We start from the raw sequence: 144,179 nt of genomic DNA, 5'->3' as shown, positions 1-144,179 counted from the left end.
TTTATTATTTCCTTTTGATTAATTAACTTAGCAAAGTGCATTTAATCTTTTGATTTAATTAAACATACTAGGTCATTTAATGCCTAATTTAGGAATTAATTGATTGAATATTTGATGAATTATGTCAGTAATTGAGTCGACATAATTGGATTTGATTTTTGATGAATTATACCAGTAATGGGGTCGATATAATTAGGAGTATATCCTTGATTAGGATCAAATAAAGCCTCTAGTCAATAGGACCATTTTAGGGTTATTACAGTAAAATAGGTTCAATGCTAATAAAATAATTTGGCCAAGGCCTATCATCTATTAAAAAAATATTAACCCACAAAATTGAAACTAATACTCCTTTTAAATAAGGGTTACTTTAGTTGTAAGCCTAGTTTGAGCTTCAAGAGACTATTTATAGGGGAAACTTTTCTCAATGGTTTTATCATCAAGACAATTATTGAGGGGCCTTAATCCCCAAGACACTAACACCTTTATTCAAATTCACAAATTCAATGGCTTTGTAAAAAAACACAACTTGCAAAACAACCTAACAAAACACAAATTGTGAGTACATTATCCCTATAGAAGCACATAACCTATGATCTTAGTGATTCAATAAGACTTTGAACCTTGGTAGACATCACAATAACACAACGACTTGACCACTATAGTGCATCCTAATACACAAAACAATGTACTTTTAAAATTAACGTAATGTAATCAATTAAACTCTATTGTAATTTTTCATTTTTTTTAAAAATAGAAATAAAAATGGCAAACAACATTTCTCTTTTTCACTTTTAAAAAAAAATGGAAAAGGGGAAAGGAACAAATATTTTCTAACTAATATAAAATTACAAATTATTTAAGAATGCAAGAAAAAATATTTTTCTTCTGAATTTGTGTTTTTGATAATAGATTTATATATTATTTTGATTGTAATTTATTAAATGTTATTTTTTGTAAATCTTTATGCATAAATTTGTGCAATTAAATTAAATTATTCATTGATTATAAAAAGTATTTACAATATAGGTTATTGTAAAAAATTCAGCTCTACTTTGCTTTGTCGAAAAATGTCGAATTCCCATAAACTAGCGAATACTCGTGAGAAGAAACCCTTGCAAAAAAAATGGAAAAAGAGTTGAATTAGCCAGGAGAAGCAAGGACAAGGACTGTTCTATGTCGTGGGGAAATGGCGTCAAAGAAAGCCCCAATACAATCATGCCGAACAATTTGAAATCAAAACAAGAAATAGGTTTGAAGCTCTAAATAAAATCGATGACGAGCTACCCAGACAAACAGGTTATAGAGGAATGCAAATTACTCAACGCAAAAACTCATGGCAGACAGCATCCTCCGAAGACTCAGAGGTATATCTCTCAATCAATCGCCACTTGTTTTTCACAATAGAACACCTGGACAATCAATTACAGATCTTCAATTTGACAAAATATGCCCGCATGAAGACTGCTACTAAACCCTTGAACTAGCAATCTCCGGCAACACCCCAGATAGAGAGGAAATCTACCAAACCAGATTCCCCTTCAGCCTATATTCCCCCATACCGGTGAATGTATTACCAAGAAGTGGTACCGAACCCTAAAGTGCCCACAAGATCATGCAAAGATATGGAAAATGTGACAATAATTTCAATAAAAGAAATTGATGATACATGGGATAAATTTCTTAAGGGAGGAGTATTCGCAATATGGAACAGCCCACAGAATGATCTACCTCTCTTATTTGACTGGCTAGAGGAAATTTGGGAGGAACAGGTAAGTATATCTCGCTTTTCAGATAAGGTGCTATATGTTTAGTGTATAGAAGTAGCTGTAAAAAATGAATTTATTTTAGTGTCTAATTGCTTTTTTAATGGTTATAGTGTTAAATTTATAGAATGGTCTCAGAATTTTAGTGAAACAAAGATAAATTGTAAGATGCCCACATGGTTTATTCTGCCCTCTCTTCCCCCAGGATTATGTCAAGAGGATATTATTAAATCCATAGGATCCGTAGTTGGAGAGGTGGAGGGTATTGATGCATTCTTTTATTGTTGTAACAATGTTAAGATAGTTATTAATGTTTAGTTTAATCACCCTACTGAATTTAAAAAAGAATTCATTACTAGTAAAGCTAAGTATGATATACAATTTCAGATATATAAAGGGAAATTAGTTGATATTTTAAAATTTGATGAATCACATAAGATTATGCCCAAGATACTTTCCCTGACCTCTGATATTAGAAGCATTTTTCCCTGGCTAAGATTCATGAAAAATGAAAGACTTCATGAACAAATCTCACCTATAAAATAGCAGAAGGAAGGGATGGTCTTCAAAGACTCAGAAGAGCGGCCCCCTAAGAGAAGAAGGCTTAAATCAATCTTAGTACTTAAGCCCATGGAATAGACAGAGAAAGAGGTTAACGATATATGCATAAAAAGACAGAATAGAAAAAAGAGAAAGGATATGGACAAGAAGAAAAGGGAAGTAGGCAAAACTAAGAATGGCAAAGATGGAAAATTAGAAATACAAATTAATTCTGGAATTATGGAAGACATTGGTTTAGATAAAAATGGTACTATTAGGACAAATACTAAAAAAAAGGGAACAGGGCAAGAGGTTACTACATATTCTATTCAACCAGATTTCAAAGAAGGATACAAAATAAGGAATGATTCAGAAGATTTACAAGCACAGGAGAAGATATCAGGATTTAAAGAAATAGAAAAAGAATATTGCCCTCAGACCTTAAAACATAGAGGGGCAGCAAACCAGAGCAAGGAATCCTCAAGTCAAAAAGGGGAAGTTAATCCTTCAGATAGGATACTAGGTAAGGATCAAGTCAAAATGTCTAAAACAACTGAAATTATTGACATAAGTATAACAGAAAATGATCTTTTTTCCTCATCACCAACAGATAGTTTGAAAGTAGACACATTGATGTACAATAATCAGGCTGCTCCACAGATAACAACAAATAGGAATTTTGAGATGAAACCAATAACTCCTGGTAATGATAGACCTGAAGGAACATCCAAATTTTGGCAAACGCCTTGTCTTATGGCCACTTCACCTTTTACTCCAGAGGGAGGCAAGATAGACTTGCAGAGGAAGGACATGAACCCAGATAACCTACTTATGGAAGAGATACAAAACTTCTTAAATAAGGACTCAAATTCCCCTCCAAAAGCAGAAATAACAGAGAATGTTAATAAGCAACACGAGCAGTTATCCGAAGAATTAGATTAGATATTTAATGATGAAAATATTGATAATAGTACTATACACCAGAAAGAGGATCTTATACAAAAAATCCTCAAATTGGGAGGGGAAGATTATACAGCGGATGATCTTCGAAGAGACTTGCTACAATTACAGATGGAGGATAGTTTAAAGGAACAAGATAAGCAAGATGGAAATAAATCAGAAATTACTAAAGGGAAGGATAGAACATTAGAAGGATATGGGGAGAAGCAGAAGCTGGAGGTATTTATTGGAATCGAAATTTGTAGAGAATTAGAACAAGAAGAGGACCAAACAGTAGGAGATAAGTTAATTTCATCAGTACATAATTTGGAGGAAAATTTGCAAGAAATGGGGTTATGTATGAATTAGGCAGGGCTGAGCTCCCCTATTTGTAGCAAGTTGAAAGGAAAAAGAGGAAGGAAAACATTAAAGGAATTGCGAGAGACTGAAGGACTAAGCAGGGAACAGAGGAAAATTGATGAACTCCCAAATGTAGGTAAGGGGAAGTGCCTTCCCAGGGCATCATGAGGATCACCACATGGAACGCTAGGGGTCTAAATGCCCCTAATAAAAAAAGACTTATTAAACAATACTTAAAGAATTTTAATTATGAAATGATCTTAATTCAAGAAACTAAATTAAACAAATTAGAAGGTTCTAAATTAAATAAAAATTTAGGTTTTTGGGATTCAATATTTACTGAGGCCTTAGGTGCTTCAGGTGGACTAGGAATTATATGGAACCCAAAAAAAATTGAATTAAAATGTTTAGTTAGTGGCTTTAATTGGATGTGTGTCAGCATACAGAGTCTTAAATCTGATATAAAATTTATCGTAGTTAATGTATATGGACCTACCTGTTCAATGAAGAAAAAAGAGGTATGGGACAACATAGGTACGGTATTAAATCATCACCAAAATAGTCACATCTTAATAGGTGGTGATTTTAACACCATTATCAATGTAAATGAAAAAGTAGGAGGAATACAACATCTTACATCTTCCTCGTTGGAATTTAATTCTTGGATAGATAAACATAACCTGGTTGAAATTCCATTAAGTAATGGCGTATTTACTTGGAATAATAGAAGGAAGGACCATGATTTCATTGCAAAAAAATTAGACAAGTTTTTTATAGTTGGCAGAATTACGGATTTTAATAAAAATCTAGTGGCATCTATTTTGTCATTAGCAGGTTCAAATCATTTTCTAGTTTGTATGGAAATCACGGAACCATCTAAACCACCTAGAAACCCATTCAAGTGTGAAAAATGTGGTTTCTAGACCCAAAATTTATTGAACAAATTAGGATGTGGTGGACACAAGCTAACTTTGAAGGCTCCAAAATGTTCATCTTTGTTTCTAAGCTCAAAATGTTAAAAGAGAATATTTTAAGATGGAATAGGGAACATTTTGATAATATCTTCAAAGAAAAATTGGAAATAGAAGGAAAACTAAAAGATTTAAATCAAAAAATCATCAGATATGGTATGGATTATGAGAAATATCATCTAGAAAAAGATCTGTTGTCAAGACAAGAAGACATACTATCAAAAGAAGAAACCTTTTGGAGACAAAAATCTAGGGAAAAGTGGTTGAACGAGGGAGATCGTAACACAAATTTTTTTCATAATTCAACTATTTATAACAGAGCTCAGTCAAGGATAACTAGTATCACTAGCAACTCAGGTCTACAAATAGAAAATCCTCAAGAGATAGTAGACACGATAGTTTCCCATTTTAAAAAACTACTTAACAATTATGAAGGTTCAAAGAGGATAGCTCAGTCTACCATGCTCAGATTCATTCCGAAAATTATTACTCCAAAAGATAATAAAAATATCAACCGTCCAATCACCCTTGAAGAAGTTAGACTTGCAGTTTTTAATATGAACCTTGACAAATCGCCAGGGCTGGACGGATTTCAGGCCTTCTTCTTCCAGAAATGTTGGGATATTTTAGGAATAGATCTATGGAAGGCCATTGAAGCATCACGAAATGGTGGATCATTGTTGGCAGAAATTAATTTTTCTTTCATTACACTGATTCCTAAGAAGGAAGGGCTTGCACATCCTGGGGACTTTCACCCAATAGCTCTATGCAATACAATTTACAAAAAAAATTCCAAAATTATGGCCACTAGACTCAAGGAATATTTTCCAAAACTAATTTTGGAAGAACAAATAGGCTTTGTACCAGGTAGATCTATCTTGGATGGCATTCTGACTATTCAGGAAACCATTCATTCAGTATCAAGAGATAAAGAACCATGTATGCTAATGAAACTAGATATTTAGAAGGCATATGATATGGTAGACTGGTGCTTCCTTCGTAAAGTTTTAGAAGCATTTGGCTTTTCTCATCACTGGATTAATCTAATCTTTAAATTTATCTCTATGCCTAAAATCTCTATTCTTATTAATGGAACACCAGAGGGTTTTTTCGAGATATCTAGGGGCATTAGACAAGGAGACCCAATTTCTCCTTCCTTATTTATCATCATGGCTGAGGCATATGGAAGAGCGATTTCGGATGCATATTTCAGGTGAAGGATTTTGAGTATTTATGTAACTAGACATGTCCCTAATATAACTCATCAATAGTATGCAGATGATACCATCCTACCAGGTAAAAGTTCAATCCAATAGGCTGTGGGATATAAAAATATCTTGCAAACCTATATGGATGCATTTGGACAAAAAGTGAACAAAGAAAAATTAGAGATATTCTTTTTGAATACCAGTACAGAAATGGAAAATTCGATATGTAGGATCATGGGTTTTAAAAAGGGCCTATTTCCTTGCAAATATCTAGGAATCTCTTTAGAGAAAGGCACAAAACACTACAAAATTTGGAAGGACAGAATTGAAAAAATAGATAAACGGATTGGGAATTGGAAAAATAAATGGCTATCTAAGGCAGGTAAAATCACTAAGATAAGATCAGTTCTCTCAACCATTCCAATATTTCCTATGGCATGTTTGCCCCTTTCTAATTGGATGTCTTCGTCATTTGAATCCAAATTGAGGAATTTTTTATGGAAAGATAAAGAAGAAGATAAGAAGTTGGCACTTATAAAATGGGATAACATATGTAAATCTAAAGAATATGGGGGCTTAGGTATTAAAAAGCCTCAATAGCAAAATGAGGCCTTGGGGGCAAAATTAATTTGGAGATTATACAAAGAATCTGATAAAAAAATGGGCTAAAATCTTATTTAACAAATATCTCAACCCTTCAGACCTGGAATCCCTGTTCAGAATGGATAGTCTCCCTAAAGGATCGGAATGTTGGAACTTTATGACTAAATGTCAGAGTCTTATTAGCAAATTTCTAACTTGGGATGTCAGATTAGGTGACAAGGCATTGTTCTGGGAAGATTCATGGGATGGTCTTCCTCCAATTGAATCATCCCTAGCTAATGATATCCTAAAGCAAAGGTTGACCTCTATATGGGAAAATAAAGTTAAGGACTATAAGACTCAAGAAGTTTCAGAAGGGGTTATGAAATGGAAATGGCACTCTTTGGAACATCTAGAATTTGACCTAGACCTTATTGAGGCTTATGAGAAGATCATCTCAAGTAGAAAAATCAAACAAACCTCAAAGCCGGACAAACTTATTTGGGCAGGTTCCAAGGATGGAACATATAGTATGAAAAAAGGTTATAAGGCAATTATTCAGTCACAGAAATGGTCAAAGATAGAATTACCCCTTAATCTGTGTTGGGATACGGCATGTCTTCCGAAGGTCGGATTCTTTTTATGGCTTTTCCTTCAAAAGAGGGCGTTGACCGCAGATAGGTTATTAAGATTTGGTATTTTAGGTCCTCATTGGTGTGTTTTGTGTAAGCATAGTGATGAGAATGTAGATCACCTTTTCCTCAATTGTCCTTATGCGCTCAATTGTTGGGAATGGCTTAGGGAGCGTCTCGACTAGGCTACCCCGTTGCAAAACTCTGTCAAAAGTTTACTTTGCTCTTGGCCTGTGAATTTGATAGGTGGGGTATATAACAAGCTCTGGCATATTGGCCCTTCGATTTTGGTGTGGGAATTGTGGAAGGAGAGAAATCATCGCATCTTTCAAGAGAAAGTGTTGAACATAGAAAGGTTTTTATTAAAATTAGAAGTTGCTATAGTGGAAGTACTTAATGCTCATCTTAGGAATTCTTCTAAAGAAAAAGGTTCATTCTTGACTTGGGATGGACTGATGAAGAAGAATTGGCCCACCATTATCAATCCTCCATTGGTTCTCTCTGCTCGCAACAAAGAAGCTAGAGCAAATTGCAAGCGGATTCCACCACCTCATGGGTGGCATAAATTGAATTTTGATGGAGCAGCACAGGGTAATCCAGGGAAAGCTAGTATTGGTTGCATTATCAACGATGAGCACGAGAAATGGTTAGCAAAGTTAGCTTCGCCGCTTCCTCCGTCATCAAACAATATAGCTGAATTATCAGCCCTAGAGAAAGGGTTACAACTTTGTGTGAAACTAGGTTTGTTTAGAATTATAATAGAAGGTGACTCTTAGATTATTCTTAATGCGGTTAGGAAGAAAAGATGCCAAATTGGGTGTTAAATTCAAAGCTTCAAGACACCCTTATGATATTAAATAAATTCAAGGATATTTATATTACTCATATTTATAGAGAAGGTAATGTCAAAGCTGATAGGTTAGCTAATAGGGGTGTGGATGGAATTTCTATGTTAACATACAATATGTAATCGATAGATAACCTCCTCATTATCTTAGCCTCCCTTGCTATTAAAGTGCTTATAGGATTAATTACGATAGTAATTGATTAGATTAAGATATTAGTTTAAGGAGGCTAATCCCTTTGGCTTTTATTATCTTCAATTAGTTCTATTATTAGGCTTCTTCGTGCCCAACCCCTTCTGTCTTATCCTTAAGTATTTGGTATATTAAAATTATCATCATACGGTTGCCTCTATACAAGTGTATCATTAGAATGCACCTAAAGGATCCCACTTTTGTAACAGATTCCAGTTCTTATAGTTTGACATGCCATTTAAGTACGAAGAAGTTAAAATTCACATGTGAGGCTTAAGTAAGAAGTGAAAGGTGTCAAGCCATAATTATGGTAGTAATTAAAGAAGACGTAGTTCTAAAACAGATTATGAGGAGTTGAGTTACAGAGCCGAATTAGGAAGTTTAGGTGTAGTTGCTATTGGAGTTGTATCCTTCAGTGGATATTAATCTGTTTCCCCTTATTACCTGATGGAAACAAATATCCATGTTTTTCATGCTACTGAAAATAGGACAATGGCCTTTCTAGGGAAGGTTAAACTTGAGAGATGGAATCATCTACTAAGGGCGGTAGATGACATGACTTGGTTTGTAGTTATCAGAGCGATTGGAGAGGATGCTTTCGACTACAACGTGACCTGGAGAACTAATAGCTCCATAATTTTCTCTCTCATAGGGGTAATGATAAGGGTTAAAATCCGGAAAGAAGACATAGTGAGGCTCTATTTTGAGCTTTTTGATCTAGTTTGGAGGAAAGGGCTAGAGAAAGCGGTTCACAGTATAGATGATAAATTTAGAATCCCACTACCTAAAAGGTATATGGGGTTACCATTGGGCTCTGCAGAGCTGGAGACAACACCACGTCGGCAATCCCTCATAGTAAGGGAAAGCTTAGCCTTCTATAAGGAATGGCCACGGATGGAGGCCAGTGTTAAGTTTCTCCTACAATGGAGAAATATAATTGTGGAAGAAAGCAATGAGTGGGTCTCAGATTACCTTAAAATGTTCACGGTCTATGTGCAACTGGGAGTGAAATTTGATGACCTAAGCAAGCTAGAATTCAGCACTGTCAACTCAGAGAAGACGAGCAGAAATAAGGTCTCATTTGAAATGCCACCAACTGTGGATGTGGATCAAGTTGTTGAAGCCCCAGAGGTGATCATGGTATCATGGAGGAAATAAGATAGGTCTAGAAAGCTGATGGTTTCTTAAGGTTGGGTCATTATCCTTTATAAGTTTTTGGTTGGTAAATCCTCGGATGTTGCTTGGTTTGAAAACAATTTTTGTAATATTCTTCAAGGTAGGTTTCTAGTTCTCTATTTCTCCATATTAATAAAAACTTTTCGAAAAGGTTTGTACTATTTTTTGTCGACACTCTAGGGTTTTCTGGTTTATATCGACAGTAATAAACAAGGTTGGCTTTATATATATATATATATATATATATATATATATATATATATATATATATATATATTAGTAGTATTGATGTATACACAAAGCTTGCATGGATGAATGTTGAGGTTTTCTTTTGCCTGGTCTTAAATTATTTAGGGTTATGTGGTATCTAATTTAATCAATTAGAATATTTTATACCATGTAAGATATAATAGGTTTTATGTTTATTTGTATGGTTAATAGGACTTTTAGTTAAGGCTTTACAATAAATGGGGTGTGGAGGCTTCAAGTTTGAATTTGCTTCTCATCTAGGTCCTGAATGCAGATTGGTTTGTAACCCAACAAGGCTATATTAGATGAATATTTGATAATTTTTGGGGTATTCAATTTTTCGTTGAACACTGTGAAAGTAGTTAGATTTTGGCTCTGTCTCGGTGTCGATCAGCACAAACATATATCATTTTTTGGCCCGAATTTTATTTAGACGTTTTAAATTGAATTAACAGATCCAAACTCTAAAAAATAATGGATCTCATGTCCTTATGTTGTTGCGCTCGGACTCTTTATTTGGGTGAAGGAGTAATGAATCCTGTGGGGCTTACTTTTATATTAACATCACTTTGGATGATTGGTAATACTGTAAGATATTTTCTTTTTAGATTCTGAGCTATCTCAGTATTAAGTTGCAGCAAGGAGTGGGCCGAAGGATGAATCTGTTTCTTTCCATTTGCTAGGCTAATTTGACATGTCTAATTTTAGTTTAGTATATTTATGCTAGTTTTCATTTATGAGATGGATACAAACTCGGAAGAAGGATCGATGTTAATTATATTATGTAATCATTTAGGTAGCAATGGAGAGTATGGTCTTTTACCATCTACAGGTAAGAAGTAGATATGACTTGTAATTTAGCTAATAGATTAGTAGGTGTTTCAGCTTGAATTGAATCTTTACCGTGGCTTATTAAGTGAATGTTGGCTGGGACAGGATTCAGACTAATGGCAATCTTTCTTAAAATGTGTTTCCTTTTATCTGTCTAAAGTCTGATAGGATTTAGATTAATGGCATTCTCAAGTTTGTCATGTTAAGGAACATTTATACAAATTATGAGGAAAAGGTGTAGATACTTGTTCTAACATCAGATGGTGGTTAGTTGTTGGATAGTTTATGTGGTAGGGATATTGTGTTGCAGGTTGCAGGTTACTGATCATTCTAAAGATAGAAGAATTGATATGGAACTGCAAGTAAAGAGGTGGACCTCTTTCATAAAATAACTATTTCATGTAAAATGGTTGTTATAAATTGTAAAGAGTTCTACCTGTATTGATATTAATGATATTAAATAGCTAGTACGTAGGTCACTGGGGTATGCCCCTTTTATAAGATGTAATAATATAGGACTTTTGTCCCGGGCAAGACTGGAGGTTTTCTTCTCTGTTCTTTCCTACCAGTGCCCGTTTGAACGGAGAAAGCTATATTTACTTATGTTATTAATAAAAATATCATGGCCTTGGTCGTTTATCGATCCAAAAAAAAAAAAAAAAAGTATTTACAATTTAATGGAAGGACATTTATTGCGACAAAATATGATCTTTTTGTGAGACTAGCACAATTATTTAATTTTAAAAATAATATTTTAATTGTAATTGGACTTGATAAGAGACTAATTTAACTTCTCGTGGAAGTCTCATAAGACCATCAAAATTATATTGCTTTGAAATTTTATTTTATTTTTTTAATTCACGAAAAAGTGGGTATAATCAAGAGACCTCATCCTTGACATTAACACAATAAGAGACGAGATTTTCCAACACATGAGGTCATAATCACATGAATCCATCCCCAACATTACTCGTGAGCACACAACTTAATGAAAACTTGAACTTTATTGTTCCATCAACAATCCCACAACTTCTTTGATATCATTGGTCAAAATTAGACTCGAATTCATGGTGGAAAACTATATGGCATATCATTCTAATGGAGATGGATCTCTTTTTGAATAGATTGGCTTGCATCATGAGGAATGAACCTAGGCAAAGATGACTAAAGTTTTCCAAACATTAGACAGAATAAATGTTGCTCTCTCAAATGAAGAGGATGAGATTATCTTGATTGTTTCCAAATCTAGAGGCCATTATGTAAAATTAGTCAATGAGATTAAAAGAGTTGCTACTAGAGAGAAGATGCAACCTCATATATTGTGTTAGGGATGCAAAATTATGATCCCAAAGGTTGGCGCTTTCTTGTGAAAGACAAGCACAATGACAAATTAAAGAATATTGGTGTAATTAGTTCCAACATTTGTATTTTATCCTATAGATACGAGGAAGATTCAAATCATCTTCTTTTGAATTATTGTTGGGTTGCGACTTGCTAGGAGTGATTTTTGGGAGAGATGGAGTGGTATATAGCCAGACAAGATGATCTTATGGATTTTCTTTAGAGTTGGCCAAATTTGGGAAAATTTAATGTTTGGGGGGGGATATATGGACAATAGCCTCATCCTTGATTGTCTGGAATATATGGAATTAATCTGACTGGAGGATATTTGCAGATAAATCCCTAAATCTTGCAAAGTTGATTAGGAAGATCTAGGACGAGATTTGTGAAAAAAGTGATTGCAAATTAGCTTATAAAGAAAACATTTTATTTCTTCATTAGATAGTAAGTTACAAAAGAAATGACCATAATTGAAATGTAAGAATTGTGCCAAATATTTTGTGAAGGAAGGAGGTTCAATGACAGGTCCCTAGAAGATGCATATAAATATTAAATTTTGATGGTCTAGCTAAAGGGAATCTTGGTTCTACTTGAGAGGGGTACATAATTTGAAATGAGGAAGGAAATTAGATTTGGGCTCTTACTTTTAGGATTGGAAATGCAACCTAAAGGGAACCTTGGTTCTACTAGAGAGGGGTGCATAATTCAAAATGAGGAGGGAAATTGTATTTGGGCCCTTACTTTTAGGATGGGAAATGCCACAAATGACGAAGCTAGGTTAGACCCTTTATGTCGAAAAGAAAATTTTGCTTTGGAATAAAAGGGGATTCTCAAGGCACTTGAGAAAAATCATATTAAAAAAGGGAGTCTGAAAATCATTTTATCAAAGATAAGACAAAAAGTTGGAGTTTTTTTTTACTATTACATGTGTATTGGGAAGCAAATGGAGCATGCTGAAAAACTTAGGAGTAGAGTTGGTGGAACATGAAAAAACTTTCAATTTTAATTTTTTGGAACCTTCCATCCTAGAGTTAATAAATTCAGATAAAGAGATATCTCAAATAGAAGGCATGAGATTGGTGCATGACTTGGGTACATGGAAAGTTACTATCTTTATGCATTTTAGTTTTTAGAAGGAATATGTGTATTGAAATGTGTTATATTTAATGATTCTTTTGATTCTTTTAATAAAGTGATACCTCCATAATGATACAACTTATCTTTAAAAACAATGCCACTACATACCTATGGTGATGTAGGTTCAAACGATAGAGGGCATGAATGGGAAGTGTGATGGTTGCTAGGAACTGACTAGTTTGGTAAGGACATTAAGCAGGAGATGGCGACATTCAATGATCAATTCAATGCTCTAGATGAGAGTTTCATGACTCTACTCGAATTTTCTCTAAAGGTCACTCGTGTTGTTGTCACCACACTCCAGTTATTACAACATAGGAATGAGGAGGATAGTCTTGGTGTAGAGGACTCTGCAAAAATTTATGGTTTTATGTTGAATCTAAGACTAGGTTTTGGCTATTTCATGTCAACACACTTAAGATGTTTACTAAGTTCATGTCAGGCTAGTAACACATGTCGAGTAAAAAATGTATAGATGTCGAGTAAACAGTTGATGTCAAGCTACAATGTGTGTCGAGCTAGACAGAACTACAACAGGTGTCGAGTGAACTTTAGGTGTGGAGCAATCTTCAGGTGTTGAGTGAAGTTCAAGTGCCAAGCAAAGTATAGGTGTCGAGTCACTGTAGAAGCCAAGTGGAACATAATTGCTATAGGAGCTAAGTGAGCCAGTTTTTCTATATGAGTTAAGCATTAGAGGTAACAAGTGGCAAGTAACACAGATTGGATATAGTTGTTTGTAATTGCATAAACACCTATGTAAACCATTTTCTAAGCTGAGATAGAAGAATCTCAAAGGATATTAAAGATAAGAATGAATCTTTTGCATTACCTATGCAATCTGCATGTAGCCAATAAGAAAAATGGAGAAGGCATGCAACCAATAAGAAAAGTGCATGAATTGAGTAGGAAATAAAGATTTAATATGGATCATAGATTCATAGCTAACCCTAAGTCTTTGAAAATCTTTAAAAGGAGAATGAAACCCCGTTGAATGTGTGGATGAATGAAGTGTATGGGTGAACGATAGCGAAATTCATAAGGGTTAGAGACTTGGTGAAGAACAAAGCAACATTGTAGTACTCAGTTGATCAAGAACAGAGTATCCAAATTTCAAAGGGTGACATATCAGATCAAGCAAGGATTAGATCAGTCAGAGCAGAACAAGGATCTGGAATCAGCAATTGGAGATTGCAAGTAATCAGGTCAAAGACTTTTTAATACTCTCTAGCAATTGTATTAGATAATGGAAATCCTATGGACTTAGGTTGGCCTGGCAACCATTTGTAAATCCTTTAATAGGGTGGCATTCCAAGTGAATGTAATGAACTCCTTTAACCAGGCCTACTTTTAGTAGGGTAGTGAAATTCTTTCACTAGGTCACTTTTAATACAGTGTAAAAGTCTTTAACAGGACAGGCCTTTCACAGGGTAGACCATTGGAAGTGGTCAAACATTGTAACCTTGAACAGTTACACATTGTTGCAGTGATATTTTGTGGGTGTAATCCCCACCCCAGTTTTACCTTCTCATTTTGGAGGGTTTCTAGGTTACCAAATTTGTGTGTTGTCTATTTTCATGCATGTCTTTACTTTCAAGTTCAATAGATAGATTGAATGCATGTGAATGGTTTTAGTTAAAAGAATTAAAAAGGGTTAAAGTTAGTTACTTCTAATTCACCCACCCCCACCCCCCCTTCATAAGTAAGTCTTCCCACTTGTTAATTCCAACAATTGGTATTAGAGTTGAGTTCTCAAGAGAAGGAGCCTTACAACTTGGAGAAAAGATCTAGAAATGGAAGTCTACAAACTTGGGAAGATCATAGAGAATTAGGCAATTGACATACAACTTGCTTTACATGCTTTGGAAGAAGCTAGAGGAGAACTGAGGAAATACTTAAAAAGAAGAAAAGAGATTGCCATAGCTAAGAATGACACACAGTATAAGGAGATTGACACCTCAAATCTGTTTTCAAATGGAGATTCCAAAGAGTTTGATGCAGCAATAACAAACCTGATGGAGAAGAATAGAGCTCAAGCAGAAGAAATTAGAATATTGAAGCTTGAACAAGAATTACAAGCCATAATGCTTTGTGAAGTAACTGAATAGAAGAAAAGAGCCATTGAAGACAAGGTTATGCTATAAGATGACAAGAGAGATCTCACCAATAAACTAGAGGAAAAGACAATTGAGTTTGAAAGAATCTCTAACATGTAGCTAGATACTTTAAGCTAGATGATGAATACACATCATGAGCTAAATATGAAGGATATTGAGATCTCTACACTGAAGATGCAAAATAAACAACTACAAAATGACTTGAAAAGAGAAAAGGAAGTTGTAGAGAGCTTCAACAAACCTAATGAGGCCATCAAATACTTTGAGCGGCTACTGAAATCACCAAGGGCTAGTAATGATACTTTAGGACTTGGTTACACCAGCATTGAACAAGGAGAGTCCTCCAAGACTACAGAAGAAAGGAGTAACAAAGGTAAGAACACTAAACCTACTTGTTACTTATGTGGTAAAAAAGGGACATACTTCTAATGTATGTAGGAGCAAGAATACCTATCAGCGTGACAAACCTAAGAATATAAGTTATTGTCATAAGTGCAAAAAACAAGGACATCAAGCACATAACTGTAGAACTAGAACTATCAGGACACCAAGATTTGAAGGTCACTACTACAATTGCAATAAGTCTGGACATAGAGCCTCTAAGTGCAGATCAAAGCCTAAATGGACACCTAATGAACCTACAAAGGGAAACAACCATGGACATCACTATAATTGGGACTACAACACCAGGTATAGTTGTCATTACTATCAGGAATATGGACACATTCCTGAAAATTGCATATGGACACATTTAAGAGGGAACTATAGTAGATGGTTGAGTCAAACCACATGTTTTAGTTGCTTGAAGACTAGTCATATCAGCAGGAATTGCCCAACAAAGTCAAAGGCACCCAAGTCAGAAGTCAACGAAGGTAAAGAGAAGGTAGATGTTGAACACATCAAAGGACAAATGAATAAGACATGGAAGAAGAAAGATGAGCTTAGCACATCAAATGAAGGGATCACTTCACCTAATATCAAGTGATCACACTTCATCAAACTAAGAAAGAGAAGGCATAAGGGACTGATTTACAAAGTTTCATCATGCATTAGTTCCTAAAGAAGATAGTATTGAAAAGAAGAGATCAGCATGATTAGAGATGCAAAGTTAAAATCCAAGTTTTTTACCAATGTTGTTGAGATGTCCTTAGATGCCAAATGAATGTTTGTATATGCTGAGCTGCTAGTAGGAGCTAAGTGATTGGTCACAGCTAAGTTGGTAATGGGAGCCAAGTGAAGAAGAAATCTAGTTGGAGCTGAGTGATGGAAAGCCAATGGAAGCCGAGTTATGCTAAAATCCTTAAGGAGCCGAGTGTACAGTTGTATATGCACTAAGCATTTAATGTTATGTTTTATAGAGTATAAGGTCAATTTTTTATCATTTCTCATCATTTGAATGTAGAACAAGAATGACAAGAGCACACAAGTGATTGAAGAACAACAATTGAACCTTTTGCATGGATTTTGACAAAGATCAAGCATTGTTTTCATCGATCTAAGGTATTCCTCAAGTGTCGAGTTGTGCAGTTATAAAGTTTGATATCTTTTGAAACCCTAGATTTGTAAAATAGCCTCAAGTTCTAAAAATCCTAAGGAAAAGGAAGATTTTGAGGTTCAGTTAGTTAGCAATGAGGTTAAACAACCAAATTTTAGGCCAATTCCAAAAGTTGCATATAAAAATGACCCTGTTGGCGCACTATCTATTATTCCGCCCAAAGTTGTAATGGTGCAAGATGTTAGGAAATTTTACAATTGCAAGGTAGGAGTAGTAGGAGACATGGAGATTCATCAAGCATATGATAAACTGTGTGAAAACAGAGTGCTAAAGGAAGAATTTCAAATAGTTGAAAGAAAGGGCTTAACCCGTGCCCTAGTTTTCCCCACAGTTTTCAAAACATAATGGATAAGAATTGTCCTAAGCAAGATACACAATGGTTGTTTATGGTTAGAAGGAGGAACTATCAAGATAAAAAAGAGAATCATGCATAGGGTTACAGGTTTTGCAACCCTAGATTGGTACAAGACCCTGCAAAGTGATTCCAAGGAAGCTATTGAAAAGAATATCGGGGAAAAATGGAACAAAAGGGGCATGACTATTGATACAATCATAGATCCCCTTCTGGACTTTGCAGTAAGAATCATATCTCACAAATTCTATCAATCAAGTAGATTGAATAGTGTTCCATGCATTGCTGTGGATGTGGCTTACAAAATTTTCAAGAAAGATCATACATATGGTCTAGCAAAATTGTTATTATAGCAAATCATGGAGAATCTGGGAGCAATAAGAAGATCAAAAGGTGCTCAGTGTAAGTTTGGATCAGTTTTGATCTGTATATTTTTCTATGATTTGGAAGATTTTCCCTCTTTTGGCAAAATAAATTGGAAATCAGATAAGTCAGCTATTACTCAAATCAAGGAGTACATTGAGCTAATGGGAGACAACTTTGAGTCTTTAATGACTAGTTACTTTGAAGATTTCAAGAAATCCATGAAGCAAAGACTAAGGATACTAGTTTCCCTAGTGGAAAAAAACATCAATGATATTTGTTTCTTAGTTGATATTGATTATACTTATATCCAAGCAGTAGTTCCAAGGGTTCGATGGCTAAGACCATTATGATATGAGATTAACATTGATGAAGCATCAACAACAATCACGAGATTGCTTGTAGAGGAAATTGATAAGAGTGCCCAACCTTTTGGAACATATGATGTGGTGTGATCCAAAGTGGATATGGAATTGAAGACTGCCTCCACTTTAAAGAAGAAATAAAAGCTTGTAAAGAAGCTGAAAGTAAAGTTTGGAGAAGGCACTACAGAAGAAGCAGAAGAAGAGGGTGTTGATGCCGAGGAAGATGATGATGATGATGAAGAGGAACATCAACCTCTTGCATTAACGCAAGGCTTAGACGAGGATGAAGAAAAGGAAGAAGGTGTTGAGGAAGAAGAAGTCGAGGAAGCAACAGCTCAAGCCGAGCCCAAAAAAAGAAAGGCCAAAGCTCAGTCTAAAGCCCAACCTAAAGCAAAGAAGGTCACAAAGAGAACCCAAGCCAAGCCAACTATACCAGTAACAAGAACCACTACAAGAGCCTCAACTCAAAAGGCCAAGGAACAAGGCAAAGAAAAGAAGAAGACTACTAAGCAGACTAGTCCTATGCAAAAGAAACCAAGGAGAAAATATGTTGCACAACCAGAGTCAGATGATGAGGAAAGGATAGAATCTAAAGATATTAACCAATTTAGAGTGGTAAGCCTATGATGAACCTCCTTATAGCAATATCGTGAGAATGCTCGAAATAACAGAATACAAAGTGATAGCAGAACTCAGAATGAATCTACTGATCGCAGGCCACTTCGAGGGGGTAACCTCCTTTGAGCAAGCTCAATACAATAAATTCGTCCGTGCCCATCAAAGGCCTCAACCTATTCTTATATACTGAGTACGATCTAGAAAAGTAATACTACCTATGCATGTGGGATAATAAAATATACTCACGGGACGACTTACAAAGCATATGCGTCCAACAACACTACTCTAACAAAATAAACAGAAGGAACACACAGGTTCCTAACATCCCCTCTCCCTTAGAAAAAAGCTTTGTCCTCAAAGCTTAAGGTGTGGAAATTGTTGTTGAATCTGAAGAAGGGGTTCCCAGGTAGCATCCTCTGGTTGCATGCCATGCCACTGAATCAAGACCTCAGAGATGGAGCGAGAGCGAAGCTGGCGAGTGCGCTGGTCAATGATTGCCACCGGCTCCAGGATAATGGATCCTTCCGTATCCATTTCAGGGAGAGTAGTTTGTGCTCTGACAGTGGTACCCAGAACTTCTTTTTGCGAACAAGCAGAACTGGAGAAGAAAAGGAACTGGTACTAGGGCGAATAATACCTTGCTTCAGTAAGTCACAGACAAGTATCTCGATTTCGGTCTTCTGATGAAATGGGTAGCGGTAGGGCCTGATGTTGGGCGGAACACTGCCAGGAAGGAGCTGAATACGGTGGTCCTCTGGACGAGAAGGAGGTAATCCCACAGGTTCAGCAAATACACCAGAATACTTGTCCAAAATGTGTTGGAGATCGGCAGGAGTGCTAGAGACTGCTGATGGCTGCATCTGAATGGAATGGAGCTGAGCGATGACACCATGTGAATTCTTCTTAAGAAGTTTTTCCATACGGTGTGAACTGATGATGCTGAGAGACCCTGGTTGTAAGCCTTTCAAAGTGTGTTGGTGCCCCTCGGCTGAAAACTGCATCCAAAGTTCAGCAAAATCCCAGAGAATGGGGCCAAGAGTGCGTAACCATTGGGCACCCAAAACCACATCACAGCCACCTAAGGGTAAGGCAAACATGTCAGAGCACATGTTATAATCGCCAATAGAGAGACGCACATTGCGACATTTCCCTTTACAAGGTAAAGTGCCCCCATTGGCAATCATGATTTCAAAGCTAGAGCAGGGATGGATAAAGCAATCAGCCTGTTTGGCTATTCGTGGATCAATGAAGTTATGAGTGCTACCAGAATCAATGAGTATAGTAAGAGGGATCTTCTTGAAGAAACCCTGGACCCGCATGGTTTGTGGAGTAGTGACTCCTGCCAAAGCATGGACAGATATCTCTGGTGGAGCTTCTGGTGAAGGAGGTTCAGGCTGGTGAGGCTCAACCTCATCATCCACTGTTTCCTGAGCATCTACATATTCTTCCAGTTCCGGTGGAGAATCCACATCCAAGAGATAGAGCTTTTGCTGAACACATCTATGGCCCCGAGACCATTTCTCATCACAATTATAACAAAGCCCTTTGTCTCGCCTGACTCGCATCTCTGTTTCAGACAAGTGCTTGATCGGAGTAGTTCTGGGAGCTGGTATGACTGGAGGGTTGTGAGAACCTGTATTTCTGAATGGAACAAAATTAGATCTGGAGCGTTGTAGAGCACTAATCTTGTCTTCCGCTAACTTAGCCAACCCAAGGGCTTCCATCATTGTAGTAGGTCGAAACATTTTGACTTCTGAGCGAAGTGCATCCTTCAGACCACTGACAAAACAACTACGGAAGAATTCATCAGACAAGCCCTCTGTGTGATTAGCTAATTTTTCAAACTCTGTCTGGTATTCTCTTACAGTGCCTGTTTGACGCAGTTTAGTGAGTGCTCCTATGAAATCATCAAAGGAACTAGGGCCAAAGCGCTCCAAAATGAGGGTGCACAATTCTCTCCATGTTGGGCCTACATTAGCCTTGATGTACCAACGGAACCATTGAAAAGCTTCATGTTCCAAATGAAAAGATGCAAGGGGGACTTTGTGGTTATCCAAAGTATTATGCAAGCTGAAATACTGCTCTGCCCTATAGATCCATCCAGTCGGATCAGAACCATCGAAGCGTGGAAAATCAAGCTTTGGTCCACGGAAATTGCCAGAAGAGGACCCAGTATCTCCTGAATGGTTTCGACTCATGGCTGACTGCTGAAAGTTAAGACCCAAAATTTTGTCATCCAGATCTTGAAGTTTGGTTTTGAGGGATGCCATTTCTTCTTCCATGATTTTGGCTCCTGTACGCGTAACAACCATAAAGCAAGGTTTTTTTTTTTTTTTTTTTTTTTTTTTTTTTTTTTTTTTTTTTTTTTTTTTGGAATGGGTAGAAGATGAGAAACAAAAACTTTTTTAGTTACGGCAAACTTGGATTTGGGTAAAACTCAGATAGGAAATGGGTGTTCGACGGGTGGTGGGAGACTATCTGGGGACAAGGAAAACAGAAAAATGAGGGTTTCAAGGGTAGGGAGGCGAAATGAGGCGAACAGTCCAAGAGGGATAAGGGAGCAAAACGAGGAATTGAATCTTGTGGCTCAGTTTGGTGGAGATTGGATGAGAGGTGAAAAAGATAGGGCAAACCCTAAAATTAGATAAATGAGGGATTTAGGGCTTTGATATGTAAAATTTGGGGTTGGGTCGCCAAGGAAGGAAGTATGCGAAATGATATTGCAGACGTTCTGCGGAAGTATGAGCAGAAACAGAAAGCAAACAAGGAAGCTACGACTAAAAAACAGAAAAAATTTTACTCTTTTTTTTTTTTTTGAACAGTCGACTTAGAAAAATTCACTCACAGACAGAACAACTGAAAAGAGTTATTGCAATAACAAGAGATATTAGAAGTGAGAGGAACCTGAAGGCCACGACAGAAAAAAAAATTGATGTGATGATGTAATTTCCACCCAGCGAGCCCAAGAGAGTGCTCTGATACCAGATGTGATGAACCTCCTTATAGCAATATCGTGAGAATGCTCGAAATAACAGAATACAAAGTGATAGCAGAACTCAGAATGAATCTACTGATCGCAGGCCACTTCGAGGGGGTAACCTCCTTTGAGCAAGCTCAATACAATAAATTCGTCCGTGCCCATCAAGGGCCTCAACCTATTCTTATATACTGAGTACGATCTAGAAAAGTAATACTACCTATGCATGTGGGATAATAAAATATACTCACGGGACGACTTACAAAGCATATGCGTCCAACAACACTACTCTAACAAAATAAACAGAAGGAACACACAGGTTCCTAACAAAGCCATCCTCCTAAGTCAAATGTTGATAAATTTTGTGATAATGTTAGAAAGAATGTAGATTTTTCTGAGTTGAAAAATATTGATTTTAATAAATTAAGTAGAGAAGATCAGAATAAAGTTGAAGAATTAGTATATGCCATGATGGAAAAATTCAAGAACACTCCTTTTAAATTAGACAATACAATGCCCAAGGAGTTATATAAAATTGTTGAAAACAAGTGGCATTATTGCTTAAAAATGGAAAAAGAGATAAGAGAATCCACATTGGCACAAGTAATGCCATAATTAAATAAAGGTTAAATAACTAAGGCAAACAAGAAACATGGGAGCAAGTTTGCACCAAAATATAGAGCCTTTAGCATCTTGCAGAATAAAATTGAAGATGTTGTCTAGAAATCAACAAGAATGTGGAAATTGATATATGGCTTGACTACTGTCAAGGATGGAGAAGAAGATCCCTTTGAGGGACAAAACATTGAAAATGATGATGATGCAAATAAGGCTGAGACCAGTAAGAAAGTGGAGGAAGAGAATGAGAGAGAGGAAGAAAGAGAGAAAGAAAAGAATGAAGGAGACAAAGAACCAGAAAAGGAAACAGTGGAGGAGGAAACAAAAAAAGAAAATGAAATGGCAACAACTGAAGAGGAGCAACAAATTGAACAAAATATACAAGATACACAATTGCCACCTCCTAGTCCTCCACATACAACACCTACAGGTACAATCACTGTAAAGGATGTTCCTGACACTTCAGCTTAGAATATCAACCCTTTAACTGTAGAGGATCTCAAGAAGATCCTTCACCAATCAACACTACAAGCACAACTATGCACAAATCCAATATTGTTGAGTGTCCATGAGCTGCAGAAAACTGTAGCAACAATAACAAGGGAGAAGGAAAATACATAAGAACAATCCTCACAACCTCCCATAGTTACAATAGAGCAACCTAAAGAGAAAAAGATACAAGACAAAATTGCTAAGGTTGATTCTACAACAAAGGTGACAATTACTGCCGAGGAGCAACCAAAGGAACGAACAGGACAAGATGTTCCTACAACACAAACCCAAGGTGCACCTCCTCAAATTTTCATAATTGATTAAGGCAGTAGAGGAGAGGAGAAAGAAGCAGAGAAAACCCCTAAGGAGCAAGAGGCAATACAAACATTGATAAACTTGCCTACCTTAGGGACTCCTGAGAAGCAACCGAGCATTGATGTAATGCCATTACAAATCTCTACACCAGGCTCAAGCTCTACTAAGGTTACAAGGGTACTTCACTATGGAGACCCTACATTAGATGAAAAAATAGTCATACCAAGCTATAACTCAAGGACAATGAACCTGCAACAGATATATGAAGTGCAAGAAGCACTAGAAAAGAGGAAAAGACAAGAGATACTAAAAAATGAGTACAAGCAGAAGCAAGCACTGGTAGAAATAAATTTTTTTTTTCTTGATGCATTCAACTTGCAGACACCTGACGAAACCAAGCCTATATTGGAATAATTGACAGATATTGTAGAACAGGTGACTAATGAAGACTAGGAAACCAATGTGAAACTCATGGAATGGTCCGAGAAGAAATTTCAAGGAAAAGTAAATGAAAAGATATCAAGTGAAATAGCACTATCACAGGTTGAACTAGCGAAAAAGATTGAAAAAGTGAAAAAGGTACTTGAGAATGTATTCTCATTGTACAAAAAGTTGTGTGATTGCTCATATTTCACACGGGAGACAAGCCAAATAATAATGAGCTTGGAGAAAAATCTAAAGATTTCTAGCACACAATTACCAAAATATCTAGCTCGGAGTGAGAAGCATTTTTCTCAAACGCTTCACACACAGAAAGCATTAGCTATGTTGACAACTGAAGAGGCCAATATCAAGGCCAAACTGATGCAGATACAGTCTTCCATAACCCCACACCTGGAAGTACTCCATAAAGAACAAGCCTATGTAGAGAATATTCTCAGGAAAGATCCTAATCTTTCTACTTTGGAAGAACTTGTTCATCTTGCAATAGAGACAACAATCCAACATAAATCATTGAAAATTGCTTTAGACAATTGGAATGCATCTCTCAAGATAATTATGGAGGTCAATAAAGCATTTTTGGCAAAATATGGTCTTAACCCTTAGAACCCTTTGACATAAGTATCAAAAAGGGGGAGACATAGTTAAGGGGGAGAAATAATGGAGAGGGAGATATAATGTTTTGGGGGAATTGTAAATACGAATGGAAGATACAGTACAGGAAGTAAAGTACAGGGTACACAGATACATCAGCTTAGGGGGAGCACAAGAATTTTTGTTATAGTTACAGGAATAGAAATGAGACATCAACTTAGGGGGAGTTACAAAACTTTTGAGGTATATATATATAGTTTCACAGAATTTTGAGAAGTTTTGAAGTATTGTATATATGCCGAATTGTATACATATTTTACTCGAGGAGATTAGACTTTGATATACTAGCTAAGTGTTTTTGACACTCATGTCAAAGGGAGAGATTGTTGAATTTAAGACTAGGTTTTGACTATTTCGTGTCAACACACTTAAGATGTTTACTAAGTTCATGCCAAGCTAGTAACACATGCTGAGTAAAATATGTATAGATGCCGAGTAAATAGTTGATGCCGAGCTACAATGTGTGCCGAGCCAGACAAAACTACAACAAGTGTTGAGTAATCTTCAGGTGCATAGTAAAGTTCAAGTGCCAAGCAAAGTATAGGTGCCGAGTCAATATAGAAATCGAGTGGAACAGAATTGCTATAGGAGTTGAATGAGCTAGTTTTTCTATATGAGCCGAGCATCAAAGGTAACAAGTGTTGAGTAACACAGATTGGACATAGTTGTTTGTAATTGCACAAACACCTATGTAAATCATTTTCTGAGCTGGCATAGAAGAATCTCAAAGGATATTAAATATAAGAACGAATCTTTTGCATTACTTATGCAATCTGCATGCAGCCAATAAGAAAAATGGAGAAGGCATGCAACCAATAAGAAAAGTGCATGAATTGAGTGGAAAATAAATATTTAATATGGACCGTAGATTCATACCTAACCCTAAGTCTTCGAAAATATTTAAAAGGAGAATGAAACCCCATTGAATATGTGGATGAATGAAGTGTATGGGTGAACTATAGCGAAATTCATAAGGGTTAGAGACTTAGTGAAGAACAGAGCAGCATTGCAATATTCAGTTAATCAAGAACGAAGTATCAGAATTTTAAAGGGTGACATATCATATCAAGCAAGGATCAAATCAGTTAGAGCAGAACAAGGATCTGGAATTAGCAAGTGGAGATTGCAAGTAATCAGGTCAAAGACTTTCTAATGCTCTCTAGCAATTGTATTAGATAATGAAAATCCTTTGGACTTAGGTTGGTCTAGTAGCCATTTGTAAATCCTTTAACATGGTGACATTCCAAGTGAATGTTTTGAAGTCCTTTAACCAGGCCTACTTTTAGTAGGGTAGTGAAATCCTTTAACTAGGTCACTTTTAACAGAGTGTAAAAGTCTTTAACAAGACATGCCTTTCACAGGGCAGACCATTGGAAGTGGTCAAACATTGTAACCTTGAACAGTTACACATTGATGCAGTGATATTTTGTGGGTGTCATCTCCACCCTAGTTTTACCTTCTCATTTTGGAGGGTTTTTGGGTTACCAAATTTGTGTGTTGTCTATTTTCATGCATGTCTTTACTTTCAAGTTCAGAAGATAGATTGAATGCATGTGAATGGTTATAGTTAAAATAATTTAAGAGGGTTAAAGTTAGTTACTTTTGATTCACCCCCCCCAACCCCACCCTCGCCCTCTTAGAAGTAAGTCTTCCCACTTGTTAATTCCAACAGTTCATCGTTGATGACCGTTCCAAAATCTTGCTGGCCAAGAAAGAAAAAGAAAATGCCAAAGTATATGCCTTGTGTTTTTTATTTACTACTTTATGATGGACCTCTACTGCTAGTTTTATCCAACTTTCACAGCTATGATTTGGCCATTGGGCCTTAAAGATTGCTCATATTTTTGGTTTAAAATTTTTAGTAGACTTACTAATAGATGCTTAAGTAGTATAACTTATGTGTTTTGGAAGAACTTTATGCAGTACAATAAATACTTTGCTACTTATAGTCTAGATATTATGCCATTTGCTAATAATTTTATGCTTGTTACTGGTAGATATGATAATCTGTATGCTAGCATCTGGTTTTGTTTTGCTAGGTTGGAAATTCTATTTTTGATATTAAGGAAAAAGTGGTTAAAGTGCTGGTAGTCTTTTGCTGTTAATGTGTTGTTGAATAATTTATTCATTATGATGTACTAAGAGCCAACCCCCTTATTTCTGCTTTTATTATAAAAACAATACCATTACATAACATCACACTTATAATAATAATTTTAATTATTATTAAACTTTTCATATTATTTATTTAAAATTTAAACAATAATTAGCATTATTAAATAATGATAATAATAATAATATATACATACACATATATATATATATATATATATGCACGCCAACTACAAAGTTGAAAGGAAAAAACCGATTTTATCAGTTGCCAACAACATTAAGATTAGCACACCAAGATATAGGTTCTTATCTCATTTATTTAGGTAAAATTAGATAGTTGAAATTGGAAAATAATAATACAGTCAACAATTGTAAGTGTAATTGCTTCCCAATCTTCCATCTTCTACCCTTTTGAACTGGTCATACGTGCCGGGAAACGCATCACCAAAGTTTGAATGCTTCAGCACAGTAGTTCTTCATTGTGGACACCGCTGCTACGGATTCACAAGACTCATCCAATATTTTTTTAAAACAATCGAGCTCAAAGGCGTCGGATCAAGCGAGGAGTATGATTTATGAGATTCATGCATGATTTACAATGAAAGGATTACCATGTAAATCCTCAATACATCAGTAATGGCATTCACGCGCACCGCCAGAAAGGCCTGGTCAAATGCAAGCTCATACTGCTCCTGGTCTCGATTCCATGTATCCTCAAACCACTCGCGGCCTCATTTGCCGTTGCCTTCCTTCTCATTTGATCTTCGACCTGTCTGGTCTCGTTTCCCCTCTCCTCTGAACCCTATTTCTTCTTTTACCCTGAGCTCAACCTCCGTCCAGGATAGATTGAGTTTACCATTTTACAAGTGGGTTGCATATTCTGGGCCATTGTTTTTGTGCTCGCCGACATGGCAGTTGTCCCAGTCGGCAACACCTCTTTACCCCCCTGGAAAATTCGTGTTCAGAGATACGGAGTGGGAAGGGGAGAAGAAGCAGAAGAAGGAGTCGCGTATAAATGCGTTTGTTAAAAGACATTTGCCAGAGCATGCCAGGGTTAAGTTGCAAATTTCGGATGCTCAGTTAGTTGATGGGGCGAGCTTGTTGAATGTTAGGCTCCCTAGATGGGATTATTCGCCCCCGAATGCTGTTGCTTCTGTGAATTGGCCTAATGTTATCTCCGTCGTCCGAATGTTGTCTGGTCCATTGCTTGGATGGTAAGCATATTTTTTCTGTAATTGATAAAGCAGCTCTCAATTTAATAGGTCATATATAATAACTATCAATTTTTGAATTTGAGTATTTTTCTCTTAATAGATGAATACTGCAGGAAAATATCTTATACACTCTGTCTGCTTGATTAGATCAATCTGGTCATGCAGGACAACGTCCATATATTTCTAAGAATGCTCTTCGATTAGATATTAAATCGCTCATTTTGCATTGAGAGGGACGAACTAGTTAGAGAGGGTGCTCAAACAGGAGATAATGCTAGTGAGCGTAGGAAGTTGGGATGAGGGGGTAGAACTGAACGAATGAAGGATTTTTAATGGTGCCCACGAGACCCAGTTGTCTAGGAACAAGAGACACCAAATTAACCTGTTTTCAAACTCTTTTTCATATTGGCTTCTTCTGTTATAAATCTTTGAGTAAGAAATTTGAGGTTTTGTGAAGCCTTGCAACCTCAAAAAGCTAATTCTAACTGTCCACGTTTGAATCTTTACATAATTGACTAGGAATATCTTCATACACTGCCTCCTTGATGAAATGCCATTCAGTTTTCACCACTTCCTTGTTACTAAAAGCTCATTAGAATGGAGCTTTGAATTCTAAGGAGACCTCAACATGCCAATTTTGGAGTTTTGAAACAATAAAGCGGTTTAGGTGATCCCCTTGTATAGCTATCTTCTATACATTTCTACCAAGTTAATAAATTAAAGCTTCTAAGTTTGTTTGTGTTTCCTATTTCTTCTTATATTGGCTTATTTTTAACTGGTTGTGTGGTTTGTTAGTGTGAATAAAGCTTATACCTTAATGTGGACACATTCAAATATCAAGTCAATTCAGGCTTTAGATGTCTTAGTTATCAACCAACCTTATCTCATTTACTTCTTGTGTCCTAGATTATTTAATATTTGTTTAAGCTAGTTGTTTCATAATATAAGATTAAGATACGCGTCAACATCTTGTTTAACCTTATCACTCACCTTGCCTATATAAGAAAGACTCTAGTGTGCTCTGTAATGTATCTGATCTATCTTAATATTAGGCAAGCTCATTTCTTGCTTTCTCTTTTGTGGAAGGTTTTTACTGTTTTGCAAGGCATCTTGATGTGGTAAGCTAATCTTTTAGCTCCTATATGGTATCAAAGCCATGTTCTTGCCGAATGAGAAATCTTGGTATTTTTTGTAGAGTTGAGTGCACTTTTCTTGTGTCATATGATGATACAGAGAATTGAAAAGCTTGAAAAAAAAAAACGTTTGGGGATTTTTCTTTGTGGGTGTAATGTTTTGATTGACAGGCGTACGACACACCTGTGTTGCCTTACCCTAGCAGCCAATTCTTGGTAATTGGTTCCATCGGTGGAAGTCTATCCCGTACGACAAATTACCTTTTGTTGGGATGCCAATACTATACGTGTCATGTCCCCTCATTAGTCTGACTAGCAGAGTTATGTGAGTTAGCCTATCATGGGGGTCTCATAGGCTAGCAGTTGTGGATAGAGACTCATACAGGATATCCAGTGACCGGGCTTGACTTTACAGGCAGTTGGGAGCCAGTTGGGTGTAGTTCCTTGATTTTAGGGGGTATCCCTACATTTTAGGAGGATATGGTAGTTTCTAGATGCGAGGTTCCATGGGACCATTCCATGGTTTCAATTTGAGGATGATAGGGTGTGTTCCCTAGTTTCTAGGAGCATCCCTAGATTATAGGGAAGTGACTGCCAATTGGCCCATCTCGTCCGGTATCAGTCACAGATAGGTGACATGGTCAGTTTCACATTTATTTGGTTGATTTGGGCTTTCAAAGGCAAAATGCCCTTGTGTTATAGCTCATTGGAAAGGTCTTGAATTGTTATAAACTATTTTCGCTATCCGGAGACTTTTTGGCACTTTGAGTTATGGCATTTTAATAAAGTAATTTTTTCCTATAGCCGAGGCGCCTTTATTTGAGAAAATGTTATTTTATTATAAGATGCAGAGTGTAATTCTCATTTAAGGTTCGATTTGCACTTGGGAGGAGTTATAAGGAAATGAAGACCTAATTGTTCATTATGTTTTGTTATTTTGAAACTTATGAATTGTGAAATTGCTTTGGAAGGGCAATTTTGTGGCTTGGGACGAAACCCTCAAGTTTGGACTGTTGGGATGCAAACCTCAACAGGTCTTGGTGATTGGAGTTGTATTTCATTGCATTCAGATTGACAGAGGAAGTGGTCGATTTACCTTGGCATTATCATTTGAGTAAAGTAGGGCACTTGCAGCCGGGCGGCCAGCTTTTGGCAACATGCATTTTAGTGCAGCAGCTCACGTGGGGGTTGGAGAAGCTCTATTCTTCATCACTAGACGCCATAGCTTTCCTTTGGCATTGGACGGTTCATTGCAGCAATTTCTTTAGGGTTGAATCATTCTCAAAGCATCTCCCTGTAGCTGGTGTTGATCCCTGTTTAAGACAATATTTTATATTGGCAGTGATCTCTTTGAAGTTAATATATTAGGTTGCTGGTTGGTTTGGGTATGTACTATTTTAGAATTCTGCAATGTTAAAATTTACAACATATGTTTACATTTCTTAAGTACTATTTATTTCCTATTTGTTATGCAATTATTTTATTTCCTTGAGTCCGTCAAAGACTCCCTGTGCTTGCTCTGATACCACTGGAAGATTCCCAATTTTGGTGACCGTAGAAATTACTGTTTGTTTCAAAATCTGAATCAATGACTAGCTTTTGTTACCGCTGAATGATCTTAGCTGAATTCTGATTTCTTTTTTCTTTTCCTTGTTTTTTGAGTTTTTTGGGGTTTTTTGGAAATAAAATAATTGCATAACAAATAGGAAATAAATAGTACTTAAGAAATGTAAACATATGCTGCAAATTTTATCATTATTGAATTCTGAAATAGTACATACCCAAACCAATTAGCAACCTGATATATTAACTTCAAAGAGATCACTGCCAATATACAATACTGTCTTAAATAGGGATCAACACTAGCTACAGGGAGATGCTTTGAGAATGATTCAACCCTAAAGAAATTGCTGCAATGAACCGTCCAATGCCAAAGGAAATTTGTGGCTTCCAATGATGAAGAAACAACCTTCTCCAACCCCCACGTGCGCTGCTGCAATGAAATGCCTGTTCCAAAAGTTGGCCACCCAATTGCAAGTGCCCTACTCCACTCAAATGATAATGCCAAGGTAAATCGACCGCTTCCTTTGTCAATCTAAATGCAATGAAATACAACTCTAATCACCAAGACCTGTTGAGGTTTGCGTCCCAACAATCCAGACTTGAGGGTTTTGTCCCAAGCTACAAAATCGCCCCTCCAGAGCAATTTCACAATTCATAAGTTTCAAAATGCCACAAGATAATGAACAATTAGGTCTTCATCTCCTTATAACTCCTTCCAAGTGCAAATCGAACCCTAAATGAGAATTACACTTTGCACTTTATAATAAAATAACATTTTCCCAAATAAAGGTGTCCAGGGTATAGGAAAAACATTACTCTATTAAAATGTCATAACTCAAAGCACCAAAATGTCTCCAGATAGTGAAAATAGTTTATAATAATTCAAGACCTTTTCCAATGAGTTATAACACAAGGGTATATCTGACCAAATGAGTTACGAAGCCATATTCCCCTTATTACTCCGAAATGGCTTTATAAATAGCCTTATTATAAATTATTTAAAGCTAACTTAGGAAATATTTAAATATATTTAAATATTCTCCATTTTGCCTTTGAAAGCCCAAACCAACCAAATAAACGTGAAACTAACCATGTCACCTATCTGTGATTAATACGGGACGAGATGGGTCAACTGGCAGTCCCTTCCCTATAATCTAGGAATGCTCCTAGAAACTATGGAACACACCCTGTCATCCTCAAACTGAAACCATGGAATGGTCCCTTGAAACCTCACATCTAGAAACTGTCACACCTTCCTAAAATGTAAGGATACCCCTTAAAATCAAGGAACTGAACCCAACTGGCTCCCAGTTGCTTGTAAAGTCAAGCCTAGTCACTGAATATCCTGTATGAGTCTCTATCCACAACTGCTAGCCTACGGGACTCCCATGATAGGCTAACTCACATAACTCTACTGGTCAAACTAAAGAGGGGACATGACAATACGGTTGAACAACTCCACCTATACGGTTGCATGTCAAGGTCCATATGGTGAGAATATAGTGACCATACGGTGGATTAGTGGTCCTGTGCAGTGAATGTGTGGAGCCGTATAATGCCACTGCTGCACACAATTGACTGTGTTTGTGCAGTCAAATGGCAAGACTGCGAATTCGATACATAACTGTACGACTATGAATACAAATTGATTTGATGACAAGTAATTGGAATACAAGATATTGCACAAAGATGAAGATTTGTATGGGCAAGAGGAAATTCACATTTAATAATGATAGCACTTCAAATTACATCGAATAGATTTGTAAGACAACAATTTCGAACCAAGAGCAGAGTATGGTAAGGAGTTACTCCCATTGAAAGTGCGGATGCCAAGTAGGGAGGATCTTGCACCTCCAAAATGACAGACAAGCTGAACTTCAAAATGGAGTTTGCACACACAAATAAAATTTCCAAATTCACATACCTATAACAATGACTAACTCAACCTTATATATGGCTCCGAGAAACTTCCAGAAGCATTACAAATGTGCCGACACAACAAAAACATTACCGACAATAATATAAAAAGGGCCCGAGAGATGATAATATTAATTTAAAAATATTTAATAATATTTATTATTCCCAAATGGGATACGACAAAGGAAACAATAGAATATGCAAACCAGGGCACAAGTTTGTTAACAAAAACTGTTACAACTAGTGCATAAATTTGGATGCCAATACTATACAGTTGAACAACTCCACCTATACGATTGCATGTCAAGGTCCGTATGGTGAGAATATAGTGACCATACGGTGGATTAGTGGTCCTGTGCAATGAATGTGTGGAGCCGTATGATGCCATTGCTGCACACAATTGCCTGTATCTGTATGGTCAAATGCCAAGATTGCCAATTCGGTACATAACTGTATGACAATGAATACAAAATAATTTGATGGCAAATAATTGGAATACAAGGTATTGCACAAAGATGAAGATTCATATAGGCAAGAGGAAATTCACATTTAATAATGATAGCACTTCAAATTACATCAAATAGATTCGTAAGACGACAATTTCGAACCAAGAGTAGAGTATGGTAAGGAGTTTACTCCCATTGAAACTGCAGATGCCAAGTAGGGAGGATCTTGCATCTCTAAAATGGCAGACAAGCTGAACTTCAAAATGGGGTTTGCACACACAAATAAAATATCCAAATTCATATACCTATAACAATGACTAACTCGACCTTATATATGGCTCCGAGAAACTTCTAGAAGGATTACAAATGTTCCGACACAGCAAAAACATTACCAACAATAATATAAAATGGGCCTGAGAGATAATAATATTAATTTTTGGGGCCAGGCACATACTTATTAATTTCAAATATTTAATAATATTTAATATTCCCAAATGGGATACTACAAAGGAAACAAGAGAATATGCAAACCAGGGCACAAGTTTGTTAACAAAAACTTTTACAACTAGGGCATAAATCTGGAAGCCAATACTATATAGTTGAACAACTCCACCTCTATGGTTGTATGTCAAGGCCCATACGGTGAGAATATAGTGACCATACGATGGATTAGTGGTCCTGTGTAGTGAATGTGTGGAGCTGTATGATGCCACTGCTGCGCACACTTGTTTGTGTCTGTGCGGTCAAATGCTAAGACTGCTAATTTGGTACATAACTGTACGACAATGAATACAAAATGATTGGATGACAAATAATTGGAATACAAGGTATTGCACAAAGATGAAGATTCATACAGGCAAGAGGAAATTCTCATTTAATAATGATAGCGCTTCAAATTACATCAAATAGATTTGTAAGACGACAATTTCGAACCAAGAGCAGAGTATGGTAAGGAGTTACTCCCATTGAAACTGTGGATGCCAAGTAGGGAGGATCTTGCACCTTCAAAAGGGCAGACAAGCTGAACTTCAAAATGGAGTTTGCACACACAAATAAAATATCCATATTCACATACCTATAACAATGATTAACTTGACCTTATATATGGCTTCGGGAAACTTCCAAAAGGATTACAATTGTGCCGATACAGCAAAAACATTACTGACAATAATATAAAAAGGGCCCGAGAGATAATAATATTAATTTTTGGGGCCATGCACATACTTATTAATTTAAAATATTTAATAATATTTAATATTCCCAAATGGGATACTACAAAGGAAACAATAAAATATGCAAACCAGGGCACAAGTCTGTTAACAAAAACTTTTAGAGCTAGGGCATAAATCTGGAAATGAACTTTGCATCAAATGATTCTCATTACATCTCAGATTTTAGATCAAATATAGAACCATAAACAAAAATTTCTGATTGCTATTATGATCAGAAATAATTACAAAATAACCCAGAATTTTCAGAAAGGCATGTTGAGGATAATAGCTTCGGTCAGATATAGAATGATGATTGATATTATGTTGCATATATATATATACATGTATGTATGTGTGTGTATCAGTATACTTTGTATATACTGATATATATACATACATACATATTTAAATTGTTTATATCATCGTTTATGGAAATCAATTATCATTCATGTAACTGATTGAAACACCATATGTCCCATGTATATTATCGATCTGCATTCAGAGATTATTACTTGCAGATTATTGCTATTTCATGTTTCATATAGGATCCCGATCGAGCATTATCATGAGTGATCATTTTCAGATTGGATATTATATTTATTTGTGCAAGATCAAATCAAATTGAACTTAATAAGCATTTGTGTTTGTTAAGTAATAAATCCCGATTAGAGATCGGGTGTCTAATTTGATATGAAAAGGCACATTCATGATCCGATCCACATAAGGAAATATCGAAATCAATAAATATTCTACCTTTTGGGGATTGAATACCAATAGTTCAGATTCAGACCTGTGAATTTATATTCAGTATTTTTCAATATTGATCTAGCATCATCTTCAACAAGGCATATGCCTGATTAATTTTTATGAGATGTAGACATGAAAATAGACAGATTTAGGCACAGAGATACCTCATATGTATTTCTGCACTTGATCAAACCTAGCTGTCCAAATGGCAACCACTAGACTCTCAAAATGACTGCCAAACAGTCTATTCTAGTTGTTCCTTGCAGCCGTCTCTCAAAAACTCAGAAATGTATGATCTACAACAGTGAATGTCCCCAGATCTGAGTCTCCACCACTGATATTGTCTTCTATTTGGCCTCCGAACCTGATCAATACTTGCAGCCCAGAACTAACAATGTGCTAGGGTTTTACAAACCAGAGTTTTTCCATTGAAACACACTCTTCTGAACAAGGGAGAGCCCTTGTATCTCACCAAAATTATGGATACTTATGGGTTTCAATCCTCAGGCCAAGTTGCAGCAGCAATAAGAAGAAATCTTCATCACACAGTGAACTCTACACAAGCCCCTTAGGGTGTTTTACAACACCTTCTAAAAAGATGAATCAATCTCGACCCTTGAGAGTCTACCTCTTAATCCAATTCTTTAAATAAAAAAAAAACCTAAAGTGTGCACCAAAGAAACTTTTTGAAGCTGGGTCCCACCTTGACTTTTCGTCATGTGTTTTATTAAGTCACGTAAGTTGCCTATCAAGACGGGCCTAACTTAACATAGCTTAAGTTCACTTAGAAATAACTTAAGTTCACTTAAAGAGATGCACTCAACTGAAAATTAGAATTAAGAACAAGTGAAGGACTTCATTTCTTACCCAATGATGCTCTACCACCTCTTCCTCTTGGGTAATCCAAGGAAGAACAGCCAACTGCTGTCAATTGTCTTGCTTTGAGCTGGGGAAATCACAATTCTCACCACCCAAAGAATGCTTGTCCTCAAGCATTTAAAGACTAGGATGTTCGAGTATCTCCTATCCTTCCAATGTTGCATCCTTCAAAGGCAAGCTTTTCCATTTGATAAGATATTCAGAAATTACCTTTTTCCTCAGCCTTTTCTCCCATACTTTTAGAATTGTTTCTGGTATAAGTTTTAATTTGTCCTCTTCATCCATGGGGGGTAACTCAGTTGAAGGTGTCGCTGTCCAAGTGCCTTTTTGAGGCATGACACATGGAAGACATTTTGAATCTTGCTGGTAGATGGCAGCTTCAACTCATATGCTACCTCACCAATCCTCTTAACCTCACCAATCCTCTTTGCTACCTTGAAAGGTCCGTAAAATCTGGGTTTAAGTTTTTCAGCCCCACTTACCTTCAATGAGGATTGTCTATAAGGTTGAAGACAAATACCAAGTCTTCCACCTCGAAAGACCTCTCAACTCGATGACAATGCATATATTTCTTCTACTGTTCATGTGCAATTTGTATATTCTGTTTGAGCACTTTGAGGAAATCGTGATTATTTTTAGCCCACTGAAGAGCTTTTGGAGCTCTAAAATCAGAAAGACCAAATCCACAAATGCAGAAGCTTCATAACTACAAAGCTTTGACAGGTGTCATGCCAATTCTCATATGATATGTAGTATTGTAACATAATTCTGCCAAATGCAACCATTTTGCTCATTCTTTTTGCTGCTCAGAAATATAATTGCTCAAGTAACTTCAAGCCTCTTGTTTACAGTTTTAGTTTGACCATCCGTTTAAGGATGGTAACTAGTGCTATGGTCAAGTTCCATTCTAGCTAGCTTCATCAATTCTTGCCAAAAAGTACTGGTAAATATTCAGTCTCTATCACTTACAATCTTCTTTGGCACTCCATGCAATCTGAAAACTTGATCAAAAAGCAAACCAACTGTAGTACATAATAAATTAATGCTGTAGTTAGAGCTAGTTAAGTTTTGCGGGGAAAGGGTAGTTAGGAAGTGAGGGGATGCGTTCGTTGGTTTTCCCAACCAACCAACCATTATATAAGAATTTTGGAATATGGATGATGTACTCATGTTTTGGGTAATCAATAAAGTAATAACATTTCCTCGCCGTTTTGGTATTCTAGTAGTAGTAATGAATGTCATGTTGGTACAATTGAATCCATGCTATATTGTTTTGTATATTGTGCATTGACAACCATTCTATATTTTGGCGCCATACCAAAGGGGAGGACGCCCCTCCACAAGTCCGTATTACTAGTAGAGAGGAAGGCGTTTGTACAATGCCTAGTATGTAGAAAAGTACAGATGTCCGTACCATGGAGGGCAGCCATACAAAGGTAGAGGACCATAATACAGAGGGGGGTAGTAGACAGCAACAGATTCCTCAATGGGGGGCAACAAGAGTTTCGCTGCCAGGAGTAGCAAACTTGGTTCCTACAGATCAACAGGCTTGTAATAAGGTGATAGATCTCAGGTGTCAGAAAGAGTGTGGGCACAAGGTAACACTTCAAACACTGCAAGGTATAGAAGTAGCACACTTTATTGCCTTGGTGGTACAACCTACATTGGTGGTACAATTTGTAGGAAAAATGGATGCACAAAATGAGAAACACGAGGAAGAACCCATAATTGAAGATGAAGATACACTAGTGGAGGATGCACTGGTTGAAGGCACAATATTAGAGGAGGCAATTAAACTGCTTGAAGAAGTAGGGATGGTACCTACACTCTCACCGACCTCTTTGGAGGTAGAAGGGGAAGACATAACATAAATACAAAATGAGAAAGTGGGACCTTCTAAGACAATCTCATTGGAGGACAAAGCAGAGAGACTTCTCAAAGAGTTACAAGATATGGAACATACCACCAAGGAAATTATAAAGTAGGCTAAAGGTTAGAATTTGGGGGCCATAGTTAGAGCAGTTGAATCCTTGGCAACATTCATGAAGAAGGATTGCCATACAAATTGGAGGTTACTTCAGCAGAGTGGGTACAAGCAGGAGGAAATAGTTGAAAATTGGACAACCCGATACACCATACCTCTAGCCAAGGAACAACCACCTTGTTGGTGTTTTAAAACTAGCAAGTTGCAAAAACCCAATACCAAGATACAAAAGATACAACAAGGTCTAAGGATTAGCTAATTCCCATATTCAACCAAATCTATCTCAAATCTGGACCAACTTCGACAGAGCACAAAGACTCTCTACACTTTAGGCTCTGCAGGGCCCAGGCGGGTGCACCTCAGGGATTGAAATGATTTGTTCTTTGATATTTTGTTCAAAACTCATTCACTCATATTCTTTCTTTTTTACAGATCTATCCCCTATAGTAGAAAATGGTCAACAATCTTCTTGGACTTGCAATTAACTCCTTGGTTACAGTAACCAACTATAACTTAGAGGAAAACTATTACAAATAAGTAATGACCAATAATTTATCTCTTTATTGTAGAAAGTAAATATTGATTTTGATTTAAAAGTGTTTTGTGTAACCAAATAATTGCATCAGTTTGCATCACAACTTATGACTAGTGCCTTATCCATTGCTATACAAAGTCACATCAGGTAATAATTGACCTATTTAATTGACTTGCAACTAAAATCATCAACTATTAACCCTTCACTCCATTCTTATGATATCCCTCTCATATGCCTAGAAACCCTATCAATTTATGGAAGCATTTACTTAATTCCTTGAATTAAAAGCAACAATAAATTGACATACAACCTATCCCAGCTGCATTAAATTGTATGAACTTTGCTCATTCAATCCCAAAATAACAAGCATATAAAAATGAAGATAGGACTTAGAGACACAGATACTCAAAACTCCCTCTTTGTATTAATATTCTTTGAAAATAATACATTACTGGTGTAATACTCAGAATATAAGTCAAAATATGACAAATATTGTCATTCACTTTTCATTATGTATTCAGTATGCAAATTTGAAACAACATACAATTGACACAAAAAACTGGACCAACTATAAATAGCATAAGCACTAAAATTCTACAAAACTCGGACCCTCACTCCACATCTTGGAAATCCCTTTATAGAAGGATTGCAACAAGCTTCAGATGGGAGGACAGATGTCAAAATTCCATTGGAAAGAAAATGCAAAGATATTTCACATGTTACTTTTACAAACATTCTCTGTACTTTAGTCAACACTGGGATGTAGTTGCAAAATTGGCAGGTGGCACTTTCTGTAGGCTTCTTCAGCGTGTTTCTGTCCCTTTCCTTGCCTTTTCTTTACTTTGTCTCTTCTGCCACTTCGTGGTAGTATTTCAATTGCTTCTTGTTGGGAGAGCCTTGATTTCTCCAACTGTCTCCGAGACATATATCTCCCTTTTTGTGGGCCATTCAGTGCCTTTAACTTCATCTAAGTCTTTTGTTGCCTTATTCCACCTAGCATCTGTGATGGCTTTTGCTTCTATTGAAAATTTATTCAAGTCTATTTCTGTAATAACCCTTGCCTAATCTGATCAGAAAATTTAAACTTGTGCTGATGGAATTTTGTCAAACAGTTGGTGTGTGATCTTTGTATTAAACTATGAAGCCATTGAAAAGTCCGACTCTAGTAATGCATGCCAAAAAATCTAAGAAAGATTGAATAATGCAGAACTCAATTACAATAGCAATGCTTGGAACAATGACATCAGATTAATATTGTGTACGAAATACTATCTAAAAGTATGGCAAGGATAATGGAGTGAGTTCAATAACATTACTTGCAGTAGTTGATTACAGTCTTACAAATACAAACAAGGGATAATGAACCTGGAATTAGCTGTTAAAGGTGAACTATCCACGTGACCTGGTACATGTAATCTGCCGTAGGCTGGACTTCCAATGGTAATCGACAACCATGACCCTCTTTCCTTGACATGGGATCTAAGATGACTACTGCTGTGTGTTGCCTAGGCTCCGTGATCCTTGCTACAATTGGTGGGACTCCAGTGCATTGTTAATCTTCAACCCACATACTACACCCCTTCTTACCAATGATCTCCAATAGTGATAGATGAAAGATGCCGAGTATTGGTTGAGCATATGACTGACGGCCCAGACTGTGATTGTACTTCCGATGACCTCCTTACTCGGCTGTAGGTCATCCTCCGACTGCCGTGGGGAAGTCACACATATTGTCCTCACCTACAAACTTCTATTCTGGCCGCTATCTTCCTTACTTAGCCGGCAAAGCTACTGTTCATAAGTATGGAGGAAAAATCGATGCATCTAACTAATGTTCCACTATATGTTCCAACTGAAAACTTACTTCCAATTCTTGAAACCGATGTCACTTTCTTCTTGCTGATTTCTACGTGAAACTGAATTTTAATCCAAATGAGGGGCTGGGGTGACGTTCAACTTCGTCAAACAACTCGAGGGGTTTTGTCCTTAGAGTTACCAGTCACATTTAAGCAACCACTTGTAGCAATATGTTAATATTTCTCATATTGAAGGTAACAATCCCAATGCAATTGCCTTCTTTTATAACCTCGAGTGTGGGGAGATGTGAACAACTTAGCAATGTGGGATTAAAGCCTATTTCGTCTTTTAGTCACTTAAGTTCTTTTGTCATAAAGTGACTTTAAATAATAAAGTACTTTATAAATCAATTTAATAAAACAATGTGACTTTAACCTTAGAATCTCCCACTTAAAATCTCCTCTCCTGAAACCTAAACACTTGTGACTGGCTGGCACCCTAAAACAAATGCTGTTAGCCTATCTGGATGGAAAGATAGACCAACTAGGCGCCTTTAAGGCTAGTGCGGAGAAGGGGACATTACAGTCCTTCCTTCCCGGGATTGCTTGCCCTCAAGCAATCTCAACGCCGGATGCTGTAGGATAACTTGCTTTTCCAAGTGGCATCCTCATACGACAAATCCTTTCAACGAATCAGATCATCCTTGATGGACCTGTTACGTAGCTTCCTTTCTTTGATCTCTATCACCTCTGCTGGAAGTAATACAAGTTTCCCTTCCTCATCGAGTGGTGGCAATCCAATAGAGGGTGCTACATGCTGACCAATCGCCTTTTTGAGGCATGAAACATGAAACACGTTATGAATTCTGCTGTCACTTGGTAACTCTAGCTCATAGGCGACCTCCCCAACCCTCCTAGTAATGTGATAGGGACCAAAAAAATTGGGTTAAGCTTTTGAGACCCACTCTTTTTCAAGGAAATCTGTCTGTATGGGTGGAGACGAAGATAAACCATGTCACCCAACTCAAAACCCCACTCAATCTGTCGACGATCAGCGTACATCTTCTGCTGATTCCGGACCTGTAGAATGTTCTTCCGAAGAGATCTGAGAATATCCTGCTGATCCTATATCCAATCCTCAGCTAGTGGTGCCCTGCTGTCCTACAAAGCCAGGTCTACGAATGACAGGGGCTTGCTGCCATAGAGAGCTTGAAATGGAGACATCCGAATGGACGTGTGGTAGGAGTTGTAATAGTACTCCCCTCGATACAACCATTTAACCTAGGCTCTCTGTTGCCCTGCTACATAGCTCCGGAGATAACCCTCCACCCACTTATTAACTATCTCATTCTGTCCATCCGTCTGGGGGTCGTAACTCATGTTGAGTGTTAATTCCGTACCGATCAATTTGAATAGTTCCTGCCAAAAAGTGCTAAGGAACTTGCTATCCCTATCGCTCACAATGGTGCGAAGAAGACCATTTAAACGAAAAACCTCCCAAAAGAATAATTGAGCTACTTGAGAGGCTGACCAATTTGCTGCTATGGCAAAGAAGTGAGCGAATTTCGTCAATCTATCCACCACCACAAAAATAGAATCCCTGCCCTGCACCCTAGGCAACCCTGTAATAAAATTCATGGAAATACTCTCCCATATTTGCGCCAGAATGGGGAGAGGCTGTAATAACCTGGCTGGAAACTCATGCTTTGACTTGTTCTGCTGATAAGTTTGACACTCCCTGATATGTTGGAGGACATCGTCCTTGAGGCCCTTCCATGAAAATCTTTCCCCGACCTATCTATAGGTTTTGAAGAACCCTAGGTGTTCTATTGATGGTGCATCATGTAGAGTTTCTATAATCTTACCTTTGAGTTTAGATTCTGGTACGAGGTAAATCCGATCCTTATAGAAAATCACATCATCTATTACCTTGTACCTGCTGTCCTAAAGCTGTCCATCGATAATCTGACATGCTTGAGTATTCTTAGTATACTCAACCAACAATTGAGACTTCTAATCTGCTGATACCTTAGAAATAGCACAACATTCTGCTACTGAAGGTCTTCTGGAAAGTGCATCGGCAACCACATTGTTCTTACCTTTGACATACTCAATATTAAAACCATAGGCCTGAATTTTGTTGACCCACTTTTGTTGTCTTTCATTTAGATCCTTCTGTTCTAAGAAGTAGCGCAAACTATTGTGATCTGTCCTAACTGTGAATTTGTCCCTCCACTAAGTTTTGTCTGAACTTGGCTAAAGTATGCATAATAGCCAACATTTCTTTATCATAAGTGAAGTATAGTCTCTCGCCATCCTTGAGCTTCCTGCTCTCATAAGCAATTGGATGCCTATCCAGCATGAGAGCCACACCAATATGATTCCTTGAAGCGTCACACTCAAGAACAAATGGTCGAGAGAAATCGGGCATTGCCAAGACTGGGCATGTACTCATCAGCTGCCTGAGCCTATTAAAGGTCTCCTTTGCCTCAACTATCCATTTGAATGCCCCTTTTCTTGTGAGGTTAGTGAGGGGAGCTGCTATTTGAGAGAAACCTATAATGAATCTCTTGTAGTAAGAGCAAAGACCCATGAATCCCCTCAAGTTTGATACGTTCCTCAGTGGTGGCCAATCTAGGATTGCCTGAATCTTTTCTTGATGTACCTTCACTCCATCTGCACCAATCACGTGACCCAGGTAAAGAATCTTATTCAATCTGAACTCACACTTTGACTCCTTTGCAAACAACGAGTGCTCCTTCATGATACTGAGTACCTCATCTAGATGCTACAAGTGCTCCTTTCACGTTCTGTTGAACATCAAGATGTCATCAAGAAATACTAATACGCTCTTGCATAGCTGCTTTCTAAAGATATGGTTCATACATGACTGAAATGTAGCTGGCGCATAAGTGAGTTCAAATGGCATAACCAAGAACTCGTAGTGTCCATAGTGACATCAGAAGGTCGTCTTATGCACATACTCCTCGCGAACACATATCTGATGGTATCCCGATTCGAGGTCAATCTTCGAGAAGTAAACTGCTCCATGTAACTCATCAATGCAAGGGATTGGGTACCTATTCTTGATGGTCCTCTTGTTGAGGGCATGATAATCAATACACATGCAAAGAGTGCCATCCTTCTTCACCAGTACAACTGAAGAAGCGAAGGGACTGGAGCTAGGTCTGATGTATCCCATGTCTAAAAGTTTTTTAATTGTCTTTTCTATCTCCTCCTTATAGTGCCTGGGATGACGATAAGGTGTCGTGATGACAAGTTTGGTACCCTCCTCCAACTCAATGATATGCTCAAATCCTTTATCTGGGGGAATGCCTAGAGGTATGACCTCAAAAATCCTCTTGTGCTTATCAAGCACCGATTGAATGTCAACATGAATCTGCTGTCCTGAGTCTAAGGTAGTCTTAGAAGAAATAAAACAATGGGCTACCCACTCCATGTCATCATGCCTCATGATTGCCTCCATCCTGTGGGCTGAAATCAATCTAGGTTCACCCTCTGACATAGCTTTGAGAATCACTTGTCTGCCATCTTGTAAGAATTCCAGTTGCATCTTATCATGACCACTGCCAATAGTTTGCAACTACCGTCTACCCAACATGGCATCTAACCCATCCAAATCCACCACATAAAAATCTACCTCAAGAAGGAAATCGTCAAAATGAATCGGAAGTCCTGACACCTTCCCTGCGCATCTCAATCTCTTACCTCTTGCCACTCTAACCTCAAACTCTAGTATGTCGTCAATCTGTAACTTCCATTTAGTTACCCAATGTGAGCTTATGAAGTTATGTGAGGCACCTGTATCCAAGAGACATATAATATGCTGTCCTCTAACAATCCCCTTCCAAACGAAAGGGGTGTCCCACGAGATCGAGGGAAAATGATGCTATGATAGGAGGCTGTCCTTGGGTGCATTCCTTCTTTCTCTTTGTAGGTGGTCACTCCTCATTTTCTTCCTCATCACTGCCATCAACATTGCTGTCCTCTTGCTGCTCATCCTCCTCCTCTGAAAGTACCTCGACATAATGTATCTTGCCTTTGCTAAGGCATCTATGATCCGGTGTCCATGGCTCTCTGCAGATGAAGCATAGCTTCTTGCCCCTGAGTTCATTTCGTGTCTCAAAGTCCATCCTGGGAGGTGTAGCCTTCTGTTGGTTCTTGTTCTTTTGGAATGAGGTGGACCCCTTATACGTTTTCTTAGGAGGCTATAATATCGAAGAGGGTGACTTTAGATCGTTTGCGATGTTAATAGTATCATCTAGAGTGTTTGGTTTAAGTACCTTAACCAAACCTCTATATCTATCTTTTAAAGCCTCGGTGAACAACATTATCTTACGCTATTCTGACATATCAAGTACTGTCACCGAGATCTGTTGAAACTCGTCAATGAAATCATCTAGATATCTACCTTGTCGTAACTATACCAAATCCCTGTAATAGACCTCTATATCCTTCCTGTCAAAGCAAGTAATCAGCCTAGAGCTGAAAGTCTCATAAGACATAATGAAACCATGATCCTGGGTGACCAACCCATGATGCCACCAATCATATGCCGCTCCCTCTAAATGCATCGTAGCAAATTTGATGGCTTTCATCTCTAACATGGGTTTAAGTGTTAGGTAAGTGTCTAGCTTGTGAATCCAAGCTCTCCTAGCTGTCTTACTGCCACCATCAAAAGTAGGGAGAGAGAGTTTGTTCATAACATGCTTCAAGTCCCTGTTCAGTGCTCTAGGTCTCCTGTCCTATTGCTGTCTTTCTCTCTTCCTTTTCTGATTTAAGTATTGAGTAAAGGACATATTTTGTTTAACTAGGTCAGGGAACAAATCCCACTCATTGAAGATTGGCATAACATTTTCTGGTAGTAGGTTTGGTGCCGTTGGTGGTGCTACCTCTTCCTCTGTATTAAAAAGGGCATTAAAGGCCTGTTAGTGTTTCGTGTGGGGGCCCTAACAGCTTGAGGTGATCCTACCACACAACCACCTCCATTGTGATGGCTTAGGGCTCTCCTGTTAACCGGGGCTAATTGTTGCATAGTACCTGCAAGCTGCTGAAGCACATTAGCAATGTTGTTCTGTCCATCTCTGATGGCCCACAATGTTTCCCTTACTTCTCAATCCGGTTCAGTTTCATTATGAGCCATTTGAATGTTGTTTGCCTGTTCTGCATGTTCAATTTGATCAACCTGTTTAGCCTGTTCAACCTATTCATCTGTTCCAAAACTCCTCATCTATTGAATAACTATCCTCTATGTTGATCTGTTCTAAAGACTCTGCTTGTTTAGGTTGGAGGTGACTAAATTTATAAAGTTTCTTCCTCATACTTGATTATCATTTTTCTTGTTTATTCCCACCTATTACGTAATAAATTCCCCCACAAGATGGCAGGACTTGTAGCTCTGATACCACTGCAATAACCCTTGCTTGATCTGATCAGAAAATTTAAACTTGTGCGGATGGAATTTTGTCAAACAGTTGGTGTGTGATCTTTGTATTAAACTATGAAGCCACTGAAAAATTCGACTCTAATAATGCATGCCAAAAAGTCTAAGAAAGATTGAACAATGCGGAACTCAATTACAATAGCAATGCTTGGAACAATGACATCAGATTAATATTGTGTACGAAATACTATTTGAAAGTATGGCAAGGATAATGGAGTGAGTTCAATAACATTACTTGCAGCAGTTGATTATAGTCTTACAAATACAAACAAGGGATAATGAACCTGGAATTAGCCGTTGAAGGTGAACTGTCCACATGACCTGGTACATGTAATCTACCGTAGGCTGCACTTCCAATGGTAATCAACAACCCATGACCCTCTTTCCTTGATGTGGGATCTAAGATGACTGCTGTCGTGTGTTGCCTAAGCTCTGTGACCCCTGTCGCGATTGGTGGGACTCCAACGCATTGTTAATCTTCAACCCGCAGACTATACCTCCTCTTCTTACCAACGATCTCCAACAGTGATAGATGAAAGATGTCGAGTATTGGTTGAGCATATGACTGACGACCCAGACTGTGATTGTACTTCCGATGACTTCCTTACTCTGCTGTAGATTACTCTCTGACTGCCGTGGGGAAGTCACACATACTATCCTCACCTTCAAATTATTTTGGAGTTTGTAGTACATAATAAATTAATGCTGTAGTTAGAGCTAGTTAAGCTTTGTTGGGAAAGGGTAGTTAGGAAGCGAGGGGATGTGGGCATTGGTTTTCCCAACCAACCGACCATTATATAAGAACTTTGGTATATGGATGATGTACTCATGTTCTAGGTAATTAATAAAGTGATAACATTTCCTCGCCATTTTGGTATTCTGGTACTGGTAATGAATGTCATGTTGGTACAATTGAATCCATGTTATATTGTGCATTGATAACCATTCTACACCAACAACTTGTGGTGCTTTGAATTCAGAAGGCATAAGCATAAAAGGTGCATACTTTGTAAGTCTACCCACTACAACAAAAATACAATCCTTACCATTCACCTTAGGTTGCTTGTAACATACGAGTTTTTCATAACCATATTTTAATCTCAATTTAAAGTAATCTCACAAGTAATTGATTTCATTTCACATGACATATTTCTACCAACTGATTATAACTGAAAGAAATTCTTTTACATATTCAATTGATTATTTGACCAAAGTGTATTGCTTAACAACTTGACTAATTCTAGATATTCAGCTAAAATTAAAGTAACGACTAATTACATCAATTTAAAAACTTATTAACATAAATGTAAATATTTTCTACATCTTAAAATAAAAATATTTATGTATTCTAGCAGAGATAAAAAGTGAAAGAACATATAGTGAAAACAAATGAATCTCTTTATCTTGTTGTTCAAGCCTCGGCATTGGTGAGAGGAGAAGCATTAACATAGGCTTAACCTCCTAACCGGGGACCATTACTTATCCCCACACATTTTAAATTAATAAAACGGCCCTCCCTACCTCGGGATCGGGCTTGGGATGTTCATAAGCCTAGCCATCAGAGTAATCAGGTGGGTTGAAGTCCCAACAGTTATTCTCCAAAATAACTGAAGCGTCTGGACAATCAACAAAGATCACATGTTGGGCACATCTGCCTAAATTCTACCCTGGCCAAGGATTTCAAATTGGGCCAACAAACTTGATCTCCACCACTCAACTTGACAACTTTTTACATAACTAGAACATGCATGAGCTATTATAGTTTTAACTTGTTATTTATTGAATCTGATGCCATTTTAAAAATTTGTGCAGACTCTCTACACCTCGTCACCTTTTTCAGGCTACCAAGCCGGTGATTCCTAGGTGCTCGCGAGTTTATGTTCACAACATTGCTTCACACCTTCTTCACCTATGATGGCATCATTGCCTGGTGAATTCCATGGTGTTCTAATTTCATGATATCTTTTCATCTCCTTGAGATATATATAAGGATACAATTAATTCTAACCTGAGATATTCGTTTATGCATATTTGACACACAACCATGGTTAAGAATCTTCAAGGATGAAGTTGACTGGTTCCATGTTTTTATTCTATTACATAACTCCTTGAATTCGATCTGAAATATATATATATATATATACAAAAGATATACGACTGGTGTATAAATGTGAAAAGAAAATACACAAAAGAATCAACAGATTATAAGTTGTATTCTATATGTTTCACCACAGACATAGCATAAAGAAAGAACACAAGGAAATCGTAGTTTGGTAGTGGTCTTACGTGACACCTCTATTGAAGTCCGGGATGCTCTGTAGTCGGGGAAATGGACTTATCTTCTTGTTCCGGAACCTACAGCAAGGAATGAGATGGGAAATGGAGACGAACAGATAAGCAGTAATGGCATTCGAAATTTATCTCAGTTGCTTTGAGAGCTGCCGATAATAAGGAAATATAATAAAGATCGAGTGAGTCTGATACGATTATGAGACTCTATTAAAAAGAAAGAGCTTGACTCTACGGCGCCCTTCAGTTACAAGAACTTATTCAAAAACCATTCAAATCGATTAAAAAGAAAAGAAAAGGAGGGAAAGAAAAGAAAGAAAAATAAGAAGTTAAAGGGTTATTATTATTTTATTATAATTATATATTCTTATCTATGTTCATGTGTATGTATTGATAAGGTGGCATCATTAGATTATAATTTATAATGTATTGGTCTCACCTTATTTTTATATACATATGTTCGTATTTGAGAGTGTTTAATAATAATTAAATAATAAATTCTTTGATAACTCTTTTTAAGGTAAGAGTTATGTTTAATTTATATTATTTATTATAATGTTCCTTTTATAGCTCATGCGGTTCCACCAAGTAACAAGTTGTCAAATCCTAGTAACCTTGCCAGAGTAGTCTTTAGGTCAAACTTGTCAATTTTGATGACTGGACCATTCGACCATCCCCTTTTGATGACCATGTTTAGCAATGCTTCCCCTCTCTTTAGTCTTCTTCTTGCAATCATTCAAACATACATTCTTGCCAAGACATTAATTCAAGAAATATATATTAATTATTAATTTAAAACCATTGCCGATCATTTCATCAATGTCTAAATAACTAACTCATTTCACATGATCATGAAAATATCTTGTTATCAGTTAATACCACATATATGCTTCACATTATCAAGAAGAAATAAATTGATACAACGACTATAATTAACTAACTCGCTTCACATGATCAGGAAGAAATAAATTGATACAACGGCTATAATTAACTAACTCGTTTCACACGATCAAGAAGAAATAAATTGATACAACGGCTATAATTAACTAACTCGCTTCACATGATCGGGAAGATATAAATTGATACAACGGCTATAATTAACTAACTTGCTTCACATGATTATAATTCGTTAAATCAACGGCTATGTTCAATTTAAAATTTAGGGCAAAAATTTGGGATGTAACACTGCCCAGTAATAAAATCCATTGATATTTGCTAATTTGCTCCCATTTCTGATTTGGCATTGGAAGTGGTTGTAACATCCCTATTGGAAAGAGGTTTCAGCCTTGTTTCTTTGGCTTTTGAGACATTCACTTACATGTTTAAGAACATCATCTTTCATTCCCTTCCATGATAATCTTTCACGAAGACATCTGTATGTCTTCAAATAACAAGGGTGACCATCCAGCTGATTGTTGTGAACAGCAGCAAGAATCTTGTATTTGAATTCACTTTCTGGCACTAGATTGATTCATTCCTTGTAATAGATGATGTCTTGCAACACCTTATACCTTTCATCATCTATTTTACCATCCAAAGCATCACAAACATGCTGATTTTTGGCATATTCTGCTAATATGCAATCCTTCCAAGTGGCTGAAAATTCTGAAAGTGAACAAAATTTAGGATTTCTGGATAATGCATCAGCAATAACATTATTTTTCTCTCTAACAAGTTTAATATCAAAATCATACCCTAGCAACTTGCTTACACAATGCTGCTGTCTTTCGTTAAATCCTTTTTGTTCCATGAAATGCTCGAGGCTGTTATGACCAGTCCTCACAATGAATTTGCTGCCCACAAGATATTGCCGAAACTTCTCAATTGCATTCATGATTCTCCTTATCATAGGTAGAAAACATCCTTTCCACTTCTTTCAATGTTCTCCTCTCATAGGCAATGGGATGCTTGTCTTGCATCAAAACAACCCCAATACCAATACCAGATGCATCTAATTCAAGTACACAAGGCTTATAGAAATCTGGTAAAGACAAAATAGGACACCTACTTGTTACCTTCTTAAGATGATCCATGATCCCTTGAGACTCACCCATCCAAAGAAAGACATCCTTTTTGGTCAAATCTGTCAAAGGAGCGGTCTTCACAAACCCCCTCAATTGTGATACATTCTTCAGTAGTGGCCAATCAAGTATAGCTTGAATCTTTTCCCTACGAGCCTTTATTCACCATTCCCAATGACATATCCAAGATATAATAGCGTAGTCATACCAAACTCACACTTAGATGCTTTTTCAAAAAGGGAATTAGCTGCCAAAATATTCGTTACCTCATCAAGTTGACGAAGATGCTCCTCCCATGTCTTGCTGTAGACTAGGATGCCATCAAAGAACAACACAAATTTCCACAATAGCTTGTTGAACACATGTTTCATATTAGAAAAGTTGCAACCAAAATATCACCGTTTCCACATAACCCATAATAGATCTAAATCAAATAAACACTTAAAATATCCATAAAAATGTGACTTAAGATATACTTTCGAAAATCCTCATTGAGGGAAGAAAAACCCAACCTCCTAAAGCATCCATCACCATGTATTATTCAGTAAAACACCATTGCAATAAAACCATAGAAGCCTTCAAAACCATACCCACAACCAAGCAATCCATGTGAATAAGCATAAATCCATGCATCCCATGCCATGCTTCCAACGCTTCCAACCTCCACAAATGCTACCTTGGCTAACTTGTATAAACTATCTCGCATGAACAACAACCCTTGTGGCTTCTTTTATAGAAGCAAGCTTCCACAAAACCACCAAGTAGTATTACATAAACCATGTGCTACCAAACCCTCATCAACCCACATTTAACAGTGGGCATTTAATTTATTTTTTTCAATATTAAATAATTACGTCAAAAATTATCACTACAACCTCCAACGCTTCCAACCTCCACAAATGCTACCTTGGCTAACTTGTATAAACTGTCTTGCATAAACAATAACCTGTGGCTTCTTTTATAGAAGCAAGCTCCCACAAAACCACCAAGTGGTATTACATAAACCATGTGCTACCAAACCCCCATTGACCCACATTTAATAGTGGGCTTTCAATTTATTATCCTCAATATTAAATAATTACGCCAAATATTATAACTACAACTCATCAAGAATATTCCATGAAAATCTCTACATTTTGCACATCCATCTAGGTGATCCTAGGTGAAATTACATAATAAAATAAAATAATAAAATAATAAACATTATTATGCAATGTGTGCAACACACATAATCTTAACAATCTCCCACTTGTTGTATACATTGCATAGGGTTAATCTGCAGCCACATAATTGAACAAGGAAACAATCTCTTCTACCTCACCCACCATCATGAATCAAAGTACACCATGTGCTCCATCTAGGTACCTATAACAAAATTAAAGTATCCAACATCTCGAACATGAATGATCCCACCTCCTATTATTCCACTGCCACCGGAAATACATGAAAGCCATCTAAAGAGAGAGCTACCCAACTTTCACATATGAATCATAAAATCTTGTACCAACTAAAATGCCAAGCACAAACACTTGATTTAAAGGTAATTACATGTATCCATAGCTGTTGAAAATCCATAGCTGAAATAGCACCCATAGCAAGTGCACACCCAACCAACTATCCATACCTCAAAAAATATACCAAGTGAATCTCACATTATCAACATATCCAATTTGTAGCCTGCAATCACAATCCTCAAGTGCAATACTTGCCACATGCACACCAAGAATTTTCAATTGCAAAAGACAATGTGAAATCTATAACCAATCCACTCACAACATCTCATAGAAGTGAAGTCATGTAGTATCAAGGGCGTCCAGAACAATGTGCAATATATAAACCAAGTCTCCGATAGTTTCCCATGTTCTCCACAATCAAAAAGGAAAGAGATGAGGAACAACCATGCCATCTCACAGGATATACGTGAGCACAAATCAGTGATCACACACTCCAACCAATCCCAAATCCAATTTAAGTGAATCCGAACATCTAGGAAGATAATCGAGACCAAAGAGAAACCATGCAAATCATAACTTGTATCATGTCCTCGTATATACACCTCTAGATGTAAACTGTGCCAAATAAAATCTCCATAAAACCTCAACCAAGAAGCCATAACAACATCCAAACCATACCATACAACTAATCATAGATGTAAGCCACTCACAAGAAGATCAAACTCATAAATTATTCTTAAACCAAGGAATATGCCTAATAAAACCATCTCCCAAACTCAACCAGTATAACAACATATGCACAAGGAGATAACCAATAAAACCATCTCCCAAACTCAACCAGTATAACAACATATGCACAAGGAGATGACCAATGCTAAAACATCTCTCAAATGAACCATCCAAAACTAACTCTTGTACCTTAGCTCAAGATTCATATCAATGAAAGATAAGCATAAACATAATATATCTGAGAGGAATAATGGGCTATACCTCTCAAGTAGTACATTGCCGAGTAGACCAAGAGTGGGGAATGAGAATGCTTATCAAGACATCCAAGTCTCCAACCAAGACTAATATAGGAAGAATCTCTTCTTAAGTCCATATCAAGTGAATGCCACTCGGACTTTCTACAAAAATTATCAATTGTCCCAACAAATACATCTCTAATCCAAGAAAAATCAGTAACACCACCGTCTTTAAGTATCTATGAGCACCTGTAACTGATCAACCCATGCCAACTCCAAATGCAACATAGCAATATCAAGAAGTATCCAACAAATGATCAATGTACTCAAAACAAAGAGACTAAACCAAGCTCAATGTCAAAGTTCCAATTATGGCCTCAGGAACATAAACATGACAACATGATCTAACCATCTCAACCAAAGAGACAAATGCTCCATATGAACATACCATGGCATGTCAAAACTCTAAACGCATGTCAAAACTCTAAACGCAAATCAAGAGAATACCATGGTATAATAATAAAACCATCCTATCACCAAGGATAACATGTCAAATGAAAGTATAAACCACACTTCTACCAAGAACCCTATGAGTACTCAGGATGTAACCATCTCCACACACCATGAAGATAACTACCACTAACAACTACACTATGCAAATGTCAAAGATTCTTTTGTAGCAACAAGATCTAACATATCCTTCAACATTTGTAAACACGCAATAAATATATCAATGCCAACGACTCCCACTCAACCTTGTTACAATGTCACCCATGGCATCATGACATTCATCCCCTACATGAAGATCCTCTAGATCTGCACACAAAACCAAAGTGTCAGTACCAAGTGAAAAACTAAGAAGACACAAACCAAACCATGAACCAATCTTGCACCGCCCTATGATCGCTATCAAAAGTTCCTAGTAAATGGTATATTTAAACTATCCATGACATCAGGATGAAAACCATCCTCTAAAAATGAGAATCAACCAAGGCATTAAACCATCAAAGAACTCAAAGTGCGCATCATGAGCTCTTCAAAAGAAACCAAATAACCATGATCCTCAACCAAGAAGATACATTGCCATAACCAAATCAGGAATCCAAACCAATGAACATCAACAAAGTACCTGTATGTCAAATCATGTCATGCCAAAATTCATGGTACCATGATTACATCCATGAACCGAGCATCTAACTTTGTCAACCTGTTAGCGTAAAAGAGTCAACAACAATCCTTCACCATGACAGTATGTCATAACAACATCTCATGTCGTCTACATGAAGACAAATCAACAAATCATGTGACAAAACCATGCCACCATTCTGAATATTTATCTATAATGAAAGATCTATGGGCAAAGGCAACCATATCCAAGCCATAAATGCAACCTGAAAGTATAGATTGTTTACAACACTGCACAACTTATAGACTCAACAAATAATCATACATATCCAAATCAAACACCGATAAACATATCATTATAAGACGAATCTAAAATACATCCTGGGTATACAATGACATCAAAACCATATCTCCGAAAGAAACCATGTCATAAACTCACAATGATATCATCGTCAATATAAACCATAAAGCGTTCAAATCAATATATCACGTAATAAACCTTGCCAAGTCTTAACCACTAAGTAGAGCTCTCTAAGAGCTTTTCATTGATTATTTGAAGTTCAAAATCTGACTTCGTATGCCCAAGTTATGCCCAAAACTGTGCAATAAACAACATCTGACTTTCAAACTCAAAAACATTACAAAATGTCTAAATCATAGGATCAAACCTATACCATTGTTTAGCTCTCTCAATCAGTTTTCCAACAATTGTCAGAAATTTGAAATCCAACATCCTGAGTGAATGTTATGGACGTTTGATCAAGATGACCTATTTGCTTATATAAATCACTTTCAAAGTGAATAATTTTTTAATGACAAAAAATTCCGACGGATTAATTTTGACAAGCATCACAGGCTGAAACTAATTTTTTTTCGTATTTTCTCTCAAAATGGCCAAACTAGGGTAAATTATATATCAAAATTTATGGAAGGCCAACCCAGATCCAATGGTGAGGTTTGTTTTTTGCCCAGGAGGTCATTTTTGCAAGCTCCCCCCAAAAAATCTCATTTAAATGAAACATCCAAAAAAACCGTAGTATCAACAATTTCACATGCCCAAAATCTGTAAACAACTCATCTAACGATAAATCCAAAACCCTCAGATCTGCAATAAACAACTTACAAAAACCCATGTATCTTGCCCTGTCTTTTATTCTTTCATGCATTCCCATGGATTCAATCTAGGGTCACAACAACAAAATCTAGCTCCAACACCACTTGTAAAGAAATTTGTGACAAAATATCACTACTTCCACATAACCTATAATAAATCTGAAACAAATAAGCTCTTAAGATCCACATGCAAGAGAATAGACAACACACTCACAAAAATGTGACACAAGATATATCCTGAGAAATCCTCATTGAGGGAAAAAAAAATCAGCCTCCAAAAGCATTCATCACCATGTATTATTCAATAAAACACTATTACAATGCAACCATGGAAGCTTTCAAAGCCATACCCACAACCAAGCAATCCATGCGAACAAGCATGAATCCACACATCCCATGCCATGCTTCCAATCTTCACAAATGCTACCTTGGCTACCCTGTATAACCTGTTTTGCATCAACAACTAACCTTGTGGTTGCTTTTATAGAAGCAAACTCCCACAAAACTATCAAGTGGTATTACATAAACCATGTGCTACCAAACCCCCATTGGCTCATAGTTAATTTTAGGCATTTAATTTATTTCCCTAATATTAAATAATTACGTCAAATATTATCACTACAACTCATTGAGAATATTCCATGAGAATCTCTACATGTTTCACAACCATCTAGGTGATCCTAGGTGCAATATTACATAATAAAATAAAATAATACAGTAATAAACATTATTAAGCAATGTGTGCAACACATATAATCTCAACAGTTTATACAAGACTGAAAAGTGTTCGGAGCATTAGATAATCCAAAGGGTATCACTAAATACTCAAAATGTCCATAGTGGCATTTGGAATTTTTTTTTTTGCACATCTTGCTCCCGAACTCGAATATGGTGGTATCTTGATCTAAGATCTATTTTGGAAAAATAGATTGCTCTATGTAGCTCATCCAAAAACTCATCAATATGTGGAATAAGATACTTGTCCTTGATGGTCTTCTCATTAAGTGCATGATAATCAATGCACATCATCATAGTTCCATCCTTCTTTTTCACCAAAACAACAAAAGAAGCAAATGGGTTAGAACTGGGTTGTATATGTCCTGCATCCAACTACCCTTGAATAGTCCTTTCAGCCCCATCCCGAATCTTTTGGGATGACAATAGGGATCTGTGACAACTGACTTGCTATCCACAAGCTCAATAACATGCTCAAAACCACGATCTGGAGGTAAACCATGCGGTAAATCTGAAATAACCAAGCTATGCTTGTCTTACAAGCCTTGTATGTCAAATGATATCCTTGTTGTCCTATTTCCATGGACTTACCTGCAATTAAACACTACACTGCCCACTCATCATTAAAATATCGTAAAATTCTCTCCATTGTCCTAGCTGAAACAACTCTAGGTGCATCTAAAGATTAGCCCCATAATACCACCCTTTTACCATTCACTATAAAACTCAATTGCATAAAGTCTATTAGATATGGACTTGTAGTATGCAACACGAACACCCAGAACAACATTGGTCTCCTCAATGTCAATCACATAAAGGCCGTCTATAAGGGTGTAATACTGATTAACCAATGCCATGCTCAATTGTAGATCAAGAGTTGCACAATGCAATGTGCCATTTTTTGTCCTCACACGAAAGCCCTTCATGCTCCTCAACTTTCAAACCCCGCTTCTTTACATAGGACGCATCAATGAAGTTGAGGGTAGCCCCACTATCAATCAATACAACAACTCGTTGTCCTTGCACAATACCCTTAACTTTGAAAACACTAAAATAAAGAGTGGTAGAGAGAGTTGCTATTGCACCCTTCGTTTGTGTCAAATCATTCTGATGCTTATCTGTGTCTGAATCTCCATCCGTTTTCTCTTGCTGCGCATCTTGAAATTGTGTCTCCTTGAACTTGTTATCACTAGCTTCCTCAAAGACCTCTATCCAATGGTCTTTGACCCCACTCTTACCCCTATATCCAGGTGTCCAAGGCTCATGACAACCAAAACAAATCCTCTTTCGTCCCAACTCATCCCTTGTATCGCAAGCCGTTCCACCGAGTGGTTTAGAATCTTAGATATCTCTCATGTTGGTTCCGTATACTCAAGTTTCTTGTCCTTTTTGTGTGGCCAAATTTGTGGTGACAATCTTTGTGGAAACCTGGCCCGTGGTGTGGATAACTTCATCTTCCTTGTACACTTGATAGAATTTTTGCAAGGATGGTGGATCAAAAGCTATGACCCAACCTTTAAGAGGCTTAGCCAAACCCTCCATGAACTAAAAAATCAATCTTGTTTCAAACACTTCAGTAACCATAATTGACAATTGCTGAAATTCTGAAATATATGCATCAAGTGTGCCAACCTATTTCAATTGAGCCAACTCTCTTGAATGTATCTCCAAATCCTTTCAATCAAATCTCTCCATCTGTGTAGTTCAAAACTGGTCATAAGAGATTGTGACACCATGTCCTTGTGTTACTAAACAATGACACCACTATTCATGTGCAACCCCTTCAAGGTGGAGTGTAGCAAATTTTATGGCATCACTCTCCTTTATTTGATTCAAGGCAAAGTAGGCGTCCAATTTATTAACCCAAGCTCTCATTGTACATCTAGATGATCCATCAAAACTAGGTACAAACTTCCCATCTTTTTTTGCAACCCATAATTTCGTTTCTCCATGAGCTGTTGTCGTTTTTTCCTTCTTACCATGGTGTCTTTGAGCTCTGCTTGGCTTCTGATTAGCTCCCTTAACTGTGTCATGACTTCAGCCGTATGATCTTGTGCTTCCCGCATTATGTCATAGAATGTTACTTCCTTCTGGCGTACACCTACATCCACTACATGATAGGTTGGCTGAATCACCAGCTCTGGTAACATTGTAATGTTTCTACTGATAGGCCTATGACACACCTGTGTTGCCCTCCCCTAGCAGTCAGTTCTCAACATTTGTTCTTGCTAGTGGAAGTTTTTGCATATGACAAATTGTCATATGTTGGGATGCCAATGCTATATGATAGAACAATTCCACTTGCATGGTGGTATGTCAAGGCCTGTACAATGAGAATATAGTGACAATACGGTGAATTAGTGGTCCTATGTGGTGAATTTGTGGAGTCATACGATTCTGCACACAATTGCCCATGTCCGCGTGGTTAGATGCCAAGGCTGCTATTCTGTAATTAACCATATGACAATGAATACAAAATGATTTCAATGACTAACTGGAATACAAGGTATTGCACAAAGATGAAGATTAGTTTAGACAAGAGAATATTCACATGTATTAATGATAGCACTTAAGATTAAATCAAATAGATTCTCAATACAACAATTACAGATCAAGAGAGCTGGAACTGAAAGTATTTGTCAATGATGGCTGGAGCGAGCGATTCGGGAGCGGTGATTTTCAAATTTCAAATGGGACCGGGACTGTTGCAGGCTCGTCAGGAGTAGGAGGTCAAGGGGAGATCACGGTGGATGTAGGTGAGGTTGGGAAGGAACCCGGTGGAGATGACGCTATTGGGGATCCGGGGGGGGGGGGGACTCAAGTTTGCGGTTGCTGTAAATATTCCTGCTAGAAAGTGGTCACACTTGTTTGGAATCAAGCCGACGGGTAAGTCTTCCTTTCCTCCAGTCAAGAATGTTTCTATTTCTGAGGTTCGTTTATTGTGGAAATCTCGGACCAAATCATAGATATGAATATCTCTACAATGGATCACACCCTTGTGGGGAGGTTCTTGGGAGCCAGACCAAATATTGAGATTGTTAGAGACTTTGTTAAAAGGAAGTAGGCTTTGAAGGGACAAGTTGATATTGCTGCAATGTTAAAAAGATGCTTATCCTTCTGCTTCACTTGTGATGAGGATAGAAGAGACATTTTATGCGATGGACCGTGGGTTGTGGGTAAGCATACAATGATTTTACAAAATTGGTCCCCAAATGAAATATCCCAAACCAGATATTTGCTTGATTTTTCCCCAAAATATATTCAAATATGCAAAAGTATTACAAAATGCAAATAAAAAATCAATAGAACTCCAACAGATATTAACAGTTCTTTCTCAATTGATAATCAGGTTTCAAGCATATGAACGTGTGCTATGAACTAGCAATATGAAAACCATCAAACTCTTATAACTCTTCAAAATATGTTATTGCATTATACAACAACAATACAATAACCAACACTAAAAATCCAATCCTAAATATAGTTTAATAATCATATTGAAATACTAGAATAAGAACCTGTAAGCGCATATGAAACACCTGAATAGATGTCTCCCCGGACAATGGGTTTGCATCCACTGTCTGTTGGCACGAGGGGCTATGTCCTCATACTGGTTGAAAGTTGAAGCTTTCCGATTACTCTCCCAAGAGAGAAACTGAAATCTGAATAATAAATCAAGCATATCCAGGAATGAGCCTCTTTCTCTTTTTAATACAAACTGAGACTCCACAACTCCCCTCTGGTTTTTGTCTTATTCCCTTTGTGACTTGTCAACTTCCCTTTGACTTTTCGTCTTATTCCTCCTTGACCTTTAGCCCCTTCCTTATAATATTAAATTGCTCCATTTTAATCCAGCTCTCATAGATAAATTTTAATATTATAAGGGTATATCTGAAAATACTCTAATGTCCCAAAAAGGGACGTTACACCAAACCTCAAATCCTAGGATGAATTAGTGGTTCAAGCCCCTGTCTGGATCAAACTTCTTGGTTTGCCTCTTGAGTTTTGGGTTGAAGATGTTTTCCAAGGAATAGCTAATACCTTTGGAGAACTCTTATCCATGGACCCAGTGATAATTTCAAGGAGGCTTATGCTAGAATCTGTGTGGGGGTCATTCAAGGGGTTGATATGCCGGAAGATATTACACTTTGATCTAAATTGGGAGTCTGGCAACAGAAGATTGAATATGAAACCATAGGTTTTGCTTGTTTCCATTGTAAAAAATTGGGCCACCAAGCAAAGAAATGCCCTACTAAAGTTAGTATTCCGATTTTTTTGAAAAAAAGAATGGGTTCGGAAAGGCTGTAAAGATGCTGAGGCCGTGGAACAAAATCAAGTTGTCAAGGGGACGAAAGAGGATATTGTCTGTGCTTAGGCGGAGGCTCTCCATTTGGGTAATATTAATGAGAAGGTGACCTTGGAAAAGGAGGCAGATAATACCATTAAGAATCTAGAGATTGAGGGTATCCTAGAGGAGGATGATAAGAATAGAAGTTTGGCAGTGCTGGAGGATAAGGAGACCTTAGAAGTTGAAATTTTGGGTGACTGTAGCAAGAATATTTCCAACAGTAAGGATTCAGATTATCAAGAGGCACAGGGTTGTGTTATTCTAGGGCCAGGCTCCATGGATAGTAGGTGTTCTCCTCATAGGGAAGGACCTTTAAAGGACAGCTCACCCAAGTGGTGGGATGGAGATGATATCTCAAGAGCTTTGATGGATGAGGAAGAAGGTATTGGAGCAGACTAGACAGGTGTGGAATCTAAGAAGAAAATTAGAGCTAAGAAAATGGAGGAGATCAGCTTTAAAAAGAATAAAGAAAACTCCTTGATGAATGGGCAAACAAGGAGTAACAGGTCAGGGGATGCCTCTCACTCCCTGACTCCATCAAGAATGTTCAACAAAACAGGGGATCTATGGTGTAACAAAGTTGGGGCTGTTTCCCTTACCCTAATAGGGAAGGGGATCAAAATGGGGAATGTCGGTCAAACCCCTATCCCTTTAGGGAAACCCACTAATCAGAAGAAAAGAATTTTGGGGACCAATAGAAGTATAGCAGATGGTAGTCAAAGGATTATCTTAGAATAAAAAACATTCCATAAGAAGTGAAGATTATTTCATGGAATATAAGAGGATTAAATATTCCTCATAAGCAACATATGGTTAGGAACACGATTAGAGATAATAAACCAGATATTGTTATTCTGCAGGAAACTAAGATGCCAAAAGATAAAGTTGAAAGTTTCATTTTGTTTAAAAATTGTAAGATTTTCGGGGGTGATGCTAATGGGGCCTCGAGGGGTATGGCTGTTCTATGGAATATTACAATATTCATGGGGAACTTGTTTCACAGAATAGGAATATGATCAATATTAGATTCTCTAATATTCATGGGGAACTTGTTTCACAGAATAGGAATATGATCAATATTAGATTCTCTAATGCTAAGGATGACATTTAATTGGTGCAAACTAATGTTTATGCGCCTAATACTAAATGGGGTAGGAAAGCACTTTGGATTGAATTGTCTAATCAAAGAAGGAACTTTGTGGATGAGGACTGGGTCATTATGGGTGATTTTAATACACTTTTGAAAGAGAATGAGAAGATGGGGGGTAGTCAGACCAATTTGGCCAGAGGATGGATTTGATGGAGTTTATTGATTACCATTTACTGCATGATATGCATTTGCAAGGTTCAGAGTTCACTTGGACCAATAGAAGGTCGGGTAAGGATATTATCCAAGTTAGACTTGATAGAGCCCTTATTAGTAATGACTGGTTTCAAAGTTATAAATGCTCATTATCTGATCATGTGAGAGCGGGCTTTGATCATTATCCCATTTTTCCTCTGGCTGACCCGATCACTATTAAAATGCACTATCCTTTTCGCTTTGAGAAGATGTGGACTTTACATCCTGGGCTGGAAAACCTTATTAAGGATTGGTGGGGGATTCATGTTGAGGGAACAACAATGTTTAAAGTTGCTAAAAAGCTGAAATTTTTTAAAGATAATATTAAAAGATGGAACAAGGATGCTTTTGGGAATATCTTTGATAGCTAAAGTAGGATTTTGGAGGAATTGAAAGAGATTCAGGATAACATTCAGTCTAAAGGTTATGAGAATGTGTCTAGGGAGGAGGAGGATATGAAATTGATTGAGTTGCATGATATTATTACCAAGGAGGAGATGTACTGGAGGCAACGGTCTAGAAAAGTGTATATCAAAGAAGGGGATAATGTAATATTCCCATTATAAAATAAATCATTTATCAAACTATTGTTAATGGGCCGATTAATTTAATATATGTTCGATCCATTTTTATTTTGTTACTGTAGTTTGTGTCGCCGCCAGCTATCTTTGTACACCCTTGGAAAGTTTTTCCGATGGGTCTTTAAGCACGACTTGTAGGTAGTCTTAGGGCATGCTTTTTGGATTATTTCTATGTACTGCGAATTCCTGTTGGAGTTCAAGATTGTTCCTCATTTCGGAAGTGAAAGATCTTCCCTATTTGGCTCTCTGGTTTCGGTGGGATTTAAGCCCTCACTCTATTCCATCTGTGTTTTGCTTGGCTCGGATCTAGCAAATCGAAGCATTACTTGTATGTAGAAATATCTTTACTATTTGGTAACAAGTGTGTATCTTTTCGGATTCTGGCTTCTGCAAATTATTTGTGTTTAATATATTGCATTTTGCATTCTAAAGTGGCATCACCGAATTACCTTGTATCATCCCAACCCCCCATACACTCATCGTATGGACACCTTGGCCTTCACATAGTGTCCATCCATCATTCTACGTTTGGTAGTATATGCCGTAAGACATCTTCATACCACCGTATGACCCTCCAAATCGCCCTTTCCTACTTCACTCAGTCATCGTACGACCCATTTCTTCCCATTGTACGGTCCATCTCTCCCCATCGTATGGTCACTTCCATCTGTCGTACCTCCCACACTCCCCTTGACATGCTATATGACCATCTAGAGCCTAGTGCACGACCAACAATGCCCGACCGTACAACCTCTGTATTTACCCTCCATTCCAGTCCGTACGACCTTATAGTCTGTGCATACCTGGTCACATTTGTACGATCATTTTGGGTTATGTAACTCGTTTTCAGTTTGGAATTATTCGGAACTTTATAGTGGTATCAGAGCGCCTCGATCCTGCCACTTGTGAACAGTGAATGAGAGTTTATAGCCGGAAGAGACAAAGAACCCATTCTGTTAATAGAATGGTTGCCGAATCGGAACCAATAGCTTCCGAACTCGTGGCAATACTGCGAGAACTTGCAAAGAATCAGGCACAGATCATCGATACTCAGTGACTCATGGAAGAGACTCAAGAAGTTGGCAAACAATAAAATATCCGGAGAACAAAATGGTTACAATGCGGACTCGGTGTTGGGTAAAACAAACCCTTATCCAACACGCTTTCAACCTTCCATGCCGTCTTTTTAGACACCACAAGAAGGGAAACAACCAACATTTAAAGAGATGCAAGAACAACTGAGAGAAGACTGGAAGAATGCGAATTTTGAGGAAGATATATCCTACAAAGATTATGTGGATTTGAGAATGAGATATTTGGGAGGCGAAAATCGAGGATACTTTTAACGATGATCTCAGAAGAAAGTTGAGTAAAGTAAATCTGTCTCCATTTTACGGATCCGGATCCATATCTGCGCAAGCGTGGGTAATGAAGGCCGATACTTCTAGCTGAATCTTATGCCAGAAGAAGAAGCAATCAAATTTGCGATGCTGCACTTGGAGGGAGTTGCACATGAATGGTGGCATCACGACACCATCACACTAGGGCATGATCAAATAAATACTTACGCAGAATTCACTGAGAGATTAATAGATCGATTTGATGGTAAAGATTCGGAACTCAATTTCAAAGATTTGGCACAGTTGAGGCAAGCTAGATCTATCAACCAGTATATTGCGGAATTTTAGAAACTCTCTATTTTGGTCACGGACATTTCTGAAAGAAGACGGATAGTGCTGTTCATGGATGGATTGACAAAACCACTGAAAGGTTGGGTAAAAGGGTTCAATCCTGCCCCTCTGTTGGAAGCTATCAAGAAAGCACAAAGCATGGCATCATCATCAACGTCATCCTCTCAAAGTTACTCACACCCCAAACCACCAACGTTTCCGAGAGACAAAGATAGTAAACCTCTGCCCAGGAAGTTGTCATTGGATGAAGCTACCAGACAGGAACTCTGAAGGAAGAAATTATGTTTCAACTGCAAGGGACCTTGGGAACCTGGCCATAGATGCCTTTGAAAAGGAAAAATACACTACATTGAGGTCGTGTTCGATGATGAGGATGAACGGGAAGAAACACTCACCGAAGACAACCAACATCACGACGACAACAACGTGGTTAGTCTGAACTGTATGAAAGGGATTGCAGCGTTGGTACGACGTGGAGGAACTATCGCCCTAGTCTGTAGCCCGAGGTGCACAGTATTTCGTGTATGGGGAACCCTTCAAGGACAAAGGGTTATGGTGATGCTCGATAGCGGAGCTACGTTAAACTTCATAAACTCCTCTCTGGTGAAACGAAGAGGTCTACCTACAGAGACACACAGGATTTCAAGTCAAGGTTGCCAGAGGGACTCTCCTACCCTGCACACACCTTGTTCCTCAGCTAAGTATCACAATGGAAAATCACACGGTGACTGAGGATATCTTCATAGTGGACCTTGATGATATGGAGGTTATTCTAGGTATATAGTGGATGGAGACTCTTGATGAATACACTCAGAGTTTCAAATGGATGGACTTCACTTTTGTTGTTGATGGAAAGAAGGTTATTCTCCGCAGAATGGCAAATGAAGGTCGGAAGGAAGTTTCTGCCCGTTAGATGGAGGCAATTTTTCGGCGTGATGACGGTGCGTGGGCTGCACTTTTTTTGTCTCAGCGAAACCTATAAAAGGACAATGGACACCTCCCCAGGATGATGATCTCCAAAACATTTTGAGTAAACACGATAAAGTTTTCATTGACATTCCTCCTGGCATACCACCTCATCGAGGGTTTGAACATACTATCGAGTTGGAAGCTGGAGCCAAGCTGGTGATAACCACACTCTACTGGCATCCCAAGAAATTCAAAGATGAGATCGAAAAGACTATTCAGAAACTGCTGGAGAAAGGATGGATCTGTCCCAGTTCTAGCCCCTTCGTGTCATCAGTAGTATTAGTCAAGAAGGACGGGACGATGCGCATGTGTGTGGACTACCGTGCGTTGAACAAAAAGACAATAAAGAATAGATATCCCATTCCAAGGATAGATGAGTTGTTGGATGAATTAGATGACAGTCTATTTTTCAAAAATAGATTTCCGTTTCGGATACCAAATCCGCATGAGGGAGGAAGATTTAGAAAAGACGGCCTTCCGTTGTCACTACGAGCATTATGAATTTCTGGTCATGCTGTTTGGATTGACAAATGCACCTGCTACATTCCAATCATGCATGAATCGCATCTTCAACAAACAATTGCGTAAGTACTTATTGGTATTTTTTGATGATCTTATTTATAGCAGGACATGGGAGGAGCACCTGAAGCATTTGGATGAAGTTCTAAGGATCATGGAGGAGCAGTCTTTGTTTGCCAAGCAATCCAAGTGTGAATTCGGTATGACAGAAATATTGTACCTGGGGCATGTTGTCAATAAATATTGAGTTCAAGTTCATCAGGAGAAGATTCAGGCTATCCTTGATTGACCTCCCCCAAAATCACTCACGGATTTGTGAGGATTTTTCGGACTGTGCAGCTATTACTGGAGGTTCGTTAAAGGATTCTCTCAGCTCAGCACACCCTTAATGGATCTGACAAGGAAGGGGTCTTTCCAATGGGACGAAAAGGCACAACTCACTTTTGATAAATTGAAAGAGGCAATGAGCACCTGTCCCGTACTTGCATTACCTGATTTCACTTGACCATTCATTCTAGAGTGTGATGCATTCAAAGAAGGCAGTGGCGCGGTATTGATGCAAGATAGACACCCCCTAGCTTATGAGTGCATGAAGCTTACATAGATGAAACACTTGTATTCCATCTACAACAAATAAATGTTTGCCATCGTATATGCACTAACCAAGTTTCAACAGTATCTGGTGGGTGCCAAGTTTGTTGTCCGTATAGATCACAACAGTTTGAGCTATTTTTTGGAGCAATGGGACTTGAACAGGAGGCAACAAAATTGGGTAAGCAAGGTTCAGGCTTTTGATTTTGACATTGAATATGTGAAAGGGAACAACAATGTGGTTGCAGATGCCTTGTCCAGGAAACTTGCCATCTGCTCACTAAATTAGATTTCAGCTGATTGGAAAACACATCTGTTGGTAGAATATTCTAAAAACACATTTGCCTGTGAGCTAATGGATGGCAACACCCAAGATGATTAGTACAGAGTGGTGGATGACATCATCTACTATAAGAATTGGATATTTTTAGTACCGGAATCCAAATTGAAGCATAAAATTTGAAGGAAGTACACGACTCACCTTTGGCAGGACACTCAGGTTTCCTCAAAACTTACAGAAGTCTCCGAGAGAGGTTTTCATGGAAATGACTTAAAGGGGACATGTTGCAGTATGTAAGAGAATGCACGGTCTAGCAGCAAAACAAATCCAAACATACTCTACTAGTCGGGTTACTACAACCGCTACCAATTTCGGAACATAAGTGGGAAAGTATCTCGATGGATTTCATATCGGGGCTTCCCATGGTGAACATAAAGGATTGTATTTTCGTGGTGGTTGACAGATTGACAAAGTACACACATTTCTTCGCCATCCCCTCAGATTTTCAGGCCGCATAAGTTGTTGATCTGTTTTTTAGAGAAGTCTTTCGTCTGCACGGGTTACCCCAAAACATTGTCAGTGATTAGGATGGGCGGTTCATCAGTATCTTCTGGACAAAACTGTTTCGATTTGTAGGGATTGAATTATCACCAAGTACTAGTTACCACCCTCAGACAGACAAACAAACGGAGATTGTGAACAAGTGGCTTGAAGGATACCTTCGAAACTATGTTTCGACACAACAAGGGCATGGGTCAAGTGGATACATCTAGAAGAATATTGTTACAATACCATGTATCACATGTCCATCAGGATGGCACCATTCAAAACTTTGTACGGGTACGAACCCCTCTCCTTCATTGACATAGTGCTAGGAGACAGTCGCGCACCAAGGGCGAGGGACTGGCTTCAGGAGGGACAAGACATCTTATGAAACTTTAAGGAAAACTTACAACGGGCACAAAATCAACAAAAGATGTACGTCGATAGACATCGAATAGAGAGGAGTTTCAAAGTAGGGGATTTGGTTTATCTCAAGTTCCAGCCATATTGGCAATCCTCATTGAAGGAAAAGGGAAAAGAAGAATTGAAGCCACGATTTTATGGCCCCTATCGCATAGTCCGTCGCATTGGTGAATTCTTGAAGAAGGCTGTAGGGCTGAACGTCACGGTAGGCACAGACCTTCCACCACTCAATGAAGAAGGAAAGCTCATATTAGAATGAGCTGAGATCATTGAAGTACGCGAGAAGACTGTGCAGAACTGCACGGTGAAGGAATATTTGGTGCATTGGAAACACTTGCCATTGGATGACGCGACATGGGAGGGCGAGCACATTCTCCAGCACCCGGCATTGCATTTTCTTGAGGACAAGCAAAATTTGGGATGAGAGGTCTGTAATATTCCCGTTATAAAATAAATCATTTATCGAACTATTGTTAATGGGCCGATTGATTTAATATATCTCGAACCCATTTTTTATTTCCGTAGTTTGTGTCACCGTCGGCTATCTTTGTACACCCTCGAAAAGTTTTCCCAACGGGTATTTAAGCACGGCTTGTAGGTAGTCTTAGAGCATGCTTTTTGGATTATTTCTATGTACTGTGAATTCCTGTTGGAGTTCTGGATTGTTCACCATTTCAGAAGTGAAAGATCTTCCCTATTTGGCTTGCTGGTTTCGGTGGGATTTAACCCTACCCTATTTTGTCTGTGTTCTGCTTGGCTCGGATCTAGCATATTGAAGCATTACTTGTATGTGGAGATATCATTACTATTTGGTAACAAGTGTGTATCTTTTTGGATTCTGGCTTCTGCAAATTATTTGTGTTTAATATATTGCATTCTGCATTCTAAAGTGGCATCACCGAATTACCTTGTATCACCCCAACCCTCCATACACTCACTGTACAGACACCTTGGCCTTCACATAGTGTCCATCTATCATTCTGCATTTGGTAGTATATATCGTATGACATCATCATACCACCGTACAACCCTCCTAATCCCCCTTTCCTAGCTCACTCATAGTCACCGTACAGCCTATTTCTTCCCATCGTACGGTCCATCTCTCCCCATCGTATGGTCACTTCCATTTGTCGTACCTCCCACACTCCCCTTGGCACATCGTACAGCCATCTAGAGCCCAGTGTACGACCAACAATACTCGACCGTACGACCTTTGTATTTACCCTCCATTCCAGTCTGTATGGCCTTCTAGTCTGTGCATACTTGGTCACATCTGTATGACCATTCTGGGTTCTGTAACTTGTTTTCAGTTTGGAATTATTCAAAACCTTACAAATAGGAACACTAAATTTTTCCATATGACCACTTTGAAGCATAGAATGGCTAATAAAATGTCTAGATTAAGTGTTCATGGTGTTTTTACGGATGAGGATGAGGCTATCAAAAGGGAAGCCATGAACTTTTTTAGTGGTTTACTGGAGAGAGAACATAATTTGGATAAGGAAAAACAATAGGAGTTTGTGAAGTGTATTCCAAATTGTATATCTGATGTCCAGAACAAACACCTCACGGACATCCCTTCCAATGCTGAAACTACTAAGGCTGTTTTTTCCTTTGAGGGAGACAAGGCTCTTGGTCCGGATGGTTTCCCCTTCCTCTTCTTTCAAACTTGCTGGCATATCGTTCAAGAGGATGTGTTTAATGGAGTTAAAGAATTCTTTGGTTCTAGAAAGCTTCTCAAAGAGCTAAATGGTACTTTTTTGACTTTGATACCCAAAAAGCTAGGGGCTGATAGCATGGACCAATTTAGACCTATCAGTCTCTGTAATTCATTTTATAAGATCATCTCTAAAGTTTTGACTCTCAGGATTCTGTCTTTATTGCCTAATTTGATTTCGAGACAGCAGAATGGGTTTGTTCCTGGTAGGCAGATTTTGGATTCTATTATATTAGTCTGTCACAAGGTTCACTGAATTTTCGGATACAAATTCAAAATTTGGCGAATTTGAAAAAAGAAAAAAAAATCGTTGAAATTCGTAACAAGTTCGTTGAGAAGAATTTTCTACGGCTTCCACTAGTTAAAAAGGAAACATCTACATTTGTGTTTAGGGCATAAGAGATTTTCCGTCTTCTACATCTGTCCATCTCTTCTGTGTTTTGAATTTGTCTGCTTAATAATGAGATTTGTCATGTTTTGAATTTGTCCGCTTAGCAATGAGATTTGCCGTGTTGTGAGTGTGTTCATAATAATGTGCCCATACGAATTTCTACAATTGCAGGTAGTCGGCCCTTTCATCTGCAGGTAGTCATCTCTTACATTAGGTTTTACGACCATCTGTAGGCTCCCAAAATTCGTGATTTTTGCATGCCATATTGTTTAAACGCAATAAAGATTTTATATTTATATATTGCAAGTATTGAAAAAATCACATGTTTTAACATATGGTATGTAAATAGAATAAAATTTAGTATTTTATTTATTTATTAATGTTACAATATAATTTTAACTATGTTATTAAATAATAGTATTTTAGTATTTTTACTTGGTGTTTTGTATTTAAAAAAATGAATTTAATATATATTTTTTATAGTTAAAACTAAAATATTTTTTATTCTTTTCAAAATAAATTGTAGTGATTATTTATTTTGTTTCAAATCTATAATGTTTTGTAATATTAAATTTGTTTAAATTTTACTGGATATATTGTGTTTTGGATATATTATTATTATTATATTTAAATAAAATTTATATTAGGCGAATTTAATGTCGAATTTTTTTCAATTTTTTTACTATGCCGAACTTTATCCGAATTTTATTATTGCCGAACTCGAATTCGAATTCGAACCTTGTGACTGTAATATTGGTGCATAAAAATATTCACTCCCTCACCAAGTCTAAGAAAGAAGGGTTCTTATTAAAGTTGGATTTATCCAAGGCTTACGATAGGGTGGACTGGGATTTTTTAAAGTGTGGGTTGGAAGCTTTTGGATTCAACAATAGATTTTTGGAGTTGGTGCATATGTTGGTTTCCTCTGCCACCTTTTCTGTTCTTGTTAATGGCTCTCCGACTCCTTTCTTCCGGGCTTCTCGTGGTCTTAGACAAGGGGACCCATTATCTCCTATTTTTTTCATCCTCATGGCTGGGTGTTTAGGTAGATTTGTGGAAAAAATGGTTCGAAAGGGGGATTTTGTGGATTTAAGATCTTCTTCTAAGGATTTGATTTGTTCTCATCAACAATTTGTGGATGATTCAATTGTGATGGGAGAAGCCTCACTCAAAAATGCGAGAAATATCAAAAAGGCTCTTGAGGATTATGGGCAGGCTACAGGACAAATTATTAATTGGAACAAAAGCTCAATCTATTTCATTAATGTTAATGAGAATAGACAAAACAAAATCAAAAGAATTATGGGTGGTGAGGTTGGCAACCTTTCAGGGTCTTATCTTGGGTTGCCTCTGTCTGGACCTGCCTGACTCCTTCTTGAGTTCCTTGATAGACAAATTCCACTCAAAGTTAGCTGGCTGGAAAGGATCTCTCCTTAGCCAGGCTAGTGAGGTTATGGTTCTAAAATCCACTTTACAGAACATGCCTTTATATGCTTTGAGTGTTTTTAAGATTCCTAGGAAGTATGCTCTGGCCACTGAAAAAGTTTAGAAAAATTTCTTATGGATTGGTATGGAAAAGAAGAAAAGATTGGCATTGATTTCTTGGGATAAGGTTTGTATGCCCATCAAAAAAGGAGGGTTGGGTCTAAGAAAGATTATTAGCATGAACGAAATTTTACTTGCTAAGCTTATTTGGAGATTATATAATGAAGATGGAGAATGGAAAGATAAATATAACAGGGAGAATCATGGCTTTAATCTTTTCCTTGGCAGTGAGGATACTCAAGGAGGTTCTGTGATTTGGAAGTAGGCTCAAAAAAACATGCAGATCATTAATAAAGGGGTAAGATGGAAGGTTGGAAATGGTAGGACTATTCGTTTTTGGGAAGACATTTGGATTATTGATCATGTTTTGTGTTCTGATCAGAAGTGGAATTGGCATATGGATCGATGCAAGACTATTTTTGGGACTTTTGTTGCTGATTATTGGGAACAAGATAAATGGGTGAACCTATCTAGAATGGATGAGGTTCTTAATGACCTTAACAAAATGCTGAATGTTGTCTTTTTAGTTCATGAGGAGGATACTTTAATTTGGAAATATAATCCAAATGGAAAGTTTTCTGTTTCATCTTTGTATGGTAATACTTTTGAAGACTATCATGTGCCTTGCTGGGCTAAAACTTGGTTCAAAGGCTTGACACACAAAGTTAACATATTATTTTGGATCTTACTGCAAGATAAAATTCTTACTACTGACAATTCAATGAAGAAAGGTATGTGTTTTGTTAGCAGGTGTTATCTTTGTAAGGAAGAGGAAGAGTCGGTTAATCATTTGACCATTCATTGCTCTTTCACAAGAAGGTTATGGGAGAGGTTTTGTAGACTTCTGGATGTAGATTGGGTCTTTCCCCATACTATTCAAGATTTATTTTTAGCTTGGAAGTCTCCTTCTCGTAATTCTTTGCTTATTAATTTATGGGATTTCATCCTTCCGTATTTATGTTGGGGTGTTTGGAAGGAAAGAAATGATAGGGTTTTCAGGGGCAAGGAGACTTCTTCCAATCAGATATTGCATAAGATTAAACATATGGTGATTGAGAATATTAGGATAACTGGGAAAGGTCAAGAGCCTCAAGATGATTGGGAAGCTAAAGTGATTTAGAATTGGAACTTGGAAGGGATCAGATTCTCTCAACATGATAGTAACCTTTAGAAATTTGGCTAGGTGGGATTGCCCACCTCATGGATGGTATAAGATTAACTTCAATGGGGCTTCGAAGGGCAACCCAGGGACTGCTGGGTGTGGTGTTATTATCAGGAATGAAAATGGGGATAGTTTGGGGGTTATGGATATTCCTATTGGGGATCAAACCAATCATGTCGCGGAAGCTAGTGCGGCTCTCTATGGTTTTTTATTTTCCAAGAGTATGAATTTGGAAAAAAATTGGCTATAAAGGGATTCCCTTAATATAATTAATTGTCTTAATAAAGTTAATAACTCCTCTTGGACCATTCATAATATTATTTGCAAGGCTAGCAATTTGATTAATTCCTTTGCAGATTGTGTCATCACTCATAACTATAGAGAAACCAATGCAATGGCTGACTGGGCTGCGAACGGGGCATGCAAAAGCCATACTAAGATGCTATGGAATCATGGTGACAACATCCCTACTGATGGGCTATCGTTATTAGAGTACGACAAGGTTAGACTTTTACAAAGAAGTTTTAATAATGATGAAAACAACATTAATGAATAATTATAAGGTGTGTAGGAATGGGGAGTTGTGGTTTATGATTATACTTGATGAGGCAACTCATTCATTACCACATGGATTGTGGGTATTTTGGTACAAGAGAATTCTTTGCTGGTATTTTGATACAAAGTTTTCCATTTTCTCTGAGATTACTAGGACTGTGAGCATTTGTTGCAATTTGAGGATGGGTGGTAAGAGAAAGAGGGTTAAGCCTGCAAGTGGCAAGGAATGGAAGCGAAGACTGAAATTTGGGATATTTTGGAACAGGGGCAATTTACGAGCTTCATGGAGAAGTTAAAGGGTAGTAATTCAACCATAACCCAACAGTTTGTCAAGACATGGAAGAATGGTAGCATCTTGGTGGGAAACTAAAGGATGGAAGTCATGAAGGACATTATAGCTGAAGCCATCGGTCTCGAGCTGGACGAGATTAATTTCTACAGGGATAGGAAACTGTTTGATCATGCGGTTGATGAGTTTGCGGAGACTACCAAGGAGAGAAATAGGTTGGTGAAAATTGGCAATTCCTATTTTAATCCTCACTCCATTTCTAGACCTTGGAGGTTTGTGATGTTTGTTGTGATTGAATACCTAACCCTTGATGGTCGTTTTACCAAGATTTTTGGGCACCATTTTATGTTGGTAAATCATTTCAGGCATAGGGTTAGAATTAGTTTCCCTTTCTACTTGAGGCAGTCGCTGGATAATACCATTTCAGCTATTCAAATTTCCTTGAGGGGGATCATGCTTGCCATGAGGGTTTGATGGTGCTGATCATGAATCTTCTTAAAGCCAAAAAAGTGGATAGGCCCTGAATTAGTAAAAAAACCCTGGAGTATGATACAGAGGGTAGTGATCAGGATGAGGGTTATGAAGAAGAAACAGAGGATGAAGATGAGGAGATGGTTGACAAGAAGAGGAAACACCTCTCACTTGGGAGCTCGTTTGCTAAGAAAAGTAAGGGTAAGGAGGTGGATTATGAGATGGAGATAGATTCCGAGGAGGATCTTGAGAAGGTTATAGGGAAGAAAACCAAAGGCAAAACTGGTACTGTTACAAGAACCAAGGGGAAGAAGACTAACGGAGCCTTGAACATTCCCATTGATGATGAGCCTCTTATACAAAAGAAGGTGCTGAGAGGTAAGAAAGTGCATTCTCAATGTAAGACTCATGACATTGGCATCAAGGAGGCAGATATTGAAAGAAACATTATGGATATGGAGGAAAACCTCAATCAAAGCAAGGACAATGATGGACAGGGGTATATGAAGGAGATCATAGGAAACCAAGGTGTGATGAAAAGGGATATTACCAGTATGAAGGAACAAATGCACGATATCAGGAGGGATTTTGAGCAGCTAAGCAGGACTACTAGAGGGGAGAGGACTCTTGGTCAGCATCTAGACAGACTCTTTGAGGTTATTGGTAATGCAGAAGAAGTAAAAAATTTAATGATGAGAGTCCCACCTCTGGAAGTGAAGAACAAAGCTAACGAACAAATGATGAAGGATATACAGAAAAAGATGGATGCCATGGGAAATAGAGTTGACAACATGGAAAATGCTGTTAAAAAACTTGCTGACCAGAATTGCTCCATATTGAAGACTATTACGGACAACATCAAAACTTTGTTGGAAAAACTGGATCAGGGGAGAATTCATGGGTCTAAGGATAGGATAGAGGATCAAGACTCCAGTAAATGCACCGGAGCTAATTCAAAGAAGATAGAGGTTGTGGAAGACAAAGAAATTGATGAGCTGAAGGCTTCTGCAGTGAACATGAATATCCTTGTAGATCAGGCTGCTGATTTACTGAAGACCTTGTAGCTGTCTTGGTGCTGTCTTTTTGCTTTTTTTTTCCTATTTGTTGTATTAAGGCTTCTGTTTGTTTTGTTTCTTTGGTGCTAATGCACAGTTCCTCGTGGGCTTTCTTAGCTGTTTTCTCCTCTCTATCGCTATTAGTAATTTGGATGCAAGTTATAAATGGTCTTCCCATTAGTCCATCCTGTCTAGCGCAATACCTCTAGATCCGAACTTAGGCAACAACGCCAAAAATGTAGAGAGGTAATATTACTCAAATTCACAGATACAAAATAACACAATTGATATACATGTGCATAAAACATAGAATGTACCAGTAATACCACAATCCAATAGGCAAGGAAATGATTTCTTTATTAATACCAGAAAACCTACACTTGTACATTGACAATCATCCAAGTACTTATAGAAGGCTCTGTTGGTTGGAAACCAACCGACGCATTCCCTCACCTCCTAACTACCCAGCTCGACTAGCTTAACAAGTGCTAAACACAATAGTTACTTTATTCCGACTACAAAGGTTTCGGGTCCTTTAAAACTTGTTTTTACTTAATCAAAACAGTTACAAACCAAGAGTAGAGTAGGATGAGGACTTACTCCCACCAAAATTGCGGATGCCAAGTAGGAGGATCTTGCACCTCTGCAATGGCAGACACACTGATCTTCCAATTGGGGTTCACACACAAATAAAATATCCAAATTTGCATACCCACAACAATGACTAACCCAATCTTATATGTGGCTTCGATGAACTTCTTGAATGTTTACAAATGTGTCGACATGGCCAAAACATTATTGACTGTAAAATAAAAAAAGACTCATATAATAATACTAATTTTTGGGGCCATACAAACATAATTATTAAATTAAATTATCTAATAATATCAAGGACATTACAGTGGGTTTTTATTCGATGTTCATATTGGAGCTTGTTGGAGTAAATCTTAGCTCACCATTAAGCTCAAGGACTCGAGGAAAGTTGTGTTTTTATGTTTCACCTATATTGAGCTTGTGAGGATAGATCTACAAGGGTTTATGGTTGGAGGGAGGTTGCAGATTTGGGGTGTAGTTAAATTTTCAGAGCACTTTGATCCAAAACAAAGTGTCATTCTGTCCAGAAGACCCAAAAACTATAAATATCAAATATCAAATCGTCAAATTTGGAGACTTGCTTTAGGCTTATAGGGTTTTTTTCACAATTATTATTTTTTGAAAGTCATTTGGTACACTTGCATTAGTAGACACCATCATTGGAATGTGGAACATATTTTTGGCTCATATTGAGAGCATGTAGAGAATATTATTTATGTCTTGCGTCAATCTACATAACCGCTGCATCACTTGTCATGATTGGTCGCATTGATGTGTGGAATAGTACAATAAGATGTATTTTCTGTTGTTGTTGGCAGGTTTATATTGTATAGTTATTTATTTGTGCTGATTAGGTAGTGGTCATATAGAAATCCGATGGCTTATTGCCCAGTGCCGTGGCTTCATCCATCCTCATTCCCCTCTTCTTCACCCTAGCAATGATGCCATTGTGGGTGGTGGTTTTTAATTTCAATTTTTTACTTAGGGCTTGCTTGTGTTGCTGACCCACCTGCCAATGCAAGGGGGCTAACATTTGGTCCTTTACAAGCTTGAATCAAGTGGTTTTTCTCCATCCCATAACTTTTGATGACCCTGTTGGTTTTTTTCAAACAAGATATTGAGAAAATGTTGGCTCTATGTAGTTTTGCAATGGTGTAGATTGTCTTGTTAGATTTTGCTGCAAATGAATTCCATTGCTAGTTGAAATAAATTTTTCTATTTTGGACTTCCAAGCTCATGACTTTTTGCTACAACCTCCATTTTTTTGATTTTACATCATTAGAAAGGTATTTAGGAGCTCTATCATTGTGTACATACATCTTTTGCAGATACAGTCTCAAGTATATTTTATTTATTTATTGCACATTTAGCGTATGATTGATTACTTAGAAATCTTGAGTCCTAGAGAAGTTTTGTCTCTTTGGGAAGACAATACTCATCATATTTGGTAGTTTTAGTGTCAAAGGTATTTGTCTTTATAAATTTGAAGAATTCTTAGTCTCTAGCAGGTTTTTCATTTCATCCTTTTCTAATCATCTCAAAAAGGGGAAATTATAAACAATGGAGAGATGACATCATAAAACATTGTAGATGGCTTCATTTCTTGCCACATTTGTATGATCCTCTACTAAGAAAGAAATTTAATTATGGTTGCTAAAGAGATCATGTCATAGAAGTTTTGCTATACATGTTTATGATGATATCTTGAAGTCTATTCTTGATTTTGATTGTGCTCAGGCTCTTTGGACTAAAGTCTGCAAGATATCTGAAGATCCTGATGTTCAACAATTTGCAGATGATCTCGTTTCAGACTTTCTTGCTCCTTTTCATTTTTCTGAAATACCCTATAAATGTGATACTGTTTGGGAGTTTGATTCTATGGTGAACTTTGAATCTTCATAAGATGAGGTTGCTTTGAAGTAGAGTTCCCAGACTCGGACTCAACAAGGCTGAATTGACTTGTGACTCGGCTACAAATTAGCAATGGCTCGGCAAAATGAAAAGCCTTTAAAATTATATATATATATATATATATATATATATATATATATATATATATATATGTATGAAACATAGTTACACTGCCCTGGGGGACGGGAAGACGTCAGGAGGGGGGGGGAAGTTTTCGAGCAGGGAGGACAAAGGGATATATATATATATATATATATATGTGTGTGTGTATGAAACATAGTTACACTGCCCTGGGGGACGGGAAGACGTCAGGAGGGGGGGGGGAAGTTTTCGAGCAGGGAGGACAAAGGGACCTCAATTTGGGGATGGTGGGTGGACGGGAGGGGGGGGTTGTATATACTATATACTATATAGTATATGCTAGTTATGAAAAGTTGTATAAGATTGATAATATAAGACATAAAGATGTAAAATTAAAAATACTAATTTTCTAAAATTTAAATACTTGAACATTGAACTATAAATATTAGAATTCTAGATACTTGAATCAGCAAAGCAAAATAATAATAGTAATAGATATAAATTTTTTGAAAGTATGAGTATCTCATCAATCATCATAAAGATGATTACATATAATGTCGACTCAATATAATATTCAATGTTCAATGTTCATATATCAAAATCAAAATGCTAAGGGCCAGGGTCAAAAATGTAGTGAAGGAGGGCTCTAATCATCTATCATCAGAACTATTAGACTCCCCAAGGGTAAGAGCCACGAAAGGAACACCAACCAACCTTGCATCTCTAGTATCATCATCATCATCAATCTATGATGGCTCCTCTGGGACTACATCCCATCGTGCTGTGGGGCTCTCCTTGTACACATGTATCTTGTGATTATTCATACACAACACACTATGTACAACCACTTGCTTCTCTGCTCTTCGAGAAGTAAGCATTCCTCTTAATGGAGTGAATAAAGCTATATGTAGACCAGTTACTCTTAGAAGCTGAAGGACTAGATACCTGACATAGCAATCAAATAACTAGTGTGAGAAAAGTTGAAAAGTAAAACACTTGAGTTCCCTTAAAGTTGAAAAATAAAAACTTAAAACATTTCTCGAATACAAATTGCTATTAAATAGCTTATGAATCTGAGGAACTAGATACCTAAGACAAGAAACAAATAGCTAGTGTCATAGTTGTTGATTTCAGCCCATGACAAGTCCAACTGTGAAATCTAATTTTTAAGCTCCTCATATCAATTTATTTTTCGGCCTTAGGTCCCTCATTTTCAATATAATTATCTGAATAGCATTTGCTTTGGCAAGGAAGAGGTGAGGACAAGATGGCAAACGATGTGTAGATCAAAATGGACATGAAGTTCAATCCTCTATTACATAAATTCTTGAATCAGAGTCTGGTTGCCACGGCTATTTGATGAATTATGTGGAATCCTCAATCGGAACTGAATTTCTTTGCAATTTCTCTCCACTGGAGTTCACAGATGTGAAACTTCCTTACCTCCTAAATGCCATTAATCCTTGATAAACCTAGTTGGGATATAACATCAAATGTTTGGTTTGAAGCATGCAATGGAAGCAATTAGATTTTCAATTGGCCTGAGCTTCTAAATGTCAGCAAGATAGCAATCACTTTTGGGGCTAACAGGCAAATTTCTGAATTGGATCTAATCAGAAAGTGAAATTGGATTGACATATGAGAAAGCCTAAATTTTTCTACGTAGAACAAGCAGCTTTTCACTAATCTGTGTGATGTAAATGCATATCTCTTCATTAGAAGAAAATAAAGGACCAAGATACAAACTGTTTCTATGCCAATTTGATGACTGGAATTGATAATTTTAAATTATGTTGCTTTGATGCTATGATGAATGTTACAATGTTATGTAATTTTTGAAATTCATGAATATATTTGAAAATTCAAAATTCACACACACACACACACACACAGCCATCCCCTGCTCCGGCAAAAAGAAAACATCCTGGAAATCCATTTCCCGTCCCCATGTCTTGGAAACTCTGGGTAACATAGCTACAAATTCAAAAAAATAGTGCTTTGATTACTGATTCTCAACATTCCTGAAATTAATGGTCTTACATCACAAATACGAGAATTTCTTGGCCAAGAAATCAGTCAAGCAGTGATGCTCTATGCATTTCACTGATTTACTGGGTGCTTCCCCAGTGCGTTGCTTAGAATTCCAGTAAACCAGAAAAAATACAAAATGTGTTGGCATCCAGGCCAATTTCCTTTTTAGCAAGACCAGCCTTGATTTTTGTCTAGTGGTGTTGTAGATTAAGTATAATCCATGTTTATCTTGAACGTACAATGCTTATAAATTTCATATTTATAGATTCCGGATCTGATGAAATGTGTAAACTTAAAGGGACTCATTATCTCTAACCGACATCTATTTCTATTGTGCATTATATGCTTTGCATTTCTGTTTTCAGCACTATCAAACTGAATGTTGAGACTTCCACAGGAGGGAAAACCTGAAGGCATGACTTTTGATTTAATTGTACCCTACTGCATCTGAGATTCTGAAGTATATGGAGAATAATCTTATCGTTTTGTGAAGGTTCATAGGAAAAATAACTGGTCTAGGTAAGCATTAAAAATTTCCTCTGGCTGTGCTATAGTATTAGTTGTCCCTAGGGCTAGAAATTATCTTGAATACTGCAGTTATGATTATTCAATTTCAGACTACTATATTGACTAGCAGTATTTAAATATTCTTTACCAAATAGCTAACTTGCAAATGCAACTTTAGTAAGTTGAATCATATATCTTTACTGCTATTTGGACTTTATAGTAATCTTCTCTGTAGTAACTGTCGCACAATTATGTTGCCATTGACCTTTTTGTCTGTTTGAGCATTTTCTGAACTGATACCTGATATTCAATGATGGGAATGGCTATTAATATCTTAAGAAATTTTTTCAAGAGCTGTAAATTATGCAATTTAAAAACTACCATGGAATTTAAGCTATTGGCTCTATTACCATATGAAAGCATATTGTCCCTTTCATGTTTTTCAGTTTATTTGTGCTGGGGAACTTGTTTAGATTTATTCATTGGAAAAGCAAATGATGTCTTTTACACAATTATGGATCTGTAGTATAGCTCCTGGAGACCTCAATTTCTATCAAATTTGGAATTGTATGATATTTTGAGTGATTAGATAACTTGTACTAGAGCAAGAGTGATCCCCTTCAGGCAATTAATTTGGAGCATCATTATCAGACTTGGGCTTGGCAGACTCAGAAAACAGATAGGGCATAGAGTCTCGAGTATGATGAAAACGTAACATATAGATATTTATAAAGGAAGCACATGCTTTGTTATGCACATTCTCTAAATCACTTATAAAGACATAAAAAAACCAATAAGTTGCATGCTATGTTGCTTGCATACACAAGTGTATATGAAACAAATGAGACAAACATAAATTTGAGCTGAAGGAAATAATATTGTAAAATGTGTAAAATTAAATACTCATAAATGTTTTCCGTGCACAAAAATCCGGGATTATGATATCCATGACCAATTTAATTGGCTGGAATGTGGAGATCATGAAAGAAATCTGTTTAAAACAGTTTAGAAAGCTACATAATGAAACCTTGTCCTAGTTTACTCTACCTGAATCTTTTTTGATAAGTGACTGTAGAAAATGCAAATACATTAATGAGATGTCTGGTGAGACTTGTGTATGGAATCATGATTTTCCATGACCTATTTTGGCAAGGTATTGCCATATGTTAGTATCCGCTTGCAATTGCTGTTGAAATTGTAGTAAATAGTCCATTCTTGATTTTGTTTATCATCTCACACAAAGGACATAATAGCAACTCCTCAATAGCTTACTGAAGATACTTCAGTTGTAGCAGTATTCATTTTCATTTTGCCATGATAGTGATATCACACTCAAGTATCAACTACTGATCTTCACATGAATTACTCATAAATCTCCCGTTTTGAAGTATGGCTATTTAGTGTTCCATATATTTCCAAATTGACAGCTAAGCAACCTCCCAGTCTTGTATCCCATGTTGTCAGTCTGCTGAATTTTCCACTCATATGCTATTGAGGAAACAGTATGTTCATGGAATGCTAATGTTAGGGTTTAGGATTTTAACTATTATGTTGTTTGATTTATCATTTGGGCATTTTCAGGAAGGGCAAGTTGTATTAGAGTTTATCTAAAATTCAGCAAGTCTGTTTTGGCTTCTGGGTGGGTAGGCCTTGTTTCAAAACCTGGACCTCATTAGACTTATCAATTTTTTGGTGAGACTGATAATACTGATTTGGTGCGAGAATTTTAACCTTGATTGCAATGTTACTTTTAAATTTAGTCCATTATGATTTTTCCATTTTGATAAGGGGAAGTGAGAGATTCTTCTATCATACTGCAGGATGATTGTAAATGATTTGTACCGTCCAGCTTTTGTGGGATTGATGATTGCTGGAGCCAGTGATTGGGTGAGGAGGAACATCATGATCACAATTCTTTGTGTCATAGTTGTTCCACAACTATTTATTAGAGCATCTTCAGCTCCTCCTTGACTTCAGATGATTAGACAAGTTTTATTCTGAAGATTAAACACACTAGGTCACATCTAATCTTGCCTTTATCTTTCAGCTTGATGGATATGTTGCTCGAAAAATGAAGATAAACAGTGTGTTAGGTTCATATCTTGATCCTCTGGCTGACAAGGTGAGTAATTTTCATGGTTTGGCTGATGAGCATTAACTAGAATATCTAGGCGGAGATGTTCCCATGTTTGCCTTAAACTTGTGTTTGCTTGTCAGTTTCAGTATAATGTTTATGTGTTTTGTTGCATGCACAGGTTCTTATTATGTGTGTTGCACTGGCAATGATTGAGAATAATCTCTTACCTTGTAAGTTATATTTTCCAGCTCAAAATACATCTTACTTGGTCATGACTTTACTCTTCTTCATAGTTAGTCAGATAAAGTGGCTTTAAGTGCAGTAGTCTGGGATATTGACTTAAAATTAAATATTAGAAAAAAACTACAGAATGCATGTGAATAGACTTTATTCCATTTCAAGAAATTCTCAGGAATAACTTTATCATAACAATACACCATGGGTAAAATATTTTGCCTTTGGCATGTAAAATGAAAAGTGTAAATGCAAGGTGGAGTTCTCTATTCGTAAGCATATACGTGAGCTGTCAGGACGTTATGCTGTTTCATGAAATGTTAAGGAATAACTAATTTTCTAACATATACACCATAGGTAAAACTTTTTACCTTTGGTATGTGAAATGGAAAATATAAATACAAGGTAGAGTTCTCTTTTGGTCATTATATTCATGATCTGTCACAGATGTTAGGGTCTCTGAAAATTTTGAATGATTTCCTCCAATACTTGAAAAGTTATATTTTTTTGCAGATTAATTGTAGGCAAGCTGAATAATATAGCCAATCGACAAAGATAGCCTAATTTTTCCCCCTAGTTAGCGTTATCTAAAATTGTTCGAATGGTAGAGTTGAAATACTAGTGTTGCAAAACCTGAAGAGAATTTGAAGTTTATTGGAATGTCCCTTTTCTGATTTTTCATGATATTTCAAGCCTCAAATCAGATCTTTAAAATCAAACAACTAATATCCCAAAGATCCACCAAATTCCTCAAGAAACCCCAAATCGGGTATGCTGAAAATAGTGCTAAAAGCTTCACAACTTCACAAATTATTAATAAATCTGAAAATGGAAATTTTTATAGAAATTTCAGCAGCATAACAGCCTACAAATTGACATTTCCAGATCCGTATAGCCTTTACACAACAGCTCAAAAATGTAAGACAAAAACTATGCTCATCAGGCTCCCGAAATAGCACAAAATATGCCCGAAAACACCACAAAAACACTAATAATCTATCTTAGAAGTTTAATCACGTCCCAATACATATATTCAGCTCTATTTTAACATTTAAAAGTCTGATATACAGCAACAACCCAAACTGATATGAAATACTCAACTGAAAACACCAAACTCATACAAAAAGCACACCCAAAAACTCACAAATCTGCACTGTTTAGCACAAAGGCAAACTCTGTATGAGCATGCACATGGAATGGCTTCAAACTCCAGTTCTTAGCCTTCTTGGAAACCTGCAAACTCCCGTTCTTGGGTCTCCTTCTCCACAGGTTTGGCAGCCTCTGAAGAACAACAATGAAAATGAGCAAAAATCAAGTTCTGGAATGAGCCCAAAATGCCTCCAAACCCCCTTAAAAGAGGGCATAACCCTAACTCACGTCCAAGAGGGGTTAATAAAATATAATTTAATAATAATTTTTATTTATTAGTCCATTGGTTTCCAAAGATTAGCCCCATTTGCTGAAACTTCACCTTTTTGGAGCCTGCCTGCCTTAGCAAAGTTTATTATTTTTTTAATTATTTGAAAAGGGGACATGACATTTATCAAACAAACATCTGAGGTAAGAGATCTGATGTAGTGAAAACTAAAGAAATACCGTAGTTGCAAAGCATCTTGTTGTGAGGCTTTCACACCATTGCCCCATTTCAAATAGGGACCCCCTCTTTTTGCTTTAGCAGTAGGAGTAGTGGTATTGGTAGCATTTCTCAAGTCTCCAAGTATAAGAGATGAGTTTTGACAACTTTAGTTCACTGGGAAGTCAAGTCTGTCAGGGGTTGTCAGTGAGAGTTGGGCTAAGCTAGTCGAGGTGGAGTTGAGCTACAACGTTTTGCAAATCCTTGTTCCAGTTACAATTTTATCTTAGAAGGTCAAGGAAAGTTGTGGGAGATAACACTGTTGGAGGCATGCTCAATCCTGAAATTTGGCCAAGTCTGGATTGTTTTTTGGAAACTCCTAAAATCTAAAATCTTTATTATAACTGCTATGAAGCTGAAACCTATCTCAAACATCCTGATAGTATTTGTATAAAATATAACTTAAAATATAATAAATGAATTCTTACACTTAAATGCTATATTTTATATAAATCATTTTGCTTTTTGGGTTAAAGAAAATTGACTTGAAGAATTGGGAGCTAACTTGCAAAATGAAAAATCTCGAAACTAGATCTGAATCCAACCATGTCTCAAGATTGACAATCTTGACAACCCTTAAAATTTTGCCTCCAGTTTAAGTGAGTTTCAAGTGCGAAATGATGAGAAAAGTGAGTGAAGAGTGCAAAATGATGATTTTGGGAAGTGAATGTGCAAAAGTAAAGTAATCTCAAGAGGAGGTTGGAATCCGACCACCTCTCAGGATTCTCAATCTCAAGAGACATCGGATTTCTGCCCCCTTGTCAAAATCCTAAGGACACTAAGAATTTCGTCCAAATGTAGCGTTTGGCTAAGATGAAATTTGAACTCCAATTGATGCAGGATGATCAAATTTGAGGAGAAAGAGGTGAATTTATAAAATGGGGAACTAAGGGGAAGGGAAAAATACTGACTAAGGGGTGGAATCCGCCCTCTTGTCAGGATTTCAAATCCTAACTCTCCTCAAATTCCCCTGTCCCCCCGCTGCACCCAATCTAGAGTAACCAAAGGGGGTAATGTGAAATGAAGTGAGTTGCCGATTCAAGGCAAAAACAAAGATTTCGGTCAATGTCAAGGTCAGATTTAAATCAAGTGGAGAGTGATGGAATTGGCAGCAGAAGACTTGTGATTTAGAATGGCGAAAGAACAATCCCAAGGGAGTGGCGAAATCTGCCATGCTCTTGGGATTCTTAATCCCAAGACCCCCCAAAATTCTGCCCTGCACTTAAATGTGAGTTCTGCCTCTTTACTAAGGCAAATTTCGTTAGAGGAGGTGAATATCAAATCCGTTGCCTTGGTAGTAAAGTGTTGGGGTGGAGAATGATTCTAAGGCCTCAATAATGAAGTTCTTCAACTTCAGTTACCACATTAAGCTTAGCAAAAATCAGATCATTGAGGGATTAAAGCAAATGCTGAAGAATTATAAAATTGAAAAGGTGAAACAATAATTCTAAAAGGGGGTTAGAATCTGACTGCCTATTGGGAGTTTTAATCTCAAGAGGGGCCGTCCCAACAAACATGTACTTCACTCAAATCTTGACTTACCCATGATTTCTGCCTCTAAAGTTGATGAGTTTATTGTGAATTTCAAACTTCAAGTCGCCTAGACTAGGTGAAGTCTAATAGTAAATGGTGACAGTCTTTTGGAGAATAAGAGTGAGATCGTGACTCATATCAAAGCAGAAATCAGACTAGAATGACCTCAAAACACCTCAAAACAGATTATGATTTGGTGAATTTCATTCAACAAACCAAGAAGGAAGTGTGGAAAAGTGAAGAAGTGAAAGGTGATTTTAGCCTAACTAATTGTTTGCGAATATATCCTAAGGGGCGGAATCTGTCACCTAGTCAGGATTTGTAATCCTGAGAGCCTTCTAACCTCCGCCCAGACTTAATCAGCATAAGATCAGATTGGTGGGGCGCTTAAAAAAGGATCCCCTAACATAAATTCGAGGTTAAAAGACTTACCTTTAACCCTTGGGTAGGTTGGCCTTTTATTGAAGAATGAAGGTTAGTTCTGCCTCTTTACCAAGGCAAATTTTATTAGAGGAGTTAAATATCAAATCCGTTGCCTAGGCGGTAAAGTGTTGGGGTGGAGAATGATTCTAAGGCCTCAATAATGAAGTTTTTCAACTTCAATTACCACATTAAGCTTAGCAAAAATCAGATCATTAAGGGATTAAAGCAAATGCTGAAGAATTGTAAAATTGAAAAGGTGAAATGATAATTCTAACCCCCTCTTGGGAGTTTTAATTTTGAGAGGGGCCGGTCCCAACAAACATGCACTTCACTCAAATCTTGACTTACCCATGATTTCTGTTGAAGATAGTAGCTGCGATAGAGATCTTTATCTCTAGAAATATGAACGTTATTACTGTTATTGTCATCTTCAGCTGAAAAGGACACTTAAAGTTTAATTTGTAATATTATAAATGTAAATGACATGTGTCATTCACATGCATTGAGGCATGAGTATTCGAAGAGTCATATTTAATTATAGGAGTTATGAGAAACTCAAGAGACCTTCGGTTAGAATTTGAAGAGTCTCTTCTATTGTTATATATTCGCATCATGTTATAAGCATTGTACACTTGAACATTTCATTATCAATAAAGATATTTTGTGTTGTGTGGCTGGGTTTTTCCCTTCATTCTCGAAGGGTTTTCCCAGGATATTTCTGGTGTTCTTTGTTTTAGTTTTATTTTTTTATTATTGCTGATTATTTCATAGTTTTTTGGGCTCTAGTTTCAACATGGTATCAGAGCCTAGTTGATATCGGCAATAAGAGGAAATGTTGAGTTCTTTTGCCTGCTTTTGTGACATAATTTATCTTTCAAATAATGTTTGTTTTGGCATCTATTTGTTATCATTGATTATTCTTAGTTTTCTTCAAGAAACCTTCGACATTTATTTAACAGGATCATGCAAATTGCATGTCTTATTTTGTAAGCATCAACAAGCTCATGATGAAGTTTATATTCATGTCAGTGCATCTTTCTTGTAATCTTGTGGAGTGATATACTGGTTTTATCTTATCTCATTTCGGTGATTCTATGGTCACAGGTTTGATATTTATTATGCATGTGATAATATGTATATTTGGGGCATCTCTGCATCTTTATTTTTTTTATAATGTGTTCTGTTCCTTCAAGCACTTTTTTATTTTATCCTATTCGGTTTCATTTTATGTGAGACAATAAATATGTGACTACTGTCTATCATATATATATATATGTTTGTTGACCTTTAGGAGTTAGAAGATATCATTATTTCTTCTTTATTGATTTTATCTACGTTTTTTTTTTGGAACCGATTGGGGCCTTTGTAGAAAGTATTTCCCGCTGAGAGTAATTGCAAGAAGCGGAAGTTTTTTTGTTGGGTTTTGCGTAGGAATTGCAGGACAGCTGACCTAGGAAGGCTATTCATCTCCAGCTCATCATTTTGTTGCCGTAGGTGTAACAACAGTAAGTCTGACTCATTTTAGGCCGACAGTTGTTTTAAGTTTTGTTGTAAAAATTTCAGTTTCTTTATCTTTAACACTTGATATCGTCTGCCATTTTATTTATTCTTGGCGTCTTTCAAAGTTCTAGTTGTCATGGCTAGGCATTGTTATTTCTTTGTCTTACCAGTTTGAGTGACGTTTGAAAGTTTCAACTGACGTTTGGATACAATTCGTATATATTTCTTTTGTGACTCCTTTATAGTCGGTTCATATAATTTCATATCAAAGGAGGGGTGGTGCCGTGCTTGGGGTTGTCGGATTTTTAGTCTCTCACAATGATACTTTGCATTCTCTCATGCACTTTCTATGCTTCCCTAAATTCCTTTTTATGAACCACGCTCCTTCCTCAATGGCTTTGAGCTGTGTAATATACATTTTCTCAGTCGTAGGTATTTTGTGGCAATTTCTCTCTTTAATGCCGTCAAAGGAATTCAAGCGTCATTTCTTCGGCTGCACGATGAGCTATCCTCAACCATTTGCGGCATACAATAGATGACTATTTTCAATTTTGTACAGATCAAAAGACTTCTTGACGAGATTGCATTTCTTGGTTTTCATATCACTTTGCCTTCACAATACAGAGGAGGAGCTACCGCTAATGTATGTCATTTAATCAATTTGAAAATCTGGAGTTTTTGTATTAGTGAGCATCGTTCTTGATGCTTGTCATAGCAAACGACAGTGAGACAAATCCAGTCATTCCACATTCTCTGGTATCATCACGATGTCTTGATATCTTTTGTCTCATTCATGCTAGGGTTAAATTTTTTATGTGACTATACTGGTTCGAAAACTGGAGGTGGTTGATTTATGCTATCTTTCAATAAAAGTTTATATTGTGACATTATTTTATAAAGGCTTATTCCTACTACCATTGATTGTGAAGACATGTGGAGTTGTAGTTGAATTAAAAAAAATAAATTAGTATTCTCTCACACTCAACTTGAAGGATTTTCAGGGATGTCTAGAAGGGCATCATGATCTTGGCTTGCAATCCGATGGTGAAAAATCTTGGCTCTTGTACTTGAAATGGGACCCACAGATTCTTGATTACACTCCTCTTTCACGTCAAGGAAAATTTTGAGACAAACGTGAGATAAGTTTTCATATTCTTGAATATTAGTAGAATACACTATTGGTTAGTATCTTTGACTGATTGATCTTTGATCTCTCATCGTTATAGCTGCAACAAGAAAGGCAACAGGTTGCTTTGGGAGATGCTAATTTTAGAGGGAGGTTTCATAATCAAGAGGGAGTGCTTATGAAATCCCTTCATTGTCATAAATACTTGTGATGTTTATAAGATTTGTAAAGTTTGAGACTTAAATGGAACTAAGTCTTGTTTTGTTATGTCTATTTCCATTCATGTGAAATCAACAATGAAATTGTAAGATCAGCTATGATAACTCTTTCACTATGCGATAGTGAACATCATGTTGAGAGAGTCCATGATGTCATCACGTTGAGAGATTCCGTGATGGGAGTTGATGACATGTTGAGAGATTCCATGACAGTTCACGTTGAGAGAGTCCGTGAACAAAGGCTTAGTTGTGAGCCATGCAAATTTTTCATGTTGAGTTATTTCATGAATATGATTGATTGTTATAGGTTTTCATGTTGAGTGATTCCATGAATGTGATTGTTACAGGTTTTCATGAATCTTATAGAATATATTGTAAGATTTTATCATTAACATTTTAGTTGTAGTTTTCTATGCTAAAGATCTCTCTCTGGCTAATAGGGAGTGTTGAAGATAGTAGCTGCAATAGAGATCTTTATCTCTAGAAATATGAATGTTATTACCGTTATTGTCATCTTCAGCTCAAAAGGACATTTAAAGTTTGATTTGTAATATTATAAATGTAAATGACATGTGTCATCCACATGCATTTAGGCATGAATATTCGAAGAGTCATATTTAATTATTAGGAGTTATGAGAAACTCAAGAGACCTTTTGTTAGAATTTGAAGAGTCTCTTCTATTGTTATATATTCGCATCATGCTATAAGCATTGTACACTTGAACATTTCATTATCAATAAAGATATTTTGTGTTGTGTGGTTGGGTTTTTCCCTTCATTCTCAAAGGGTTTTCCCAGGATATTTCTGGTGTTCTTTGTTTCAGTTTTATCTTTTTATTATTGTTGATTATTTCATAGTTTTTTGGGCTCTAGTTTCAACAATTTCTGCCCCTAAAGTTGATGAGTTTAGTGTGAATTTCAAACTTCAAGTCGCTTAGACTAAGTGAAGTCTAACTATAAATGGTGATAGTGTTTTGGAGAATAAGAGTGAAATGGTGACTTATATCAAAGCAGAAATCAGAATAGAATGACCTCAAAACACCTCAAAACAGATTGTGATTTGGTGAATTTCATTCAACAAAACAAGAAGGAAGTGCGGAAAAGTGAGGAAGTGAAAGGTGATTTTAGCCTAAGTAATTGGTTGCGAATTTATCCTAAGGGGTGGAATCCGCCCCCTAGTCAGGATTTGTAGTCCTGAGAGCCTTCTAATCTCTGCCCAGACTTAATCAGCATAAGATCAGATTGGTTGGGGGGTTAGAAAAAGGTTTGCCTAACATAACTTTGAGGTTAAAAGACTTACCTTTAACCCTTGGGCTGGTTGGCCTTTTATGGAAGAATAAAGGTTTAAATTACAATGATTTTATTGGCCAAGTAAGAGGCAGGTTGACCCAAATTAAGACATACCCTTTCAACTTTGAAATTGCTTGTATAAGGAAGATGGAGACAACTCATTTTATCATCAATCTCAAACAAGATCTCCCTCTTCTAGAGGCAGTGATTTCCTTCAATGGGCAGTATTATCCTCTATGGCAGTGATTTTATGACTTGGAGATGTAGGACTAGAGGAGGAAAACATGCACACAAGAGGAACCATCAAACTTAAAAGCATGCACAATAAATCCTAATCCTAACACAAAAGAATTTGAGACAAAAGTTATGCAAACAAGCAAACTCCCTCTATTTGACAATTTTCCCCTTTCTTTTTTCTCCAAATGAGTTGATGTAGCTCCCATATTGACACAATGGAAGCAAGATGATGATATGATAGTGAGAAGATTCGAAAGGTGATGGGTAGTTTTGGATTGAAAACTTGATCTCAATTTATAGGAATTGGAGAGCAAAATGCAGACTTGGAAACTTGAATGTGCAAATAGAAGAATGTCATAATTAGGACAAACTGAATGCACAATTAGAATGCATAAATTGAGGACGAAAAAAACAAGGACAAATTGGAAGAGAAGGTGGAGGCAAATTGATAGGAAAATTGGAGGCCAGATTAGTGGAGAAATGAAGGGGAAAGATATAAGAAATCATGAAGCATGATTATAGGGATAGGAAGCACAATTAGGGGAGAGGTTATTTTGAATTTTAAAATTCATATATTCCCGCCAAAATGGAAATTAGGAAATTAAGAATTTAGAAAATTTCAACATGGAAAATTAGACAATTAATTAATTGTGAAGACATAGGAAGAGGGAGAATAAATAAAGTCAATTTATTTATTCAATAAGGACATAGGGATAAACTATAGGTTATCTATACCTAGAGGATAAATTAATTGATTGTTGACCAGAATGATGATGTTGATTAGAAATAGGACTGATTTTGATGGGGGTTTGGATTGATTTTGATGATATTGAAAAGGGTTTAATTAGTCACTGAGGGACTCGACAATGCTCGAGATTGATTTGAAAATGTTTTGAAAAGGTCTGATAGTTTGAAAATGATGTTTAAATGATTAGGGTTGACTAGAAATGATTTTGAAATGCTTGACATGATTGAAAGCTGGTTTTGAGCATTTTGATAATGATTTGGAAGATGATCATGTTGGCCAAAGTGATCAAAATTATGATGCAAGCTAAGACAAATGTTAGTAAGAAATTGAAAGGAAATTGATACAAAATAGAAGACATGTTAAGAAGGGGACACATAGGTGTGAACCCTTTTTAAGTGTCTAAATAATGGATTTTGACAGAGGTTTGGAGAGAAGACTCATTGATTTTCCCAAAATTCAGAATTGAAGAAGAGAAGTTTGATCTTGAACCAGAGAAAATCCATGATAAAAGTGCATTTTGCTTCCTTCTTTAGATGTAGAAGAGAAGGTTGATTTAAAGAAAATATAGATGCAATTTCATTTCATGCAAGCTTTCAGATTTCCTTCATTTCTTTGTACTTACCAATTTTGTTAATGCAATTTCGCTGTTGTTTTCGTAAAAAAAAAAAGGAGCAGCTTGGAGAGCAAGGAGATGATGGAAAGACCAAGCTCAAGACTTCAAGCAAGGAGAGAACAAATGGGTGCTACAAGATCAAGTTCAAGAGTTTAAATGAGAAGATGGTTCAGGAGCAAGTTAAAGATGGAGTTCAAGGAGAAAGAACAAATTTGCTAGCTTGCAAGGAAAAATCATAGAAAATTTTCACTAACTTGAATTTCCTCAAATGGTCCAAGTTCATTTGGAAGTATCCAACTACATGCAAGATTTCATCATCAAGAAGATCATTCTCAATCAAGTTCTAAATAAAAAATTTGAGAAGATTTCCAAATGGAAGTGGATGGAGAAAATTTGAGAAGATGAAGCAATTTGGGAATATGCCATTACAATTAGAGGCTTGATAGGACTGATGAGTATCACGATATATTTTCTCATCACAAAGTGTGATGTCCCCATGTTTCGTGAGCATTAGAGTTTGAAGGTTTGGCCTATTTATTGAGCCTCATAGGCTAATTAGTTGGATAGGGGGTCTCTGTAGAATCGATCTTGGTCCTTGATTGCAATTGAATAACTATGAAAGGCCAAGGCCTTCTCCTTTGTAAAGGGTTAGATTTTAGACACACCAGAGACGAGAATATATTAGAAGTAGAGTAGGAGAAGGGGCTTGTTGAAATTTTTGCGATAACGCTATCAAAGTAATTATTGATTCATTGCTGGTCTTCGTGGTGGATTACTTGTGTTGTTTTCAAGTATTGCATGGTTTCTTCAATTCTTCACTTAGTTTAGATTTCGTTTCATGTTAAGTAGAATTAGAAGTAGATGGATGGAAGATATTGTTGAATGGTGATTAATGGTGAAGCTAGTGTCCATTCCTTTTGGTACTTACCGATTGTAAGTAACATTGCAAGGTTAGGCTGGGCCTAATTGGAAGTGTTTAATTTCTATTGGAAATGTCAATTTAGATTGCACCTTCATAGGGTATTTGAATGAATATTAACAATGTGAAAACTAATCTTGCATTCGTAGAAGATAGCATCCTCCTATGCCTAGTTGACACGACAAAGCAAGGATTGATTAGAGGCTTACTCCATCATCAACATTTCCCTAATCCGTGCCTCCTTTTTAGTTTATTTGGTTGGAAGTGATTAATGTTGTTAAAATAATTGATTTCCATTAATGTACATCATTAGTCCCTTTGTGATAACCAACATATCACATCATTTTAACTGAGTAAAATTCCACAATAAGAAGAATCCTTGAGGTTGTCTCAGTTGATCACACAACCCATATATATTGTTTAGAACATAGATGTGAGTATCGCCGATTAATCGGCGATACGAGATAAAATCGTGATTTTTTGGGGCCGGCGATTTAGTTGCCCCAAAAATTGCAATTTTTTTTTGCAGATTTTTTCCAAAAAATCGCAGATTTATCGCCTAAAAAATCGCGATTTGTTGCAAAAAAATCGCCTGCGCCCGACAGTCACATAAAGTTACGAAAAAACACATTTTTTTCATTATGTTTTTACATTGCTTAGGGCGTTTTGGAGAGGAGAGGATAGAGAAGGAGTTCTTGGCAAGAAACAAGCGGAATCAAGTGCATTTGGAGGCCTTTTGATTCGATTTCTTCGTTACTAGGTAAGTGATTTGAATCTTTGTTTTTTGTTTTTGCAAGAGATTGTATTTTTTTTTCTTGCATGTAAATGGATAAAAATACATTCCTAATTAGTTAGGAATGCATTTGATGAATGTAAGCAAGATTAAATGCATTCATTTGCATTTTTTTCCATTCTAGATCGAATTTATGCTAAAAATTTGCCCTTTTTAAAAAAAATTGAAACCCTAGCAGCTAGTTTGTTTGAATGTTATTTGGATTTCAATTTATTGGTGCTGTTATTGGAATGTTGCTTGAATTCTTTGTTTAACTGTTAACTTTGATCTTGTTATAATTTATTTATAGTTTTTAAAAAAAAATTGTATGTGTAGGCAGCCCGCAGCAGTTTTAAATGGCAGACAAATGGCCATTGACTCCATGCCTCTCAGGCTACATTGGCACCAGGCCAAAGAATGCGAGAGATCAAGCATGGAAATATGCCTATGAAGCATTCGATGAACCAACCAAAGTGATTTGCATTCGATGTGAAAAAGTAATATCCGGGGGCATTTACCGGTTCAAATATCACATCGCAGGGATCTCAAAACATGATAACGAATCCTTGTGAGAGTACAATAGAAGAAATAAAAATGTTTGCAAATGCCTTGCTTGCAGCTGGAGAGCAAAAAAAATTGCAAAGAGAGCGGAATAAATTGCATGTCAGGGCAGCCATAGCAGAGACCCAGGGCAGTTTCGTTGATGTTCAGGAGGAGGAGGCAGCCATTGAGAGCATGGCTGGCTCTTATCGTGGGCCGCGTGTCCGCAAACAGGGTGGTTTTTCTTTCACGAGTTCCACTCCCAATCCCACTCCTACACCTCCTAGCACTTCCGCACCATCAGGATCAGCAGGTGCTTCTGGGATAGGGAGCTATTTTGTGCCGAGGCACACACCTGGTGCACAACCTTCATTAGAGGCCACTAGATAGAATAAGGAGGTCCATGACTAGTTGGACAATGCACTAGTAGATTTTTGGGTTTTCAACAACCTTCCTATTAGTGTTGTTGACAGTCCCTATTGGGAGGCTTTGGCCACAAGGTTGACAGTTGCAAGAAAGGGGTATAAGTCCCCTTCTCGTTTTGTGTTGGGTGGCAGGTAAGCGAATAATTTTATTACACTCGATTTCCTTTTAATTTTTAACTTTTTACTTAGTTCTAAATTTTAATTAATTTATCTAGAAATTAGAATGTTGATTACTAAAGTCTAAATCAATTTTAAATTACTAAGAATCTAAGACATAACTAAATTTTGTTTTTGTAGGCTTATTGGAAATGCTGTTGAGAGGGCCAAAGCATTTGTTGAGGAACAGAAACAAGAATGGACAAAATTTGGTTGCACCATTCTTTCTGACGGGTGGACAGATGGGAAGAGCAGGACCATAATTAATTTTTTGGCTTGCTGTAATGATAATGTGGTGTTCCTGAAATCAATCGATGCCTCCAACAAGGTAAAAAATGCTCAGACATTAGCATTGATGTTGGAGAACATGGTCTTAGAGATTGGCATTGAAAATGTGGTGCAAATCATCACAGACAATGCTGCTGCATATGTATCAGCAGGTAAACCGTAATTTTATGTTGCATGTGCATTGTGAATTTCACAACAAGAATTTTTAATAGTTTGATAAATTTGAAAAGTTGGAAACTAATTAGTATTTGCTTTTACAATTGGCAAGAAAACTCCTACAGCAGAGGCACCCCACTCTCTCTTGGACCTCGTGTGCAACACATGTCCTTGACCTTCTTTTGGAGGACATGGGCAAACTTGAGTGGGTCACTCCAATTGTGGAGGATGCAAGGCGGGTGACAAAATACATATACAATCACCCATGGGTCCTTAGCCTGATGAGAGAGCACATTGATGGCAAAGAAATTGTCAGGCCTGCCGTCACAAGGTTTGCAACGATTTTTTTGACATTGCAAAGCATTCTCGATAATTTGGCTTCTTTGAAGCAAATGTTTGTTTCCAAAAAATGGCTTGCGTCCACATTTTCAAAGAAGAGTGAAGGAGAGAATGTTGTGCGGATTGTGTTTGATAAATATTTTGAAGATAAGGCTGATGAAATAGTAAAGGTAACTACAAAACTTTAAGTTTTAGTTTACACTTTACAACTTTATAACATACTAAGTTTGTAACTCAAGTAAATAATAATTTTGTAACTTGTCAACTAATTTCAAATTTATATTGTAGGTGTCTGAGCCTTTAGTCAGAGTTCTGCGTTTGGTTGATGGAGACCAAACGCCAATGGGTGAACTATATGGGGCCATGGACAAGGCCAAAGAATTTGTCAAAAATTACTACAAGGGGGAAAGCATCAAATATGAACCCATTTGGCAGATCATTGATAGAAGGTGGAATAATCAGCTTCACCAACCCATTCATGCAGCAGGATATTTCCTCAACCCACGTTTTAGGTATACTGTAAGCTCATTCTTACTCAAATTTAAGTTAACGAAGACTTGAGTTCATTTTGCTTTCGTAGGGTGTTGGGTGTGTACTAAAATTGCAAGACTTATTTGTTTTTGGTTTTTGGTTTTAGGGCTGATGGTACATATGCAGATCCTGATGGAGAGGTCATCAGAGGCCTAAGTGAGTGCGTCGAAAAGATGGTAACCAGCGAGGAAACAAGAGATAAAATCATCGCTGAGCAAGGGATCTTCACTTCAGCAGGGGGCAAGGTGTTCTCCACTTCTCTCTGCAAGAGAGCAAGGCTTACACAAAGCCCAGGTAATACATTTGCAAACTTCTGAATCTCAAATGCTAAATTAATATTTATGTTTCACTTTTTGTTGTCTATTAGTATTTTCTAACTTGTACAATTTTTGTGATGCAGTGGCTTGGTGGACCACTTGGGGTGCAAGCACTCCAAATCTTGCAAACTTTGCTCTCAGAATCCTATCACAGCTTTGTAGCGCATCACATTGTGAGCGCAACTGGAGTTTGTTTGAGGCCATCCACACAAAAAAGAGAAACAGGTTGTCCCAAAAGAGGATGAATGACATGGTCTATGTGCAATATAATCTTAAATTGCGCATGAAAAAGGCACAACAAGATCCTCCTGGGCCAATCGATTTGGATGAGATAGATCCTTATTATGATTGGACGGCACAGGAGCAGGATCCCTTATTTACACAAGAGGACATCTCCAATTTGGAGAGGGAGGCCACGGAGGAGGCTGCGGAGGAGGAAGGGGGTGGAACTGGATATGACATCGATTTGGATGACATCGAGGAGGGCGATGATGAGGATGATGACATTGAGCTTACTGCAGAGGACCTTGACATCTTGCGCGCAGCGAATGTGGAGCTACCGACATCTAGTTCTATAGCTACACCATCTCGTGCATTGGTACAGACACAGACACGGGCACAAACCCTGCGGGGTTCTAGTTCTAGAGCTTTACCCTCTCCTGCACTCGCTAGTAAAGTGACTGGGAAGAGGAAGATGTAGTCCTGTATTTGACATTTGTACTTATTTGTAGTCATGTTGATGTGCTTATTTGAACTCTTTACATTTGACACTTTATTTATGAGAATACTTCTCATGTGTTGTGAACTTGTTAGTTGTTAGTAATTTACAACTTGTCACTACTTACTTGTTAGTAATTTACCGATTAATAACTCTTTTTGCATTGATATATATCTAAACATGATTGTTTCTTATGTATTGTTAGTAATTAAGTCATTAGATGCAAAAAAAACATTGAATTCTGTAAAAAAATCACATTTTTTTAATTAAAATTTAGTGGTTTTTTAGTTCCCGATTTTTTTCCCGATTTTTCCCCGATTTTTCCCGATTTTTCCCAATTAAACTTTTTCAGGCTTAGGCGATTAATCTCCTCAGGCGATTTTTACATCAATGGTTTAGAATACGAGCATCCCTGTTCAAAAGAGTGTTCGAGATTTAGTGTTTCATCCTTGAATACGAAGTATTCAATTATGTATGTTGCAGTGGAACAAAACTCACATCAACACATCTTTCAGAAAAAAGCTTTCAATTTAAACCATTGTTTTCTCCATTTTTGAAGGGGGGGAGGTGAAAAAGAAAGAGTTTTTGAAGGCAAGAATCTAATGCAATGTAGTTGAGTTAATCACTGATGGAGACACTTGTTTGAAACAGGAAGAAGTACTTAAAAGTTTCTTTAATTCATCAACAGCATAATGGGAAAGCCCTATTAAAATTTAGAAATATTCTGACATAAGCACCTGTTTTACCAAGTAGGATACTCTCAATATATAGTTTAACAATCAAGTGAAGGTTTGTTTTGTTAATCTTGTTATTTTTTTAAGGTTTGAAGAATCTCTGAAGTCTTGAGTGATTTAAGCTTGGAATTTGAATTTGTTTTGTGTTCAAAATTATATGACCACTTATACATTGCTAAGTACCAGTAATGTTTGGTATATTATCAAATATGGTTTTATTGCAAATTAGTTATATATATAGTCACTAACATTTAATGATTGACATGGCACTGGCAGCTGCTCTTGTTGCATTGGTTGTGGTGAGAGACTGTTCTCTAGTGGGTGGTGTATTTTATAAACGTGCTCATTCCATGGGCTGGAAAGTAAGTACCGTGTCTCATATTCCCTTGTGCTTGCTGTCAATGAGAATATTTTTGGTCTTTGTATCAGTTTGAAAGAGTAAAGAATATGACTCCTGAATCCCTGATTAAACAGATTTATTTTCTGTAATCCTTTACAGACTTGTGTTACCATTTGCAGACTTCACTACTGGTTATCTACATGAAATTATTCACACAGCCATTGTTGACATGATAAATTGATAGGATAGGATAGGAATTTTGTTAGAAATATAAAATAAACAAGACAAATTCCATATCTAATGCAAAACTTAATATATTATGCCATGGCTGCTAAATAGTGTTTGCTCAACATGATAGATGATGAAGTCAAGAGAAATTAGTAACGTGCTTCTAAATGCTTACCCATACATATTATATTACTAACGTAGGGTGATTTTCTCATTACTAATCAATCTAATATGCCATAGAAAAGCAACTTGTAAAAAGAACTTGAATTATGATTATGAACCTTCTTTTTCCTTCTTCAATCCATAGTAACCTGTAGTAAATGTGGCAGGGGGAACTCGCAGAGATGCATTGTTCACAGAGCCACTTATCAATACCGGATTGTTAGTGGAATTGGGCATATGTGACAGATTTATCCACTTGCTAGTTTCTCTGTCTTGTTATATCAATGAGTGAAATGCCTTGATAAGATCTCTTATCCCGATAGAGCATATAATCCAGTGCCTCACCAAAGGATTTCTGATGTTAACCCCTAAATTTTAATGCATAATAAACAATGATTACGTATATTAACTTGGTAAAATATTCAAATGCCTTTAAGCCAAGTGTGAGTATTTTTGCACTGTAGATGGTGAAATGGTTCCTCAATATAGTTCTAGTGGCCCTTGGTGAATGGGTGTTGACTTCATACAAATGTCATATGTTTAGTTTGGAAGAGAGTTGGGTTTGAAGACATCAAATTGCTGTCTTGCTTGGTAGTGACTGAAAGAACTATCTTTACCTTTATGTCTATATGTTGAGTAGCTTTATGTTGCTCAAAGTTTAACACCAATGGCTATTTGTTATTGTTGGGAATTAGTGTTCACATACTGTGTGTGAGGTACAGTGAGTTAAAGTAATAACTCATGTAGTATTTATGAGAGTTGTAAAATTAAATATTTGTTAGGTTTGTTAGAGTTTGCTTATTATATTAGTGGTAGGAATGTTTGTTTGTATTAATGAATCAACTCAATATATTTAGAGATGTCATTTATGGAGTTTACCATAAAATCGGAGTTTTAAATCCTATATATATGTAATATGAATTGATTGAAAATATGGAGAAGCATTGTTATTTCATTCATAAAATTATATAGCTACTGTTAGTTTAGCCGATTCATTGGAGTGGTTTTAGGATAGGTAGGAGTAGGCTTGATTGAAGCAGCCCATAATTCTTACTAGCCAAATTTTTAATTGGAGCACTTTCTAATTGCTTTTCAAAGTATTTTGAGCGACTGTGGTTGCTCTTTGCACGAGAAAACTCATAGTTAGGCTCGCATTTTCCTTTGAGAGCATCAGCAATATAAATCCTGGCAAAAATTTATTGATTGAGAGCACTGTTCTCAGAATTTATCATCTCAGATCTGTATTAACGATTCCTTTGACCAGCGACACTCATTCTTGTCTCTATATATTATCATCTTTGAAGATGTATACCTTCTCATCGACGTGTGAGCTTTCCATTGGGGAAAGATAAGTCAATTTTTATTGGGTGTGATATCTATTGATCCACATACTCAGTTCTCTTTTGTCTTCAATCTGGTCCGTACTGCTGCTGCTTGAGATACCGAGCATTGGGATTGCCCTTGATTCCACTTTTTTGTGAGCTTGCATTGTTGATCAAGATTGTTTTTTTGAGGTAACAAATTCAACTCCATCCTCAAAACCTGATTATACATGGCTTTTAGATGATTAAAAAGTTATTGGTTGTGTCTGAGGCGGAGTAACTATTGGAGCCAAGCTCTCTAGACATGGTGGATATTCTATTCTTGCATGGAGTAATTCATGATATGCCAAATTTCATGATTTGACAGACCCTTCGCAGATCTGACTCGTGACTGAATCTTTCTTCCAAGGTCTCGTCATCTTATTGTTTTCCTAGGTGGCATTACCAGCCTATGTTTTTTGTGAAGTGGCCTTCCTTGACTTGTCTGCTCTGATAACATTGCGATACGTATGTAGTGAAGTGGGGGAATATGTTTAATGCCATCACTTCTGAGGTAGGCACCACCGAATCCACGCTCATGGTGCTCAATAAATTCTTGGTTTCTTTGCTTGTTGAAGCCGACAAAGTAATTTATGTTCCGCGCAAAGCTTGCCTTATTAGGATATGAAAGGTATTATTATAGTCTAAGTTTTCATGTTTTTTGGAATAAAAGTCTTCCAAAGGGATCCTCTTTTGGAATAGTTTTTAGATTGAACATGAGAGAAGGCTTAATCATGCAAGATTCAAATTATAGCTGATTTATATGTTTAGTGTTTATTTTTATAATAAGCTCATTGGAGAGTTTTTAGTTTAACTTGACTAAGGCATCAAAAATTTATGTCAAATTATCTATAGGGAAGTCTTCAATTGTCATGTCAAAATGCAATAGTATCAATCCATCTGTGTGTGTGTGTGTGTGTGTGTGTGTATTGTCTCAATTATAATTGGGTCACATGGTGCTACACAACACCTCTTACAAAAAAAAATCATACCCAAGGGGGAAAGATTTTCTTTCTTCAAAACTGTTGAAATGAGCCTCAAAAGAAAAAAAATTGTAACTATGTAGCAACTTAAATGGAGGATGGAGGCACTAGAGGTTGGAGGAAATCTAGTGACCTCTTGTCAGTTACTAGTAATGGGGTCGTGAAATTTGTTTTAGTGACAAAATTATTTGTGCCAAAAAGAATAAAGCCAAGATCGGTTTCCTGTTGGCAGCGACAATCATCTCATATCATTCGAGATCAGAGTGGCAATGATCTACAACAGTGGCTGCATACATGACAAGAACTTGGCTACCAAACTTGTTGTATTGTGGTTGGATGTGTATGTCCCCAATCACATTTCTTGATTGTTAGTGAATGAATGTGTTTGCTCCCATTCACAAAGCAGTGAAGTGATAGGAAGTGCTTGTCCCTAGTTATATGAGTTGATGATTTTGATCAGATATCTTTGTCCCCAGTCATAATTATTGTGAGCAAATAGGTGTGTCCTTGGTCATGCCTGATGGTGTTTGTCTCTATCCAAACCTGATGTAAGACCTGGAATAGATGCTTTAGTCCCTATCCTTGGATCCATGGATAGATGTGTTCGTCCTTGCCCTTGGATGAAAGTACTAGGTGCAATGAGGCTAGTTCCACAATTGCTTATCATGAGTAGGGGTGTATGTCCCTACGCTTTTTTTTTTTTGTGAGCTACTATGTGTGGCCATCAAGTATTGTGATGTACTTTCACCCCATGTTCACACTAAGGGGTGTGTTGGGAATTAGTGGTTACATACAACATGTGAGGTAAAGTGAGAGTAATAACTCACATAGTATATATGAGTTTTATATTTGTTAAGAGTTTTTTATAGGTTATTAAATTAGTGGTTAAAATGTTTGTTTGTAATTGAGTTCTTAAAACAAATCAATATATTTAGGGATGTTGTTTATGGAGTTTCCTATAAAATAGGATTTGTAAATCGTATATATATGTAATATGAATTGATTGAAAATATGGAGAAGCATTGTTATTTCATGCATAAAATTATCTGTCTTCTGTATGTTCAGCCCAAATTCTTATAGTTCTATGATGTAATTTTAATATTGATTGGGCAGCTTTTGTATGTTCATTAAATTGTAAACTCTGATTTATCTTTAAATATGATTATATCACTAGAAAACATCAATCCAGATTGTACATATTGTCTAAAATCGTAGATCTTCTGGGTGATGCCATTAACAAGTTTGTTTAGAGGAAGATGTAGCCTTTCTTGTCTGCTAGGAAGTTGAGCTATCTATCAATTGTAGTCTAAGGACCAAATGCAGTCTGTGGGCCCTTCTTGAGGACCATATATGCTTAATGGGCTTAGATTTGGGTTCTCTAATTGTAAATTGCTTTCCAAATAGAAAATATGTAGTCTTAGCTGGATAAGTGTCTGCAATGGATAAAAACCTGGCTGAGAATTTTGACTGTGAATGCCAAATTCTATTCATAGAAGGTTTAGCATTATGCATACTTATAATTTATAAATGCTGGAATCTTTGAGAATCATATTTATGCTAGATGGTATCTTCCTTTAGTGCCCTACGACAGCTGCTAATACATGGATGGTGGAGACTGACTTGAATTAAAAGAGTTTTCAAAATTTAATTACCAGCTCAGCTTGTTTGGCTCTATTAATCGAATATTTTGAAAGAACTATTATCACAGGGATTCACAACTCTTGTTCCACAAAGCTTAGGGACAAGGGCATGGGAGTATGGTTTTAGGGATGAGGGAACCAAGGGCCTAAGTTCCTGGGAACCAAGAAATCACACAATGAAAACTCTTGACTAGGCTTGCAATTTTCAGCAAAAATCTTAGATAAGATATGATAAGATAATGATATTAATGTCCAACAAAAGACCAAAAAGAGATCTATGGGATTGAGGGATTACAATAGTGAGGATGACATCAGCAGGAACACACAAAGGTGTCCGAAAATAAATGACAAAACCAAAACAACAAATAAAGAGATAGAGATAACGCCAAGATAGATTAGGAATCTTTCTTAGGCAAAAAGAAATCAGTCACTGAATGATACGCTTGCCGATGTGTAGAGGCTCTGTACTGTCTCTAGCCACTCGTAGACGAGTGTCGCTGGTGCAAATAATCGGAATGGGTTCTGACACATCTGGAAAGCTTGGTAGATCTAGTGGAGCTAGAAGGCCTTTTCACACCACGCAAAGGAGATAATGGTGTAAAGAAGGTAGAAATGAGCTGAGTAGACGAGTGCTGGTGTGGAAGCAGTGCCTGGATCGTGCTATCATGAAGCATAGTGGCCTCATGAAGATAAAGTGCAAGACATTGCTGATCATAGTAGTTGAAAAAGTCATAGAGAGAGAAGCACTTCCGGAATAGACAGAAAAATCTCCCTCTAATCTCGTAATATATAGGGCATCAAAAAAAGAAGCGAGTCTCAGTCTCCACCTCCTCTAAAGTACAGAGCTTACAGATCCGCTCCCCACTAACAATATAATGATTAGTTTGAGCCCGAAGACGGTGAGAACCAACTCTGAAAGAAGCTAAGGAGATGCGCAGGGCGTGAGACCATCGCGGGGAAAGGTAGCTAGGATAGACAATAATCCCATCAGAAATCTCCAAAAAGTGCTCCGCGTTAAAGGACATCCGCGGGCGTAACTCGATAGAAAGGTTAACCTAGTTAGTGGCAATGTATTGTCTATAGATGTCAAGTCGAACATACTCATTCAACTCCTGCTGAGAGGGGAGAAGATGAGCTGGGGCATCCAATGAGAACTGAAAAGGGGGGGACGATCAATGTCAATCCCAATCGAACCCAGCAAAGAAGAGGCCTATGCATACCAACAATATGTGCGAGAACCAGACTCTACAAACGAACAATAGGCTGAAAAGGAGTACTGGTCTCGATCACCAACGTTATCCACAAAACCACAAAGGCGATGGAGGAACCAAATCAAATAAAAAATGGCCGCGAGATTGAAAGGATGAGCACTGAACTCAGCAAAAATGACACTATGAGGAGTGAACTTGTGACATCTGATGATGCACCTTAAGAACAAAGTCTAAAACCGCTCTATTGAGGCCCAATCGGAACTAAGAAGAGAAGGGTCCCAAACCACAGACCCATAAAGAACAGTTAGCTGCACAAGAGAGTCCAAGAGAGATAACTTGGATGAGGTATCCTGGAAGTGATGTTTGAAACACTGTTTCTCAAGCAAAGAAAGAGAACCCATACCCTTATTAGCTCTGGGCTGAATAACTGGTCTCATACTGAAACGTGGATCGGAAAACATAACCCCCAGATATGTGTAGGATGAAGTGATCTCAATCTCCTGACTGTGAAAAACAAAGTGAAGATGAGAAGTCTTTAAACAATTAAAGATAATGACCCAAGTTTTACCCAAGTTAACCACAAGCTGCCGTTGATCACAAAAGGAAGCCAAGCCATCAAGAAGTCTTTGTAACCTGTTTGGAGAGAAAGCAAGGAGAACCACATCATCCACAAAAAGGGTGGAGATCAGAACTTGATGAAGATAACATCCGTCCCCAGGGAGCGAAGACTTCAGGAGGAAGTCCTCAAGCTCATCAATATATAACCCGAACAAAGTAGGGGAGAGAGGACATCCCTGCTTAACCCAAATGGTGCTATGGATCAGATCAGAGAAGCCCTTAGGAGTCTTGAATCTGCCAACCACAGTCTCATAAAGTCTTATAATAACGGTACGCAACATCTCATAAATACCAACCTCCCTAAGTCTCTCAAACAGAGCCAACCTAGGAATAGAATCAAAAGCTTTGCGAAAATCAACAAAGCAACAATAGACCTTCTCCGATTTGTGTCTGGCCTCCTCAATAATAACCGATAGGGTGAAGATGTGATCCATAGTCTGATAATCTGCTTGGAAACCAGCCTGCCCTCTAGCCCTACAACCTTTCCTGTCTAGCTCCACAGATAGCATAGCATTAAGGGTTGTCGCATACAGTTTGGCAAACGTGTGCCCAATCATGATGGTTCTGTAGTTCCCCAGATCAGAGACAGGGCCGGTCTTATGAATAGGATAAATCAGATGCTGGACCAGGAGGTCAGAAACCCAACATGAATCACTCTATTGAAAAGAATAGAGAGATAGAGGTCCAAAACCGAAGCACCAAACTTGAAAAGCTTAGCCTAGAAACCCTCCTCATCAACAACTCTACTACACTTCATGGATCTGATGGCCTCATAAATGTGGGAAGGTGTGAAAAGGCGGGCGAAAGGAGGTGAAGAGGGGTGGATAGAAGGCTGCCCAAGAATGTCATAAAGAGCCATGGTGTGCAAGGTAAGGGAGCGAAAGTCGAGGGTGGAGGGGAACTATGGGGGAAAAGAGTGCGCCAAAAGAACTGGGGATAGCAAATTAGCGTGGAGCAAAGGCATTTGCACTTAGAAGCGACAAAGGTACGTTTCTTACTCCGAAGAAAGCGGAGGTAAGACGAGCGAATGTGGGCAAAGTCAGTGGAGCGAGCCTCAAAAACAGAACGCATAAAACGATGGAAAGATTTGCAGTCCGAATCGAACCACTGGTTCATAGGGCAGGTCATACAATGTTTGCTGTGAAGGGGCAAAGGAGGACGATGAGGAATGGAAAGGATGGAAGACTTGAGGATAGCTGACGTAAGCAAGTCAAATATGGAGGCGGCCTTGCATGAGTCCGAGAAGCACGAAGGGTTGAGGAGTCTTGAAAGATGAGTGAAAAAGAGCTCACAATCATCGTTGAGAAAATGGAAGCGAATGGGTGAGCAAGCAGTGATAGATGAAAGATGAGGCGACAAGAGAGGGGGTGAGAGAAGAGGGGAGAGGCGAAAGTGAATACTAAGGAGAGCATGGTCCGCAAGAGGAAGGTGTAAGATGGTGAAACTGCGAATGCAAGAGATGGAGGGACAGACAAGAACATAATCAACGACACTAGCACCACCACAATGAGGCCAACAAGTAAAGAACTCAGATCCAGGGAAGTAGGAAGGCTGTTCAAGATCACAAAGCCAGAAGATTCACAAAGCTGCAACAGATGTCTACCATACATCGATAATGGCCCAAGAGCATCCTCAGAATACCGCTAAAGCCCTAAAGAAGTTGGATCAATCTCAGTAAAGCATATGGAATTCGATATGCGATCATAAAGTGGAGTCTGGAGTGCTGTAATTCTCGCATTGAAATCCTCGAGAATAATAATGTCCCCTAGAGCAGCAAATTGAGAAATAGTCTCGCATAGGTCGACAAAAGGGTCTTCATCATCGGTACCATGAATAGCATATTGAGAGGAAGCTGGTGGAAAACAACAAGCAGCCAAATAAAGATCTCTTTGACGGTGACACTTACGGTCAATGCAGACCCACATAAATTTGGCAAATGTATCTGAGTGTACAATAGAAGTGCCGTTGAAAGTATCCTCCTTAATCAAACAAGCTATACCACCTGAGCCCCGTACCCCACCAGAAGCACGAACCTCCTCTCTACATATAGATAACCATTGATAATCGGTAACACCCGGAAGAGGATGCACAGGACTCTTATGAGTCTCAGTAATGACAAGAATATTTGCAGAGCCCACAGCATCACATAGGAGACCAGGTAATGACCATAAAGACCCATTAGCATTCTAGCAGCTAACAAGAAGGGAGCAAGTAAGGGTCTCCCTCTTGTTTGACTGCTGGTGGGACCGTCATTTGACCTTGGAGGCTTGTCTCTCTTCCCAACCACTGGGGGGGGGGGAATCTCTAATAACTGCTTTTGGATTCTTGATAAATGCCCATTTACCAGCTCGCCTCGCCTTTGCAACAATACCGTGAGCATGTTTCAGCTTTGCAACCTAAGCCTTCGTGAGATCTTCATCTAAGAGAATCTTGTAAGGGAGAGAAAATAACTTCCTCTTAGCACGGAGAGTGTGAAGCCTGTCCGCAAGTGAAAAAAATTTGATAAATAGGATGTCACCATGTCCAATCCAACACTTATACAGCGTGATGTTAGTAAGACCAAGTTGATCATAGAGGAAAGATCGTCCAGCTGCGAGAGGATCAAGAGTAGAAGGGAGTCCACAAACCTGTATGTTGAGCTCACGAACCCACCTCAACCTCCCATCCTCAATCTTACCTTGTAACATTTTGTCAATACTAGCAAGAAGTGTAGAATCTATGCTACTACAAAGAGAGGCCCAAGACTTGACTTTCAGTTCGGTTTCAAATACAAGAGAGGAGTGCTTAGCTGCCATAACGGATTGTTGTTCTTTGATGGCATCAAGTCCCTCTAGTTGTGCAATAATGGAGCTGATACTGGTTTGCAAGCCTGCTGTCTCAGTGGTGAAAGTATCTAAGAAACATTGGAACCGAGCCGAATTGGAGGTTGTTGCACTCTTAAGTTCAGAGATGGTATCAGTTAAGGAGGTAACTTGCTCCCTTAGCTATAGATTGTCCATTTCTAGCTTGGAGATCCTGTTACATAACCCCTGATAAGTGAGGAGTTGTTGGCCATGGGTTGAACATGAGTCACCAATGTCTGCCATAGCCAGAAAGAGCAGAAAACCACAGCCTAGGTCACGAAAATATGCAGAAGAGGAATACCAAAACCAACACTCGCCCAGACCTGACAGACGCACTCTCAAACACACTGCAAACCCCCTGCGAAGAGACCTGAAAATGAAAGAGAGAAGAGGAGAATGAACGATAGGAGAAAGGGCACACACGACAAGAATGACATGTAAAAAAAAGCAAGCACCCTCATGTCGCGGACGAAAACCAGGCGGCAAACACACCTTGTAAAACACATGAAAGCCAAGTTGTAGACACACCCCGTAAAACACCAGTAACAAAACCTGCGATAATACTCCAGGCAAACCCATAGAAGAAAGCTAACAAAACAACACTCCCGCACTAGAAGTCCGTGGAATCAACTTCAATGCAAGCCATGATTGACCATGGGAAAGATCGCACACGATGTCGAGGTCGTGACATAGAACAATATCGTGGCGGAGGATAATATCGCGACGAAGGTCATTATAACGACGGGAAGTAGGATGGGAGATAGGCAATTACGAACCACACAATTTTCATAAAATACCTCCAACAATTTTTATTTCGAAAAATTGAAAAACAATTTTTTGAGAAAAGATTCCAAATCTAAAGAGCCTCAAATTTTCCTTAAAAATAGTCTCTAGATTTTATGAAATCCCATCAACCCACTCTGATTCCATGTAATAGTAAATCTAAGTTGTTGTATTAAATAGAGGAGGTGAAAGCTTTTTATAGAGAATTACAAAGACAATATTTATGTTATGAAATAATCATGAACTAATGAGAAAAATAGAAACTACCTAATAAACTAAAGACCAAGATGACTATTAAAGAAATATTACAATATTCTAATAAGTTCCATCACAAAATTGGGTCCCCCTGTGCCATAGCTGCTATGTCCATTTTCATCACCTTAAAAATAACCCTTGAGAGTGGTAAATTGGTCCACTGAGTGTGAATCGTGCTAACATTAAGGATCATGCATCGTTACAATGCACCTAAAGAACCTTGCCTTCATCCTGGCATCTTGTATTGGCATAACATGTTCTAGGCCCGGTCTTGTATTTCTTAGGATTCAATGCATAGACAACTATGTGCAAGGGAGTTTTGAGCCTCTCTTATTGCCATTGAATGATTGGCTGAATGTGCTTATTGTACACAGCTAATGTGGGGTCCTTCTCTGGCACAATCACCCTCATGTGGTCAAGCATAAAATGAATGCACTCATACACCTCTCCAAGGTTAGGTGCATGTCCATCTCCATAGCTGAGGACTTAGAAAGATGGAGCAATGACAAAGACTATATTATTGGCATTACTCTAAAAACATCACTCTTTATTGTATCCTTCTCCCTCCTCCCTTGCTCTATCTTGGTCTTGGTGCATGAATTTCATTCTATTTTCATAACTACGACTTACAACAACTCTTGCAAATCAATCATCATCTCCAATACAATTAAATAGCATGCATGTTTGGTCTCAATAGGTTTCAAGAACTCCTTAGTGAAGCTCTTAAAGAGTGCATTTGAAGTTTGGTGGTAGCAAATAAACATTTGCACATGTTTAGCATCACTAACCATTGGTTTGATGTACTCGATCGTCCCCATGTCCTTGACTGCATCATTGATGTCATGCACACATGGAGTCCACCGAATGTCCTTAAGTCTCCTAAATAAGTTTCCCTTTACCTTTGCAGCACACATGTGCTACATCTATCACCACTTAGACCACATTTTATGGCTCAATGTCAATAGCCTCTTTGAGGATTTGGAATTTGAAAATCAGAATCTTTTTGATGCCTTAAACGATCAATTGCCATAAGTATGAGTGCTCTGTACATGTAATTATGATATTGATGTGTGGATGATGGCTAATGTCTTTCCACCCATCCATGACTATACTACATCAAATCTCCACCAAACATTCCTTCTTCTCCTCCATCAATTTATTGATCTTGGAATAGTTCTTATCAAAGATCATGGTCCTGAATTTGGTCTAATGTGGTGGCACATATGACGGTCCTCCCCTTGCTACCTTTGACATCATCTCCTTATAATAAGGAGAACGAGCTACATGAAATGGGATACCATTGTCAAAGAACTTGCCAGTTACACCATCTATCTCATCTTTTAGCTGCAGATTGAACAAATTGGATATGGGGTTACTTCACAACTTTTGTTTCCCCTTTCCCTTTCTTGCATGGGCAATGACATTGGAAGAACCTAGCATCACTCCTACTCTCATATGCAAAGTATGACTAGAACTCTGTGGCTGGTTTTGCCGAGCATGTCTCCTCCCGTGAGACAAAGTAGCAGGCATAGGTGTAGCTGAAATTTCATCAAGAATACCTCAAAGCTTGTTTATCTTAATTCTGTATTTGAGGTTTCTTGCTTGGTCCAAAAAAAACATCTATCCACACCTTTTCCTCAAATAAAAAGGCGTGCATTAACTCCGATAATTCTGCCATATCATTCTAGACAACAAAAGTTGCATTTCCACTTATTTGTGCTACCACTTGTCCCTGACTTGCGTGGTAATGATAATTTTGGTGCAAACTATCTAAGAGGAGACTTAAAATCAAATGGACCCTTAGCATTCTTTTCGAGTAATGGTGAGGGCACTCTACACTTGTTGCACTTGCCATGGAACTAGTCTTGTCTACAGGATCTGCCCCATGCTCACCACCCTTAGCCTCAAGTTCATTGTTAGATTCACTTTCACTATGAGTATGAACCTCTACCTAATCCTCACTCATATGATGAGAGCTCATTGTGACACTGCAATAAACAATATAAATTCTATAAGTGCCTAGTTTCAGCGTAGTTTAACAAATTTGAAAATAAAAATAAAAACAAAATTTTGATGTTGAATCTGGATGACAAAATGAAAATGAATGCACATTCATGGATAATGTTAATTGTTCATTTTTCATTTTGTCATCAAGATCCAACATCAGATCCTAGATTGAAATGAAAGTTACAATAAAGGAACAAAAAATAAATAAAAAATGAAAAAGTAGTCTTGGGAACCTACTTTTAGCTTGAAAAATCCCTCCATGTTGCTGTAGAATTCTCCTCTTCTTCTTGCTTCTTCTCACTCTTGTACGTGTGAAAAATCAGTCTCTTTCCTTCACTTTCTCTTTTTCTCTCTCCCCTTCACCTATTTGTTGGAAAAATCAGAAAACTAAATGTTAGATAAAAGATGATCTGGGAGGGTTTTGTAATGGTTAAAGGACATGGATGGGGCCCATGTGCCATTACAGTTGTGTCCTTGGCATTAAAATCACGAAAAAAGAAATTAAAAAAACTTTATATATTTAGACATCCTTGGGATGTTTGAGGGATGCTTGGGCCTCTTGAAGATGTCTTGGTGGCCCTGACATCCTTGATGCTTTTTGGTCATGCCACAAGCAGGGGAGGTATGGTGGGGGGACATTTCCATCCTATCCCCATGCCCCAAAGATGTCCCCATCCTAGATTCTTGGGATTTTTGGCGCGGTAGGTGGGTGGTGGAGGAAGGGAGATGTGTCCCTGTGGAACACAAATTGTTACCAAAGATTTCATATGATAGAAGCAAGAATAAGAAGTCTGAGGTGCTTGTGCACGAAATTTTATATGCTGTTGCTGACCTTTTCTAAGCTTTGGAATGTAAAACCTCAACTAGGGATCTCTGTGAAGACTTTTTATCACGATGAATAAGCATTCTCTTCTCAAGCGAAACTTGGAGGTTATTCAAGGTCTGCAATGTGAAAAATTGTATGCTGCATGTAGAGGATTACCATGAAAATTATATGGAAACTGGTATTGGAATTGTTGCCACCTTTTCTTTCAAGGACTTGTGGTTCTATTACTCAATCCACCCCTCATTGGGCTTTTACCCAATGATAAATTTGGGTGAATGATGACACCTCTCATCGGTCTTTTTGTTGTTGAAGATTGTAGCTGCGATAGAGATCTCTATCTCTGATTTTATAAAAATAGAAACATAGTTGTTATGACTGTAATGGTCATCTTCAGCTGAAAGAGACATTTGTGATAACATTTAAGATAATATTATATAAAAAGATGTGCATACGTATGCGGAGAGGCATGCATATGGAAATTTGAAGTATGGAATAATTGAAAATATGAAGGGTCTTGTATTTGGAAATTGAAGAGAGATGAAGAGTCTCAATTCAATCTATTTATGTGATTGCTTAGTGTATTTTAAATGGTATCAAGTGAAAGCTTTGTACTCAAACTTTTTCAATATCAATAAAAGAGATATTTTGCTCGTGTGACTGGGTTTTTCCCTTCAAGTTGAAGGGTTTTCCCAGGATAAATGTATCAAGTCTTTTATATATTGTTTATGCTCTTTTATTGCTGTTTATCTCTATTTCTGGGCTAAAAACTTAACATGGTATCAAAGCCTAGTTTAATAACAGCAATGACAAAAGTTTAGTTTCTTTTTCTTCTGGGTTCTGTCTAGGGTTTGGATTTATGTTGTGGTGAAGCACATTGATCCATGTCTTTATGATTTCTCTAGTTTGCCTCAAAGCCCTAAATTTGCATGAGGCTGCTCTCACGGATGGTAAGGCTACAATCAATTTGATGAAATTGATGCTTTTCAGGTAGCATTATATTGTGGTGGCGGGTTATATCTATTTTACCAGGGTTGTGGTGTATGCCTTGACTTCCATTACCGCATACCAATATGATTGGACTAGTACATTGGTTGGAGAATTGGCAACACTTGGGTTTGTGTTTTCTGGTTACAAGTTCTAGCGAAAAGGACACAATCTGTATTTTTGTCATAGACAAGGAGGAGATTGCTGCGGAGGCGCTGAAGATGGATGATGTTTTTGAGTTGCTGTTGTGGGAACACAGAGCCATATGGCTGGGAGTGATCTGATTTTCCCATCATATGGGAGTTCTGTCTCAGTGATAGCTCCTATGTAAGCTTTGATGTCCCATCGACTTCTTTCTTTGCCTAGCATTAGAATTGCTACAGGACAAAGTTGGTGGAATCGGATCAATCAGAAGGAATTAAAAGGATGGTTGTAAAGTCTCGTTACCATTCTCTTGTGATCTTCTAAGCGTTATCTCGGTGAGTTCATTCTTGTAGCATAACTGTCATCTCTCCCTCAGTTTTGTATACTGTTCTTTTATGGCATGCATATGATGATCATGGGCAACTTGAGCTTATCAATAAAGTGTTCAACTGTGAGATCGATTTAGGGATATCATTTTATTGTACCTATTCAGGCTATTTTGTGGCATACTATAATATAATCAAAAGGTTGGAATGTGACATTTGTACAGTATGTGGATCTTGAATGTGATGACATGATTTTTCACATGTTTCAATGTTTCCTTATTGAAATTAGGGAGTATCATCCACACAATGTGAAGGCTTGCATGTACACTATTATGTCCTTAATCCTTGAAGAAAGTAATGCAGTTTGCAAGAAGTTGCAATCTGAATTGTTGACTATTTGGAGGAAAGAACATATTGTATCTTCCACTGCATACAAATTTTCCAACAGACTAATTGAGCATAATACTGAAATATTCAAGGGGCTTATGACTGAAGATGAGTTATTTTCAGCTGGCACACAAGATGCAAGATCTCCAAAAATGAGCAAGAATCAAATGAGAAGAGAGCAGATCTGTTTCACATATCAGCAAACATGGACACCTGATCATGTATGTGGTGATGAGATAACCAAAGAAATACTGACCAACAGTGGAGATGATATAAATTTCGCCATTTTGCCCCCACATAGTAACTCAATTAGCAGCGATGACATAAATTCAACTATTGCCAAAGGTATTGGACTTTCAAAACTTTACATTGGTAATTTAGAGATTGAAATTGACAGACATTCTTTTAAGGATAATCATACTCAAGTGAAAGCATGATGAATGTCTCTAATGAAGTTTATGAAACTTCATGTCATGAGGAATTGTTTATTGACATAGCAGCACCCTTCCCTCTACACACAAAACAATCAAATAGAGAGTTTGGGACATAGGATGAATCATGTCTTTCGTATATCAGCAATTCGCTTGTACATGATAGTGATTTAGAGGACCACACAAAGATGACATTCAAGGATGATAATGTTTGGGATGACCAAGCAGAAAATGCTCTTTGTAATAACAACAATGAGAAACAATTCTTGAAGGAATGGTTGGGAGTCACTGAAAACATGATTGTTGCAGCCTTAGTGAGCACGATGACACTCACAGGATTGTTGAGGATCTTCATATGAAGGCACAAATGGAAAAGAGGCAAATGGGAATTGAAAGAGTCTTATGTTGGCGATTTTCAGGGGGTTAAAGTAGCCTTGGAATCTTTGAAATCAGATTATTTATGCTTGCTTTCAGAGAATTTTTACATCTTAAAGGTTTTTGAAAATTATGCTGATCAATTAAGGGAAAAAGAGGATAGGGTCAATAAGCTCAATAGGGAGTTTAATGATGCTTAGGAGGCCTTGGATAATACTTGAGTAATCCAGGGAACATGAGGATAAAGAAAGGCATGAGTTTTTCTAGGAAGTTATTAAGGAACTAGATAGCATTCAATAGATCTATGACTTGGATAGCTGCCCCACAAAATCAAGTAACAAGATTTTGGATCACTTCTAGCTAGTGGATAAATCCTTGTTTGAGGTTGATGCTGATTGGGCATTTGATAATCCACTTTTTGAATTGGACGAGGAAGATCCTACCGATTTACATAATCAGGATGAGATTGATTGCAGGATTTGGGACCTAGGTGTACGCACGAGTGTTGAGACTTCGCCACAGGACTACAATGATGGGTTTATTTCCAAAGAAGATGTACTGTCCCTTTTTTTTTTCTGGGACATTATAATTCTGTGTGCTAGCTCGCTTTGCCTTGGCTTCAGGGGTGGAAAGGTTCTTTGCAGGGTTCAGTTCGAGATTTGGCCTAGACATTTCCAGTTCCAGACCCATTAGAACAGTTTTGGCAGGTTGTCCAGATGCTTACTATTTTTAGTAAGTAATCAGAGCCCAGTATTTTCGGTACCTTAGTGTTGGTTTGGAATTGTCTCACCGAGAGCTTTCCAACGAGTTATTGCATGTGATTAGCTGAGTTCATTTGGTCAGCTATTTTAATGCCTGATGATTATATGGTCTCCTGACTAAGTGACTATTAAAGTCATTTAACTTGTGACTTTATTTTTAAAAGTTACTATGTTCACTTAAGTGACTAAAGGACAAAAAAGGTGCTTTATCCCACATTTCCTAAAAGAGCGTGCATCACATTGGGAAAAGGCATAAAGATACAACAGATTCCACATGGGAGGATATATGAAGATTATAATATTGAAGACAAATATTAATTTGGGAGCTGGAAATAGTTGCTGGTTATTTCTTTGAGGACGCAAACCCTTGAAGAAACTTTGGAGGTTGGATGCAAACCTAGCCTTCTTTCAGGTTTTATCTGTATTGCCAATCTGATTGTTATTTTTGTTTGTAAGATTGGATATTCTGAATTGTTGCATGTTATTGTATTGCTGATGTATAATACAATAACGATATTAGGCAACCATTGGTGATTAATTACTAGTCTATATTGTACTTTTGAATATTGGAGGAATAAGCAATCTTTTATGAGTTCTCTCGTATGCAAATCTGCTGGTAACAAATCGATTAAAGTTCTGAAATTTGTATCACATATTGGTTTACTGTTTGGATTTAAATTTGTAAGTTTATATCACGGGTTTTGGTATAATATTCGAAAAGGGATATTACAGAAGATGGTAGGATGATATGCATCTATTCCCAGGATCAGATGGATGGACTGGTTTGGTATCCGGGAGTTGATGAGTGCTTTACCTTTTGTGGATTATGACGAGTTGCTATATAGTCTTGGGCTTGGAGCAGTTTTAGTCAGAGTAGCGCAACAAATGGGTGCAGTAGTCATTTTCAGATTGGGCTACAAGGCTACTTGCAAATTTATATGGGATCCTGATACTGATTGCTTGAGGACAAGAAATCTTGAGTAGGGAGGACTTGTAATGTCCCCTTTTTGGGACATAAGCAATTTTGAAGTTAAATTCATAAAATATTAATTTTGGCTTAAGGGAGCTTAATGCAAATTTATAAAATGGGTCAAATTAACATTATAAAGTGGGTTAAAGGTGACAAGAAGGAAAAATGACAAAAGGATAGGAGAAGGAAATTGAAGGATCCCCATTTTGAGCATAAAAGGAGTTGTTCATTTTCAGCATGCTTGGGTATTGATTTGGTTTGAGATTTCTCTTGGAGAAATAAGGAAGCTTCAACTTCTATTTAGGAACCGAGGAGGCAAACCCTTAGGTTCTTCTTGGGTGGATTGGACATAGCACCGATTCATCACTTGTGGTGAATTCACAATGGAGTTCACAATTGCTTTTCAGGTTCTTTCTTGATTATTCAATTGGACTGTTATTAGTAATTATTGTTATTGCAATTAATTGTTGTTGTATTGCTGGTTTATAATGCAATAATGAATTCTGGAGTATTTGCTAGTTATTTACTGGTTATTATTGCACAAATTCTCTGTATATGTTTCTGAAATTTGTTTGAAGAAAAACTGCAAAGGGATATGGGATATTATACTCGCCAACTCGCCTGACCCGTGACAAGTTTGGGAACTCTGATATGAACTGACTTATCCTTCATATTTAATGTTAATTATTTGGTACTCTATTTGATTTGTTATGGTCTTGGGATTCAAAAACTTCTTAATTTTGGTGTACGTGGGCTTCAAATTCTATGATATTTTATAATTCCAATGTATCTACTGTTTATTGCATATTTCAAGTCAACAATCATTTCTTATTTCACAAAAATACTAAGTCTTCCCTCTTTGTGCGTATACATACCATCGAAAATTTGTTTCATCATATGAAGTTGTTTAGTTCTGAAAGTGTCGTGAACAGTAATGGCAATGTGCCCAAAGGCACTTGAAAAGTAAAAATCTGGAACCTTTGAAATTTGGGATGGCAAGGATATAATCCATTTGGTAAGGTGAACCATTTAAGGAAAATTATTTTTACAAAGGAAAAATTTAAAACCAGCGTGTGAATATTTTCATTTGTAGAGTGGAATTATAATAGCATTCATGAGATTTTTTGAGTGAATACCTAATACTTGTTAATTGCAAATCTGAAAGCTTTTGGTACTGTAGGTCATTGATGGACATTAAACTGCAGAAAGGAATTAATTAATTTGCTTTCCCTCACAAACTCGTTCCAGTTTCAACTAAATGTTAATGCTTTTGTGTTATTATGCACTGCTGCAGCATATTCAATCTTGTTATTCTAAGAATGCTTTTGGAAATTATTTAGAGATTGGCTCCCTGTTTGAAATTCTAATACATTTTTTAAAGAGATATTCATTTAATGATTAATCTGCCGATCAACATTGTACAGTGGAGAGACTGGGGAGATTTCTTTAATGTTGAAAACAGTGGTGTGGAAAGGATTGAGCCTCTCTTTATCAGTAAGGTTGGTTTGTGTTACTGTCTGTTGCACATAAAAAATGGTTTGAGTAGAAGTCAGTTTGTAATTGTTATGATCAGTCAAGGGGACAGTAAGTACATTAAAATTTTTAAAGCCATCTTGTATAGTTTTTTTGCTATATTTTTCATGTTATTAGGTGTATTGATTATCTTTCAGGTTCCAAAGTACTAATGTTTTACAAGTGGACTGAGCTGCAGGTTAACACAGTCTTGCAACTAGCCTTAGTTGGCGCAGCTCTACTTCAACCAGAAATAGGAACAGATGATTCACTCTATTTGGTGACATGGTTAAGGTTAATCCTGATCTGGACCTACTTACACAGTAGCTTTCATATCATCTCTGTGGAATTTCTTTTGACATATTGCAAGTTTTCGTATGAAATTTATGGAGTTTTACAATATTCCCATGTTGATTCAAGTGAGTGATAAAAGGCAATATCTATTGTGTTTCCAGCTGGTCAGTGGCAGCAACAACATTGGCATCCTGGGCAGGTTATGGGCTGTTGCTATTTCAGAAAGTTCCTCAAACAGCTATACAGAACTCAAAAATGATTTCTGGCAATAAGGCTGGAGACAATTAATGATCGGTGCACAGTAAGTGCTATTCTATGCACTTAATATTTTTCCTTGATGGATATTTAGTCAGGGAATGAGCTCCATGCATATAAATTCTCTTTCTTTTTTTTTGGGCTTCACAGTCTAAATTTCTAGTATTCAATAAGGCATCTCTAAGAGAGAACAATGTATTCACTCATTTTATGATCTATCTGAGTGGGAATTGCTACCTTGTATGTTAAGTACATGAGGATGTAGTTTATGGGTTGTCAGATCCATCAAAAGAGATGAACATAAAATGTCAAGAGAGGAATGATTCTACATCAACTTATTTACTGTACAACAAATAGAAATCCTGATGAAATAATTTAGAAATATGAAAAGAAAATAAGTTGACAAATGATTGGAGAAAAGAGGGTTAAGTGATCCAGGAAGTTAGTTTCTAGAGTAAGCTTTCATTTTGAATCAATGTATATCTGAATTATGTGAATGGATTTACAAAGGAGCAAATCAATTACAGGCAGGTAAGACCTTTCTAATGGCAAAAATGTGTGGCTTGGGGATGTGATGTGATGTGTCTTCCTGTAGTCAACTAAATGACACTCTTGATTGCTAACATTTTAAAAATTCTGTTTAACATGGACTCAGGCTGTACCCAAGAATATTCATTGCATGATCTAATAATTGAAACCATGGTCTTTCTAATATTATTACTGTCCAAAGGTCGAATTATTAGCTATAGAGAAGGATCTTACAAGAAAATCTTTTAATTTAGAGCTATTTCATAACTTAAAGACTGTGAAAGAAGTATATACATTATGCATACTGTACTTCCATTGAACAAGCATCTTGTACTCTACACAGACAGTTGTGATAAGATACATGGTGACATGTTCCATATCTCCTCTAGGGAGTGTCGATAATTTAGTGGCATTGTCCATGCTGACTGATTACATGAGAAGGTTTGTTGGCTGAGCTTGATAACATACAGTTTAGTAGGTACTTATTCTAGTCGTGTCCAGGAGGAGAGTATTTAAAAGATCAACAGGTAAATATTACTCCAAAAGCTCCAGAAACAGAAGGCAGGTCAGTTATAAATGTGGATACCATCATTAGTACTGTAATGCTACCAGGAAATATAAAATCAAAGAGATTTAAATTATCAGAATCAAATTGAGATTTGCAGCAAACTTATCTGTTATTATTGAATTAAAAAATGAACATTATATCTAACCACCATGCAATACTTTTTAGGTATTAAATTTACTTAGAAATAGTATTTTATAAAAAAACATTGTTATGCAACCTAGAATATGAAATTCAACATTAAAATAGCCAAAGCTTGTTTTTGTCATCGTCAACGTAAAATATTATATATCATCAACTGTCAAGTGCTACTTATTTAAGAAAACCTAGGAAATGTCTACTCACATCCCAGGGAGATCTTAGTAGAGTTTGCTATCTGAAGCACTCTTGGAGTGCTAATGCTATTTAGCTTGTAGTATATAAAAATGCTCAACATAAAACCCTGGATAAGACAATCTTAAGGATAACTTGTATCCCAGATTAGACACATTTAGTGTTCACATTTCCAATGCCTGCAGGCCACTGAACTAACTTATTTCTTGACTGGTCTCTATTGTCACCTGAAGTTTCTTTTGCTGGAATTAATCTAGCATTCCAATAACATAATGGGACTGATCTCAAGGTGTGGGACCTTACAGATGAGATCAAACCTCTAGAAAAGGTTGGCTTCCCCTTTCTAAACTAGATGCGAAGTGTTGGTCCAACCCAACACTGGATGATTTTTAAACTAATTCTAATCTATCAACTTGCAAAAAAGGAGAGGGGAAAGCTGAAAATGAAAGGATAGTGATGCACCAAGTCTATAAGTGTTTCTCCCTGCTGTAACGTCCCCTTTTTGTTAGAATCTCATAAAATAGGGACAATTAGCTTTCAAAGATCAATTGCAAGAGAGTTCTTTCCTTAAGTGTCAAATAACACCTAAAATGATAATGATTGAAGTAAGAATAATAGTCTATGGTACTGCTTTGAAAAGATTGTTCTTATTTTATACAATTGATGTGATATATGAGAATGATATCACTGCTTTCTTTGATTCAACACTTAGATATATGCAAGACGACTTTGGTCTATCTATATGAACTTAGTGCAATGCAAACAATGTTAAGATTATCTCTGCTGTCTCTGATATGATTGATGACAATTAGACAAGGATGATCTTTTGCTTCTGCTATACAATATGAATTACGCTACCAATGAGATTGGTAGTCGTTTCTGATATGATGCAGTAAGTAAGGTACAATCTGATCCTATTATCACTGTAATTCCTATTGCTTATAGTGATCTAATGCCATTTCTGATCTGTCGATATAACTTATAACTGTTTTTAATGATGCTATTTCTGTGACTAATCTTGATCCTTCAATATATGCAATTATCTTCCAAATATTGCTCATAGCATGTAGTGCCTCTCCCATTTGACTTCTATAAGTCATCCCAATGGATGCAACTTTGTTGATCTCTCCTTGTGATGGGATCGTGATTGGGACCATAAGTGGTCTACACCCTTGAGGTGATTGGATTTATGCTACTGTATCAGTTGCTTTGATTATGCTTATGGCTGAATTATGAGATTATGGTGTGATATATGGTTCACTGAGGTTTGTGCTAGTGGTTACCAGGATCAATGTGGTATCATGATGTTGTTCTGTGATTACCTTGAGATGTGTGCAAAGATTGCACTGTGTACTATTACCTGCTACATTGGACTAAGTTGCTATAGCAATGATAAGTTATGTTTATGTGTTTTAAGTGCCTTTTTAACATTGTGTAAACTACTATTATTAAATGCTTAAATAATTAGAAATGGATTGTCCATGTGGGATTCATTGGTTATGTGTTGCGGATATTTACCTTGTTATATTTTGATCTGAGAGATACTTGTTACTCATGTTATGTTTTACATTTGAGATGACCTGAGGGGTCAAATGTTATACTTTGATTTCAGTATCATAGATGTTAGACTACTATGATGTTCAGTTGATCATATTGCATGATGATGCCATTTTGAGATGACAGCGTGTTTTATGATTATATCTGGTTATCCGGTATTTGGACATATCTCTGATTATGTTATGTGGTGGATTTAATGTTATGGGTATTTACTTCATTCCTGCGTTGTTATGCTTTATGTAACATTTCGATTTTCCGGGTCTAAAATAACATCTAACATACTCAAAGAATACAGTTATTACTTCATTTGATAGGAAGACAATTATATCATTCATGTTCATGCGAATAAGATTTACTGTTAAAACAATTAGACAAAATGTCTTAACTTAAAAACTTGAAGTACCATCAAATGAAATTATTACATAAATTGAACACTACATACCTCTGAAAACTGAGATTGAAATCAACTAGGGATGCTTTTGCAACCACCCGGGTTAGTCCACAAATACCACAAAAACGACTTCTATCCAATGTTGTTTAACCAATATCAAATGACGATTATCATTAAATACCATTATGTAAAATTAGGGCATCACATACCATTATATCATTTAGGGCATTGTTTACCTTCGATTCCTTTAGGGCTTTTGTTTCTGCTATTTCAATTAGAGCTCCCAATACCATGGATTCAACTTGGGCTTCCAATACCACGGATTCAATTAGGGCTTCCGATACCATTGTATCAATTAGGGTTCCAGTCATCTCTCAATCAATTAGGGCTTCAGATTCTATTCCATCCAAATTGCTTAATACTTATATTCGATATTCATATAAATGAAAACAATTCACAAATCTATCTAGGTGTAAAATAATGATAATAATGAATTTAACTCAATTCAATCTTACCTCCTCATAAATAAAAATGATAATACCTTTTTCTGATAAACAATTGAATGCATAGCTTATCTCTGTCTGACTCATGTCCGACATCTTGAGTGAGGTGAAACATTGTCAAGGGCTTAACCACCCAACCTCGGACTACAACATATCCCCACACGATCTCGAACGAGAAGGGCCCTCCCTACCCGGAATTGTCAGGGGTCATCTTGCCATCCACTAGGCTTCCTGATAATTTAACTCACCTCACGACTTGGTAGCAGGAGATCAGAGTAACAGGAATGTGCATGAGCTATTAATTAATTCATATTAAATGGTAAATATTGAAAAGTCATAAATGATGCTGATTCATATTATTGATTATTCCTTTCTCACACCTCATCACCCATCTTCTTGGCTACCCAACCGGGTGAGTCCTAGGTATTCGAAATTCTCAGCGCAGACGGCTCTATCAACTATTCAAGAAGATTATATACAATCATCATTTTACAATTCTATGATTATGTTTTTTAAAGATCTCAAAATTGACAACATTCTTAACAACATTCTTATGCATGAGCTAATGCATTGTTTATTTATTATTTATTTGATTATGATATCATTCTTGTTTTTACAGGTTCATCTACACCTCATCACCATAATTAGGCCATCAAGCTGGTGATTCCTTGGTGCCTTCAAATTAGGTTTACTAAGATACTCCGCACCTTCTTCACCCTATTTTGGCTTTTAGCTTGGTGAATTCCTTGGTGCTCTGGTTATTTATCTCATCTCAGTTATCAAACTTATATCTAAATTTCATGATAAATATTTTTCAGAGAGGATAGATTTTTAAGATGAAATTTAGAAAGTTGCATAATATAGGATCATTGTTATGGCAATTGACTGATCTCTAGCAGATTATAATGTTTTGATAAATGTTATAGACGACTTCATTCATATCTCTATGAAGAAAAGGCAGACTGAAAATAAAAAATCGCTTGGCTCTATCTCAGATCGATGTCTCAAAAGGAAACTAAATAATTGTCAAGTATGATGAGGAATCATACACGTCTGCTATAGGGACGATACTATTTTCAAGATGAAATCAGAAGGTTACATTGACAGTCTTGAATAAAAAGCATTGTTATATGGCAGATGACTGAACTTAGTAAATTACATTGAACTTGAAAAAGGGTTCTAGTCGGCTTTTATCATTGATTTACATTGCTATTGAAAGGAAAACAAACTGTAAAATGGAAATACATTTGACTTTAGACATGAATCGTTGCATCAAGTATAAAAGAAAAATGCTATTCATGATCATATGATAGTTCGTATCAACAATGGGAAAATAATAATACGGTTATTTTAAATAAGATCTTATGTGACTCTCTGTCACCGTAGTCTGGGAAGGCCCCTTTGCTTGGCAAATCCCGCCTTCAAAGCTCGAAGTCCCACGTTGGATGGTTTTTGGTCTGATTCGATGCACTATAAATTAAGAACAATACAAGGTTCAGACGGCACAAAAATACTAACAAAGGAAAAAAATCCAGTCAAGGGTGCTTGAAGATTGTCGATTAACAAGCAAGGATGGATGTTGATACGTTAATGGTTCAAAATATAAACTAGAGCCCGACTTTACGACTATCATTAGTGATAAAGGAGCTATTCGAATTCCCAAGGTAACCATTCGAATAGATCAAAAATACAAATTAAAAGATAAAATAAAAAGGTTGGAGAAAGATTGTAAAACAATTTGGATTGCCAAAAATATTAATCGATTAGCTATGCCAAGTGTTATCATTTAAGAGCAAATAATATTAAATTGAAAAGGAATAAGTTGGAAAGTTGTAATTCGAAAATTATAATAGTTCTAAAGTTATTATAATTTGAATACTATTAAAATCTTAAATGTACTTATAAACATCACTTTATTAAATTATTTAATTTTGATGGTGCCAAATCATTTAATATTATATACATGTTTATTAAAATAATATGATGAAAGATAAATTAAAATCCGTTGAAATATGTTTTATATTTTAACCCAATCATTTTAATTAAATTATTTATTTAAATAACTCATGTAGTTCCACAGATGTATCCTGTTTCAAATCGCTAGGTCCTCTACCTATCTGCCCAGTAATGGTGATACCCTGCCTAATTCTTTTCTGACAATGCTTCCACCCCTTCGACATGCCTCCTGCAAGGAATTTCTTTGTAATTAAATTATAAATTATTTAATCATAAAGAACGATTAACCTTCATCTCAATTTCATGAATTCGCGATTAGCGATCAACTAATATGTCATCTTCACTTGAAATCATAACGACTAACTATCTTGCCATTTTGCCAGATTTTATCAAATTAAATTGCCAATTGACTTCATGTGAACCTCAACGGCTATATTTCAAGCTAGGTCAAAAATTGGGATGTAACACTTTATGTGAATGTGAGTGATGTAAATATATTATTTCAATATAATTAAATAAATGGTTAAATTTGGTGATTTAATACATTTATTGCTTCGGCTATGTTGTTATATGCAATTGCACTTGATCATGTTGTTTAGTGTGCAGGCATTATATCCCTAGTAGTGACACATGGAGTTAGTGATTCAACCATTCATATTTTACCAGTGTCGTCCTTGTATGGTCGACGTATCCTTATTTTAATTGTTTGATTAATCCTTTCGGTGATTATTAAATTCGAACTCATTTTCATTATGTGATTAGACCAATGAGCATGTCTGTGCATTTAGAGGTTCACATTGTCACGAAAGTTAAGAAAATTTCTGTGTTTTTGGGTTTTTGGGCTTTTCATTTTATTGAATTTAATTTCTAGCAGCTTTGCCATAGATGAATTCCTATTTCTAGGAATAGCCTATTTTCGTTTGGGTCAATTTAGGGTTTAACTAGGTTGGCTGGTTATTTGCCCTAATCGATTGTTCATTCAAAAAGTGAATAAGTATTCAAAAATGAATTTAATTCCTCACTTCTCACTTTTGAATTAAAAAGTTTGAGAGTAAAACCCAAAATCCTCTTCATGAGGATTTACTATTTTGTTCGTTGTGGGAGTTCTGGGCATGGGATTGTCGCGAGGTTGAACTCGTTGGATTTGGATTGCCGTGATTTCTGGCTACTTCTGCAGGTTTTTATTTTATGGTTCAGATTCTCGTTTTGCCCTTTTGGTTGTGAGGTAGGGCTCTCTCGTTTTTTTGTTTCGGCTCCATTTCTGCTTCTGTTTTTGGTAGCCGTTTGTTAGGAGGTTGAGAACTAGTGTTCCCCTCCGTTTTTTTATGCTAGCTCTACCTGGTTGGGCGGGTATGAGCATTTCCCTATTTTTCAGGATGAGGGTTTGGTGTTTTGCACTGTTATGTTGGCTGTTTTTGCATATAGACTCCAAACCTAGATTTTATTTGATATTTGACGCTTTTGTGCCCTAAGACCAAATGGGTTTTAATTTCAAAGTTTTTGAGTTTTGAGGTTTTTCGTCTCGGTTTGCATGCCGCCCAGTTTTCTTTGGTTTTCTTGGCATGATGTTGGTCGTGGACTTGGATTATCCATAGGATTTCAGTCAGACCATAGTTGCACTTTTTATGTTGCTTTGGGATGCGTACTGCGTCCGTACTCCCGACATTGTGTTTGGTTGAGTGATTTTTACTTGGTGCTATGGTTTCTTTTGGACCTTTGTTTTGGTTTCGTGGACACTAGGATTCGTGTAGAATCCACACTCCCAGATTGAGGCCGGTTGAGTGAGTTCATGATGTTTGGTCTTGTTGCATCATTGGGATTTGTGTACAATCCATACTCTTGGATTGAGGCCGGTTAAGTGATTTCATGATGTATGGTTTTATTGCCTTTGGGATTCGTGTAGAATCCGTCCCCTCGAGTTGCTTTTGGTTGATTGATATTTTGTAGTGTTCTCATCTAGTCCTTGTGTTATGATCTTCGTAATGGTGGTGCGCCACACACGAGTACGTGTGCGTACATTTTTTCGGATGACTTACGAGGCCCGACCTTCCATGGTACTTCCAGAAGTTATAATCATTGGGGTTGGGTTGGGAATATGCATGCCTACAGGCACTCATCGTTGGATGAGCATGGGTAAGGTAGGGTAGCATATGGAGGGAACTTCTATCTCCGCAACCAGGTGTCTATTCCCCGAGGGTTGGCGTGTAGAAGCTTTAATCAAGTGATAACTAAATAAAATGTGTGAGTGGTAATAAAACTTAAGATAATAAAAAGGATTCAGGATGTGCTCTTTCCGTTGGGAAGTGGAGAGCTGTCAGTACTAGCTTGGGCTTGTCGATGCCAAGTGACTCTCCATGATGTTAGCCCCTACTTAGTAGCCCATTGAGTGCCTGACCAGGACCTGTAGTTTATGCATTGTCTATGTTCTTGGTTTTAGTCATCACATTGTTTGGCGTGAGTGTTAGCCATGGAAATTGTGCTTTATGTGTGTTTGTGGTTGGATCATTATCTCCATTAGCACGGTGGGAGTGGACTTATGGGTTCCACGTGGTTGGGAGGCGTAGCTACCCATACCACTGCTGGGGACCGGTGTATAGAGACGGTCTTTTATCCTAGTGCGACTGTTGCGGGATGTTTTCACTTGATACTTTGGGTTTCGGAGTATGCTTTCATTGGAATGCTTGGATATCATGTTTAGATGATGCTAGTTTATTTGACGCTGATGTTTAGCATATGATTAGATGATGTAAATTGGTTCGTTAGTTCATCTATTGCTTATTGGTTTAGCATGTTAGATTTCCTATTCGTATGATGTTTAGCATATGGTAGATGATGTGGTTGATTTATTGGATTATCTAATGCTTTACTTTTAACATGTTAGATTTCCTTAATCTTATGTTGTAGCACGTTTTAGTAGTGACGTCCTCATAAGATAACACTGATGATTTGGTCAGTAGTTTGGGATGTTACGCGCAGGGGATGACTAAGATCCACTATAGTCTTATGATGCTATTGACGGTTGGGAGGAACCACGTATTTAGTTTGGTTGTTCAGTTATTGCGATATTGCTTTCAATTATTTCCCTTCACTGCTATGGTTTAGATGGATAGATGTTTCTCTTTCTTGTTTCATGACATCTTGTTGTTTATGTTCAAATGTCCTTGCCTCGAGATGTGGATCCGGTACTCCCCGGTGTGGAGGAGCTTTATTTTCTATCTTTTTACCTTTACTATCTCCACTGTTCTTCAGAGAAAGCAACTTGGACTTTTGAGTACCCTTTAGAATTGCTTGTGGTTCCATGATTGAAAAGATCATAGATTTTGTGTTCTAATGTTGTCTTTGGTTTTTGTTCTTGAGTTTGTCTGTGTCAGTTCGGTAGTGGCATTTGGAGATTCGTTGGTTGCCGGGATTGAAGTTGAGTCTTCCGTTGCGATCTCTATGATCCGTATATGATGTTGACATGTGCATTCATACTTGTAAAAAAAATATCTTGGTTTGAATTGAATCCTTGTTCCAAGGATCTCTGGGCGGGGCATTAGATAGCATCTGCTGCTCCTGATATATCGTTATGGATATGCAAATATGTATGGTTCTGCTTATAGTAATATAATGCTGTTCCTGATTTGTCTTTATATGCTTGCAACAATGGTGCTCTTCCTGATTATGTGCCATATATATATGCAACCGGTTTGACTCTAGACCAATTATGGATATTAGATTTCTGCAGTCTGTAGAAATTAGAGTGTGCGCTTCTGGATTCAACCATGTATATGTTATTTGCATCAACTTTTCAGATCATAGTCAGTGATCCATCATCAGGATGTAGGGGAAAATGATTTGATGATTTTGGAACGAATGAGTTTGATCTCACTTATGCAACTTGCAATATCTAAGGGATTTCACCTCTTGATTGTTGAAGACACACCTCTTCCAAATTTTACAAGACACACATCTCTTCCAAATTTTACCTCTTTCAAGCATAAACAAATTGGTTATGCTACAAATTGAATGTCTTTATGATATTGGTCAGTTTATTATGCAAATCACTTTTCAGTTGTACAATTGCTTCCTATCATGATTAATTGTTGTTTGTTATCACTTGGTTTAATCAATATTCTTGGGTTGTTACGTAGTCATTCTTGTTCAATCCTCACTATGCAGTAATAATTTTTTTTTTGATCGGTAAATATAATAGTTGTACTTTTTATTAATAGTTTAATCAAAAGATTTGCAATGTGAGTTCCAAACAGGGCGTCAACAAGTGTCAAACAATCCATCAACCCAAGCCAAAAGATGCCACCAACAACCTTTGGGAACAAAGAAGGCACCAAAAGGTGCAGAAGTAACAATACAGAACAAAGAGCAAGATATTCAGAGTTCAATGGCCTTATCCAAAGTCAAGTGCAAAGAATTCAAAACCGTTGCTCCCTTGCAATGTGAACAATTAAATCATTTTTCATGAAAAGCGGACTTGCAGCTTCCTGATTTTGGAGCTCTCTGGTGCAAGTTCTTGTTGACATTTTGGGTTCTCCTTTGCTGAGTCAATCTCCCCACTTCGAGCTTGAATCTCTCTGATTTGCAGGTAACTTTTGATGCTGCTTAAACCAATACCCATGGCCGCTTGCCAAACCTCCCTATCACCAAATGTATTCCAAATCAGAAAAGGATGGATGGGTGCATCCATGTCCCTAATTTGCAACCAGTCCTCTCTTGGCACTAATCCCACAGTTCTAGCCCTGAGTAAAATATCATCTAGGCCCCCCCTCCACTACTCTTGCACACATTCTGTTGCAAGCCACCATGCATCTGCAAGTTTGCCCATTTCAAGCACCAAGGAACTGGGATGCAATCTCTATATTCGCTCTGTACTTTCCTTCTGCAGCAAGAAAATCATCTCCAAGTACTATGAAGACTTTTTGGTAGGGACTCAACATCTTCAAATGCAAATATTTTATTCAATTGAGCCTTGTGACCGTACCGGAAAATGTGATCACTGTCTTCAATGTTCCCAGGGAAAAGTTGGGCAACATCTTTCCACATTGGTTATTACCAAAGCAGCTCTCAATCACAACCACAACTTCGTTAACTTGAAGATGAAGGCTTAAAAAATGTTTCTCAAAACCCTTCCTCGCACACATCAAACATCAGTCACCTGGAGTAAATGTGGGAGCATTTATGCTTGTACTCTACACTCTGCTCGACTACCACAAAATTTAATGCCAGCCTGTTCTTCCCTACAGTTGAAGACAATCAAATCCACCTCATTGCCATGTTAGATAAATCCTCCTCTTTGATGCCTTACCACCTAAAATGGGATATTTCTGAAGTTATTGAATGTTGCTAGCAAATTTGTTATCAATGTGATCCGCTTGTCAATATGCCAACTTCCGCTTTGCCTTTAACAGTTGCATCTGTGACAATGTGCGAGTCTCCTTCTAGATGCACAAGGGGAATACCTAATCATTTTTCCATTATCACCCACAGTAGTGCTGCTTTGGCTTCAGCCATGTTATTGGTTCCTATAGCCAATTTCTGCGTACACCAAGCCAAAACACAGCACTTGCAATCTTTGTGCAATGGGATGCTTATAATAGCTTTATCAGAAACTGATGAAGATTGGTTTTCATATGTATATGATTTGTCTACCTAACGTTTGCTGACTGTTCATGTTTATCACATTGATACCAATCTGATCTATATGCTGATTGATCCTCTATTCGGTCATGTGTATGACGGGGCTCTTGCACCCATTTGCTAAAGCACAAAAGATTAATCGACTACTGAAGGATTCACACAATTTTCTGCTATACTAATTTTTAAGAAACACATATGGAGTTAGGATTTGATTAGTGTTGAGAGGCAAGTTGAAACCCACATTTGAGACTTACATACAAACTTAACACAACATACAGATTTAGGAAATAATAAGCATTCAATCAAACATGAAGGTAAAAGAATCTCACAACACACATTTGAAATGAAAAGAGGTGAAGGCGGTAATTTTATTATTCTATGTTGGAGTATTAACTGCACTCTAGGATCTACAGACAACTATAAACCTTCACAAGAGAAAATAATATTTAACCAAATAGATGAATGTATTTGAAATGATTAAAATGCACAACAAGCTCTGTCACGTAGGCAAGAGTGAGAGAGGGAGCATGAATGAAGTGTGAGGATAGGTACAACTACCTACCAACTATCAACACAAAATACCAGATGCAGGTAAATAAAAGAATATAAAACCTTACCTAACCCTTAGAAGGACGATATGATGCCTAAGTTAAGCATATGAGTAAATATTACTCTACTCCAATACCCATGTTAAATGCAGCTCAAAGAGAAGATTATAATGCAAAATGAAAGCAAGATGCAAGATGGTTCCTGACAGCTAGGCCATTTAGGTACCTATGTTCAATGCAAAGAAATGGTATCTGTCACAAACAGAGAAAAGGAGAATACCACATGGTAGAAAACTCATTTTGAAAAGAGATAAAAGAAACAAGATGCATGGATGGAGGACTCGGTCACATCCCTCCTAGGACTTACATATATTGTATATACAATCAAATATCCTTCCATAGAAAGGAAGAAATAAGACAACATAGCCCCCCATAATGAATAATGTTCTGCAGAAATGGTGAGTGCTTGAAGATAAAACATAGTCCAACGTGTACACAACATTTCTCCCTTTAGAAAGCCAAATACAAATGCAGGATTGCTTCCCATGCTGGATAGTAAGTGGCAGGAAGGAAGATCCAAATGTAAGATGACAATGTCTCTACAATTTGCTAACGTGTTGCCGAGACCTTATAAGATAATGCCATAATTTAATCAGGAAAATACCTAATCACAGCAGAAGGTGATAAACAAAGAATCAATGGAAATTGAATTTGAACAAGCATCAAAGGCAAAGATGAAATGAAAACTGATGCGTTACAACAATCATGAAATAGGAGAGATAAACCCTCAAATGTGTCTCCCAAATATGAAATGGGTGATTCCACAAACAATGAATTAATGTATGGCAAATAGGAATACCAATCAGGAAGACAGCGATAATCCTACTTTTACATCACAATTTTTGGCCTAAATTTTTTAAAACTGATTATAGCGGTTGAACCGAATTAATTTTTTATGTTCATGTGAAATTGAGTTAGTTCATTATAGCTGTTATTTATTGCTTCATGTTCATGTGAAATTGAATCAGTTAATTATAGCCATTGCATCAATATGATTAGCAAATGAAACTAAGTCAGTTAAATCTAGCCGTTGTGTTCATGCGAAATGGAATTACTTAATTTTAGCCGTTGTACATTTATGATGAATGAGTTAGTTGTTATAATGAAATTTCCTAATGATCACTTGATGATTTTGTCTAACAAATAATGAATCTTGAATTGATGTTTTGGCGAGAATGTTGTTTTAAATGTTTACAGGATGAAGACCGGAGAGAGAGGGGAAGCATTATGAAACAAGGTCATCGGAAGGGGATGGTCATAAGATTCAATCATCAGGAATGATAGGTTTGACCTAAAAATCACCCTGGCAAGGTTATTAGGACTTGACAATAAATTTCTTGGTGGAACCGCATGAGTTATAAGTAAAAACAATATAAATATTAAAAATAAACGAAGTTCTTACCTTTATTAAATTTATCAAATAATAATATCATTTAATATTATTTTACTCTCTCGATTAAGATCATAGATAAATAAATACAAAGTGGCACCATTACATTAGAATCATTAATCCAATAATGCCACCTTGCAAATACATACCTATAAACTTAACCAAGATAATAAGATAATATAAAATAATATTAATAAATAAACTCTTCATCATTTTTTCCTTTTTATTTTATTTTCCCTCCATCTTTACGTTTCTTTTCAAACCGATTGAGAAAAATATTTGTGTATGAATCTTGTAACGGCAAGGAAGCCGTGAGGTCGACTTAGAAACAATATATGCAACCTTTGTCGTATCCGAGAATCATCTCTCTGCCTATGGCTTTATTTCCCATCTCTAGCAGGGTTCTTTATTTCTTTAGAATATAATTGAAATCTCTTGAACGAATCAAAATCCAATGTCAAATACTAGGATCTCAAGCGTGTCTCAAAGCTAGATAGGCGGGCTTCCTCAGGCGTTAGCCATTCAGAAGTGCAGTAAGGAGTCACATAAGATTTGAAATGTTATTTTCTTTTTCCATATGTTGCAGAGGTTTGTGTAAGGACAAATACACATGCAGCTTATTCCTGTAAAACATTGTGAACTGTTTATGCATTTCAAACTGTATTTATGAATTCCAAATTCGAGCTAAGCTTAAGAATACCAAATTTGAACTGTACTTAAGAATTTCCAAATTCGAATTGAGTATATAAAATTCCAAACCCAAGCTGTGCATGAGAAATCCTATATTCGAATTGTGCATATGAATTCCATGTTTCATCTGATTGTAAATAAATAGTTGAAGTCGTCTGCCATAGAACATTTTTAATCTTGAAAGATCAAACCGACTGCCATAATGATTTGAGTCTGAATGAGTTTATATTTATAACAGAAGATGCCATAAGACAGTAAATTGTACTTGGATGGCCTTTCCTTCATAGGAAAATTTAATATTCAAATTTAAATTAATGATTGATACTAAGATAAGTCAATGGGCCAGAGTACCAATGAAAATCACCAGGCTAAGAGCCAGATTAGGGTGAATAAGGTACATGTCATATCAGTAAAGGCTAAATGTTCAAGCACCAAGGAATCACCGACCTGATGGCCTGATTATGGTGAGGAGGTGTAGATGAACATGTTAAAAGAAATACAAGAACAAAATCAGTAATCAATGCATTCAAAAACAAACTAATATATAAAAAGAGCTCATGCAAGTTACACTTTGAAATTAATTGTCAAGCTGAGTGGTGGAGATCGGGTTATAAGCCCACATTATGAAATCCTTGGCCACGGACTTGCCACAACAAGTTGATCAAGTTGTTGTCCAGATGCTTAAGTTATTCCTTCGAATAACTGCTGGGACCTCAACCCACTTGATTACTCTGATGGCTGGATCAATGAACATCCCAAGCCCAACCTTGGGGTATGGAGGGCTGTTCTATTAATTTATAACCTGTGGGGATAAGTAAAAAGGTCCGCGGCTGGGAGGTTAAGCCTATGTTAATGCTTCTCCTCTCAGCAAAGCCAGAGCTTGGACAACCAATTAAGAAAGCCTCACGAATAAATTTGTATGTTCTTTTTATCCTGTAAATTTAGTATTTTCCTTCAAGCTTTAAGAATCATTTACCGTAAAGTTTGATATTTTCTTTAAATTAGTTAGATGATCATGCGCATTTAAATCTGCATTTTCCAATTCAGTAAACTATAATTAGTTCAGTAATTAATTTCATCTGATCTTGTAAATTATTAGTTATTGTTAATCTTGATGTAGACTTAAATTCAGTTTTTAATTTGTTATTGAATACTATGTCATGTGAATATGAAATAGAAATTGGTTAGTTAATGATGAAGTTAGTTAGAAGAAAACCAGATGTTACACCTACAGATCAAGAATGGTGGAAATCTGTCATAAAGGTGGGTCAGCTATCTTTGCCGAAGGATTAGGAACCTCTAAAGCAACTGCAACCTCATTTGGTGCTTCAAAAACCTCCAGAGGATCATAGACATGGGTTATTGTCTTTGAAGAATGAGGAGACACATCAGAATTGGAAAGAGGATCATTGAGAGATGGCGGAGTATCATGATGTCCATATGATTCCTAGATGTTTGTTCATTGAGCATAAGGACACTCAGTGAATGAGTGACTGCCATCATTTATATTTTCACAAATAACTTTAAAAACTTGAGCCCTATAGCCTTTCCAAATACTATGCTCACAAGTTGCACTAGGAATAGGAACATCATTATACAAATATGGCAACAAATGATGCTTACTAAGATGAGAGGATAAAATCACTCCATCGCCTATAGTTCCCCTTCTCCAAAATAAAAGAAAACATCATTGACAATTCCTTAAAAAAAGTACAGAGGAGTCATTGCAAAATGATATAACATTCAAAATAATAGCCTATAAGGCAGAAAACCAGATTTGCCACTTCCAGCAAAAAATTGTGGCCCTCTAAGGGCGTTTTTGAAGAATGGGGGGCAAGCTGCGCCTACTATCTGTAAAGTTTCTGCAAATTCTGTTATAAAATCAGACCTTTCAAATACCCTTGAGTTGCTGTAGATAATCTTCTTTAACTTTTGAATGTAGGAGTTATCAGAATATTGAATGCTGTTCTGAATTTAATTGTCTCTGCAATAAATTCGTATGGGGCAGTATTGCTTGAAGGAGCAGACTTATGTTAATTGTGTGTCCTCAAACTACAATAACACCCACCCCTTATACTAAGACCAAAGGGCATGTCCCTTAAAGGGACATGACCCTCTCTAGGTCGGCCCATACATCACTTGTAGAAATCAATGCCTTAAGGAGATAATAAAATGTTTAACTAACATAACAATTAGTTATAGTTAGTACAAGATATGTTTATTGCCAAGGATCGCCGCCCATCCTATTGACAAGTATAGTGTAATATTGCTTTCGTATGGTATAATGGGAGAAGATTAAGGTGCGGTCTGCACTTCTCAAACCAGTATGAATATCATGGTTAATATTTAACACTCCCTCTTAACTTGATAATCATACTGAGAGATAACATATCTAGCATCATCAATTGCGATGAATAAGCATAAATTGATACTCTATATCTATCTGAATCTTCTGAGAAAATGGTATCATGGAACATATGATATTGAGTCATATAACCATCTTGTAATATGACTTATCACTTACACTAGTGATGTTAGTATTGCATGTAATGCAATATACAGGATAAAATCCAAACAACAATTAAGTTCTTCATTTATCTAGGTTGTGATTCATAGGAACTGACAATCCTATATCACAACTTGATCTTGAGTTAAGATCTACCAGAACACAAGATAAAGTCTGAAGAATAAATTCTTCCGTTATCCAAGTTGTGATTCATAGACATGGAAATGCTTGTGTCACAAATGATCTTGAATTCACCTAGATCTAACGGTAGTTCTATACTGTTCAATACATTATCTGAGAAATCGTCATTTCTCAATGTCTTTTATACAAGTATTCATTACTTCAGAGATAGTCACCTCTTAAATAATGAATACAGATGGTGGAGCCGATAACAACCAATAGCTTGACAATAAAATTATTTTATTAATAATTTAAAGAAAACAAATGAATTACAATTCAACCATACCAAGTCTTTTCTTGAAGTGATCTATCTTTACTCTAGAGAGAGGTTTGGTGAGAATATTTGCTGTCTGATCTGTAGTGCAAATATATTCTAATTTTACAGTGTTCCTGTCTACCATATCTTTTACATAATGGTAAGGAATTTCGATATGCTTGGAACTGTCATGAAAAATTGGATTCACCGAAAGCTTGATGGAACTTTGATTATCATAATGAATAATCGTAGGATTCATGGCTTGCCCAAATAATCCCACAAGTAACTTTCTAAGCCAAATTGCTTTCCGAGAGGCCATCGCTGCTGCAATGTTTTTGGCTTTTGTGGAACTTTGTGCTACTGAAGACTGTTTTCTGCATATCCAAGATATCATTGCTGATCCTAAATTGAAGCAACATCCTGAAGTACTCTTTGTCTTTAACACTTCCACCCCAACTTGAGTCAATGAATCCATATAAATCTAAATCAACTTTCTCACATTTGAGCCCAAGATTAAGAGTGCCTTGTAAGTATCTCATAATGTGTTTGACTGAAACTAGGTGAATCTCCTTTGGCTCACACATAAACTGACTTAAGGCATTAACAACATACCAAATATCAGCTCTTGTATTTACCAAGTACATCAGGGATCCAATCATCTATCTGTAGAGAGTAGAATCTTTGGAAGATGATTCGGCTGTTGCTTCTTTAAGTTTATGTAGATTAGTCTCCATTGGAGAAGACATAGACTTGCAATTTCACATTCCAAGTCTCTTCAAAATATCTAATGTATACTTCCCTTGATTAAGGATAATGCTGTCAGAATTCTGCCGTACTTCCAGTCCTAGGAAGTAATGGAGTCCCAAGTCTTTCATAATGGAGTCCCAAGATGATCATCACCTGTTATTAGTAAATCATCGACATACAGTATCAAAATTACCATATCATCTTTATCCCTTTTATAATATAGATTTGGATCAACTTCATTTTTGGAGAATCCTAAGTCGGTGAACTACTTATCAATTCTTTCATACCAAGCCCTTGGAACCTGTTTAAGCCCATAGAGAGCTTTTTTGAGCTTGCAAACAAAAACATTAGGATCATGAGTTTCAAGTCCTTCAAGTTGCTCCAAATATACTTCTTCTGTAGTCTTTCCATTTAGGAATGCTGTTTTTACATTCATGTGATGTACTTTCCATCTCTTCGATGCTGCAATGGCTAGGACTGCTCTTACAGAGGTGTATTTGGCAACAGGAGCAAAAGTTTCTTCATAATCAATCCCCTCTTTTTTAGAGAATCCCCTGGCTACAAATCTAGCTTTATATTTTTCAATGCTACCATCTGCACCATGCTTTATTTTATAAATCCACTTGGAAGAAACAATAGATTTTCTTTCAGCTCTTGAAACAATTTCTCAAACATCATTTTTCATAATAGATTGGTATTCATTTGTCATAGCATCTTTCTAGGTTGTATGTTTAATAGCCTTTGAAACATTGGTTGGTTCTGATTTAGACAAATCATTCATGTTTGCTGTGTAACTAGAAAATCTTTTGGGTCTTTTACTTTCTTTGATTGTTCCGGATAGTGCAGCGAAGTCTTGTGCTTCCTCTACTGTCTTAATGGCCTAGAGTGGTCTTTTCTTAGAATTTTGAGTTTCTTGAAGATTAAGATTTTGAATTTCATCTTCAATTTCTTCAATGTTCTCCCTCTGAGACTTAGTTTTAGTATTTCTTTCAAAACTAGGTAAAGGAGAGGGTTCTTCAAAACTTAGGGCATTTTTGAATGCTAAGTCTTCTTCAAAAATTACATCCCTACTAAGTTCGATATTTTTCTGTCCAAGTATGAAAACCCTATATGCTTTAGATATTTCACTATAACTTACAAAAATACCTTTCCTCTCAGAGGGTTCTAACTTAGTTCTCTTTTCTTTTGGAACATGGATATATATAGGGCAACCAAAAATCCTAAGATGACTTATATTGAGTTTAACCTTAGTAAAGACTTCTTCAGGAGTTTTATCTCTAAGGTAGGAGTGAGGGCTTTTGTTTTGAATATAGATAGTAGTATAAGAAGCTTCTGCCCAAAGATAATATTCTAGATTTTGATCAAATATCATAGCTCTAGCAACTTCAATAATTGTTCTTTTTTTCCTTTCTGCTATCCCGTTTTGTTGTGGGTTATAAGGAACGATATACTCCCTCTTAATTTCTGTTTCTTCACAAAACGTTTTAAACAAATCTGAGTTGTATTCCTCTCCATTATTAGTTCTAAGAGTTTTAATTTTATGTCTTGATAAGTTTTCAATTAAGGTTTTAAATTCTTTAAATCTCTTTAGGATTTCTTCTGATTCTTTGCATTTTAAAAAGTAAATCCAAGTTTTCCTAGAGAAGTCATCTATAAACAAAATATAGTATGAGAATCCTCCAAGAGAAGGAACGGACATAGGTCCACATAAATTTGAGTGGATTAATTCCAAGTCATTGTTAGTTTTTTCTAGTGCTATCATGAAATGTACTTTTGGTGTTTTTACTCAGAGTGCATCCTTTGCATATGCGTGAGTAATCTTTATTTAGTTTGGGTAAACCAGTAACCATCTTCTCCATAGTTGATACAATTTTGAAATTTAGATGTTCTAAACTTTTGTGACATATTTCATTTATATCCACAGCTTCATGAATTAAGGCTTGAATAGGTCGACTAGGTTATGAGTTTAACTCATACAAATACCCTTTTCTCTGACCAATCAATTTTGCTTTCTTAATTGATGAGTTTTTAGCCCATGCTATGACTTTACCGTCCATGAATGCAACATTATGTCCATCTTCAAGTGCCGTAATCGAGATTAGATTCCTTTTTATTCCTGGTACATAGAGTACTTCTTTAAGAAGTAGAGAACTACCTGACTTTAGTTTCAAGGTGCAATTTCCAATTCCTTTGATGAAATGTGCTGAATTATCACCGATGGTGACTTCGCCATAAACCTTTTCAGACATAGAGTCTACTGCTTCTTTGTATCTTGTAATATGTCGAGAAGATCCACTATTAATCACCCATACTTTATATGAGACTTCATTTGATAGTGCCGAATACAGTACATGATTCTTAGGATCATAGCTATCTTCTTCCTTAGTGATGTTTGTACAATTCACTTGTTGTTTAGAATTCTTAGGGTAATTTGATCTGTAGTGTCCAAAACTTTCACATCTGAAACATTTTATTTTGTATAGATCTTTCTTAGGTTTGTCATTCTTTTGATTACCCCTTTTCTTCTTGAAATGGTTCTTTTTACCTTTATAGGAATTTGTATTAAGAACACAAAGTTCTTCATATTCTGTTTTTAGTTTTCCTCCTTGCTTAAGTTTTCTAGATTCTTCCTGAAGGCAATCTCCAAGTCTATTGAAGTTAGGAAGTCTGTCTTTGGCACTTACTCCTTGTGCGAATGTTTCCGATGTATCTGGTAATCTGTCTATAGCCATTAGTTTTAGTTCTGCGTCACTAATGATGGTTCCTATACTTGCAAGTTCATCTCTTAGACTGGCAACCCTTAGGAAGAAAGAATTCATTGATTCTCCTTTCTTTATTTGTATGTGATTTAGTTGCCTTTTCAATGCAAGAACTCTAGTTGCATTGTTGACCTTATATGCATTTAGTAATGCATTCATCATATCAAATGTTGTCTGATGTTTCGTTAGCATTAATACAATATCATTTTTCACTCTATCTAATATGATCTGAATGGCTTTTTAATTTCCTTTACTCTAGATAGTTTTATGAGGTTCAACATTAGGTTGTTTGGATGCTGAATCAACAAATTGTTTTACATCATTTTCTTCAAGAATCATTATGATTCTGAATTTCTAGGCATCAAAGTGTTCTTTCCCATCAAACCTGTCCTCGGGTCTGATTGTGTATGCCATTGAAGATAGGAGAATGATGCTAGATATATATCAAGTTTGATTAATTAATTTGTAGAGCCTAGGTTCGACTACTAGAGCTCTGATACCATGTAAAATTTCTGCAAATTCTGTTATAAAATCAGACCTTTCAAATACCCTTGAGTTGCTGTAGATAATCTTATTTAACTTTTGAATGTAGGAGGAGTTATTAGAATATTGAATTCTGTTCTGAATTTAATTGTCTCTGCAATAAATTCGTAGGGGCAGTATTGCTTGAAGGAGCAGACTTATGTTAATTTTGCCCTCAAACTACAATAACACCCACCCCTTTTACCAAGACCAAAGGGCATGTCCCTTAAAGGGACATGACCCTCTCTAGGTCGGCCCATACATCACTTGTAGAAATCAGCTCCTTAAGGAGATAATAAAATGTTTAACTAACATAACAATTAGTTATAGTTAGTATAAGATATGTTTACTTGCAAGGATCACCGCCCATCCTATTGCCAAGTATAGTGTATATATTGCTTTTGTATTGTATAATGGGAGAAGATTAAGGTGCGGTTTGCACTTCTCAGACCAGTATGAATATCATGGTTAATATTTAACACTATCAATACCAAGTCACAAGCACATAAACGTTTGCAACTTCAAACAGCAGTTACCAATTGCCAAGCCACATGATAACTCATGTGAGGAGACAATGCCCAAAGAGCATGAGCCTATGCCCACAATAATAGGAGCATGCAATAGGCTATTTAAAGTCCTCAGAACTTACCAGCTGCAGGAATGGTGGGAATATTATTCCTAGAACAAAGCCAAAACGATTTAACAAGGGGCCCGCCAGATGCAAACTCTTGACTGCAAATTTCAAACCCTAAGCAAAAACATAGCATGGCTTTATAATATTGCAGGGAAGCAGTAAAGATAATGAAAAATTGCTGCTACATCACACGGCTGCAAATAGGCGATATAAAGGAAAATCCACCGACCAGTACAAGCTGGGATAAAGAAACTGTTGTTTGTAATGAATGTTGCTCAAGAACAACTTCCAATCCAGATATGAATGCCCTGTCTACCAAGTGATAAAGCCTGACTGGGATAAAAAAGATACACTACTTCCCTTAATGAAATGCACTAGCCAGCTTCTTATGGGCTGATCAAAGATGTAGAAGCCATCAGCTAATTAGTGAAAGCACCCGCCAAATTAAGGATTTAAGCCGCCTACTCAGTCACTCAACACAGTATCAGGCTGAATAATGTGAAGAGATTATGTGTAATGTCCCCTTTGGAGATAGCTTATGAGATTGGGACAATTACCTTGCAAAATCAGTTGCAAGAGACTTCTTTCCTTTGAGTCTCAATTATTACTACAAAATACAATCTGCAATATCACCTTGAATGTTTAAGCATGTAATATTACAAAAGTTAAAATGTGATAATCTATGAATCCTGTTCTGGTTGTGAAAGTGTCCCAAGTGAGCCTTACTTCATACAGTTGGATGAAAAAGTTGCTCTATACTCCCTAAGTGCAAACTCTTATTTGCTTCAAGAAATACATCTGCTATGGTATATTTGCTACTAGTTATAAAATTCTAAATAGAATGCGCCATGCATATGTTAACATGGACTTTATGATCTGATCATTCTTGAAGACAATACTTTTTTGTCCAATTCTGTTCTGGTTGTGGGTTTTGAATAGGTCGTAGACACGGTTCTTAATAAAACTGTTTGATGAATTTGACTTGCTCAATCACCAGGATAGTTATTTAGGGTTAACATGGGAACATAATGGTGAGCTACAGGTGGGATGTAAGGAGTATGAATTGCAGCAAGATGATTATCAGTGATGCAAATGGACTTAGAAATAAATGTCTTGATCTAATTGTGTGACCATTGGCGTGCTGGTAGTGAGGATTCATAAACGAAAAGTGGGATTCATAACATACTTTAGCATAGTGATGGTAACGAATATGTTACGATCAGGTTTATTTCTTATAGGAACATAAGTCTCACCTCATTGTGTGGCATGAACTCATAAGGTAACTCTTCTTTTGTGGGGTGGAAGAAAATAAGATTGCACCACTAGGATAAGATGCTATGATTGCAAAGGGATCACCTTGTGGTGTAGTGGTGAATTGGTTGCACTGTTAATGGTGCAACCAAGGTTCAAATCCCTTCCTCACCCAGAACCAAGTGTTAATGTTGGTATGGGGCTACCTTGGTTTACATGTAGGAATTGGGTATGACAGTGGTGGTTGTGAAGGAATTGGAGGTGGTGGTCATGTGAGGGGGTGTGGAGGATGGTTTTGCAGAGGAGCATAATGACTTATTGGGCCAGATCCTTACTGGGCTGGAGTGCTTGCAGACCCTATCTGGATTCTCCTTGGTAGGTGCTGCTCGCAGACTCTATGTCAGACCCATGCAGGTCTTTCACTCCTATGGTCTTGGGGTCCCTTTTGGGCTTCCATGATCGCAGGTCTGGATTGTTAGGTTTGCAGATGAGGTCCCCCAGTTTGTGGCCTCACTGGGTCATAGCTCCAGTCAAAAGCATTTACTGACCCAAGAAAAAAAGATGCTATGACTGCATGTGGTGAAAGAATCGAAACGGAAATGACTTGCTTCTTCACTAGTGTATTTTCAGCTATTTATGTTTCCAATAATTCTTCCGGAAGCTTAGTCTATAGAACTTGTAGTCGCGGTGATCATAATGCCACACTATCCACATCAACTTCAAATAATCACAGAACATACAAATAGATCATAGTACCTAAAATCTTTATGTAGAAGATGGTCTTTATCTGTTATGCCAACTTCGTTTTCCAATGCCTTGTGCTCCCTAGTCATTGAGTTCATAGGTAGAATGGCAACTGGGGAAACATTAGAACCTTTAAGATGCTTTGCCTTCCAGTTAAAGGCTAGCAGAAGAGTTAGATGTGCTGAGTTTTGCCAGAGTAAGGCTTTTATTGAACTCATAGTTAGAATAAATGACATTATTAACCTTATCTTCAAAGTAAAATGTTTGAAAACTTTTGGCATGCGAGAACAATAAACTGTTTGTCCAGAATTCGTTCAGCTTTTCATTCATGAGCTTTGCTTACCTTTAGTTGCTACCGTAGATGTATGAACTTGGAATATAAACACCGAATCCTACACTGCTGTTGACTGTCTGGAAATCTTTATGCTGTCCTGACCTGATGGATCTGGTAGTGACTGTTGTGAGGTACAGAGATCTCCACAGTTTCTGGCTTAACTGAATGAGAGCTAATGGGAATGAGAGACCCCTATAGTAAAAACAGCAGAGTTTGCAATGAAAGATATTGTTTTCATATCTACAGGTTGTACCCATTTGATACTTCTCTATTTAAGACAACATATATGGAAGTGGCTCCTGAGCTAGGCTAAACAAATTTGGGCATAGATCCTCATAGCCAGATGAAGATTAAGAATTGAATTATCAATTCATCTCAAGTATGTTTTCTTTAATATTCACTTGGCAAAAGAGAGCCTAAACTAATTCTGGACTATGCACAGAACCCTTATCTTGTAGGTGAGCATATCTCCATAAAGGAGCCAACCCTATTAAAATATAGGCATCCGCCTTAGAAGGCTGCTTTGTCCAAGTGAGAGAATAAGATAGCCATACAATAGGCTTTTGGCATCCTTAGAATGTGAATTGGGCCTGAAGGTTTCCATTGATTGTATATTCGTGTCTGTTATGCTTTATGACCTGTATATGGCCCTGTGGACATAAGTATGACTTGATTTTCCTTCAAACCAAAAGTTTAATTTCAACCTCTTTCAACAGGAAATCCGTGTAGAGTGACTGACCATTTACTTGATTTCTTTCTTTGCAAGAATGAAGGTTTGATTACCATCTTCTGAGCATAGAATTGAAGATAATGGATGTCAATTGTGTTAGGGAAAAGGCTCTCCTGAGAGATGGCTTACTGAAAAGAGGCAAGTTGGAAGAGGCCATGGTCTCCGTAAAAGAGGCATCAGATGGTCTGTTCAGATAATCACTTGATCTGTGAAATTCAATGAAATAACCAAAGGGAAGAGGTGATGGATACTGAGCCAAGAATCTAGGTAAGACACAGTTAAGTTGTGGAATGTATATTCATGATGATGATATACAAGATAATTTGTGGCAGATTAAATAATTCTGAATATGTAATTAAATGGAGAATCTACCAAGAGATTAAGAGTTTTGGGAAATACCAAAATTTCATGAATATGCATCCCTCTTTCTCTTTGTTTTGATGACAAAGTTTCTTGAGAAGAGGTAGCTTGCTATATGTCTAATTATATATAACTCTATTCCCTTAGAGAATGGAATTATGTTTAGGAGTGGATATTAAATCAGGACATGGGTGTATGAACAAAGGTACAACATTATTTCACTTAACTACCATGTATATTTCTTGGGGGAGGGTTCCAATCTGTAAACTATTCTTTCTTTGTAAATATCTATTCATCTATTCATTAAATGGTGACTGGTATCCATGTGATGGGTGCCTACTTATGTTGGATTGTCATTCTTGTTCTTCAATTTGTACTAATAAAACATATTGTCACACATTTCTTTAAATTTCTATAAGAGATCTATAATTTCAGGAGTAATTTAATTTGAATAAATGGAGCAAGAGGTTTGATTACATTATTAAGAAATCTTTCTGTTTTCAATCCTCTGAATATGGTTTGATTTTTTATTTCAATGTTAACCTTATTTACATGATTTCATTGACTCTGATAATTGGCCATATTGTCAGAGATTAATTTCATTTTAGGAAAATCCCCTGTTTAAGTTTGAAAACATTTTGTTTTCCCACACAAATCTCTTGGAAAATCCCTCATTAAAGTTTCAAAATGTTTTGTTTATCTACATTATTATCTTTTCTGTCATTTAGGTCCATGGAAGAAGGGCGATTTGAGTCATTCTATGAGGAATACCTTATTCTATGTTTTGTTTGTAATCTTGATCTGTAAAGCATTGAATGTCCAAGCATCTGGCATAACTGAAGTTTTTTTTGACTATCTTACTGCAGACCTGAGGCAAACTCAGAAGTGATCATTCAACATTATATTTGCAGCTCACAATAGGACTCACCACATCCTTTCGAGTTTGGGGAATTCTATTGGAATCTTTATTATGCAACCCTTGCAGACTTGCAGTGCAATAAACAAATTTAGTTTCAGTAAAAATCAATTGCAAGGGTATCTTCTAGTTAATCGAATCAGGCATTTGTATGTTCGAGATGACACGGTATTGGAAGACATATTAGATATTCCTCAAGAAGCATGCTGCTAGTTTCAAGAGCTTCTCACCAGCCAATTCCTTAAACAATGTTTGCTGAATCCGATTTCAGATTTTCATTTTATTTGTTCACATCAAAGTAATGCAATTTTCACCCTTGTAATATGCAATCAAACAGTCTTACCTTCCTATGATAGATAAGGCGCCTAGTCCAAATAGATCTCCAGGGCCTTTTTTTAAAGGTTCTGGAATTTTAATAATGATGAGTTATCCAACAGATTTTTTTTGGAAATATCAGAGAAAATTCTTAAACTTAATTGTTGCTCTTCTTTTTCCAGCGATTAAAATGGTTGATGTGGATGCTTAAATGTTTGATGTGAATGCTTTGGTTTCTAAAATCAACAGGCAAAAACAAATACAAAATACCCACATGCCTGCAGGTTGAATTACACAGTATTTTTTGAATTTGGATTAGAGATATGGAGGCTAAATGATAATTGATTTTGAAATTTTTATTTCGTCGCTGAAATTTGCATCTGTGAGGCATTTGATTGGCAGATTGTCATCTATCGTGAATTCTGCTTTCACAATGCTGGTTGTCAACTCACACTGGTAATGCTGTCTTGGATTTGAGGTGCTCAGCATTACATGAGATGCTAAGTGGCAAGGTATTTTCAAGAAAAGCCACTGAGAATTTAAAAAATTGGATTACAAATTCTAGTCGAAGTTTCATACTTTTTAATTGTTTTGCCATGAGGAAATCTGGAGTCCTCTGCACTTGACACAAATTTTCTTGCTATCATTGCTTGTAGTTTATCCTAATGCAGCTCAACATTTGTTTTAGACCACAAATTCATGAGTTAGATATTCTTATTTCAATTTCTTTTTTGGCTCCATCCCTCCATAAAATTCTTGGTTACCAAAATTACAAGTCTGCAATCTGGGAAATCAGAGCACATTTACTTGCGAGTCTGTTTTGTGGCAAATCACATTTGTTGGGATGTCAACAACTTAGCTTCCTATGCAATGTTTTTCAGCTGCTATATATGCTTAAGATTTCGGCACATAAATTGGTTAATTCAATTGTGTGCTTCATCCTGATAGATGTTTAGAATTAAATTTCATGTTTCATGCTGGAAACATTGAAATTTTATCAATCTTAACAAGCATCGAATCTTCCAACTTTCACATAAAATGGCAACATTTTTAATATTACCAATTTTTCCATGCAGATCCTAAACTGGACAAAAAAAGCATAATGGGGATCATTTTGACCAAGTCATTACATATAGAGGAATATCTCTGGAATAGTGAGCCAGGTCCCAACCAAGAGATCGCATCGATAACAGAGAAGCTATAAACAATCATGCCAACTATTTATGTTAAGGAGGAGTTGCAAAAGGGGAGTGTACAGAATTCAAGCAGCTAATTCTGGCTGTTGCTGCTCCCTTATACAAGTCAAGGAATGCACACAACACATAAATCTGTATCTGTATTTGTCTCTATATCAGTATTTGTCGAGACCCCTTCTGAGAGGAAGACTTTTTCCCCTTTGCAGCAAAAGCAGTAGGGTTAGATATGGTTTTTTCAAAATACCAAAAAAGATAACGAGATTGGGACATCAATCTATTAGGGAATAAATAAGCACAAGAATCCAACATTTCAGTTGTAAGAAAGTTTCCAGTGACTAAATATTTGAAACATTTGGGCATGGTGCTCTCTTATTTCCAAGAGATTTGGTATATACAGAGATTAGGATAATCAATCCAATAAGAAATTTGTTGGAGAGGAACAAGAAATTAGTACTTCTGACAATAGATCACGATGCTGATAAAAAACCATTTTGAAGAAGTTTTTCAGACGAGCTCAGTAGAAATCTGTGCTTTGGTCTTAATAAATCAACCACTATATTCTTAGAGGAATAGGAAAACAATGCCAAAAAAAAAAGCCAATTGAAATCACCTCATATGGTAGCTTTAGAAGAAATGTTCAATTTTGGGATTTTAAGGCATTCATGAGATAGGGGATATAGAAAGGGTGACAAGATGGGACAAAGTGCTGTTCACAACAATTGAGCGCCAATAGGGAGTTTGTCCCAATGTTCCTTTTAGTGAGACTATTTGGGGTATCCTACCATCCTTGGGATAGTCAAGTTTCATTTTTAAGGGGCAGCACCCTGTGTAGGGGTCTGGGGGCAGTACCATCAACAGGGTCAAGGGGAAACACACCGTTTTGAAGAACCATAGAGAACTTGATGGGGCACATCATTTTATGACTTTCTAAGATGTTGAGGATAATTTTGAAGAAACAAAAAAAATAGGGATTTCATGTCAAAATTCTGATGTAAAAGGTGTGGAATACATATGAGAATGATCTTATGATTCTGTATCTGCCACACAAAATGGCTCGACTGAACTTACTCCTGCAAAGACGTCATTGTGTTGTTGCCAAGTAACTCATATAATGTACAAGACCCCTTGCCTTAATGGACTGCCGGATGGGGAGTTGTTGAACACTTTACGGCAAGATAATAAAAAAGCCCTTACATATACCATACGATGAGAATGCTAAGGCATGGGTCCCATGGGAGGGGCTTGGGCTCTGTTTTTTTGGAGTGGCTGGCTCCATGATAATTTTTTAGGAGGGGCTAAAGGTTTAATTGGAATATTTTCCTACAAAATAGAAGCTCCAACGTTTTAGCCCTCTCAATTTGAGCGGGTGTAAATGGAGTTGGGTTGGATTTAGCCTACCAACTTAGGAGTTTTTTTAGC

At 37.0% G+C, this 144,179-nt stretch overlaps 2 protein-coding genes across 4 annotated transcripts; both read left to right on the top strand.

Annotated features, from left to right (window-relative positions):
* The first annotated feature begins 26,008 nt into the window (after nucleotides 1-26,008).
* On the top strand, nucleotides 26,009-141,725 carry CLS (cardiolipin synthase). 3 transcript variants are annotated; one of them, XR_016364666.1, is made up of 10 exons: nucleotides 26,034-26,959; nucleotides 79,753-79,819; nucleotides 79,980-80,054; nucleotides 80,188-80,239; nucleotides 95,736-95,821; nucleotides 114,519-114,593; nucleotides 114,806-114,900; nucleotides 115,062-115,201; nucleotides 128,428-128,514; nucleotides 141,200-141,725. XR_016364666.1 is itself a non-coding variant. In XM_089830575.1 (9 exons), the coding sequence occupies exons 1-8, from the start codon at nucleotides 26,382-26,384 to the stop codon at nucleotides 115,186-115,188; spliced, it is 1,155 nt and encodes a 384-aa protein (XP_089686701.1). In that variant the 5' UTR covers nucleotides 26,009-26,381; the 3' UTR covers nucleotides 115,189-115,201; nucleotides 141,200-141,725. The 3 variants fall into 3 exon arrangements, 2 of the variants coding, with proteins under 2 accessions (XP_089686701.1, XP_089686710.1); XM_089830575.1 differs by lacking the exon at nucleotides 128,428-128,514 and having other exon boundaries at nucleotides 26,009-26,959; XM_089830584.1 differs by lacking the exons at nucleotides 128,428-128,514; nucleotides 141,200-141,725 and adding an exon at nucleotides 124,346-124,364.
* Nucleotides 91,762-92,876, top strand: LOC149578639 (uncharacterized). The gene is made up of 2 exons (XM_089802732.1): nucleotides 91,762-92,352; nucleotides 92,518-92,876. Exon 1 carries the CDS (start codon nucleotides 91,808-91,810, stop codon nucleotides 92,183-92,185), a length of 378 nt encoding a protein of 125 aa, XP_089658858.1. The 5' UTR covers nucleotides 91,762-91,807; the 3' UTR covers nucleotides 92,186-92,352; nucleotides 92,518-92,876.
* Nucleotides 141,726-144,179: the final 2,454 nt, after the last annotated feature.

The sequence above is a fragment of the Cupressus sempervirens genome, chromosome 1, assembly GCF_028749045.1.
Source record: "Cupressus sempervirens isolate cs-2001-9-10 chromosome 1, ASM2874904v1, whole genome shotgun sequence".
Lineage (NCBI taxonomy): Eukaryota > Viridiplantae > Streptophyta > Pinopsida > Cupressales > Cupressaceae > Cupressus > Cupressus sempervirens.
Note: the sequence above shows the minus strand (reverse complement) of the source record. Positions and strands in the feature narration are given on the sequence as shown.

Bases quoted from the DNA above. Each gene is read 5' to 3' on its own strand.
- CLS (XM_089830575.1), top strand. From the start codon at position 26,382: ATGGCATTCACGCGCACCGCCAGAAAGGCCTGGTCAAATGCAAGCTCA. The intron at 26,960-79,752 runs GTAAGCATATTT...ATCATACTGCAG, and splicing joins TCTGGTCCATTGCTTGGATG to GATGATTGTAAATGATTTGT. The intron at 114,901-115,061 runs GTTAATCCTGAT...TTGTGTTTCCAG, and splicing joins TATTTGGTGACATGGTTAAG to CTGGTCAGTGGCAGCAACAA.
- LOC149578639 (XM_089802732.1), top strand. From the start codon at position 91,808: ATGATAACGAATCCTTGTGAGAGTACAATAGAAGAAATAAAAATGTTT.